General features: G+C 40.0%; 3 protein-coding genes across 4 annotated transcripts in view; 1 reads left to right on the top strand and 2 right to left on the bottom strand.

Moving 5' to 3' along the window:
* Nucleotides 1-23,554: 23,554 nt before the first annotated feature.
* LOC137910715 (RNA-binding motif, single-stranded-interacting protein 3-like) lies at nt 23,555-116,972 on the top strand. Of its 2 annotated transcripts, none has more exons than XM_068755108.1 (13): nt 23,555-23,573; nt 53,448-53,632; nt 61,077-61,135; nt 69,355-69,446; nt 89,699-89,856; nt 90,428-90,507; nt 99,102-99,208; nt 103,524-103,567; nt 108,607-108,703; nt 111,827-111,877; nt 115,534-115,650; nt 116,391-116,477; nt 116,844-116,972. In XM_068755108.1, exons 2-13 carry the CDS (start codon nt 53,475-53,477, stop codon nt 116,970-116,972), a joined length of 1,179 nt encoding a protein of 392 aa, XP_068611209.1. In that variant the 5' UTR covers nt 23,555-23,573; nt 53,448-53,474. The 2 variants fall into 2 exon arrangements, with proteins under 2 accessions (XP_068611209.1, XP_068611218.1); XM_068755117.1 differs by lacking the exon at nt 23,555-23,573 and adding an exon at nt 45,704-45,739.
* Nucleotides 116,973-121,376: 4,404 nt separating this feature from the next.
* On the bottom strand, nt 121,377-127,136 carry entpd3 (ectonucleoside triphosphate diphosphohydrolase 3). The gene is made up of 9 exons (XM_068755096.1): nt 127,002-127,136; nt 126,632-126,746; nt 126,288-126,447; nt 124,696-124,855; nt 124,351-124,578; nt 123,562-123,825; nt 122,815-122,925; nt 122,343-122,480; nt 121,377-121,565 (listed from the first exon to the last, which is right to left on the bottom strand). The coding sequence occupies exons 1-9, from the start codon at nt 127,134-127,136 to the stop codon at nt 121,377-121,379; spliced, it is 1,500 nt and encodes a 499-aa protein (XP_068611197.1).
* Nucleotides 127,137-138,444: 11,308 nt separating this feature from the next.
* The window catches only part of ddc (dopa decarboxylase), an 11,312-nt gene continuing 5,577 nt past the window's right edge, over nt 138,445-144,179 (bottom strand). The window contains exons 6-13 of the mRNA XM_068755528.1: nt 144,153-144,179; nt 143,798-143,892; nt 142,339-142,406; nt 141,558-141,634; nt 140,905-140,924; nt 140,701-140,799; nt 139,054-139,155; nt 138,445-138,645 (exon numbers count right to left, since the gene is read on the bottom strand). The exon at nt 144,153-144,179 is cut by the window's right edge and continues 40 nt beyond it. Of these exons, the coding sequence (XP_068611629.1) occupies nt 138,445-138,645; nt 139,054-139,155; nt 140,701-140,799; nt 140,905-140,924; nt 141,558-141,634; nt 142,339-142,406; nt 143,798-143,892; nt 144,153-144,179 (689 nt within the window). The remainder of the gene's footprint in view (nt 138,646-139,053; nt 139,156-140,700; nt 140,800-140,904; nt 140,925-141,557; nt 141,635-142,338; nt 142,407-143,797; nt 143,893-144,152) is intronic.

Below are 144,179 nucleotides of genomic sequence, written 5' to 3'. Positions count from 1 at the left end.
GCTGTTATGACCTCAAATTTGAGATGTGATAGTGGCATGTCAATATTTGTTCATTACTTGCTGAACTTTATTTCTTGCTTTGTTTTTCCTGTCTAGATTTATATTATTGTATGCAAACACACACACACACACGCACCTACAGACAATTTAGAGCGATCAATTCACCCAAGCTGCACGTTTTTGGATGTGGGAGGAAGCTGTAGAACTCGAAGAGAACCCACGCAGACATGAGGAGAACATACAAACTCTGCAAAGAAATGAAGAAATCGAACCCGGAACCATCTTGCAGTGAGGCAGCAGCGCTACACACTGCGCCACTGTGTTACGCTGGTTTACAATGAAAAACAGGAAAAAGATCTGCAGCATGTCACATTGGCTGAAAATAAAAAGACCAATGTCTGCATTCCTGTGCTTCTTGTATCAAGAGTGTTTTTTAATTTTTAATTAAATTTAACCTTTATCTAACCAGGTAAGTAAATAATTGGGAGCACCATGGACATTACAATGGTAATTTGGTCCCAGACTGTTTGCCGCACCAGCAAAGTCCTACAAATCCTTTTAACCTATAACAATATAACAGATAACCTTTGAGAGAGAAAATGTTACATAAGACACAAAGAAAGTTCTAACAATTAAGCAGAAGCATGAATAGGTAGAAGTTTCCAAGCAGGGCCCCCGCGGGAGGCTGGTTCAGGGGTCGGTATTGGCGTATCAGTCCAGGCATGCAGACAAAACCAGAGGAACAGGCGAGAGGGCAGGATCCTGGGCAAGGCCATAAACAAAGATAATAGATAGGAGACTGATGCTGGAAGGAGAGAACAGTCACTAACCATCTGACAAGAGTGAGATGTCACAGTCAGATATTTGAAGGGATGGTTAATGAAAGAGATGGAAAACAGGTGGTCACGGCAGCACAGGTGATGGAAATGATCTGCTGGCAGGGGAGGAGATAGATCTGTGGAGACAGGAAATGCTGTGGTTGAAAATAGGTAAATAAAAGCAGGGCGAGTCAGCCGCTGTGACAGAACTAAATAAGAACATTTTTCTTTTAAAATTGGGATCAATCAGTATTCTGCGTTTTCTCTGTATCTCACAATCATGAGCCTTCACCTTGACAGAAACTGAGATTCTGAAAAAACACGCCAATTAACTGTCGGTAATAAAACCGTGATCTGTGATTGAATGATAAAGATTTAGTTTTATAAGAGATGCGATTTGTTCAACTTGTTGAAGTAGGAGCACTGCAGTACAAAGCTTAAATTATTAAATATCATTTGTAAATACAACAAAGAACAGATTTACTCACGGTGCCGTCAGAAATGACACACTTGTACAAGTGTGATGCATAATTCATGCTTGGATGTTAAACCAGTTCAGCTAATAGACACGGGCAGAGGAGCAGAAAAGTGCTGACTCACTCTTGAGCTCCTGGTTATTGTGTACCTTCCAAACTTTCGCAGTGTTGCAGTGACCTTGGACGGCACAGAGGAGCGAGCAAGTGAGTGACGATAGCAAATGAGGAGTAGAAGAGAGCGAGCGAGGAACCCTTCCAAGCGGCTTCACGACAGATAATCTGTCAATCCCCCACCGCTGCCCAGACTCATGAGACACACACACACACACACACGCACACACACACACACACACACACTCCTCACCAGCCACCTACTCGTGCAGCACAGATGAGCATCTGACAGAGAGGTAGTTGGTGATGAACATGCATACAGGTCTTCTCTCCTCCTTTTCAAGTCCATCCACCACATCCAACATGGCACATTATCTCTCTATCTTTCACCATTTCCCTTCTTCCTCAAGTAATATCTTTATTTTCATTTAACCCACACTCTGTTTTGTTTCGGGTCAACGTTGTGCTCGATCACTCACTCTCCATTCGCCACAATTTTTCATGCCGTTTATCCATCTTTGCCGAAACTTCAAGCGAAGTTTGTTGAGGGAAAGACGAAACACAGTCAGCAATAAAAGGATGCTGCAGAGAACACACGCTGGTTTGCAATCTAAGTGCAAACTGGAACAGCCTTGAAGATATTGGAGCCTGGTGAAGTGACTCACCCTGAATAGTTGTGAACAAATCAAAAACAACACAGATGTCAAGCTACTGATTAGCTCTCTCTCTGTGGGATCACACACACTAAACCACTCTCACACACACACCATTGTTAGCCTTTAGGGTAGTGGAAAGTGGCTGCATCTGATCTAGTCACATTCCCGTCAAGTGGTTGCATTTTAGGTGTCCTGCATCCTACCCTGGATGCAGCAGTTAATTTGTATGAAATTTATTTCTTTTCTTGAGTGGGCAGAGTCAGATTGCATCGTTGGGCTGAAATGAACCGCCGAAGCTGCAATACACTGCAACGAGTCAGGATGAGTCACTCCTCACATCGAAGATGATAATTGCACTTACAGACTCAATTACCATATTTGAAGTCAAATTACTTCTGTGGTAGCTGTTGCTCAACAAGATGAAGTCAACAGACATGCTGTCATCTGAAGACTGGGAGGTTGTGAGGGAATGGCAGCAAAGGAAAGGAATGAGAGACAGCTGTGGTAAATGTACGGGAGAGGTGGATGTAGAGAAACACAGCTGCAAGACCTCCTCCGACATCTTCGAGACTTTCTGGTTGTGTTTTCTGTTCTCAACATTCTGCTCTCTCATCCATCTTTCAGCCAGCTTAATTTTCCTGCTACGGTACAGTAAGATTTATAGATGTGTTTCCCAACTGAGCCGACGCAGGAGGAGGAACGGCACAGATGTGATGAAGCACTGTCTACAATCCAAGAACTACATTTGAGTTCCTAATCTGAGCCAAGAGCCATGTGAACGTGGGTGGGGGGTGTTACTGAAAGCAGCTGTAACTTCGACGGATGCTGTGGAATGTGGTCAAATTATTGATTACTATCGTTTAGATCAGTGGGCAAAATTATTTTCTGACTTCTGGCACCAAAGGGCTTTGAACCCCTGTGATGGGCTGGAAAGGTTTGCTATGGAGCGGGAGGTCTGGAACGCCTTGCTGAGCCTGCTGCCCCCCCGTGTAACAAAGCTGGACAGGGGGGAACTGGATGGATGGATGGGCAGGTGGATGTACTCGTCTTAAAGTACTGTCATGTTTTACTTTGTGTTTCGGATCCTGTGTTTCTTCATTACCAGCCTCCTACTTAGGTCCTGCCCTGCTGACACCCCGGTACCAGATTATGCTTTCACTCCAGTGTTTGCTGCTTCACCAGTGCATGTGCAATTATGACTGATTAATGTCCTACTATTTTGTGACTGTTTTTTAAAAAAAAGAAAATCCTTTTCGTTTAAATGAAGGTGGTGAGAGACACCTTCATTACTCAATACAAACTGTACTCACATCTTTCATGATAAGCTTGAAAAGAGCGTGTCTGCTTAAGAGGCCTTGAAAACCTAAGGTAATTTTCATCTTTTCTGTACACGATGATGACTGCAGCTCTCAGTTGGAGAGTTTAGAAACTTGATTTAGCTTTATATCAAGCCAGGTAATCAGCAACGTGGAGCTAATGAAACAGAACAAGGATTTTTTTCCCGCTTGCCCAGAGTAGTTAAATTAAATTGATTTATACCAATAATAAAAATGGAAATGTATGACATTGCACAAAAAACCCATCTCACACTGTGTGTGTACTTTTAAAGCAATTCACATATTCTTCAGATGTGTTCCAAATCCAAAGCTATAACTATTGCTTAATGTAGCATTTCTTTCCCATCATCTTTCCGACACCCTGACTGGATTTCAATGTATTGTTTTACTTGATGTACAGTAGGCTTGTGCATCAGAACACTGCATCCACACAATTTTAGATACAGGTCTCTGAAGCGTAGCCTCAGTGTTCAGAATGTGCTGGTAATGAGTCACAATTTTCTTCTGCACAGAGGTTGACGTGTGTGTGTGTGTGGAGCAACGATAATTGAATGTAAGTGGTGCATATCAACTGCGGTTGGATTTGTCTGTGGTATTGAAACCCATGGAGATTTGAAAACTCATTTTGCCCTGTCTCTTCAAAGAAAAGAAAATATTACATAAAAACTATGGTGGAAGTATAGACACGTCATTCCTCTTCCTCTGCTGTTGAGGTATAAAGCACACAAAAGCCCCGGTGTATTGGAAATAAATGAATTAGGGTTTCTGGTTGACTGTATTTTCATGCTTCAGTGTGTGCGTGTGTGTGTGTGTATGTGTGGGCACCCCTTGTATACCAGTCTGCAGCTGTTCACATGTTCGTCTGGGCTAAGTGCATCTTTGAATTCATACTAATTAGTGTGTCTATTGAAAATCAGGAGGCTGTTTCCCAGTCTGTGAAGATGAAAGGCGTTCAAACTGTGTCCAGTATTTCCTCCTGCGTTACACTGTAGCTCCACAGGCTTTCACAACTAGATCCCCAATAAAGGCCGAAAGGAGGTGAGAAAAAGAATAGCTGTCACAGAGTTTCATAAGCTCCATTTCACAACAGTATTGGAGGAAAAGCCTTCCTGGGATAATCGCAGCCTGGTCAGAAGGGCTCGGATACTGGGAACTGCAGAAGTCACTGAGTCAGGTTATTTGCAATTAATTAGAGCAGATGAAGTAAAACATTTTAACAGGAGTGAGCTCATCCTACAGTGCTGCAACAAAAAGTATCAAATACAACTCAATCCATATTGACTAAGGATGAAAGTAATGCTTATATGCGCAGTATAGCTAGCTATCTATAGTAGGGATGGGAATCTCTGGTTTCTCTTTTATAGAAATTAATAAAGCAATTCAGTAAGTTTCGCATCTGAGGTTTAAACGGATGTATCGAGATACGAATCGAATAGAGACCAGATATTTCTATCCCTAGTATATGTGCATACTGTATATTCAGAGATTTCATTTGTAGCATGTGTAGCTTATGTAAATGTTTGATAGATGAATCACAACATAGCATATTGGCCTCAAGAACTTTTATAATTAAAGAGAAAATATCGTATTTCTTCATGCTAACGTGACAGCAGTGGCTGAAGGGGACAGCTCCCCAACTCTAATTAAACAAAGCATCTATTCATAAGATGCCATCAAATATTTATAGTGTGTCCCAGGTACACATTTTCCAAATTTCACCTTAGATAATTACTGGAGAGAAGCACTGCAGACACTCTGTTATCCCTGCCAGCCCTAGCAGCACAGATTGCAGCTGAGCTCTTTTTGGATGGGTTTTTTGTTTTGTTTCCTGAGCCTCTTTATGCAAAATGGAACTTTATTTTTCAATGTTCTGATTGGATAATTCACCTCTTTCTGAAAAGAGGTTGAAGTTTTTCCTGCTGCAAACTCTCAGAGGATGTACTCCTTGTCAGTTCAGGATCTGGCCTTTGAATAATGTGACCATTTTCTAGTTTTACTAAAATACATTCATATGATCAATAATTGCTGACTCAGCATGGAGTATTCAACATGCGGTGTTGTCACCTTATTTCATATTAAAACTGAGTAATTAACAACCCAGCAGGACAAGGACAATATAACTTAATGGCTCTTTTTTTTTTTTTTTTTTACTGATGTTAGATTCCTTTTCTTGGCCCCCAGAGAGCAATAACTTTATATTCAGCAACAGGGACAGCAGAGAAGCTAAAATATTGTTATCACGGATTTTTCCTTCAAAGTTAACAAGGGCAGTGGATGACACATTTTGTGTTAACAAGGGCAATTCTGTCCCCCCACTCAAATGGCCCTTCTGTTAAAAGCCACCAGGGTATGAAGCTGAAGCCGTTGCTTTGAGGAATGAAGGCCATTGAGTTAAGCTTGTTGAGTTTAATGGAGCAGGAAGGCTACAGTAGAAGTAATGGCTGTGGGTGAGCTTAGCCACAGGCCTGCCAGGTATCACAGAGAGTGTAGAGGAAGGTTATATCCACACAAGATACTGCTGTCCTTTTGACTAATGGCATCTGTTCCTTTTCTACAATGCAAACTGTATCTCCAGTGTTTTGGTTTTGTTCCTCTGTATATAACAAGGAAGGAGCACATGTCCTTTTTGCAGCGATGTCTTAATATATATGTCTGTATAATTTATAGTTTACAAGAAACAATAGTGATGCCTTGACAGCACGGCAAGGCGTCATTTATGGTATTGTAACTGTCACTGCTGGTTTGCATCGTCTGTAGAAAATGCCTATCAAGCTCTGTTGCATAATTAAGAGCAGAGTGATGTTTCAAATGATAACACTTGGCTCTGATAATATGGTAATGTGAACTAGATTTAAACACTAAAGGATTTTGTCCCTGTGATGGTGATGAGGGACAGTTGTTGTGGTTTTTATAGTCAATGGTTTTATATCTGATGGAGTTAATCCTGTCCTATCTGTAGCTGCAAGTGTCATGATGAAGGGTTTTAGTTTGTTCATTAAAGAAGAATTCATTTCTCATCCTCTCCGTTTCTCTCAAACTCCCATACCTTAAGAGATAAAGACATTACAGTAACTTGTTTTTTTGTATTTTGACATATTCATTAAGAACACACACGCTCTCTCTCTCACACACACACAGTTGGGTGCAGAAATGATCACTAAGCATATACATGGAGAAGCAGACATTTTCTATCATTCTCGGACACGAAGCAATCCCATGGCCTAGTGTATCTATGGAAACAATTACTGCTGCAGGCCCCTCGTATGGCCTCGATAGACTGCTCTGCTGTGTTGTATACTGTAGTTATCCCCGCCAAGTACTGAGGCAAGCACACTGCTGTCATTCATTGCCAGAAGAACCAAGGCTGCTGCCGTCCAGTCCAGGAGATCTATAAGCTCCTGGGCTCACTGTCACATTGTAATGTATATCTAGCTATGAAAACATGGACTCTGAGGCAAGCCATGTAACGCTGCTTGGCAGCAGGAATAAAGCAGCGTGGCAGCAATCTGGCGACCTGGTAATATTAGTGGAAAAGAGAATGAGTTTTGCAGGACTCGGTGTACTGAGTATGGTGTGGCTACACAATACTGGGGTTCTAGGAATTTTGGGAGCAGAAAGTGGGAATGCTAAAAAAATGTTTATTTCAGTGTGCAAGCTTCAGCTGTTTTATATTCATTATTTTAATATTGTATTGTTTATTGTTAAGGGGGGTCTGGAGATGGAGATGAAGTGGTTTTGATATGTTTATGAATGATGCCGTTTTAAAAAGCATCATGTTCACCAATTTCAATCACACTACACACAGTATACTTTGAGCTTTTCATGCCACACACCACAAAATATGAAAATTTGGGTCTGTTTCTCCATGTAGATTTCCAGTAAGACTGCAGAGTCAGCTGTTTGCGATCCAATATAAACACTGCTAGCCTTCCAAGTTAGTCAGTGGAGTTCAGTTTTCCAGGTGGACTATGTGTTCAGGGTAGATTCTTGAAGGGAACTGTTATTCTTGAACCTCAAGTAGTAATGGACATTGTTCTGATGTTCTTGGAAGTATATGCCACATATTGTCAAATGCAGACAATGTCATGAAGAACAAGTATATAAGGTATTTACTTAGGCATATCTGTTAAGAAGGTAATTGACAGTAGCTTTGTGGTCATTGAAGATCTAGTATAAACTCATTAGACGAGAGCAAAACACTAGTCCATGATTCTACACGTAATTAGCAATGATGATACTGGCCTTTGATGAGGCTTGATGAGATCTAGTGAAATCCGTCAAGCGTTATAATTTTTTTGTGGCTTGCAACAGCGTAGGCGTTGAGACAATTAACTCTATGAATATGGATGCTGGGTGAGCATCATGAGAGTAAATGTGCTTACTCTATTGATTAAATCTCCCATCAGTCACCTAGCAGCATGGTCCCCATCCTCCCCCAGTCCCTCATCTCTCTACTCATCTCTGTCAGGGCGGGCTCAGTGGAGTGGTTAAATTGTCCATAGCGCGTAAACGCTCGTTTATAAAAGCCGACAGACGTGGCGGTCGTTTGTTAAAATTAATTACCCCTCGGAGCCACAGCGAGCGTGGGCCCTAGTCAGTCAGTCATGGTCCACCACCTCACAGGCTCTGTACCTGCAAGACAGGGTGACAGACACAGGGACAAAGACATGATTTCAAAGTAAGGAGGGGATGAAAAAAGTATCACAGTTTATGAAAGTAATGTGTTATAAACAAAAGAAAAAGCAAACCAACAGATTCTTAGTAATAATGTTGCGCACTTGGACACAATAACTGACTGTCCAGGCGTGCATGGGTGAATTTTATATAACTCTAATCCAGCTCTCTCTAAATACAGAAACACAGTATGGAGCTCAACGTGGCTGCATCACGCAGCGCCTCTACTCAGTCTACTCAATATACACATGTGCACCCGTGTACTCTAAGGACCCCTAAGCTGCCCCTGTGTGAGCCTTACTCATTTTAACGACCGACAACACACCAGCCAATTACATTTGCCTCTGTACCTGAATATTTCACATTAAACAACTGAACAAGATTACATGCTGCGAAATAACCAAATAATGAAATATGAGAATTGGGTGTCCATGTCCAGATACATGTCTAAACATTATGGGTCCCACAATAAGACATAAAATATGTTGAAACTCTGATATCTGGGTTATGAACCAATCATTATATTTTTCTGGAGCAAAAGATCCATGTAAAGTTTTGCGCTGACACAGCCCGAGACAATAATACCATACACACCATACTGACATCAAACTAATCATTGAATTAATCTTGAAATAGAGTAACTTAATGAACATCAGCGCTATCTGATGCAACACTTCTCCAACATTAATAAAAGCTTCATCTCCTGTCTGATTTGCATAATTGTTCAAATGAATCCACTGGTTTTTTAATAACGTGATAGTTTGTGTTTAAGCGAGCCGTGGCTTGCTGTTGGGAATAGAAAGGAGAGAAGGCGAGAAGGGGAATGGAGTATGAAGGGGGCAAAGGAAGAAAGGGATTTGAAGAGGACCTAAAGAGATTTGTCACATTTGGATTGTATTATATAATTATGTGTTCAGTACTAAACAAGATGTTATTGGTATTGAGGCTTTGTTAGCTGTCTTTATATGCCTGCAGGAACCGAATGTGTCTTACTTCTTGCTTTCCCTTCCTCGTTGCTTTCCCTCCTCCTCTCTTAATGTACTTTAATTCACACGCTGCACTTTTTAAATGCACACTGAGTTTTGAAATGGTCTTTGACCCTGTGAAATTAACTCTAAATGTCTCCATAGAGAAGGCATCTTGTAAAAAGATGGCAATGCTCATTTCATTCCTTCTGAGTCAGCGAGCTACTGCCATGACTTCCTGGTTTTGATAAAATATTTGAGGCAATCTAATAGCTCTAATTTGTAAGCGAGGGGCATATATCTGACTACGGGGGGGGGCTAAATTAGCTAACTAATCTCATAACATTTTTGCAGCCAGTTGATTAGCATTTTGATACTGCTGCCACAATGATATCTAAGGGTTGATGTTGGTGTTTTATGAGTTTGCATAATCAAGAAGTATTACATTGTTATTATTTTCAGATAAACATTCTTGTTTATCACGCCTCCGGGCAGTTTCCACTCGACCCACGTATTGCTTCATAATTTTCTGTCCACTCCACATTCTAACAAATAAATAATAATGCTTTTTAATGGCTGGATGGAGAATTGATAAGTATCAGTTGGAGTTGATCATTGATTATCGACACATCTCCGTGCACACACTCTCAGAAATGCACACAAGCTGCCAGTCACACTCAACTCATAAATCAGTAGTACCGTATTTTCACACCCATAGGACGCGCCTAAAAGTCTTAGATTTTTTTCAAAATGTGCCGCGCGTCCACTGGTCCACGCGGCCTATTTGTTGTTGTAAGGCGGACTCAGTCAGGCGCCTGGCGGAGTGATACGCTCCGATGCGCTTCACCATAGTAAACTATTGTGGCGCTGGTGAAGCGGGTGCCGGTCCCGCAGCAGAACACGGGAATAGAGCAGCGGAGAGAGAATTCAGCATTAATGAATAAATGGAGGAAGCAAGAAGAGGACCTGCAGCAACTCGGCTCGATCTCACCGATACGGTCTAAACTGGAGTGAAGCTAGCTAACGCGCTAACGGGCTAACTAGCAAGCTAGCTTGTCAGCATCATCCCCGGTGGATTAACCAAAGAACTCCAACCGCGCAACGTTAAACTGCGGGCTGCGTGGGAGCGCTGGACGACAGAAGGAGAACACAGTTCCACTCAGAGTGGAAGGCAGCGCAGCACCACCGTTTGACTGGATTGTAGCTGCTTCGGCTAACTGTCTGCTAGCATTGTTGTTCGCTTCATTTCCGAGGCGCCGCCGCCGCACGTAAAGTGACTGGCAATGAAGAAAGGGAACCCGGCATGTTTGACGGAGATCTAGCGCAGCTGTTCAATGCAGAAACAGAGGATGAGGACTTTGATGGGTTTGATTAATGAGTCTGTTTTGCTCCGGCTCTATTTTTTAAAACGCGCACTAGTATGCTTGTTTGATTGATGACAATTAAAGATGTGAGAACCAAACTCAGTTTTGCTCCTGCTTTATTTTGGGCACCTATCATGCCGGCGCCTTTTGATCCGCGCGCCCTTTGTATTTTTAAAATACCAAAAAATCAGCTGTTAATGAGACTGCGCCGAATCACCAGGTGCGTCATAAGGTCGTGAAAATACGGTAATCCTTTCAATTTATCAAGTTAAGAAAACCACATTACTCCATCAATTAACAATCAAACTTATTCAAGTAAATAATATAAAAACATAAAAATATTATCCAACAAATTATGACATTAACTTTGTTCAGAACTCTTTTGTCACAGTTGAGAGGTCAGATCTGAAACCGATTTGGTTGAAGTGCAGGCCTGTCCAACTTCCCATGTCATGTTCGAGTGGATCTCTGGGTTGTGTATTCCAGGGGGGGGGGGGGGTGCCTTTCCCTTCATAAATGGAGTGACTATTGCTCTAAAAATCACAACAGTCATATTGATTTCTGAATGCCCGGGGTTCGACTGTATCTTTTTGCCCTTTTATATATTTTCTTCTACTGTGTGGCAATTTGGTCTTGTTGAAAATGCATCTAGTTTTATTAGTTCATCGTTTGGACTTTGTTCGTTTGGATGTTTAAAGACAATTAAAATGAATCTGGATGAAAAAAAGAAGGAAATCAAACTATCAAATTAATGGTTGCATCATACAAATCTCGACAACATTGAGGTACTGCATGTTGAAACATTCTTTGTTATTTTCATGAAGGTAATAATCCTTGAAGAATATTGAATATAACTGTTGAAGCTTTTTATAATTACAGCAGTATGGATCTTTCTGAAAAAAATCTGAAGGCGGGTCCTGTTCTAACTTAGATCCTATTAAATTTCAAGAGCGATCCTTTACAACCATCTGGACTGAAATAAGAATCTGGATCTTGCATTTATAATGGAGGCTGCATCATATATTGTAAAACAAGCATTCATTCACTCACCAAAAGTCAAAGGGATCCCATTATCATGCAATGTGTTCTCTGGATCTGATCCAGAATGAGGTCAGTAAAAAATATTACATCTTAACATTGAAAACCCTGTTTATGAATCAGTTATCAAGTTTGACCGATTCACTTTTACTTCTCCTTTTTGGTGTATAAAGATACCAAGAACCATCTAGAACCTTTTGATGATGATCCTGATCACCATGTGGACGGTGTGAATCCAGTTAGGAGGGGAATCAGCTGCTTGGAGGAGGTCTGCATTCTCTGAGTAGTTCTTGTTTTGTTTTTGTGTTTATTGATTGAAGCATTTGTGGGCTTATTTCACAAATTATTGTTCGGGACACAGGAAGTTTAGCAAAGAAAAGACAAATGTCTTTTCTTTGCTAAATGTTTTATGGGGGCACAAGTACCCAGAATGACAGACTGCTCACCCAGTCCCAGTGAGCTTCATATATATATATATATATATAAGTATACAATAATACCTTGACATACAAGCACTACCATACGAGCGTTCCGAGAAGCGAGCCGGCCTGCGAGTAATATGAGTAATATAAAAGTTTTGCCAAAAATGTACAAAAAGATTGTAATTGGGAAATATTGTTTACAAGGTTCAAAGAAAATACATATACGTGTGTATATGTACATGTATGTCTATAATGTAGAAGTATGTATGGATATTTAAAGAAATATTGGGTAATTTCCTAAAGAATTGGATTGCTATAAAAATCGATGTCTTCTGACTATAGAGTCCTGAGGAGGAGAAGGGGAAAATGTGTTTTTTTGGATGTTATTTAAAGAAAATCAATCAATCAATCATCAATCAATTATTTATTACAGACACAATGGTCCAATAAGAAACAACAGTAAAGTATATTCCTATAATAAGAAAAGTGGAAGGTTCTATTCATTTGCTTCAATCTACCCCCTTTCGGTTCATTAGGGATACAAAGCCTTTGAAATATTGTCCTCTGTCTCCGTCTCATTGAAAAGTGAACTGGAATAAAATAGTCTCTCCAGCGTGTCCTGGGTCTTCCCCGTGGTCTTCTCCAGGGGGGGCGTGCCCTGAACACCTCACCAGGGAGGCATCCTATATAAATAGGTGCCCGAGCCACCTCATCTGGCCCCTCCCAACGCGGAGGAGCAGCGGCTCTACTCCGAGCTCCTCCCGGATGGCTGAGCTCCTCACCCTATCTCTAAGGGAGAGCCCAGCCACCCTACGGAGGAAGCTCATTTCAGCCGCTTGTACCCGCGATCTCGTTCTTTCGGTCACTACCCAAAGCTCGTGACCATAGGTGAGGGTAGGAGAACGAAGATCGACCGGTGAAGAGAGAGCTTCGCCTTTCGGCTCCAGCTCTCTCTTCACCATGACGGATCTGTGCAGATCCGCATTACTACAGAAGCTGCACCGATCCGTCTGTCGATCTCCCGCTCAATCCTTCCCTCACTCGTGAACAAGACCCCGGGTACTTGAACTCCTCCACTTGGGCTCGGAGAGCCAGGACGCTGGTTGGAGTGAAAAAAGTAATATATTACTTAATATGTGGGGACGTCTGACGGGACAAGCTGAAAGAGGAAGAAGTAGTTTCTGGACCTGTGGCTGTCAAATCTGATTGGAAGTGATTTGTGCCTCGTCCAATTTGGCCACAATCCGTCACTCATTTGCTGGTTTCTTGAATAGTCGAGCCCAGCAGCGCTTTATGAAGCTCTTTTTCTTCGGCTGCTGCGACTTCTGTTTCAGCAACTCCTCATTTATCTGTCCCTCCTCTCTCTTTTGGGCTAACTCCTGCTGAAAACAGGTCCTTGCCTCAAGAAGCGCTCTTCTAAAAGCTTCTTCCTGCTTGCAGCACATAGCTTTGAACTCCTCGTCCTTCTTTGCAAGTAGCTCCCTGCTGGCCTGCTCCGCCTGCGCAGAAACCTCCCGTTGTTGCTCAATGGCCTCCATCAGCTGCACGTGTTTAGCATGCAGCTCATCCATGGCCAACATGATCTCGTTTTGAAGGGCTGTGACCTCCTTCACAGCACTTTCTGATGCCTCCTTGGCTTCTTTGATGTGGAGGTCTTTTTTCTTCAAAATAGATTTTAAAATGGCTGGTTTGGCAGGACCTGGCTCAGCTTTCTCGTGGAGCTGGTCAAAGTTAAAGGTGACCTTTGGCTTTCTTTCTACCGGCTCTGCATTCAAGGTAGATTTTGCAGGAAGAGTTGGGCGTCTCAGTATTGTAATAGTTGCTTTAGCAGGACCTGGGTCAGCGTTCTTGTGGAGCTGGTTTACTTTACGAGGCCTCCTATGCTCCACGTGCTCACCAGGCTTCGTCCTCTTGTTGGGAGCAGATGGCGTGGATTTTGAGTCTCGTGGCTCAAGCGATTCACTCCAGAGCTTTCGCGATGTCGAACAAGTACCATTCTTCTTCAGCCGAGATGGTTCCGCAGGTCCGCGTGGACTCCATAGAACGAATCGGCTTACTGCTCGATTTTGGCTTTCCAACTCCAACATTGAACAACCCATCATTGCACCACAGATGTTTAAAAACATGAAATATTAACAAAAATATATTCCTTATATAACATGGCCTTTTGATGTTCATCTCCTTTGATGTTTGAATTTTGAATGCCAGGCGTGCTCTGCCCCTTGATGCGGATCTGCTTTGATGTTAATGCGGCTTGGTGGTGGTGCCCTTCCTCCCATACATTGTGGCTGGCCTCACCACTGTCTTGTAGACCACGGCATTTACTACTGACAAAAAATCTTTATTTATCCCTCTAAAACAAGCTTCCACTAAAAACACACTTTAAAATGAATTAACCAAGGTTTAGACAAATGTGGTGGGAGCTACTGTTAAAGCAACCAAGAAAACCCAACAAAGGAATATGAACGCACTCAAACTAAAGTCTAAACAAAACTCACACAGGAAAACATGCAGAATAACTAAATAGTTCCCCACCACCCGCCAGAATAACCCTGATCAATACGGACACACACATGCAAGGCAGGAAGCTAACAACCTAGTAAAAAAAGATCTATAACAAAATAAACACAAACAAAGAGGCAAGGCAGTGACCCTCCACGCCAACCTGAATTAAAAGAAACCCCTGTCATTCTGAGAATTACCCAGAGATGTCATGGAACCGTGTTAACCGAGTCAGTTCTACCTGCCTTCAAGACGACCACACCCGGCTGGCTCACTCCCGCTGGCGCTCCCTTCAGCCAGACGGTGGAGAGTGAGACCGGGAAGGAGGCAGGGGAAGCGCCTATATACGCCCCGCCCCATCAGTGGCAATGGATTACAGGTGCTTCCACACCTGCCTGCTAATTGCCACCAATCACCCGGTTACACATATGCAATTGCATTGTGTAAAAATATATGGATAGTTTATTGCTGTAATTACCTCCGCCAAGGCGACGGGGAGGTTGTGTACCGGTAATTGCCGTCGTCTGTCTGTCCGTCTGTTAGCAAGATAACTCAAAAGGTTCTGGACCGATCTTGATGAAATCTTCTGGAAATGTTTGGAATGTTACCAGGAACAGATGATTACATTGTGGTGATGATCCAGAAGGGATCCTGGATTCTGGATTCCTACTTTTTTTGTTGACATTGCAGTCAATGGAGCTTCAAAATTTGTTCCTCAATATCTCCTTTGATTATTGACCAATATTTATGGAATTTGACACAGTCATGTAGTGGGAGTGGGGTCCTGGATCTCACCACCAAATGTCATCTGGATAGAATCCAGAATGGGGTGAGTAAAATCTATTTAATTTTAACATTCAACCCCGATTTGTGAATTCAAAAATCAGTTGAAAATATGCATCAACGTTTAACTTTTATCAGCACCGGGCCAACACTGGAAAACAAACAACCTTTCATAACAATTGCAATCACACCTATAGGTAACTTAAAGCCATCAATTCACCTTCATGTCTGGACTGGACTTTTGGTGGTTGGTGCATAAAGATACCAAGAACCTCCATTTACGTACTCAAAGATCTGTTAAAAATCAACTCTGATTCACTATGAAGATACCAAGAACAATTTAGAACCTTTTGATGATGATCCAGATCACCATGTGGATGGTGTAAATCCAGCTAGGAGGGGAATGAGCTGCTTGGAGGAGGTCTGCGCTCTCAGAGTGCTTTTTTCGTTAACATTACCGTATTTTCACACCCATAGGTGTGAAAATGTGCCTAAAAGTCTTAGATTTTTTTCAAAATGTGCCGCGCGTCCACTGGTCCGCGCGGCCTATTTGTTGTTGTAAGGCGGACTCAGTCAGGCGCCTGGCGGAGTGATACGCTCCGATGCGCTTCACCATAGTAAACTATTGTGGCGCTGGTGAAGCGGGTGCCGGTCCCGCAGCAGAACACGGGAATAGAGCAGCGGAGAGAGAATCCAGCATTAATGAATAAATGGAGGAAGCAAGAAGAAGACCTGCAGCAACTCGGCTCGATCTCACCGATACGGTCTAAACTGGAGTGAAGCTAGCTAACGCGCTAACGGGCTAACTAGCAAGCTAGCTTGTCAGCATCATCCCCGGTGGATTAACCAAAGAACTCCAACCGCGCAACGTTAAACTGCGGGCTGCGTGGGAGCGCTGGACGACAGAAGGAGAACACAGTTCCACTCAGCGTGGAAGGCAGCGCAGCACCACCGTTTGACTGGATTGTAGCTGCTTCGGCTAACTGTCTGCTAGCATTGTTGTTCGCTTCCTTTCCGAGGCGCCGCCGCCGCCGCACGTAAAGTGACTGGCAATGAAGAAAGGGAACCCGGCATGTTTGACGGAGATCTAGCGCAGCTGTTCAATGCAGAAACGGAGGATGAGTACTTTGATGGGTTTGATTCATGAGTCTGTTTTGCTCCGGCTCTATTTTTTAAAACGCGCACTAGTATGCTTGTTTGATTGATGACAATTAAAGATGTGAGAACCAAACTCAGTTTTGCTCCTGCTTTATTTTGCGCACCTATCATGCCGGCGCCTTTTGATCCGCGCGCCCTTTGTATGTTTAAAATACCAAAAAATCAGCTGTTAATGAGACTGCGCCGAATCACCAGGTGCGTCATAAGGTCGTGAAAATACGGTATTCCATTCCACACACCTCTTGTTTTATGATCAACAGCTGCATACGGGTAAGAACTACTCACCTATCACATTCACGTTATAGTGGATATAATTGCATTTAAATAATAGTTTTATATAGTTTGTATAGATTTAACAAACAATGTGAACACATGCGTTTACATGTTCATAGCAGAACTATGTGTTGCTGACATGATTGACAATTATTGCCTGGCTACTTTTTTAAATGACACGGATTGGTACAAACTGGAACAATGAAGTAGTGAAACCCAGAATGCAGGGATGGAGACAAGTTCAAAAGTTCAAACAAAACACTTACTTGTACATACTGCACTGGCTGAGGTCCTAATAACCAAAAACACAAAATTCAGCCGAGCAAAATCCTAAATATAACACGAGAGCGGGCAGGCGCTGGAAGAACAGAAAAACAAAAACTCTGCCAAAACATGAACAATATAGAAAAAATACAAACAACGGATGTGGAAGAGAAGTCTAAACGTGTTGGAGAAAGATAGAGGAGCAAAAGTAAAGTAAAGGGACGAACGACAATAATCTGGCGCCGAAGCTTCTTCTTCTTCTTGGGATTTATCGGTGGCTGGCCACCTTTACGAAGGACATTACTGCCACCTTCCGAACCGGGTATGGATCAGGCTCCTATTTTAGCTGTCCTTATTGAGTTACATCTTACTCCAAATATATTTTTTATAAACTACATCACCATTTGCTGCACCTCCCTCTGCTAGTATATCATTCATCTCAAATCCTTGGACCCCCCAATCGCCTCAGTTTGTCCCTCATCACTTTCCTTTGGTCTTCGTTTTCCCTGCATTTCTGCAACACATGTTCTCCCTCCTCCTCCTCCTCCTCCCCACATCCCTCACACAGCCCTGAGTGATGTCTTCCTACCAGCCGCAATGATCCATTCAGTGCACAATGTCACAACCTCATTCTCATCATTACTATCTGCTGCCTCTGCCGATCCTCTGTCCTGTAACACTTTGCTGTATTTGATGATGCTGCCGACCCATCTTCTCCCCATCCCACCTGGCCTGCCACTGCCGAATAGCATTTTCCCAAATTATTCCATTTGCCTCTGCTTTGCTAATCTGGATGTGCATTTCAACTCTCTCCTTCTTTAAAGCTCTTTTTGCCAATGTATCTGTCAGATAGGTAGATACACCCAGATAGTCTGAAGTCCTCCTGTTAACAGACTTGGCGCCGAAGCATCAGCAGCGCAGGGTCTAATTAGAAATGTTTTCTAATTGACAAATGACTGGCAGGTGTTCAGCCAACTCTCCCGTGGCCACGCCTTGCATGACAAGGAAAACTGCATGGGTAAGAGAAGCAAATAGCACTGGAGACCATGACACAGATACTACAAACTGACTGTTGTCACTTCTAGTATGAGAGATTTTGTGTAATACTTTATACAAGAATATCACTGTGTAACAGTACAGGTAGTCGTCGACTTACGACTACAATTGTTTCCGACTCCTTACGGTCGTAAATTACCTTAAGTATATTATGTTGTGTCATGATACTGTAAATGAGGAGTAGAAAGATACAATTTCGTCTTGGTAGACAACGTGGGTGAGACCGCAGAGACTGTCGTACAATCGATTCACTCGCATGCTTTCCGGTATGTCGTAAAAACAAGTAGTCAACAGAAGAAAAACAACAACAGACCAGTGCGGGCTTCCACCATCACCAAAAACATGTAATTTAAGCTAACTGTCCACCCCAAATTGTCCACAGGTGTTAGTTTGAGCATGAGTATTTTTCTCTCTGTGTGGCCCTGTGATGAAAATGATGAATGATGAATATATTTATTAGATAGAATGTTAGAGTACGTTGCACATATTAAGTGTCTTAATATGTAATGTATTGTTATTTTGCATCTGTGGTGTAATTATTTTTTATTTTATTGTTATTTTGCATCAATTGAGTAATTTAATATTGGTTTTATTTTTATTTTTTATTTGTATTGTTAAATGTCGATGATTTATGTACTAAGGACTTTCAACGGAAACAAGACCGCAAGGGCTTTTTTGAAATGATCCTCTTAGACAGGATGTTTGACTGTACTTGTACTGTAATACATGCTACTGTTTGACTGTACTTGCACTCTAACATTCTATCTAATAAATATATTCATCATCATCAAACAGTAGTATGTATTACAGTCATCAGCCATCCAGACCAACCCACCAACACGAGGCCTCTGCCTTGACCCTGAAGAGAAAGCAGTTTAACCTAAAAAAGAGCCACTGAAATAGAAATACCAGACACATCAGAAAATAGCAAACTCAAGATACGACTGAAGTCTAATTACTCTGTTTTCTCCATCATTGTAAATCAACACATGAAATGAGGAGAGAACACAGGACGGTGGCACAGGATGCATTCTAACCAATGGGGAAGCAGCATATAACATACCTACCGGTATATAAAAGTCTTTCCCTTACAGCAACAGTACCCAGGTCACCTTCTGCATATTTTCCTTCCATCAGCTTTTCTCTGTCATGTTCAGAGAAGCTCAGCAATGTGTCTTCAACTTGACTGGCAGGTCTGTTAACACTTTGTAATGAGCCTATTTGATCCACAATTTTCTCCTCTTCATGCTTTTGATTTGACAGCACATGTGGGTGTTAATGGAGCTCGCCTATTTTACTAGGAATTCTTGTGCTCTGGCTGATAGGATATGGAAGGAAGGTGAAAGGTTACCTGATGCACCAATTTGCTAAATCAGATTATCCGCTCTGGCTGAAAGTATTCTGTTTGGTGTAGCTGAATTATTCAATTTCAATACAAATTAGTAAGAATGATTGATGCTGTCCTTGGGGCAGCTACATCACCCCCAAGCCTCTCCCTGATGTCATTATGATGGAATTGCTGCTTTTAAAGCCAAATTTGTTTGAACCTTCTAATTCGATTTCGCGTATCAAACAACCCCAAAACAGTTTATTCTGCATACGCTGTGTTCGTATCACAGGAGACTTGTGCAGAGATAGATTTGCTCATGCTGTGTGTGGCAATTGGATGTAATAGTCCATCTACCACTGCAAATCAGCTGTGTGCAAATACCACAGAGAGAGTGTGCACTTGTGTGTATGTCTCAGTGTGAGATGACATCCTGGCCAGTGTTTTCCTTGAAACAGCTCCTGTAAAACAGGAACGTCACTGTGACCTCATCTGTTTCCCCAGCTGTATCTGATTTAAGATGTGAGGCTTTTGCTGCTGTTCTTTTCAGCCAGTGTTTTGTTATACATGTGGTGGTCAGCAAAGAGAGGAATGCATCCCTGAGTCACAGCGTGACTTTTCCTGCTCCATTTGAAAACTGCTTTCATTGCTAGGGGATTTAAGAACAATGAAAGAATAATGATTGGAAATACTTTGATATTTTGAACCGGCTGTCAGTTATTTTCTTTGCAGTCAACGGCTGGATGTGGAAAAGAGCACCTTGCCAAAGACGAATGTTCTTTCTTGTAATTACGAAGCTTTGTTAAGGTGGCGGAACATGCAGTGAGATATAAAGGTTCTTGTAATTAGACTGTGTTGTGCATGTGGAAGAATCAATTCTCTCTCCCTTTGTTTTTCCAATATGCAGGGTCAGCAGAATTAAAATTTTTCATTAAAACATTGACTTGTGTTGTTCATATAGTGCCCGCCCACACGCACAGTAATATGCTTTTTGTGCATATTACTGCTCAGACTGCAATTCACGCTCCTTAACTGCAATGCAATCAATGTAGCTTTGCCTTTGCTTGCAGGCGCTCCAACATGCTAACATATTTCTCTGTGAGTTTCTTGGTTGAAGTAACGGATGAGCTCATCCAGTCAGTTGAATTGTAGGTAGCTTTGACGCTGCTTTCAGCGCGGACAATCGTGTGATTAGACTGAGGAATGATTGGAAGATGTATCAATCCTTTCAACAGCAGCGGTTGTCTATATTATATCTGATACCTGCCTATCATTATATATAGTTTTGTAAATTGTTTTTGTAATAAGTCTATAAAAAAACACCTCCTGAGTAAATTAGGAGTAAAACAGGCGTTTGTGGCATTTATTTTATCATTTATAATAATAAGTGTTTAGCTGAATATTTTTATATTTAACACTTTTTAAACATTTAAAATATTTTGCTCCACTTCTATGATATCAGATGTTTTTTCCTGATGACAAACATCCTGCAAAATAGTAACTGTTTTGATGCATTGTTGTTAGTAATAGTTACTAACACTGCATCACTGTAGATCCAATGTTGAACCATAGCAACTAAATGAAACATTAGCTTCGGGAAACATCGGATCTCATTTGATCAATGCCAATATCAGAACACAACTATAATCCTCCTGAGGCTAACAAGGTGATGCAGGTGAAAAGTGCTACGAAGTTTGTTATCATTGCTGGTGTACAAAAGGTTTTCTCATATTTTGAGCAGCTTTTATCTTCATGTCTGCAGAGTTCATGCATACTTCTCACTGTATTTTTTGTTGTTAGCTAGTTCCTGCTTCTGTACTTACTTTACATGTCTGACACGTCTTAATTTGCATCACTCATGCGAGCAGTCAAATAAACCCAATCCTCAGACATCAGACTCAAAAAAAAAGTATTCTGATAAAACAGCATGTTGTGGATGTTCCGTCTTTGACCCTCTGCTGCTTGTAATTTTCATTTTACACAACAGTTTCTTTTTCTGTGCTGCACAGGAAGATGTTTTCTCATCTATCTCTCAGCCAGATATATTGTGTTATTGCCTTTTCATAAAGTCAAACAATAGTGTAGAGAAGGTGATGCGCTGTCAAGTAAGCTGAACAGATGAACAGAAATGAAGCTCGTGTCTTGGACGAGTTCTCTGTCGGTTCTTTTTCCACTGCTGTGAACCTGCCTCGTCTGACAACCCTGGTCTCTTTCACAAACATACTGTACACACAGCTGCAGTCAGAGGGCAGAGCAGTCTTTTCATGCACGGTTCACTGTGCTTATGTAAGAGCACTACTTAAACCTGGTTACATCACATAACAGGGAGCACTGTGTCAGTGGGTTACCGTGCCACGCAACCGCTAAACTGCCTACACACTCGATGTAGGGGCCATCACATGTGTGAATGGAGCAGCTCCATCTACAATCAGGCAGGGTTCAGTGAAACCTGTGTACACACTTGTATTTACATGTGTATAAACTGGCTGCGTAGTGTAAAATAGGATATTTAACAATAACTGAGTCTGAATGGAACATATGATTATTATCATATTTAATTTGAGGAATTTATAGACATCTATATATATTTATATTTATAGACATTGCTTTGCCATTGGAGCGCCAGTAGGGGGGGGTCTCTCTGTTTCCAAAATCTACCCCTGATGTGTCCTCTTCTCACCCTTTACCCCAGCTCCTACTCCTCAGGCTTCTTCTCTAGCTCTGCCTTTCTGCCAGCAGAACAGCCCATCGCCGTCGCTCCGTTTCTATTCCGTGCATGCACAAACACCCCTGGGTTTAGACTGGGGCACAGCCGGCCACTCCCACTATTCTATACATCCACGCACACACAAAAAAAACCCCACACACACACAGAGAGAGATGGAGAGAGACAGAGGGAGGAGCATAGCTGCGTTGAAGCCGAGCCCCTCTCTGCCTCAGCATGCAGAGTGGAACAGACGGCAACAGCCACACAAACACACTCCCCTTTCAGTCATATGCACAGTCACACACACACACACACACACACACAACTACACACACTACTACTACTACTGCTGCCTCTACCGCCACCGCCACTATAAGCGCACACACTCTTGTATACACACACAACCACACACACACACTCCCATGGTGACGGCTGCCAGGCGGAGTGGGAAGCAAGCCGTCAGAGAGAAAGCTTGAGAAGAAAAAGAGGGATTGCAGAGGGGAAGAGAAGAAAAGAAGAGAGTTGGAGGAGGCACCTTGTGGATCAGGAGGGATTTTCCTCTGTGTGAGAGCACGTCTGGATAGGACTATCTGCATGAGGACTTTCTACCAAGGCGTTCTCTTTTTTTGCTCATCTTCCTCGCCGGGCTCCAGCGATACCTACCCATTTATGCCCAGAACTTAACAAAAGAGGGAGGGAGTGAGAAAAAAAGGCAGTCGCAGCTTCAGCTCCAGACCACCCTCTCTCCTCCTCCTCCTCCTCCTCCTCCTCTTACAGCTCCACATCCATTTGCGAGTTCATCGCTGATTTAACTGTCTTGCGAGGCTAGAGCAGAGGACAGTGTGTGTTCTCCAGGATACAACCCCCGGTGGGATCGGGGTCTCGTCTGGTGTGTGTGAGAGAGGAAGAACGAGACAGGGAAACAGAGAAACAGGAAGAGAAACAGAGACGGAGAGAGACAAGAGTGAGTGACGCCGGAATCGAGGGGCATGTTCAGGGCAGCAGAGAAGAAAAAGAGTGAGTCTGATTTTTAGAGCAGAGAGTGAGTCTGATTTTTAGAGCAGAGAGTGCAAGGAACCGGGAACCAGATTCCAACCATTCCTCCCTCCTCCTCATTCTCTTCTTGTTCCCTCTCCGGTTAACCTCGCTCTGTCCTGCTCCTCAGTCCTGTCTATTGTTTCTCATATTGACTCCTGCTATCCATTCACATCTTTCTTTCCTTACCTTCCTCCTCAATCTCCTCCGTCCCCTTGTTTGCAGCCACTCTGGATTTGCTGTCTGTCTTTCCAGACCCATGTGAGGAATGGTTTGGTGAGGTTCCCTTTTTAGCTCCCAGACAAGTAGACAGACTATAATCCCAAGAACTATCTGCTCTTCAATTCATCCCTTCTGCTGTGCGTTTATCACACACACACACACAGCTCCAGTGAAAGCAGAGCGTTGTCTTTCTGCATCCTCTACTCTTGCAAATAGTCGTCCGAAGGATCCAGGCCAGCTCCTCGGAGTGAACGTACCCCATCAGTGAGCTTCTATCTCCAGCCTGCAGGACCTTCAATTGGATTCTAGCTACATGGGAAAACGTTTGGAGCAGCCAATGTACCCCCACTATACCTACTACTACCCCCATTATCTCCAGACCAAGGTAGGATGGTCAGTGAGGGTGACCTATTTTACCCCTCCAGTTTACAGGGAATAACTTCTGTTTATGTGTTGCTCATCAGTTTAGAAGCTTTTCTAAATATCTCTATCTCTGCCTTGCAACCCTCCTGAATTTTATAAGTTCCGTGTCTGCTGCTGCTTTTGTTATGTCTCTTATATTATGGCTGATGACATAATTGATGGCAAACATTTCTAGAGAGTCAAAATTTGTTTGAAAAAGGTCAAACAAATACCTAATTTTATTGATTTAATTGCGAAACTGCTTGGATGAACCACATGGGTACAACCGCTAAAATTGCCTCGCAAGTAAGCAACCAAAGTGGTGTCATTTCTCCTCTCCCCCATCTGTCTATGAAAATATTGAGGTATTGGTGTCACCCGGCTTGACCCCGTCCTCCCCTCTCCAACCTCATCAGCTCCAAGTTCAAGTTCAGGGCACAAGGCCCACCCGTTCCTCAGCCTTTGTTTTCTCTTACTTTTACCCCAACACACACACACACACACACACATACTCCAACACCAACTCAGATACACCCACGATAGCTTGTCGTCGATGTGACAGATGGAACCTGATTGACTTCTCAAATTACCCAAAGTGTAGAAAACACAGCTGTCTTTTGTCTTTGTTCTTTTACCTTTATTCCCATGCAGATGAAAATAGATTGGTAAAGCCTGATCATTCGTTCTTGCATCGTCAGGACACAATTCCGTTTGTCTGATTCATGTATGCTTGCGTGTTTCTTTCATGCAATAGTTAGTGTTAGGATTTGGAAGGTTTGCTGCAAAAATTTTGCAACTATCTCCTTATCAGCAGACAAGAGAGATAGAAAGATCAGCAAAAATGACAGTGCAGAAGTGAGATGCTAAAAGAATAGAGAGATTATGCTATGGGGTGGACACAGTGTGGGAGGAACAGATAAGAAAATGATTGCTCTACAGTTAAAAATATGTTGAACCGTGAACCAAAGACAGACTGCATGATGCATTCATAGTCATAGTAAGATTTCACCGTCTCGATTCCAATCCAATCATTTATTGCTGAATATTCAACCAATTTAAAGTCTATGTATATATATTTTTCATAATGTTCATAATGCATACCTGAAAGGACACGAATAACTCTCCATAATTTAAGATTTTCTTCAACAAAATAACACTTCAAAAGAACAAATATTCACATGACAAACCAAAATTACAGAACACTTAAAAATACTGTAATCACCTCAAATTACAATTACATTAGTACATTACTGTACAGATGAAAGATGCTGTAGATGGAGCATGTTGAAGTCCAATAAACTATGAATATAATTTTTGTTTCTGTAAAAGAGTTAATACAGCTGATAAAATAACTATTGATCAAAAATAACTGGCTGATTATTATCTCAACGTTAGACAGATGAATATTCTAAATATAATGAAAGACAGGTTGTAGTTTTCATATAATTGTAACGTTAAATCTATTAAAATGTTAATTTTAGATGAAACGATTGATAAAAAGATGTAGTTCAATTAATTTTTCAATTGTAACTTGACAAACCTTTTTATTGCATTAAACGCGTCTAATTCAGCAGCAATATACGAGATATCCTGCCATTTTCAATGCAGAGTAAATAAATGTATATTCCCATTAAACTGGGATGCACTCGCAAATGAGGCATAGATGGTATTTTACAGCATGCCAACAGGACAGATTTATCTGCTGATCTCAGAGCTGCACATAATCACATCTGGGAGCTGTCTGCTAATTTTAATAATGTGTTCAGGATGAATAAACATGAGCTGAAACTGTTTGTTAATGCACATTTAGTTCTAATAAACGATATCCCCATTGATGAGCACGCCCTTTTTGCCTCCAATAGAATTTATTAAAATATCGCACATGGAATTAGTATTCAATATGAATTAAAAACCTCCGGAAACACTGTCTTTGTGCATTATTATGTTTGTGGCTTACATTACACTAAACAGATTGGTCATATTGTCAACCATGTACTAATCTAAAAAGCATCCTTTTTTAATTTTTATTATCTTTATACTTTAAGGTAGTAAATAGCATACACTCCTTATAATAGCTCAATGTGAACATGTGGTGTGTGTCCGTCCCCTTGTTTTACATGTTTAGATGTCACCATGTCACAGTCATAAATTCTAGGTCATGTAATTTCACTCAAGTATCTGCAACAGGCCACGACCATCGCTTTACTCTCAAGGTTAGCTAAATCAAATTAGATCCCACCATCACTATAGTTTTCCCTGCATGTTGGTGCGTGTGTGTGTGTGAGTGTTGATTCACATACACATCCACTGTACATTTGAAAGAACCCTGCATCCTGTATGTCAGCTTTGTATCCGTGATTGAGCCAAGAACTTTGTCAATGTTTGTGCGTGAACTGAACATATTTGCTCACTTTTGGGGCGTGGAAATTTGAAAGTGTGTGTGTGTGTGTGTGAGAGAGAGAGAGAGAGAGAGAGAGAGCATGAATCCGTGTGTGGCCTCTGAACAGTGACTCTCCTAAACCCTTCTCAGTGCAGCTTGCTGTCATTAGCAGAACAGTTCTGTGTGTGTGTGTGTGCGTGCGTGTGTGTTTGTGCATGCATGCATGTCAGAGGCCCCATACAATAGCTCAGTTATACAGCTATATGGACCTTGACAACAGCCCACTGTTTGATTTGCCTCTGCTGATCTCTGGCTCCAAATATAAGGAGTGTGTGTTTGCACATGGGTGGGTGTGAGTGTGTATGGTTTATAGGCTCTTCTGTTTTTGCACAATGGATGAGAACAGACACAACAAAACCTAGCAGTTGTATTTATAGTGTGGCTTCTTTTTAGTTGTTTCTCACACTTTTTTTTATTTCCCTTTCTCCCTCTCTCTTTTTCTCATTCTCCCACTCTTTCCTTCTTTTGCTCACTCATCTGATTGGAGATGTAAATGGCCCCTTATCAATCTTGATTCCAGCGAGTAGCGAGTAGAGGCTCTCCTGTGGAAATCAATCATATATGCATGTGTGTGTGTGTGCGTGTGTGTGTGTGTGTGTGTGTGTGTGTGCACCCACTTACTTACTTCCTGATACACTGTCTAACAAGCACACACAGCCACCATCGCACAACAGCAGCTATGAAATCACTAGCTTAAGCTAACAGTGCTCATCCGAATGACAGAGTGTGTTTAAATGTGTGGCTATTAAAGTGGCAATAACTATTGCTCTGCCTCCATAATGGGCTGTAGGTATAGTTAGTGTACATTAGGGGGTGGGTGGGGGGGGGGGGGGGTTGGGAAGGAGTGCATGTCCTTTTATGTCAGCCTTGTGCCTCTTAATCATGATTGGTAAGTGGATCGGCGGAAGGCCGGGCTTAAGGCTGTGTTGTTCCATTCTGGATGTGATTTGGAGGCATGTAATCAGAGGAGCTACAGTAAAGCTACAGCTCAAATCTATCAGCGGTTGAGATTTCCCTGATATCATTAGTTAGCTAGTTTCAGATTTCTTCTGCTCAGAGCCGTGAGCTGCTGAGCCTTTAGTACACCTTTTCTTACAGTAGGAATTCCAGTCTGTGAATTCTCCAATTTGAGTCAGTTAATATGCAAAATGAATGAGCGTAACTTGTGGTCGTTAGTGTGACTGTTTAAGCATCTTCCTGCAGTTAGGCTGGAATGTGTCATCAGAGCAGTTTTCACAGAAACAGCAGGGAAATCTGTCATTTTACTTTGGTATTAGAAGCATGGCGGTTTAGATTATGACGCACACGGCTGCTTAGTCTTGACAGGATAATGCCTCTTGCTACGAGAGAAACGTGAGTTTGTGATAATGTACCCACTTTGCCACTGAAGACATCTGGATTAAAAGTTTGTTTTTCACATTTCTCGTCTATTCACTTTGTCTCCTTGTCCTCTAGTAAATGTGACACTGCCACAAATGGTTTCTGGGGGGTACTGCTCTGTTTTGTATCGGCATAATCGGTGGCTTTTAAGAACACAAGCACAAATACAGATGGAAAGAACAAAGAGTCCAGAGTGAAGGTTCTGTCTGTTTCCAATTGTCACCATGAACTACCATCTACGGTCGCCTTGCTCATCTTGGGCTTATGCCTTTTCTCCTATCTCAAACAAGATTTGCTTGACTTTGACTCGACACATCATTTTACACATGTGCCTATAAATGTACTTTCATCTGTATAGGCATGCAGAATGGTGCCACTGTAGAGTAGAGCAGGTTTAGTCTTCTAGACTCTGAAGGTGATTGATTGAGGATGTGAATTTTTGATAACTGTCATGGAAGATGAGAGAGAGCCCTAAAAAAAGAAAAGAAAATGTCGCACCATCAACCAGATGATCATTACTTTTCTGCAGATCAGTGTGCTAATATGTGCGTGCAGTGGCACACAAGGAGTTTTAATTAGGGTAATGAGAAACAGCATTCAGCTGATAGCAAAGTAATGGCACATGTGGAAATGCCTGGATGTCTAAATAGAATAAAAATAAGCTTTCACATTCAGTTACTCTCTGTTTGGTGTTGTATAAATGTGGTCAGAGACGGTTGTGATGAGGAAACATCACAACAGGAAGAGGCAGAGATGGACGCACAACATGAAGATAATGTGAGGTCACGAAGAAAAACTGGCTCGTCTTTCTCCTAATTTCCTTCCTCTCTGTTACCTTCCGAGCTTCTGTGTCTCCTCTTGTTTAGTATGAACTACTCCGCCTTGGCAGAAATATCAACCATAAATTATGTAGCAGACATCACACACACATACAGTATGCAGGAACTTTATATACGCTTAAAGTAAAGCGAGACATCCATTTTGCCGAGGCCTTGTTTCTTCTCATCAACATCTACCTGCTTGCATCAATCGAAGTTTTACACCTGTCTGTATTATCGTGTGACTAGTGTTTAAGACCAGCTACTTTGTTTGGATCTCAGCTCTGCTTGTAATGGCACCATATGCTAATTCAGAAAACAGCCTAAAGTTGTCTTCTTCTAATGCCCTCTCTAAACACCCTCGCTCCCTCAACTCCCTTCTCTCCCTCTCTCCCTCACATGCCATCTGTTCAGTTTACCAGGCAGGCCTGGGTAGGTTTTACTGCTTTAAAGGGACTCTCCTAACCATCCATATATGTCCATTTATTATTCTGTTCTGTTCTATTCTTGTCCCAGTAGAGTAGACACTGACCAGTACCTCACACTATTGCATTGGAGAGAAAAAGCTTCAGTGGGTCAGTCCATACATGTACATGTAGGGGTGAGAGACACTCCTGCCAGTTTTCTAATAGAAACTATGTGTAGGAGTGGAAAAATAGGGATGGATGAGAAAAAAGGACACGAATGAGAGCAGAGTGAGATTTATCAAAAAGAGGACAGATGGTGGTGGCAGAAAGAATTCAAAAGAAGAAGAGATAAAGATCCAAAGGGAAATAAAGATCAGTAGAGGAGACAGGAGTTCTGCGCTGGGTCAGGGAATGATGGTCCTACTGCATTTTTAATAGTTGGCCACTTTGTAGCGACCCTTGTCTAATGGATTCTCTGCCTCTCAAAAGATCCTGTCAGAGCCCTCTACTTCAAACAGTTACACCAAGGAAATTGCTGGAGGCTCCAATAATCCCCAACAGATCCTGGTCAAATGTCCAATGATCTGATATTGTCAGGTAGCAAATGCTATTCCAATTAATATGCAGATGTTTTTGGCAGCTAATGTTTCGAGCTAATTTTACCTACAGAAATCTGCAAGTGAAATAATCCAAGCCTTTAGAATGCCGGGTAAAAAAGCTGATATTTAACTAATTTACAGTTTTTGCTTTGCACTTAACTTGTAGCCCAGTAGTAAACAGTAAATGCATTTAATTGAAGCGATGGGGAATTATTGCATCTTAAATAGTCCTTTAATTGGGAAGGTTTTCTGGATGATGTGAATGAGGACTGTTGTGTGATTACTGTGTGTATGCAGCGCAGCTCAATCTGTCTGCCTGAACAAGCTCACTGGCTTTGCTTCATTAGATGTTAAGATGTCACGGTCACTAGTTTCCACTGGCATTGATGTGCAGGACAGAAACAATCTGCATGGGTGGAAAAAAAAAGAGAGGAAGAGCGTGTTGGGACTCTTGTACACACATGGCTTATTCTATGTCATTAGCTGACCTTTTTACACCTGTTCACCTGTGATGACCCTGTGTCAAGCTGTTTACACAGGCATGGGTCACGATTCAGGAAAGGCACACAGGCAGACTTACAACACTACATCTATGTGTTGTGATAATTAGGAATTTCATGCTCTTATCATTAAACATAAATTGAACCAAGACATTGAAAATACTTGCTTTGTTCCTTGATGAATAAAATGACATTTTCATCAAAGAAAAGTCATTATACATTATTATTTTATCATTCTATGTATCTATACATACAACAAATGAAAATCTTGTTTGCAAGTTGCCATGCAATATGATTTGTGGCTACATACCAAATATATTATGTTTACTATACAATGAAAGCATTTCTAACATCATCTTTTGCTACCATATGCTCTCGATTAAGCCATGCTGTTATTCAATGTGAGGATCTGATCGGCACATTTTCCTTCTTGCTTTGTGTGATGTGGTGAGGTTTGTACTGGTACTGGTGGGTGAGTGATCCCTGCACAAGGGACAAGAGGGATAATTGAAAGAAGTGCCTAAGGGATTTCCCCCATATGTTGTTCCGGATCCTTCTTAGCTGTTGCTTTCTTCTATTTCTCTCTTTTCCTTTCTTACTCTTGCTCATCTCCTCATGTCCATTATCATCAGTTGTTGTTGTTGTTGTTTTATTATTATTCTCTCTGTCCAGAGCAAATCAGAAATGTTCCGAAATGAAATCCCCATATCAATTTGAATTCCAAACAAGGTTTGACCCTAAATTTTGACAGTGGTTGTTTGATCATTTGATCAGCTATTTTGGGAAGTTTAAATTTCACAGAAAGCTTTTTTACAGCCTCCAAACAACTGACTCCAGACTAACACGGGCACTGATAGAGCCATCATGAAGAGGCTCCAATGTTGTGTTGAATAAATCTGGACAAGACTGATTATAAACACTATTTTGTGCAACAAAGCCTGGAATAAATCAGTTTCTTTCAAATTGCCACCATAACTCCACTGCTGGAATTTATGACCAGAGTCCGGGACATTCTGTCTTTCTCTGGCTGCTGATAGACAAACAGTCTCAGTAAACACAACTTAGGTGTAACAACAGCAATGACTATAAATCTATAAATCTGTGTCCCTTGGTAGTGTTAAGCCTATTCTCGAGAATACCATGACTCCCCTATTCCCCAACTCCAAAGAATGATCACTGCCTCACATTCCAAACAGAATACATTTGAGGTCGTTCTTTTAGGGTTAGGGTGGGCATAGTCCAAAAAAACTAAACATAAAGAGCTTCAAGAAATTAACATATTAAAGTCCTCAATTATGTACAATATATCAAACTGAGAGATCCGATGGGAAACATTTGACGGGTCATAGTAGGATGGTAAGAAAAGCAAGCCTTGATCCCTTGAGGTTCCAAAGAGGATCACATGTAAAACGCCTAATATTAACAATCTCATCCTTCTTCAATCACCAAAAGAAATATATGTAAAGCTCTCCAAAATGACTCCGTGTGTGAAACTCTGTCAGTGCCAGTGTCTGCAGTATTTGAGCTCAGCACCAGAATCAACACCATATTTTCAGTGAAACCACCCAGACATGTGCAGACTGGGCAGATGTTGTGCCATCATGAGTTTTGCATCATGATTGCTTATGTAAAGAAAATGTCGTTTTATGTCATCTAGAATAAAATACTGCACTATTTAAAACGTCACCGCCCACCTTTAGTGACATTAAACAACAACATTGACACCAGTATGTTCTTGAGAGGTATAATAGCGCATTAGGGGTACTTTTTCAGCCCAGCACGCTTTGCTCTCTCCTTGACACTCTACTGTCTCTGCTTCTGCCTGCTTAAATTTGTGCCACTTCAGAGTACTCACAAGCACATTGGATGCATCTTTTGTATCCAGCAGAACCAATGGGGCCACGGCAAGTGTGAAAAATATCTGCTGCTCAACCTCTGTACTCTTTCTTTCTCAGTTTGATAGGAATATATAAAGAAATTGCAGTTTGACTCTATAAAACCGCCACAGTGTTTGCCCTAACAGACGGTTTTAGCTGGGATACAGACACGCTCTTGTCCCTGAGCCAGAGGTGGCTGGCCAGGCCAAACATCTCCTATTCCCTGCTAATGAAATCCTGGATAAAACCCTCCCTGCTCAGCTTGATCACACACATACACACACACACACAGAGTACCCCTGCAGTCACGGCCAGGGATTATGCTAGGAAAATACTCCTTTTGTTGGGCTCCAGTCAAATTACTTTTTCAGAGCTCTCATGCTTTTATCAAAGCTGTGAGTGTGTGTGTGTGTGTGTGTGTGTGTGTGTGTGTGTGTGCATCTGTATGTGTGGACATGCAGTCCAAACATAGCCTGTTGCTGATTGCAGGGAGCACATCCAAAGCTAATGGTCACTAATGGCACTTGAAAGTAAGCTGTTTATATTGCCCTCAGCAATATAAACGTTGTGTGTCTGCCAGAAAGTAATAGTGTGTACATGTGTTCATGCGTGAACAATGTCATTTTCTAGAGATGGTACAGCACTAAATCACCATATTTTGCTGTATGTTGACAGTCTTGCCTTGTTTCTGACATTTCAACTTGACATTTACACTGACTCATGAATAAGAGCATGTTTGAAGTTGCATGTCCTGTGGGGATGCTTCTCCTGGGACTCGACCCCTTCTATGAAGAAATATTTGGGAAGTGCTGTGCAACCACATCAAGGCTTTCTTCGCTACAAGAACAACAAAATGGGTCACTCACACTTAACAAATACATGTTATCATTATTCCATTAGAGGATGGAAAGCATGTGATTACAAGAAAATATGGTTCATATCATCCTGTTATTTTGGATAATGCTAATTCAACCGTGAAACTGGTCTTTCCTTTGTCCTTATTCTTTATTTAACTTCGTTAGGTCAAGCTGTTTAAACGTAACAAAAATTCATTTATTAAAAATCAATGATGTGCAGTTGCTTTTTAACAGTAGTTCGTTCCTCTTTTTTGCTCTTTTGATGGAAGGAACTGACTGAATCATGTATTTTGAGTTGAGGGAGACGTCTGGAATGACTGCCAATTTAAAGTCACACTTCCATTCAGTCGCTGTTCATTTTCTGGGGTACCATGTCTCAGCCTGGGCGATGGCCAGCTCAGTTGACTGGGAACAGATTCTTCAGCAACATTCGGCTTAGATTCATTCACATCGCCGGCTCTCTTCAGAGACGACAGTCTTTTTTAAAGTGAAAGTGTGTTGTGGAGAACTATGTCTCAGTGAGTGACTGCTCATATTTGTGTGTGTGTGTGTGTGTGGGGGGGGGATTATTTGTGTGCACGCGTGTGATGTGCGATTGTGTCTGCTCCTGAGACACTTCGAGATGAGGAAAGAGTGCCAAAACAAGACATACACAGAGAGTGACAACGAAGTGATATAAAACGTGACCTGGTGTGTTTGTGTGCATGCGCACGTGTCTTTTTGTCATGGGTGCAAACTAACTAACTTTGTAGTTCTCAGTGAAGTGTTGCTTTAAGTGGAAGTAGAGGGAGGAGATGGGATAAAAAGCCTGGCTAGATGAGGTTGGCACACACTACTAAGGCATGCTGTACTCCCTGGCCTTTCAACACACTCTGCATTGAGAGTGTGCTTGGGTGTGAGAGACTTGTACTTGTGTGACAGCATTGAAGATGCTCGAATGGCGTTTGTGTGTGTGCAACTCTTGGATGCAATTACTCTTTTGCTTTTGATATTGGTGAAGCTGTGCAATAAAGCACTGCATTAGCAGAGCCACCGCAGCCACAATAATAGTACTGAGGACACTAGTCTCTGTTCTGACATAATAACATCCTGTACAGGAAGCAGCATTGTGGACTGAACTGGGAAGGGAGGTTTGACATTGTCATCTACCATTCTGTATGCCTACTACTTTACATTTAGCTTGTCCAGTCCGGGGTCGCCACACCAAATCAACCTTCTGTTGACCCTACGTTCTTGAAGTCCTCTACCTTCTTTGTCTATTCCTTGTAACCTCACTGTTCCCCCTGGGATCTTCTCATTCACACACATGTACTCTGTTTCTCTGCCTCATTCCTCTCTTTTCTAGAGCAGACCTCCACTTCTCTAAATTCTCCTCTGCCTGCTCACTGCAGATCACAATGTCATCTGCAAACATCATATTCCAAGGGGCTCCCTGTCTCTCCTCATTAGTCTATCCATCACCATGGCAAATGGAGATAAAGCAGCTGTGGACAAGACGATAGAGGTCGTCTCATCTGCAAGAAAATGGATGGACGGATGGATAGATTCTGCCAGTTTGGGGCTAAATTTCTGGTTTAAATTTCGAGCTCTTTCACACAGACTCCCAACTGTTTTAAGTCAAGCTGGACTCCAACAATAATAGCTTGTTGGAAAACTCACTTCCAGAGCTGTCTTTCCATGTTAGCCTCTCTGTATGAAGCCGACCGACGGCTGAGGGTAAAAATAACATTTAAAGTGATATTAAATGCTTGAGGTGTACTTGACTTAACTTGAACAGACACTATAACACCTTCAAAAGCTTTTTCTGATATCGAATACCTATTCCACAGTTGGTTTGGAAAGTAGCAAACTGTTTGTTTATTAAGCTTCAACAGTTTTAGGATCTTTATCCTCATCAAACTGGGCATTAAAGCACAGCTGAATGACTAGGAGTCCACAAGCTGTCTCATTTTGGCAACACGAAGGTGAGAGATAACTGCTGAATAGTTTATACTGCAATAATTATATTGTCGCCTCTTTCTGCTCCAGCTGCACAACCGCCGAGTTATTTCTACTAAACCATTGGCTATGGAAGAAGACATTGGACTGTTGCTGTAATGCAACATTAATCTGCATTCTTCATTGATTTAACTATCTGTAGGAAAAATCAATACCCTTGGAGGCATTATGTACATGTGCATATGCTGTCATCCGTGGTCAGTCATGTAGCCATGTGTAGTATACAGTGCATAATCACTAATGAGTGCATTTATATTGTGCATGTCTGTCTGCATTTGCTATGCTGAAGTTCATTAAAGCACTCTTCGTACATTAAGAACATGTTCTTTATGTACCAAATGGCATCAGTGTAGAAGTACTGCACTGCATTAACTGGGCTTTTAATATATATATATATTTTTAATCACAACTAGATGTTCTTAGATTCTGCATATTTGTGTCTGTGGGTGTTTATGACGGTTCATGCTGTCATTTGTGCTGTTTTGGTCGACCTATGACTCAGGGTGATTGTCTTCAATATTATTAAAGTAGCAGAGTCCCAAATCTTCCTAACTTTAAAATTACAGTATTCTCTACCGCTCACATTCTTCTTAGTTCTACTACTTCATCTGAATATTTTGTTTCCTTATTTTAAGGTGCAATGATGTCAGCTTGCCTCTGCAGAATAGAATCCTCATTCTATTTGTTAATAATGAGGAAATTCCAATCCTGTTGAATATTAAGTACTGAACGCTGAATAACCCTGCAGATAAGTTAAAATAAAACATGTAGAGGACCCAACAATTACACATTTATGACTTAGCTAATGTTCTTAAACCTTATGCAACACACACACACACACACACACGTACGTGTCAACTGTCAGCTGCTCGATTAGATGCAGTACTGGGTCTGAGTACAACAGGAGGAGCATTCAGTGCACCACTGTGACAAAAATTGCTAACTGTCACACTCTTACCAATCCCAACCCTAGAATTATCCTCTCAGCGGAGGTGTCGCTCAGTCCTTTCTGTTGCTCTCGAGAGGAAATCAATGACATGGTGGACACTCAGTACAGAGGGAGACCGACTTGCATACAAGGTCTACAATAAATAAAGATTATGCTCTGCTGACAATGCAATGGGAAAGCCAATGTCACCCTATGATATCATTATCAGCCCTTCAGACTCAACATGTTCGGCTGTTGTTGTTTTTTTTTACACCATTTGTAGTTTAGTGTGTTCCACGCTGACATTTTCATGCTGATGAGTTGATTTCTTATTCTAGTTTTGTGTGATCTGAAATGCTCTCCTGTGGATTTGACACTAAGAAGACAGAAGAGAAACTGCAGTCTCTTATTATTACACTGCTGCAAGTTGATCCAAATGATTACTTTCAAAAGTCAATTTATGAATGATATCTCACCATACATTGTAGCGTGCTGTGACAGTAAGGGCGTGGGGAGCTATGATGATGTGCAGCAGTAGCCTGAAGAAAAAAAAGAAAACAAAAAAGTACTGCATTACCGGTACATCCACCTATGCAAATGAGTGGAAGTACATATCATGTGCAGAAGACAATACTTTATGACAATGTGATGTGTCCTGCATGAGCGTTGAACTTGTCTTCACGTGGAGCAGGCACAGATGGCGAGGGCCACGTTCTGCTGAAGCTGTCGGGCGGATTATGCATTCACAGACGATGCCAGGTCAAGCAGAGGAGAGACAGAGAAAACGAGAGAGGGGATCAGAGTGAAGAGATGCAAAGGCACAGAGCATCTTAGATCATTATGAGAGGAGAGATATTTGGCGTATGTATCCCCTTCTCATTCAGGGTTACAGCAGAGTTAGTTATGTACAAATTGAATTTATTCACATCAATATGGCTTTCATGTACCGGTACTTGCAAGCAATGTTGAAGAGCTGTAGGGCACACTAGCTCTTCACATAGCATTGTGTTTTATAATTATTGTGAGGTTGGGTTTTTTTTTGTGCCAAATGAAATGTAATTACATTCTTAATTGCAAAATTATAAAAATGAATTAGTCAATTATACACCAGATACTGTGTGTTCGACTCCACTATTGCTAGTTAAATATAATAATCTGTGCCCACAGTGAGATGCAAGCCACAAAGGAGTTGTATTTAGCCTCTTCATTAATCATAGGTGTGTTCTGTGAAGAACATAATTTAAACCAGCACTATGTCCCATTCCCTTTCCAAAGCCAGGTGTCCCTGCACCTGGTGCATCACTATTTAAATGATGGATTCAGCAACTTTGTAAAAGTGGTTCTTGCTGAGAAAATTAATGTGCTCCTCTGTGAAGGGAACACGAAACACACAAAAGCTCCTTGAGGTGGGTCAGGCATAGAGATGGGTGTGTCCTCGTTATTTGGAGAATGAGATCCTCACAATGCCAGAAGACATCAAAATGATCTTGAGAGCAGATTTTTGCAGCTTTTTCCTTTTGCAACATGGCGATGCACCAATAATGTGACCTCACCTAAGTTTAGAACCAAAATGCACACGGACACACTAATGAACAGTACATATTCAAATACATATTAAAGCTGTGCATGAAAATGTTAATCGCATTAATCGGATGTTTTTGAAGTTCTTTGCTTTTAGAGCCTTGCATGCCATAAAGCTGAAAACAGTCACACAGATTCCATAGCATGCAATCAGAGACAGGAAGTCCAGGCGAATTTCAGATTGAGTACCAAACCCAGACAGAAGGGAAATGGTGCTTACAGAAGTAGAGAGGCAAAACAGAGACAAAGCAACACAGGGGAACTCATGCTTTCTTCCAAAGTACAGCCACAAGCTGTTGGTTTCAGTCTGCCAACCAAACTCAGCTTTCTAGATAAGATGTGTTTCCATATGTGTGTGTGTGTGTAATTCATAAGCGTAGCCAATTTAAAATCTACAGATTATCATGACCAGCGGCACAGAAAATGAGAGGCAAGTGTAAAAACGAGGATAATCAACAGACAAAGTGAAAACGTGGCTATAGGGAAAATGGTTGCAACAAGCATTGATTACACATGATATTACAGGTTGCAGAGCATGAAGTGTTTTTTATTCTCCTCACATCTGCACATAGCAGTATGCACTCACATGCTCAATCCAACGCTCCTGGTGTAGAACCCCGTCCTTCTGTTTTGCTGCCTCCTTTCAGTGGTTCTCCCCCCCCCCCCCCCCCCTCCTCTACTATCAAGGATGGGTAATCCCACATGTAGCTAATGTGCTGTGACATTTCATGGCACAATAGGATGTGGAAGTGACAATGTATTCTCATAGTGCTAAGGTCTCACTGATAACATCACCGTTTTGGTGATTTTTGGACTGCAGCAACTCTTGGACAAGTTTTATCTCCCTTCTGAAATCCAACTCGAGAGCTGGAAATTCACTTGACAATAATGTGGACTCAGGTGACATTTTGGGAGTTGGTAAACCACACTAATTGCACACAGGCACACACCGTCTTGAATTCACAAGTATGCCTGCAATTAGATTGCATTGGTACATTTAACAAGGTGTCAGCTGCCATGACAGTTTTAGATTTTGAGTGGAGACTGGTGTCATCAAATAAAATTATTATCCTAAGCAATTTCTTTCTTTTTTTTTTTTTTACACATGCTATTGGATTCCCCCAGCATTGTGTATGCATACTATGAAGTATTTAACTTTTGACAGAGTGTAAAAGAAGGTGCAGAATTGTCTCTGAGAATTGAGCCAGAATTTTCAAGTGTTACTCAAAAATAATGAAAGAAACGAAGGATTTGCTGAGCCCAAATTTCTGATGCCATCCTCTTCCACGAGTTGAAAAAGTTCCATTTGCACAGGAAAGAGGAAAAACGCCAAAGCACACACCACAACTTTCTGACCACTTTACTGGGTTTTTAGTTGAAAGTTTACATGTTTAATTCAACAAACTACATTTTGTGGTCTTCTTCTTTTCCGCGTGTTTTCATTCCCTTTGGCCACAGTTGTGGAACAAATATTCCACCGTGCAAATATGTTCTCACTCTTCTTTTGAGAAGTAATAGAGCACCATGCTCGTAGCTGATGAGCTACTCCTATTGGATTTTGTTGATCAGAGAAGCTTTGAATATAAAATGAAGCGTTATAGCTGGATTGATTGTCTCTGTGTTATGTTAATGTGGAAAGCAGGGGTGTGAAAGGTGATGCAGATAGCAGGGTTTCCCTTTGGATCTGCTGAAGGCTCATCTCACCAACACAGCTGATGTGGGAGGAAAGGATGTGGGGGTGGTAAATGTGCTCATCAACCTTCAGGCGCAGATGCAGTGTTATGTTCCCAGAGTGCCTTCAGCTGGACAGCACTTAGCGATGGCAGGGCTGCACAGGATAAATGTTCAATTCTTCGCTCATGATTCATTCGGGATTGTTCTTTTCCCCCCAACAAAGCAGGGCTGTTCAATGGCAACGGATTTAAGCATCAGAAGCCTGTTCTTTATGTTTTCATTTTTACACATCTTTTTTCAGCCCTCCATTAAAGGGATGGATGAATGCAAGGTTGCTGTGTCTTTTTTTTTAAACCTTAGCTGAAGAAGCAAATAACAAGGTTATGAAGCAGACAACACTGAAAGGTTTGCTGACACAGAGGAAAGTGCTGGATACATCATTATCTCTGCTTTATGCGTACAAAAATAGAATAAAATCTACCTAAATGTAACCTTTTTTTATAGATTATAAATAACATTTTATTTGTAGATGTTGATCTACATAACGCCTATCAATAAATCTTGTTGGCATATAGTTGGACAAAGACGGGCCGGCTCGTTGATTAAAAACTGAACTGAACTGTGGTAATGAGCCAATGAGAACAATAATGACTTGTCCTGCCCACTGTCTCCTGAAACCACATTGCCTTGAGTCCTCTACGAGCAAATTTGATTCATGAATTCTTTTCATCTGCATTAACCTGAAATGATCAAATGAGTGACTTTCATCTTGCAAAGAAAAACGAAAAAAACCGTCACTGCTGCCTGAAACGTCTCCCTCAGCTAAATGCAGATTACCACTGAAGTGAACCGTGTGTTTATGGAGCTAACAACCATGCAGAGGGACTATCGTCTTGTCATTTTGATTTGCCGTAAGATTTGTTTTGAGAGCGTGACGGCGAGTGTGAGACAGATAGAAGCCAAGACGTGTCACGCCCAGATTCATGAGACGGGGTGGTGGCAGGCCTGTTACTGCTGTTTTGGCTGACTATGCTATACCTGGAGGGAACTCGATTCTGCCACCACTACACTGTAGCCAATTTAGCTGGAGCACAGCTGCTACAAGCCTCCCCAAGGGTGGGTGTGTGTATGGGGTGTGTATGTGTGTGTGTGTTCCAGGATTAAGCCACACCATCAATTAAATCCTCTGACTGGTTTTTAGAGGATAAATTATTAACAGCAGAAGCGACCTCTCTGGTGGCCTTTCCTCCCTCCTCTGCTGTCCTCCTCTTTTCTTCTTCAGGCGTCTACATTTCATCAAACTCATCTTCCTCTCCTCACACCATCCTCCCTCTTTTCTTTGTTCTTTGTTTATTTGTCTTTGGGTTCATTATTAAAAGCTCTGTATTAGTCCCCTCTAGAAAAATGTTATTAATAATATTAAAATAAACTTGTAGATTTAAAATGTCACTCTTCTAGGATCAAAAATCGGTTGCATGATTTTGGCGTTGAAATTCAGTTACAGTACTGAAGTACAGTTACAGTACAGTACAGTTACAATCAGTTACGATAGACGGAGTGTCACAGACTCTCCGATCAAGACATCTATTTCTGCTGCCTCTCTAACTGTTGGATGTGTTGTGTCTTTGGTCAGAATTGTTGTATTGTAGAAATACACAGCATTTTTATATTTCACAACTATAAATTAAAAAAACACGTATTTTTTCAAGCTCTAAATCCTAATGAAGTAAAATAAAAAACAAAGATATCCAGTGCCTGAGATAGTGTGACTAGCCCAGGCTAAAATGACATTGAAGCTGAAATTCTTTTCTGAAAGTGTTAGCTGAAATTTTCAACACATTCCTGTTAAATATGACCCTGAAAATTTTGTTATTTTACACCACATTGAGAGACCTAAGAGTGGTTTAATGTAGTGTGAGATGATACAGACTCAGACTCAGAAACATTTTCAAGAAACAAAAATCAAATGATTGTATGAATTTTTGAGTCGTTTGCTGAAATTTGAACTGACTTTCTCTTTCAGATATATTATTTGAGTAGTTTATTTTCCATTTAGAAAACCATCAGTGAATCATGAATTTAATAATGCAACTTAATAAAGAAAAAAACATCACACAATATCTGACTTGACTGGGTTTTCATAAATGACAGCTCACTTCATTGAAAGTCTTGTTTTTCTATATTTGAAAACAAATAATATAATATTCCAAAGCTGTTTTAGTTTGGATTAAAATCAAATAAATGTAAATAACACATTTTAACACACTTTATTTGCTGTCATAAATAACCACCTCCTGTCTTACAATGTGAAAAAGGAGGTGATTTTGCTTTTTAGCAGGATGACAAAAAAATATGACATTTTGATGGCGTATTTTCAGAGGGGTTAGGATGTGGCCCAATGAAAAATCTTTTATCTTTTAGTCATGATCCAGCTTGTCATCTGGATCCATGTTTTCTTTTCTTCAGGATTCTTTACTATTATGAGATAGGGAATCTATCACGTATCACCAACTGCATGATCTTTATCCTATATTCTATATATTTGCAACAACTGCAACAACCAGTATTTGAAATAATGTTGATTTAAGTTGGTGTCAAATCTTTAACAGTTACTGACCTAGAAAACACTTTAAGTCAAATAATGTTTGCTTGAATAACTGAACACATTACACGTTATGTATTACTTTGTTACCGTGAAAAATAAAAAACAAAACAAAGTCTAATCATTTATCGTAGCCTGTCTTTTATGATATCTTGTCTGTGAATCACTCGGGCGGCTGATGCGCTGCTCTCTGTGATATTTCTGTGTGTTTCCTTTCACTGAATTCATTTATAAACCGATGGATCGAGGATATATTTCAGCCTCTTAGCTGCAGTACGGCGCTGCATTTGCCCTTTTCTCCCCGTGCTCAAAACTAAAGCATGTCAGCCAGTAATGGATACTTTTAACATTTTCCAGGTAATTTGATCGTGGCTTCAAATCAATCCGACACACACACACACACACACACACACACACGAGCCGATCTCTGAATAGATCAGGAGCCGTTCCTCCTGTTTCAGCCATTGTTTTATAAATGGACGAACCATGCCTCTTTCCCAATTTGATGAATGGTTCAATACGAGATTGTAAATTATAAATGTGTACTGCGCTGTACCATCTCTCATAGGGACAAAAGAGGAAGAAGAGTTGAAGTGGTTTCGAGACCAAAAGGTATTTAACATAGGGGTTGCCTCAGGCTAACATCCAGTATCCTAACAATGAATTTACCTGTAAAAAAATTAAAAAAAAACTGGTGGTACACCCAGTCCCACTATTATACTGGTAGAGTTGCCCATCATCATCCAAATGTAGTTTATTTTGGCAGCTGAATATTCACATAGTCAGCACTCATTCAAATTGAATATAAATTGTGAGCTTCATTTAAATAGTTGACGTGCATTTCTGAAAGTACTTGTTAAATGAAAAGGCACACCTTAGTTCTTGTGTATTTCTCTCAACCACATTTGTCTTACATGCATCCTATAATCTTTCACCCGAGAAATGAAGATCTGCCTGAGCACTATACCTTTGTTACCATTCCCTGTTATGGATTCTCCCAGATATACCCAGGTCATCATCTGAACTCAGTCAGGGGGCTTGAATTCCACTCAATATGTTCTTACCCCATGACTCCCCCTCCCCTCCCTCTCTCCTTCTCCCTTTCCTAGAATATTTGCTCCTCTCAAATTTGATGAAGGAATTTAATTAGAGCAGAGAGGGACACATGAGGAGTAGCAAACAGCCAGTGACACGGAGAGCTTGAAAGGAAGAAGCTCAGTGTGTTGAAATCACAGTTGGTCGATTTGAGGGAGGGACGCTTATGGACCCTCGTCCCAGGAGGACACTAGACTGCATGTACATTAAGGGGTGCATTGATGCTGCAACGTAAAAGTGGAATTACTGATACTTGAAGTAGCCATGCAGGCTCACATGAGTTGAATAATCTGCAGCTGTCTTATAATGTCGCATTCTGTCTGCTACCGCAGCTCAATGCAATGACCTGAAACACGAGTTACTGCTTACATTGATTTCTTTTGACTTCTATTAGCATAGGTAATTGATTGAATATAAATTGAATGAATGAATGTACAGTTTTATCCCTCAGTAGTTGGGGGGGGGGGGTTCTCGATTTGAAAATGTTTAGCTGAGAAATAAAATACAAAAATGGATTGCCACAAGTTCAAAAGGATTTTGAGTTGCTCATGCTCATATTTACTGTACTGTACGTAGTTAACATTAATTGAAGTCAGATGCTGGGCCTTACTGGCAAAGACAGATATGATGTCATATCTGTTGATCAATATTAATCTAAGGAGTCTGACAGGGTGAAGGGTGAAATTGCTCAAGGGAAAAAAAATACATTGATGCACTTGGCTTTGTTTTCATCCACAATGTATTATAAAAGTGAATAGAAGTGCACCATTAGTAGGGAAAAATTAAAAACAGTTGGTCTGTTGTTAATAATGAACATCAGGGAAGTGTAGCATCCCTCATCCGTTTAGCATCTTATCCATTTCATGAAAACTGAGTATTGACCTTCGGCAATTGATATGCCAAACGGCTCCCCCCGTCTCCTCAGCAGCGCAGCAAATGCCATGTATCCCGGCAATAAGGCTGCTGCAGTGCACATTACTCTGTATGTGTTTTCCTGTAGCCCGCTGTTCAGACGCGCTATCTGCCTATTCAGAGTAACATCCCACATTAGCCGTAGATCTCATGCCCTTAGCTAAGGTTTTTGCTAGAAGTCACCACAGTATCAGTTACGAACACCATTGATTTCTATTTTGCAGTCTGTATTTTCTATCAGAGCAATGCAGTCTTCTACAGGGAGTGTAAGGTAGTCCCAGATTTTTTTTTTTGACAGGAGTTACTAAAGATATCATCCTTTGAGCAGCCACAACCCAGCCCACTTGAAGTCATGGATTCAACTTTAAGAGAAGCCGTAGGAAGACTTGTCATTCTTCGTTGAGTCTCTGGTTTGTGGATGACAGACGTCTCGTGGGCCCGACAGCTTTGCTGAGTCACATCCTTCCTGCGCTGACCCCGGGCTGCTTTCACTGTCAGTCGATACCAGTGAAGGCCAGGAGTCTGTTTTGGAGCTTGACCACATTAATTCTGTGCCCCGGTTCACTGTCACAGAAGCGCTAGCGATTGCATCAGGGTGCAAGCTACAGTGCAGCTACATTTTACTCTCCTCTAAAATAATGGTAGAAAAATGATCCACACTCGTTTAAATGTTTTACAACATTTTGAATTAAAATCAAAAAGACATTTCAGTGATGAAATATTTTATCACAATTTGCAACGAGAAAAGCACTGAGAGAGCGCAGACCTCCGCCGAGCAGCTCATTCCCCTCAAAATTAGATCACCAAAATGTTCTAAATTGTTCTTTATACAACCAACCATAAAAAGTAAAAGTGAATCAGAGTTTATGTGGACTTTTAACTGATTTTTGAATCCGTAAATGGGGTTTTCAATGTTAAAATATGATATTTTTTCCTGACTTCGTTCTGAATCAGATCCAGATGACATTCGGTGGTGAGATAGAGATCCCCATCCTGCATGACTGTGTCAAATTCCATAAACATTGATAAAGAAATTAACCGAGATAGTGAGGAACAAATTTTGAAGCTCCATTGACCGCAATGTTACCAAAGATTTCAAACGGATCCAGAATCCAGGATCTCTTCTGGATCATCACCAAACTGTAATCATCTGTTCCTGGCAACATTCCCAACATTTCCTGAAAATGTTATCAAGATCCATCCAGAACCTTTTGATCTTGCTAACAGACAGCCGGATTGACAGACAGACAAACGCCGGCAATCACATATAATCCACGCCTCGGGGGAAGTAATTAAATGAAATAATAATTAAGTAAAAAATATTCTGTGTGTGTGTATTTCAATAATTTGTATTATTTATTAAATAGAAATAGAAATTATGGATTAAAAAAAATGCATAATGCCTTCACGATGCTCATAAATCATTGATTAGTTAATCAGTAAATGACAACTTATTATTGTTGAGTGACCGGATCCAGTAAGATTCTTACATCCTTTCTGTTGACTCCTACCTCCCAATAACATCCTGCCTGTCACAACGTGTGCTATTGTTACACTGAGCAAAGAGACATTTAAAGACGAGATCCCTCACAAAAAAACAAACGCCTGCCAAATGCTATCTGCTCAGTTCCCCATTGTTGCCCTGGAAAAAGCACAAGTGCATGCACACACACACACACGTTTCTATGTTTTCAGCTTTCCACTGCTGTGGTGGAGAAACATTATTCTCTGCACACTTATTCTATAGTCTCCATTCATTGACTTGACGCGATGTAAGCGTTTTGCATTATTCTTAGGGCCTCTTATTCTGATGCTAATTTGACAGCCTGAAAGGACTAGAAAATGATTGTTCTGTCTTATTTAAGAAAATATGGTGAAAAAAAGTCATTCCTGGGATTAAAAAAATAAAGGGAAGCTGTGCACTGGATTTTCAGGGCTCTGTTGTTGTCTCTGCAGTTATCCGTCAACTCCCTGTTCATATGCTAATGAGCTAGAGCTTGATTGTTTCCTCATATTTTAATCTCCAGCACAGTCTTGGGGGAGGGGTGGGGGTGGGGGGCAGCAGCAGACAGAAGGAGTGTGAGCACGAGGAAGAGATGAGGTGGGAGAAGGAAGTATGGGCCAGGAAAAGAAGAGGGTGCTGCTGAGGAATGGAGAAGAGCAAGACATGGAGACAATGTCACATAGAAGGAGGAGGGAAGCTGCTTCATTGGAACAGTGAGGAGATGAGGGCCATGAGAGGGCATGATTATATTATTAATATGCAAGCAGGAATGATAAGATAAAGATGGATAGAAACCCTGCTGAATAATAAGCCGAAGGTAGGAATACTGCTGACCTTATAAGGAGACATCCAGAGTTCTTTAGCAGTGACAAAGAACTGGAGCTGGCGCTGTTATAATGCAGCAGTATCCAACATTGAGGGGAGTCTCTGAAGAACAATGGACCCTCCATACTTTCCCCTCTTATATAGAGGGGAAAGTATAAAACCAATCATGAGCCCAGTCTGCTTCTGCTCATCATGCACAATGTAGGGTGGAAGCGTTAACCAAAGGGCACCGAGAGGAGGAGCGACAGAGACTTTCTTGAATAAACTAATGTTTCATTTGCATAAATATGCATAATAAAATAGCTTGGTGCAAAGCCCCTTTTCAATGTGCATATTTTCCCCCTTTGGTAACTTGGATGCTATAAGTTCACAATTAAGAATGAAGAATGCAGAATGATATTTCTTTTGGAATGCTGTCAGAACAGAGGAAAAGTCTCCGGGGTGAGTTTTGAAGTATAATTCAATGGAATGCTTTTCTTGGATGTCACTCAGGATTGGCTTTTCTTTAGAAAAGAGGACAAGGTCAGCTGCTTTAGTGTATTTAGATTTATTGGTTAGATTGCTGCAGACAACAAAAGCAACACATATGCAAGGAAATATGTATAGTAAAGTTTGAGCTAAAATGGCCTCAGTATATGTGTGTGCATTGGTAGTCTTGTGACAATCAAACATGCTCATGTCCATTCACCAGCATGACCTCCATCTGTTTGCATTGTACTTCTGTACATATTTGTAGCACTACTTCCTGCTTTGATACTTTAAATTGGCATGCAATAAAAATTAACAGCCAATAGTTTATGAGGACACTGGCCTGGGTCCACCCATAGAAAAATACACAGCCCAATCTGTTAAGACAAGGCTAGAGTTGTACAAGATGATGGCACAAACCTCAGAGCCGCAACTGTCCCATTGCTTTCCTTATTATCCTGTGTAAAATAGTTTGAACAGCAATGTCAGATTAATATCATGATGACAGTTTAATTCGATAGAATTTGTATCAGTTTAGTTTGTATTCAAAAAGGTTGATAGTCACAGATACTGAGTTCATGAATTCATCTTTAACTGCACTCTCTGGCTTTTGAATTGGCTTACTCTAATAGAAACAGAGCATGATTTGAACTACACTTTTTGCTTTGTGCAAAATAAAATCAGTCCAAATGAAGAAACAGAAGTTACACAAACTCATGTTGCCGCGTTTTGCCTATTTCCCATAACCCTAATTGTAAACAAAGACACATACTTGACCTGAAGAACAATAGCTGTGCAGAGAGTTGAACAAATTTCCTGTAAACTGACACATAATCTGTTCTCCCTCTGAACTGGTTCAAAAATGCAGCCCCAGGAATTTTCAGAGTTCAGCAACTCACCGCAGTCTCTCATCAACTTCTTATCTCCCACCAGGTCTGGCAGCACCAAAACTAAACAAGATGTACTCATGGGATGTTTGTGCATTTTGTTTATTACAGCTGAAGTGTTGTAAATGCTGTTTTTGGTAATAATAACAAGAGGGATAGAGAGACTGATGGCTGGAACACAGCGTTCCACCAGGAAGCAACCTGGATGACCTGATCTTGGAGAGAAACAGGGTTGTTCAGGAAGGGAACTCGGGGAGTGACATTAGGAAAAAGTGAGCAATATACATTCAGTCAAGAGAGAATATAAATGGAAGTGCATGAAATACAATGGTAGGTACTGCAGCATGTACAGTAATACCTTATATTAGTATAATTTGTTCCAGGACAACGCTCGTAAATCAAATCACTCGTATGCCAAATAATCTTTCCAAGATAAAATAACTGCCATCTCAAATCAACGATAATAACAATGGAATATTAACAAAATAAATTGCTATATAGATACACACTCACACAAAGTGATATGATTAATGATATAAAGTATTACTGTAAAATAATATGTGGTTTTATTATGAGTTTTACCTTCGAGACAGACGATGGCGCTAACAGCAGTGTGCAATGTGGAGGAGGGGGAGGGGAGAGTTGGACGGTACGCAGACACTTTATTCAGTAATTGTACTTTACACATACAAATACATAAACTTAGACATAATAGTTATTCCTTTGGAAATTGGAAGGCTTCGTGTTCTTGATAGCTTGTTTGCGGATTGTACATATCGTCGATGTAGCTCTTCATACAAGCCAACCTTCCCCTGTTGCACAAACTACAAATAATAATTAAAATGCCAATGATAAAAATAAATAAATGGGAAAATATTATAAAATACTTTGGCTAAGATGGAGGTGTAGACAAAATGTTTGAAAATGTGTCTTCCAAGGACTGAGATGCCTCCCTGCTGGATTAATTCATGCCCTGTGCTGTGCTTCTATCAGGATAACAGAAAATCAGCTTAATTACAACAAGGAAGACTTTTGTTACTCTGAGGAGTTGTGGACAAAATGAGAATGTTCTCACAGGTTTCTTCCACCTTCCCATGATGCTCTGCACTTGCATTTGCACATGCATTAAGTTTACAGTACATTCCTGTCAATAGTGGCATTATCTTAAAGTGCAGCATTCATGTATTTTTTACTCCTGCTTGAAATGCAGTTTCATTAATATGGTAGAATACTGTTGAGATTTCACTGTAAATTCACATCAACATTTTACAGTTTTGAATTTACTCTCCAGTCTAATCACAGGCTGTAACTTTAACATACACATTCCTCTGCCTAATACTTAGAATTATGTCACCATCCTATATGAAATATAATTAGGGTTGTTTCAAGAAAGCTATTCATACCTGAAGTCAGTATTACGTGAACTTCCACTTCCCTGACATAAATGAATATTTTTATACATATATATATTTTCCATGTTAATTTAAATACCTGATAATAATCTTCCAATCAAAGCAGGACTGGACATGACAGTTTTTCCTTTAAAGCCTCGTGTGTTTAGAGGCATGGCGAGTAAGACAGAATTCAGTCTAGGACCCCAAAATAGCCCACATTCTTCCCTCAGTGGTTCAGGAAGCATCGGAAGAGGCCAGAACAACCTACTCTCCCAAGCCCTCCCCCCCTCCTCCTCTTGTATATGCACTCTATAATGGACTGAGCTGCAAACAACTCATTATGCCTTTGCATACATACCTACACAAGTCAGCATCATTGTGCTGCATCTTATTAAATTCACGCTGATGTGCACATTGCCAGGGATTAGCCCTGTTACATGTAAATAATTTATAGCAGCAGATGATGGGTGCCATTGTTGGCCACATCTGTAATCTCATGGGCCACATTTCTGTTTTAAATTTAGCATAGCATCGCATTTTTTTGCAACTTTTTTTTTCTGAACTAAGAGATGATGTCTATAGATTCAACAGCATCGCCATGGAAAACACTGTGAGCTTCAATATTCAATATGGAAAATTACAAATGGAACTGAATTTTAATGTGCGAGTGTCCATAGGGGCACAGTTGTAACCCTTTATCAGGGCTTCCCAGTTGCTATACTTACTGTTTGGGAAGTGGAATCATCTTCAGATAAAACAGAGCTATGTATAGACTATAAAAAAAAAGATGTGTGCCTGCCTGTGAGTGCAGCACTATCCTTGTGTTTAGTCTATGTTATATGCACTAGCCAAGCCCTCAAGAAAGTTGTGGATGGCTTGGAACAGGGGTAGTGTTCACACCACCCACCATGCATGAGACCGATAGATGTATGAGAAAAAAGTTCAGAAGCATCGGCATATTTTATTGCCATACAGCCAACAACAGCGCACAGATCAGATTTTAGGCTAAAAGCAAAGCAATCAGGTTATATCACTGCCTCTGAGTCTGCTCTAGTTTGTGTCACTGATTTATAAAAAGCTGCACATGCATGTTTCTGTGTTTCTGCGCTTTTTCTGAATTAGCACAAATGTGGTTCCTTCCTGCTGGGCTGTAAGATATATACCTTATTTTCACTGAAAGGAAATTTGCACGGGGCAACAGTGCAACCTTATAATAAAAAAATGCAGCAAATACTATGCCATATCATGTATTCGTACATACCAAGAGTATGTAAATGGTGTAGTATTGTACATTATATGAATAATAACATATAAGCAAGGAAAGCAAATATGTATGTCATAGAATTGAAGCGCAGACAGCAAAGTTATGCAAATAATGCTATGACAGGCAGCTGAATAGTGGCTTATAGTGGCAAATGTATTAAACACATTATATATTTTCAAATTGTCACGACAATTTAGTCAAGTCTTTGGCTCATTAGGTTGTCAGTAGTAGTCAGTGGCACGTTGCTGCTCACAGGCTCAGGCGTGGGCATCATCCCCAAACTCCCAATGACTGTGTTTGCATTGTGTGACAGTTTGAGGCGCTGCCTCTGAGTCTTTTTCCCACTTTCCCACTGTGAGACCTTCTCCACTGTACTAAGTGTGTCAACAGTACCAGCTGAGAGGCAGCCTTCAGTCCACACACTGCAGCTGCAGAGTAATCCGAAAAAAGAGAGAAACTGATAGAAACAGAGGACAGAACGAGGGAGAGCGAGAGAGAGAGAGAGGAGCAAAGAGAAATGTAGAGCGAGTGTGTGGGAAGTGGGAGGATGAAGGTGAAAAGACCAAGCAATTGAGAGGTGGTGCGGTGAAATTTGACAGTGGGTGAAAGGGGGCGAAGAGAGGAAGACAGCTTTGTTGCCAAAAAAGACAGAGAGACTTTCAAAGGATTTCCTTATCAGAGTCTCTGACACATTCCATACACAGCTCACTATCAGCTGGACCCTGACAGCTACACAAATTGACTGTAAGGTTTCCTGGGCAGGGACTTTGATCAGCTGTGCATGTCGTGTCAGAGAGGAAAGAGAGATGTTGTACATTCTGTCATACTTTCACATTATAATGTGTGACTGTGTTAAAGTAGAACAAGTGTATATTTTTAGTAGTTGTGATCAGTTTGCCACTTTCTTGCCAAATCCCTTCCATAACCAGTTTTTTTCGGAGTATAGTATCATGGTAGTATAGTAGATTATTTTCTAACTATATACTTTAGTTCCACCATCATTGAGTCTCTTCTGATCCCGTCACATCAACAGGCTCTATATTGGCACACCGTTTACTCAGTAACACAACTAACCTGTTGGCCGGAGAGGTGCTAGATTTGAATTGATTTAGAAGAACAGAGGGAGCTGACATTTTCCTTGGTACTCTTTTCCTGGCAAATCGCAAGTAATGTTCAACGGTGCCCCGTCTTATTGTGGAGACTCGGGTTGTGTACAGTAATTACATCAATGATTTAGCTTTTTTTTTTAGATTTGTGTTAAATAATGTGTATAATTATCACCCAGCTCTACTTCCGTGCCCAGATTTAAGCCTCCTATGGTGAAAACCATGGGAAATGATTGTAGTCTGACCAACAGTGTTTAAGCTGTAAAGCTGCTGGTCGAAGCTAAAAGAAAGCTCTTATGTACAAACAGTGTCAGTGTAATCATTGTGGAATGGGATGAATGCACATAGATTACAGTGACACTGTGTGTGTGTGTGTGGGGGGGGGGGAATATACTTCTGTATGTGCATATACTATATTTCATCTACTGCTATTTTGTTTGTAAGGATGCTGTTTTCGCAATGTCTCTTATCTGAAGCGTTTTCTCCAGTGATATTTTGCGTACAAATGAACCCCAGAGTCTTTTATCTTTACCTGACACATATCATCAAACACACACACACATTATTTTTCCAAAGATGGCTGGTAAAGAAATCCATAACTGAAAGCTCATATCAAATCGGCTATGTACCCAAATTAACATTAAGACACGCATATGTATTTCTTAGCACATTTATGTGCACACACCACTGGGCATTGAGCAGCATCTCTGGAGGATGATGGAACGTGATGCTTTACATTGGTTTATATCTACTGAGAACTAGTCTTTGATAGGAATATCATTTTCAATAAGTGGAAGTTGCCCTCTTCTTGTCAGACCTTACACTCGCTATGTGGACACTTTGCAATTGTCAGGAAAAGCTGGTAGTTCTAAGGAAAGCAAAAGCAAGTTGCTTTCCTCTGACGATGCTCCTCTGGGAACCTGGAATGTGCACAGTGTCGGATATTTATTACACCTGTCCCGAAGCACCAGCAGCAGTTTGATACACAGTGCTTTGGTTTTCCCTCAGAGCAGTTACTTGTATTTGAAAGATGTGCTGGATGGCGACAGGGTGCCTTGGAGCAACGATTTAACCAGGTTATACTTACAACCAACTACTGCTTTGTTGCAGTGGTCAAATTTGGCTTTTAATCTTGGTCACATAGTTGAAGACAGACAGACAATTTGTGTTGTTTTTTCTACCGCTATTTGTATTTTATATTGTACCTAAGCACCATACGGAGCAGCACTCCTAATATCATTGTATATCCACTATGCAATGACAATAAAGGCGTTCTATTTCTATTCTATTTCTAGATAGATAGATAGATAGACAGACATAGATATTCACAGATTGCCAGTTTCATGACAAACTGTAACGTTGCTAAGATCTAAAGGTATAGTTAGCAATGCTTTTAATATTTTTGTTATTAGTAAGCTAGTTGGTAAAGCGTTGAAGAACTTGTTAAATACTTTCTCAATATTTACCTGTGAAAAATGCATTAGACCATTAGCAAAATTGCATCGTCAACAATAATAGCGACACAATTAAATAATACACAAGGAAAAGCAGTAAACAAAATGGGAGCAGAGCAGTCAATAACACATGTGTGAGTCACCATTGGACATTTAGAAAACGTACACCAAACTGCAACTTGCAATAAAAAGTCGGATTTGTCACAGCCATAAAACTGAAGTATTGTCCAGTATATTTCCTCTCCATACTTCATGTTTTTGTACAAGTAGAATATCAGCGGATGTGGGGCTTTTAATGTAAGGCACTAGCCCGTAAACGACACTGCTCCCCAGGCGGCATGTCTGCTAGTAGTGTGTTGAACTGTGTTTGTGTGGTCTGCAGCTGAGGGACGTCCAGGTAATGGATTAATATCGGAACTGGCTGAGGCTCCACATCGCTGTGTTGTGACAACCTCTCATTGTCGTAAACAACTGCTCTCTCTCACACACACACACACATGCATGCTTACCAACACCCAGGACTATTTATGCACATGGATCCATGGAATTCAGAATACGTTTAATCGACCCCCCCCCATCACCTGTCTCCCTTACCTCCCCTTGTCTGTCTCGCTTGTCATTGGGGCAGCCAGTGGAGCTGCCCTGTGATCATTTCAAGCTGCAGCAGTTTTTGAATCAGATCCCTACAGTACAGTGCTGAAAGCACATTTCTTTGTTTAGCCAGATTGACTGTAGCTCCAAGAATCGAGGAGACAGTGCTTTGAATGCCATATGACCCATCTGGCTTGTTAACTTCCTCCACACTTAACCTAATAGTTTGCCAACAGCAACATGGAAACTGGTCGGTATGCATGCAGTCTGAAACCGACACTGCCCTTCCTCTTGGTTAGAAATGTTGATCTCATTTAGTCAGCATTTATTTGTGTAATTGGAAATTGCAATGCTGATGGGAAACATTTGACTAAGTTCTCTGTTTATCTTTTTTTTTCTGTTTGAAACATATTTATATTGTTTTTTTTATTGTATTGTGTTGATGCAAACACCTGTAGGAAACCTTAATGCCATAATTGTCTCCACTATTGATTACACTCATACTGCGTCCTTAATTTAATCTGCTTCCTGCTGAATAAAGCTATTGGTGTGGGATGCAGAGCACACGTCTACTCATCAGTGGCAAACATTGAAAATATTTTTTATGGTAAAATAAACAGAATTATCGCACCAAAAAAAAAGAACTTTTTTTGAATTTTTTTTTTTACCTTTCAATTTGTCTCTTTGTCTCTGCAGCAGTCCTATGCTCCTCCTCCTCAACCCATGGCTCCACCCAGTCCTGGCACCACAGGAGGAGGTGGAGGAGGCGGAGGTGGAGGTCATGGAGGTGGGCTAATGGAGCAGCTTAGTAAAACCAACCTGTACATCAGAGGGCTGCCGCCGGCCACAACCGACCAGGACCTCATCAAACTCTGCCAGCCGTGAGTCCTGTTGTACTCTATTCTGTTTAACTTAATCTGCAGCTGTCGGAGGTCTGCTGATGCATCCTTCACTGCAGCTGAGCTCAGTTCACTGCAGCTACTTTCAGCATGTGGTAATTAGTTTTTGTGTGTTACAAACAGCAGCTTCTAATGAGTATCAACACTTTGCTTCTGACCTCTCCTGGCCCTCCACTGTGCTTCCTCAGAGGGAAATAAGCACCGCCCAGTTGGGCCGAACCCGACCGCTCCCATCTGATGCACAAACACCAACTCAGACGTTATTTTATTCATCAGCAGAATTTTATTCATCCTCAACCTTTAACAATTCTGCCAAAAGCTTGAGCCATTTGTCGGTACAGGAGTCGTGAATTTGGGCTAAATAGAAAAGTAACTGCATTGACTTTTCTATCATGAAAACATAAAAAAATTAAAAATAAATGTATTAATCCAGATGTGTATGGAGCCATGTAATTAACGGCTTTTCAACACATTTTGATCCTCTGTTGGTGTTCAATCCACTGTGCTATGATTGACTCATGCGGTGTCTGTAAATTACTGCTCCTCTTTTAATAAGAACTGAACATGCAGTGTCACTGTCAGTAGAAATCCTGCTTCATGTCACTATAAATCTTGCACACTGAAGTTATTATAAATACATAATGCATTTGCATCATATAATTTGATCCTTCATCCAGTCTTGAGTGAACACTACAGTTTTTTCTTCTTTGCACTACTTAAGCGATGGCAGTATTTGAATATACACTGTATATGCTTGTACATATGCTAATATAAAGTATTGTCATGGCTTTTCAACAATATTTAAGCTTTACCGTTACTTTCTTTCTGTCCCACAACAATATGTTGAAATAACGTATAACCATTGAAATTGAAAGTTTTCAATGACATTTGTTAACAATGGAAAAAGCCTTTGACCAAAATCACAGTTATTCCGGTGTTCCCAGTTGATCTTCCTCAACAAATTGAAATGAAAAGAGAATAATAAGAAAAAAGTAGGAAATAAGCAGAGGTGGTGCTTCATTGATTTCCCCCCTAACTTACTGCATACAAATGGGATCTAAACGACGGTTAAATTTTTTTTTTTTTTTTGGGGGGGGAGGGGTATGCTTACAAAATTGGACATTATTCAAAAGCTGTGAGGAGGCTAATGTAGTTTCTTTACATGCGGATTGTTTTTATTCACCTAAGATGCATTTGAATATCGTTACTTAGTATGATGTGACGTGGATGTGATTTTCAGGCAGATAAATATGCCACTGACAATTGTTATAACTTTCCTGGAAGAAGCTTTGAACTAGTTTTAGACCAAATGTTGCAACCAAGCTGAAAGATGCATTTCCTGTTGCACGCTGATGTGACAACAGAAAAGGAGCTAGCCCTCACAGCAATACACCGAAGTCATCTGTTCTTCCTGAAAATGGGGAACAATGTAGCCGTCCTGACTTTTCTTTCAGCAGAATCAGTTGTTTGGAACCCTTCATCCTGTTCCCCTCCCTTGTGCCAATCGCTGAACCAGCATATTTGATTTCCAACCGTTCCCATTTGAGTAAATGGAGTCAACACAAAGCAAATGAGAAAGGTCCTGTTTGCCTACAGCTATTACATGATATTATCAAATGTAATTGGAGAAAGATATATGGGTCTGATTATTCAGCAGACAAGGGCTTTAAATTTAAATATATTTAAATAGAAACATTTGTAATGAGGCCTATAACTCACATATACTTACCATTCCCTGTCCTTCTGTGTGTCAGCTGCACTTCTAGCCTGTTGTATTTCAGCATTGGCCTGGAGGCGTTCTGGAGGAACAGGGTGAAAAATGGTGGCCAATAAAAGTTTCATTAGAGGCCCAGTCAGTGTGCCAAGTGGCCAGTAACATTTAGGAAAGGTCAGTGGGGGGATGGAGAGCTGTGCGTGCTGTTGGGCAGCAGTCTTTGACTTGAATTTCCAAATCTCTGCAGCTTTCTGTGTATCCCATACACAAGCGTACAAATCACCCTCACACTTACAATGAATAGAAGAAGAACAGGCCAGAGACGCTGACACACACGCTTTCAAATCATTGACAACCGCGTCTTTATTGTTACCAAGCGCATATTTTTTTTAAAGTATGTGCCAGCCCGCCTACAAGCACTGTCCCCTTCCTTCCCATTCTGTCAACCTCCTCGTTTTCCCCCCACCGTCATTCTCCCCCCCCCACACACGCACACACACTGTCTCTGTGCCAGCTCTCAGGGTGTCAGTGAAAAGTGCTGTTGTCAGCTGACATTTCCAATCACTCCCCTGGTCGCCCAAACTATGGACACACTTTTAACGTCTGGGGACAGAGCAGAACGTGAGCAGAATGGAGAGGAGGGTACAAGGGCAATCCTCTCTCACTCTATCTATCTATCTCTCTATCTGCCTAATGATGACCACAAACCCATGATCAAACAGTCGTGTATGCACGACGAGTTTATCCCAGTGTTACAATACCAGCTTCTTGCACCACAGCACCTCACAACTACTGATTATAAATTCGCAGAAAACCCTTTTAGCAGATACATTTAATGTTTCAGGAACTCAAGCCATTTTATGAATTCACAGCACATTGTCTTTTCATCATGGAAATTCTTCCTCTCTTTCTTTTTAGTGCCTGAACATTTTTAACTGCTTTAGGGGAATGAATAAAAAAAAAAAAACATCTGAAGCACTGCGCTCTCACAAACACAGAGAGGGAAAAGTGAGGGAAATCCAAGACACATGACGGCTGTATTTTATCCCCACTTGGGAAACACGACACACAGAGACCGACCTGCATGTATGCTTGTTGGCCTGAGATGAAACACAAACTAAAGACACAAAACATGTTCACCTAGACATATTTGTATGTGTAGACTCAGACATCCTGCAGAGATATGAGGTATGCGTGTGTGGGTGTGTGTATGTGGGTGGCTAGTACGATTCAACAGACATCAAACGACAAGCTTCCATAGGCTGACAGAACTCCACAAGGAAGTGAAAATACAGATCTGATGCTGCAAGGGTCCTCTGAGGACTGTCATTAACGCTTCTCAAACACACGTACACACACCTACACACACACACACACACACACAACCAGGGTACACACAGATTTTGGCAAGGCTGCTGAAATCAACTGTGCTGAGTTTCATATTGCATTCCCTCTGAAATCGTTACAATATGGAAAACATTTTTTCAATTTCAGTTGAGTTCAATTTCTCACCATTCCTTTGTATTAAAAAAAAATCCAGACCAGAGTCCAGTGATGTAAAAGATTCTAAGAACTTCACATGTGTCAAAGAACAGACGTAGTTGGTCCAAAAAGGATTTTCAAACCCATCGCCACCAGCTGAACTCTGACTGATCCTGGGGAAAGGTATTTTTATTTGGCTTACAGTCGTGTTCTTAGGCTCAGGAGCTTTTCCATCAAGTCAAATAAAACAGAGATTTTAAGGTTTGCCAACAACTCCTGTTGAGTACTTTATGATGTTTTGACCTAATATACCGCAGACGTGTGTGGGAGTTAGCATCGAGACAAAATCTATACATTTTAATTTCTCCTTTTTCAGTGGTGAAAAATTCACCAGGCAGTGTATGTGTATGTCTATCTATCTATCTATCTATCTATCTATCTATCATCTGAACATATATGTAATATAGATCGTAATGGGGAAGATATATAATCTGGATCGTAAATTATAGAGCTGTGGAAATAGGAATTGATCGATCCAATAGATAATTATCTTTGAGTCCCGTGTCATCCTTTATAGAATAAAAGCCGGGATTCCAACCTACATGTTGCTTTGATTTATATTCCGTTGTCACACTTGTTGGAAAATTGCTTCAGTGTTGCTTCACACTTGTCATGATGAACATCCAGTGGAAGCAAATCACATGCCCAGATCCCCTTCAAACCGAATAAGGACGCTCAAACTGTAACCGTCCGTTTCCTGCAGTCTTTTGTTGATGTGTTGAACTATTAAAGGGCTTGGCAGGTGGAGAATCATAAATTCTGGTGCAACAGCAAGAGCAAGAGCAAGACTCGGTCCAGAGAAAATACGCCATTTAATGCATTAATACTTAATTACAGACTGATATAATGGATAGCCCTTTTTCATCAGTTCTTGTACTATGGTGTTATAATGATTGACAGATCTCATAGCTGAGTCATTCATTGACAGCAGGTGATGCATCTACATGGTCCTAAAATGACTGAGAATTAAGTTTTCTACCGATTAACACAATACATACAAAATCAAGTGTTGGCCACAAAAGCAGCAGTTCTGTCTGACGTCCATCCTGAGCACATGAACAAAAGCCAGCCTTGTGCCTTGTGACATCCTGGCATGTCATATTGTCTTGTTGTATCTGAAAGGGAGGACCAGCGTGCACAACTCAGCACACAATGGCAAGCAACCTCTTCTATCCAACACTCACAGGTTGCACACACCTAATGTATTTTGCACAGAGCTTGATGTAGCAATGACATTAAATGAAATTGCTAACATCAGCTAGGCACAGTCAAACCTCCAGCTAACAAACAGCAAACAGAAACAGACAAGTTAATTTTTGAAAACTGAATACTAGTTGCTTCTTTTGCAGCTTGAAGTTCAGAGTTGAACCTGCTTCACAGAGATGAAACTAAACATATTAAGGGTGAAAGAATATGGCCCCCGTAGAGCTGGCCAGTAAGGGCTGGACTAACATTATTTTCTGATTTATTGAGTGTGCATCTTGATGGAAGAAATGGCTGGCTGCTGCAGCACATAAAGAAAAAACATGCTTGGCAATAATAAGCAATCAGATTGATTTATTCATTAAATGTGCAGGAGCTCCATGATGGTCAGGACATGATGCATTTTCCTCATAGTTCTCAGCAGTCCCCTCACACTCCTTCATCATGTGATTTATTATCAATACTTTCTTCCATGTCTTCATCACAGTAGACACCACAGTCCTCTACTCTCCTCTCCACTTTGTCACAAACAGCATTCTGACATGGCATACACGCACACACACATGCGCGCACACACACACACACACATACATGCAAATGAATCAGACAGTCACTGTTTCTCTTTTCTACCAGGAAAAACAACATGCCAAAATGCCAATGCACTGCATGAGATCACTGTCATGTATTCACGCACACACACCATCCATTTTTTTCTGGTTGACGAGACGATTGCAATCGTGGGTCATGGGTATTGATGGTGTCTATCCCAGCTGGTTACAGGTGAGAGGTGGGGTACAACCCGAATGAGATGCCAGCTCATTATAGAGCCACACAAAATATAGACAAATATTCACGCACACACTCACACCTACAGACAATTTGTAGCAATCAATTCACCTAAGCTGCATGTTTTTGGAGGTGAGAGGAAGCTAGAGAACCCGGAGAAAACCCACGGGGACACGGGGAGAACATGCAAACTCTGCACAGAGAGGAATGAAAACCAGAACCTTCTTGCTGTGAGGCGACAGTGCTAACCATTGCACCAATGTGCTGCCCTATACACACACACACACACATCTGTATGCTCAGATTTGTCCAGGCACATTCAAGTCACACACACTGAATTTGTTTACACTCATAGACTGACACGCACAAACACACCAAGCCTGAATCATAGCGAAGCAGAAGTCAACAAAGAACAGGCTATTGCCAGATGGTGTGTGTAATGCGTGTGATTACTGCTTTGGTGTTTTTGAACTATGATGTGTGTGGGCGATTTTCTTTTCCAGCCTTTTTTCGGAGTGTTTTTGCTTTCCTTTTTTTGCCGTGGCCATTGGTTGGCTCTTTAAACCTCCGGCCAAAGACCTTGCATACCTCCAGTTGTGACTTTAAAAACAATACCTGCAAAAGCATCGTTTGCAAATAACCCCACTGTAGCATCATTTTCTGGAATAAGTGTGAAAATAAAAATAAACAAGGTCTTATTAAGTGACTTTCTCTCCCGATTCCAACATCATAAGCTGTTGAGCTGTCATGTGATGTGTGATAGCAGCCTTTTAAAGCCTTGTTTCTGTCTTTATAGCTAAATTGTCTTGTCCCAATAGAGTTTGACGTGCGGCTGTCAGGCGAGCTTGTCTCTTTTCACTGACAGAAGCAGTTGGTTGACAGAGACTCTCCTGATGGTGACAACTAAATGATCTCTTCTTTATTAAACACGGCTTACATCTCTCTATCGCTTCCTGGCTACCTCGCTTCCTTCTTGCCTTCAGTGTCTCTTTTCATCTTTTGAATGACTGCTCTCCCTCTCCCTTTCTACTTCTCATTCTTCCAAGTCTTTCTACCCTCCCTTCATTTGTTTCGCCCTCTCTCTGCTGGCAGCCTCCCACATTGCATCTCCCCCTGGTTTCTCTAATGTTTCATTTCTCCCATATAGTTTTGTTTTTCTCTAAAAGGGAATCGGGAACATACTTTTCCATCCCTCACCTGTGGCAATCAGCCAGTCACCTAACCAGTCAGCCAACTTGCCAGTCTGTCAATCTGCTTGATAGTTCCTCGGCCAATTACTCATTCATTGTGCAGCAGTGTTAAAAAAAACAACATTAATTAAACAATCTGGTCCACAGAGCCAGGCAGCGATCCAAGCTTTCTTTCCCTCCCCTTATCTATGTCCCTGTTTTTCTTCGTTCTGCTTTTCACATCTCTCCTCATACCTTCTCAACCTCTTTCTCAGTTTTCTGTCTGTTTCTCGCTCATCTCTACCCAGAAGGACTGAACGAGCAGGCTGATAAGAAACATTATTAACTTGTTTCTGAGTACAGAGAACTGGTGAATGGATGTGTGGTGAAGGGGGGGGGGGGGGAAGGGAAGAAGAGACATGGGTGTTGAACATAAGAAAGAGTAAGGTAGTGGAAGGGACAGGAGACGTTAAAAGTTGTAAGAAAGGACAGATGAAAGAAGTGTGGAGGTTTTCTGTCGCTCTAAATGGCTCTCCAAGAAAAAATGTATGCCATTCAGATTTAGCATCATTTATGAGACAATGGTGACTTTGTTCTGAGGCGGACCGGTGGGATTTGAAATCGAGAAGAGCCGGATGGATAGACATAACATTTTACTGCGACAACGTGGAGTCACTCGCAGAGGCACTAAAATCTTATGGTCAAACTGCATTCCAATTTTCTGTGCTCTTCAGGTCGAAGATGAAAATATTTGCAGCTGCAGTTCCTGAATTTAAGCATCGCATTATTCTGTAGTTTTGCTTTGAGCTTACTATTAAAATGGCATCATGGTCACACAGATATGGAAAGTGATGAGCTCTGCACCAGCGACTGTAAGGATTGATTGATCTGTTGTGGGTTGTGAATTAGTTTGAGATGCTGCAAGTTTGAACCAAAATGACTAAACTTTAGCCACTTCTTAAAAATAGCAAAGTAATTCAATGACTAATTAGAATATTCATTTTTTTTTCAGATATGGGAAGATCGTGTCAACAAAGGCCATCCTGGACAAGAACACCAATCAATGCAAAGGTGAGTGTCATTAAAATGTTAGCTTGCTCTCCACAAACTTCTGGAATTTCCGTGTGACTTTTTCTTCTCCAATTATTCAACAGTCAGGCAGAAAATGTTTTGTCTGTTGGCTTCCTTGAGCCTCCTGTTGCGCTGCCGTGTGCCATGCATAATCTAATTGATCCACTGCTTGAGTACTTCTCATTTATATTTAGATGATTACATGATTGCATGTGGATGACGCTTAAAGTCAAGATGCTCTTAAGAGGGAGATCGATCCATATTTATCTTTGACCGGAAAAAAATGGATAACAAAAACAATGCGATATCCACAGTGTCTTTCAAATAGTCTCTATGGTGACTGAGGCTCGTTCAAGTATCTGAGAGAATCTGCTTGATTGTTGGAGTGGCCTGAGCACAATCATAGTGATTGTCGTCGTCTGCTTCTGAAGAGGCGTACGAGAGCATGTGTTCAGCATGATTGCTTTCTTATCTGCCAAGAATGTTCTCAAAAGGTGCACTGCCATGCAGGTCCAGGGCAGCAGCACAAATGTAATCAACATTAAGACCCACCAGAACGAGTGAACGAAGAGTCGATCCGATTGAAAACGGTGGCAGAAATGTTAATTCTGAGATGTCGTTTTGGGATTACTTAGCATGGAATATTTCCAGTGATTGCAGACTTGGCTGTCTTAAAGTTATGATGGGAACACTTCAATGAAACACAACCCACATTTTTACCTGAAGCAGTGTTCATCCGAAAACGAAAATTCAGTCATTACGCAACTCCATGCTGATGGAAGGTCAGTTGATGAAGGTTCTTAATCCATGAAAACATTTCCGCAACACTCACCAACTCTGCTTCAATGCACAATGGTATTGCAGTACTTCATAAAATTGCTTTAATAAAAAGAACTTTAAAGCTTGACAACAAAATGTAATGAGTTTATACAGCTCAAACCTCCTTCAGCTGCAAACCTGATCAGAACCTCCATCAGCAACTGTGATTGAATATTCATTTTAGGATGAATTAATTTTTTTTGAAAATCTTCATTGTTCTATTTTCTGTTTTCAGCTCACACAATCAAATATATATTTTAGCTTTATAAACATATTCGGATTCTTATCCTGACATTGTTACAGTTGAAAGGAAAGTGGAAAACCTTGTAAACCATGTTATCAATTATTTTAAAGGTTTCCCAATTCTTTGTTTCTTTTAAGTTGTGTCACTTAGAATGGACCTTTAAGCACATGATTCAGTGCAGTTGTGGCTCTCCAATTATATAATACAGATTAGCTGTTTATTTTTTGAATTTTGAGTTTAATTTAATCAGAAAAGGTTGACAGTCAGAGTTTGTTAATGAAAATCAAAGCAACCTTTAATAACGTGATATTCTAAGCAATCATTTAATTTGTTAAAACCAACAATCTTATTTAAGTCAGCCTAAGCTTAAAGCGTTTTGCTCTGAGCCACCGAGCTGCCGTTGCCCAGAAACACATTGGTGCGCGACACTATTTAACTAGATGCCATGTTCCTTTGTTACCATGGACAGGGGCACAGTGGTTTATTCTGAGTCATTCCCGCTGAGTCCTGCGTCCATAAATATTCATTAGAGGAACCTAAACAAACACACAATTTATTCCTGTTTGATTAGAGTTTCAATAAAAACTACAGCGCCCCACTGTTTGAGGCAATTACTGCGCTTTATTTAAAAAAAATAATGCTAGATACCTATTACTGCTTTCTTTTTCTTTTTTTCTTTTTTTTTTACCTCCAAGGCAGAATTCATTAAGCTATACTTTATTGTTCCAGGGGGAATAATCTTTGTCGGCGTTCTTCATGCGTACAGGACAGGCGTAGTGAACTGTGGTTCAGTATTTTGCTCAAAGACACTTCTAGACATCTAGACTGGAGGGGAAGGTGATCAAACTACAGACCTCGAACTACAGACCCACAGACCTCCAGGGGTAGGGCAGCTGAGCTACAGCTGAGCTACAGCTTCCCTACCCCAGATTCACATCTCTGATTGATGATTAATCTAATTTTAGAATGGATTTCATCTCTTCAGCAAGATTTAACTGGACTCAATGTAAGAGCCAATTAAGATCATTTAGAAAGTCTTCTTTTTTGGAGTAGTTGCCTTTTTTTTGTCTTTTGGATTTTCTTGATATTAAGGCATTTTCTATCTGATCTATAAACAGAACTGCTAAAACATCAGCTTAGAAAAGACCTTTATGAAGCTTAATATTGGAGAGACAAAGCAAAGATACATGTATGCTTCTTATTTTAAAGCATGAATGCTGCAGCTGTGTCTGCATTGACAGTTTTTACAGGATGTAGCCCTCATCAGCAATTTCACTGCTTATGATGTAGACTTTATGCATCTCTTAGCCAGTTGTTAACTCACAATGAAGGACTTTCATTATCAGTCGACCATTAGAAGGCCTTACAACCGGATAAGTGTTGGTTTGATTGCACAGGCATTCGGTGGGGACACGATAAGTGCTTAGCGTGACTAAGAGAGTACAAATTGGCACAGAGAGTTCTTGTGGCAAGGGAGGGAGGGGAGGAGGCATTGGGAGACAGAAGGAGGGGGTAAAAATAACCTGGGGCTGACAGAAAGGGAAGGGGAACCTTTGAAACTGATGATTTAGCAGATAGCCTCTTCTCTTCAGGAAGATTTTGCAATGACGAGAGGGAGAGAGAGAGATAAAGAAATCTACATTCAAAAAGTGTTCATTCTTCACATGGAAAATGTTCGTAAACAGCTGTTTTCATATTATGCATCCTATTTCTCCAAGGACTTCTTGGCTAAATGATTTCATGCTGCACTGAGTTATAAGTAATAACTTTACAATACTTACTATATTTATTTGCACTTGCACTACAACATTTTTAATAGATTATATGATCAATTAGAATTCCCTTAAAAGCCATAAATAATAATTTGTTTTTAGTGACTAAATAAATTAATCTTTAGCTTTCTCCTCTTAGATAATATGAATATTTTTTAGTCCTTGCTCCTTATTTTTCAGACTTAACATTAAATACACTGACAGTTTTCTCGTTAGCAGTGTGGGAGCTCTGGGGGATGTGGAGGCCACAGAGCACAGGATGGAGGAAGGAAGGGAGAGGAAACCACTTTAGTTTGTAAAGGATTTTCATTTCCCAAAGAGAGGCACCCTCCCTCTCTCTATCTAAATGTCTCCTGCCTCCCCCCACTCCTCCCCCCCTTTCTCTCCCTCTGCTAATCTCATTCTGTTATTTCTCTCTCTCTATACCCGCTCCTCCTTCGCTCCATCTCTCCTGTTCCCCCTCTACTCAGTTAGGCCATTCTAATGGCCCAAGGCCAGGAACTCTGGGAGCTCAGGGGATTAGATGGGAACTCAGGATGTGTGTGTGTTTGTGTGTGTATGAATATGTTTATCTGTGCCTCTATGTGTATTTCATGGGTATGTGTGCTGTGTAATAACTGTTTTTTTTTTTACATCAGTCGAATATTTGTCAGGCTTGACTGAGCAAGATGAAATTTCATCTCTGTGTCATCATAAGTCCATAGATGGGAGGGCCAAACTAGATGGATTATATAATTATTAGATATTATTTTCAGTCAAAGATCATAAAGATGCACAAGTGAAGTCTTTGCAGACATCGTGCAGGATTTAGTGTAGGCTGATCAGAAACGTTTTGACTTGGTAAAACCATCCGGCAGTTGTGAAGGCAGGCATCTGCTCATTCCCCTCGACAAGCCTCCACTCAGCTGAAGTGTCCTTGAGCAAGACGATGAATGACAAGCTGCTGGGGGTTGTTCCGTCACTGATACTTGACCTCTGACCTCACTGGAGCGATGACACATACTATTCAGAAAAGACGGATCTCTTCTTGGGTGATAAATGTAGTCGCAGCAAACGGTGAAGTTCAAGGCTTTCGCTGCCAGTGATGAGTTCTCGGAGGAGCGATATCTCCATCATTCATGGTTACTGGGGTAAATTGAGCTGCCCAAACTGACTCTCGGAGATCTTCAGAAGCACTGACTAATTCATACAGGGCAAAGATAAATTGCATTGCAACATCTGGGACAACCCAATATTTTACTAAGAGATTGTGTACAAGGCTCCTGAGAGTGGGCTTAATTTCCTAGTGCTTTAATAATAAGCAGACATTTGATACGAGCTACACGGCCGACTGGTAAATCACTGTGAACAGAGCAGCTCTGAGACGCAGCTCTTGCTTACATTATAGATTAAATTCTCAAGCCTCGAGTTTGATGGCGTCAAAGTTACACAGTCTGCTGCTACATGATGTAGTTACACAACCTCCTTTTAGCGCCAAGCACTACCACCATCGATTATAAGTGTTCCGTATTACTATCTTCAAAGTAAATCCCATTTGTGCTATTTTAAGTGTGATCTAAATGACTTGCTAAACAAAAATAGAAGTTAAAATGTATTGCTATAGAGTTCTTATTAAGAACAGTGTCATATGTTTGCCTTAAACAAACTAAATAGGCTACATTATATTTAATTAATACATTGTACTGTGACATTGACTGTATATTAGTATACAGTATATTATTACACTACAGAATGATTAAATATCTTTACCTTGTGATTGTAAAAAATATCATTGAATGAATCCAAGCAATTGAAAATTAGCTATTAAGGCCACATGTTACTGATTGTGTGTAAAATTATTTTTTATGCTAAACCTGCTGTGTAATGAAGCTTCCCCCTCCTTGCCTCATAATACAGAAATGTAGCAACCTAAAAATGAATTTCATTATTAATTATTACAAAGGAGGAAATTAAAATGCTTGAAAGAACAAATGAACGACCTCAAATGAGCCCATTAGTAAGTCTCCAAGTGTTATCTACGAGCGTCAGGCTCTCGTGAACATGATTTGTGTAATGGCTGATTTATCTCAAAAATGAAAGCCTCTGGTGAAGGATTGTGGCATTGTTAAACTTTTAAGGCTGGTGAACAAAAATGAAAAACAATCCACATAGACATAGCAGGACAAATGCCACAGGCCGGCATCACAAAAGCATCTATATAATGTTGACATGAATGCAAATAGAAGTGGTGCTCCTCTTGGAAGAACAAAACTCTCAAGACAACCGTTTTCACATATTCAGAAGAATCACATAGGATGGTGAATATATTAGCCCTAACCCTAACCCTAATGTTTAGAGCAGTAAAAGTACAGGCACCATTTGTTTCTGTACATTTCTTTTTTGAGAATGATGACCACCACTAATAAAAAAAAAGAAAGAAAATCATACTGAGACTTTGCTTGTGACGGCTGAACTAGAGAGTGGACCCCAAAATGCAGAGACATCGTAAAGATACATTTACTAGCAAATATAAAAAAAGACAAAATACAAAACTAAGACAAATGGGACGGGGCAGGCGTCACAAGCTACTGAATTGCCTAGAAAACTGAACAGCACTATAATAAACGAGGGGACCAGCTCAAGTCCAAGGTTCAAAAAACAACATAAATATACAGCCTTAAACCAACAACTATCAATAAATAAATAGTTACTGCGGCACATTCTGAGGACAGATCAGCAGGAAACACAGCGATGGCTGAAAAAATACAGGAAATCAAAGAAGGGAAAGAAACAGGTCTGCATGTGTGCTGGAGAAATCATTATCTGGCAAGGAAGGGAAGATGGAGTCGGATTTTAAAGAGTGGCTGCTGATGATTAGTAAAGGGCTTTCAGGTGTGTCTCGTTAGGAAGCCTCCCGGTCCATCCTCAGCTTCACCTGAGTGGCGTGAGAGGAGCGACGTGGTCAGCGGCACAGAACACACAGAAACAAAGTGCAGGTGCATGACAGTGCTATCCATGCATTGTGTTGGTTCTACTATTTTCTTATTACTTACATGGAAAACTAATGGTTAAAACATACACTTATTAGCAAACGTATGCCAGAAATACGAAATATTACTAAAATTAAATCAAAGAATATTGCCACACTTCTGAAGTGCAGTACTTTTTTGTACCTTTGGAATGAGTTCTAGTGTTGTGGTATAGACAAATATAAATAAAACCTGGATATGTGTCACAGTCATTAATGTAGAATGTGCACATTCTATCGTACATATTGAAGTGGCAAGTCTGTTTTTGTCATCATATTTTGGATAAATTAGGTGTTTCTCATTAGCGACAGTATAAATATTTGTGTGCGCGGTACACATATTGCTGTGAAGGCAGCTTGCTGCCTTTGAACAGTAAAAAAAAATAAAATCTGCATATCAGCAAAACAGAGCGTAGCTCCGAATTCTGGAAAAGGCTGACGGACAAGAACAGATGTTAGAAGTGTGCGTATGTCTGTGTGTGTGTATGTCTGTGTGTGTGTGGTGCAGAGGTTGTGTATTCCCTCAGCATGTTTACATTTAGGGTTATAATGATTGAGGCTTTTGAAATTTAATTGTGTTAACATGCAGCCCGATCAAAAGTACAGCTGGAATTTCAAAGCTGCTGGGTTTTCTGAGCATCACTGATCGCTTGATGCTTGTATGTCAATACCGCTCTTTTATATAACACATATCAACATATATCGCACACAAACTGTCATTAACGCTGCAGACACAGTCTCTGTTGCTTTCATGTGTCTGTTAGACATCGCTTTCCTTCGTCCACCTGTGTAACCCAGTAAAACAGGCTGTATTACGGAAAGCAGAGATTTATATTTGTGCTCGGACCATTTATCTTTCAGTGCTTTTTTCTAGAGCCCAACCCAAATCGCCAGAGCATCCACAGTTTGACAGATATCACTGTACACACTTATACACAGATACACAGAAAAGGTGCTATAAAACTGACTGATACTCATTACCTTTGTGTCTTTATTTCTTTAAAGAAGACACTTAATCATCTTAATGGCTGCATTAAATGGGGAAAATCTTTCTTTGTGTCGTTGGTGTAGAGCTACACACTCATGGCCGCACTCTAGAGGCACTACATGAAAAGACAGATTTAGTGGAGCTGAGGGACAAAATGAGCTACCGTGCAATGTAGTGTGATATTAAATGTCAGCCAATAAGAAGCCAGCAGATTTCACGTCTTTCAGCATTGAGTCACTCATATGTAGATTTGTATTGTTTACTAATGCCGCTCTACGGTGGCCCTGAAGTGCAAACCACTACAACAAAATAGAAGCACTACAACAAATTAAAAAACGCTACAACATTAAGGCAAGAAATACAACGTTAAGGTAAGCGCCACAACATTTTGGTAAGCAATAAAACATTTAACCTTAAGGAAGAGGTCGGTACCAGTGGGCAACGTGAAATTTTGCTAATTGGACGACGGCGCCGTTTGGCTTTTGACCAGGAAGTTATTCTGCCTGCAGCACGTTTTTTCCAAAATATGAACTTTACCGGTGACCCCGACGTAGCTGCCGTTATCCAAGAATATTTTGATTCAGGGCATAAATACGAGCTGACACTGGTTATACTGGATATGCTCAGGACTCAGGTTGAGCAGTTTGCTGACTGCTCAACCATCTCTTATCCGCAGATTGGATAATACATTGCTTTCCTCCTCTTCAAGCCACGAACACTGAAAAACGTGATTAATAAAAGTAATTCACAACTGAGTAATGTAGCTGTTCACATAATTTTATTTGATAGTAATAAAAAGTAATATTGAAATCAATAGTGTAGATTCAGACTTGTAGATCATTCCCAAGATGCAGAAGAAGCTCAGTGATTACAAGTTATGGTTACAAAGACACCGTTACCAACGGAGTACATTTTTAAGGCTTTGTGAGATATTTTCTCACTTTTTCCCATTTTGCTAATTTATCATTTGCAAATCTTTGAGGAAATGTTTTGTGATACTTGATGATAATTACCGGTAACTGTAATTTAAATAAGTACAAGTAGTGAACAGCCATTTCTATATTGACAGATCTTCAAAATGACAAATCTTAGACATATCAATAAAAGTACAGCAAACAGAACGTACAGACATTAGTGGGTCTTTTGAATGATAAACAAGATTAAAGAAGTTAACTGTTATGACACCAAATGTGTTGTTGTTCTGGACTATAACATGTTTAATGGAGGAACTAGCAGCTTTCATTAGGGACGTGACTTGATTTTGACACATTTGCCGGATTTATGCAGTGCTGAAAACAAAACGCTGGAGGTGATTTCTGAATCACATTAACACCCTTTCTCTTTGTCTGCCTTTTCTTGTGTCTTTCTGGCGTGTGTCCACATGCACAGGCTACGGCTTTGTGGACTTTGACAGCCCCGCAGCAGCGCAGAAGGCTGTGGCCTCGCTCAAAGCCAGCGGAGTCCAGGCGCAGATGGCAAAGGTAAACTTCATCCCGACGGTCAGTCTCCGGCCCACCCTGCTGCTTTCTGTCAGGGGGTTTCCCTGTGGTGTTGTCCTCCTGCTAAACTAGTGGTGTCTGTGGTGATGATAAAAAATGGAAGTGACTGTACATCCTATTCACAGTAATACGTGTGACAACAGCAGTGTGATGCTGATAATAATCATCATCTTAGAATTGACTGTATGCTAGTTATAATGTTACATTGATTCATGGGAGACTGATAGGTACAGCTTTGATTTCCTTTCATCCACTATTCTATCTTTCCTTTCTTGGCCTTTCTTTCACCTGTTTGTTTCATGTTCCTCTTGAAGTTTCTCTCTATATTTTTTTTTTTACTGTCAAACAAGAATAATAATTTGCATGGGTGTTTTTGATATGTGTGTGTGTGTATGTGTGTGTGTGTGTGTGTGTGTGTGTGTGTGTGGCTGGCAGTTTAAAACGTGGACTCAACCAGCACAATCACATTATCCCTCAATGTGAATGAAAGACAGTGAATAGCCTGGCTTCTCTTTCAGGTTCATTAGAGGTGTATCTTCACATACTTCCTTTTACAAATGAGAGAGGAGTGCAATTAAAATGGGCTCCTCTTCAGGCACCAGGAGCATCCCATTGAATTAAACAGTAGCAAGCCTCTGAGCCACCTTTGCCTTGCTCTTATATTAAACCTCTTTTCATTAGACTTCTATCTCTTAGTTTCTTCCTAACCGCTTGGAGGGCATTTGGAAGAGCGCTGTTGATGTGTTTGGCTGTTATTAAAGACAGAAGAACCCTCCGAACCCTCCACTCCCTCCTGAACAGTTTTCCAGAGGGAAAGAATGGAGGGCAAAGAGTCAATCCAGAGTAAAATTACACAGACTTACTGTTTCATGAAACGATTATGCAGGGAGCTGCTGACTTATCGGTTAACTTTCACGAATCACGGTGCAATGAGAAAGTCATCTAAAAAAAAACATCAAATTGTTTTTGAATTTCCAACTGGAACCTCAAACTTTTTGTAAGATGAGCAGCTTAATTGGTGTTTGACTAAATCCTATTTTTAACACCTTCACTACTGATCAAAGTGTGTCAGAGAGATTTAATTACATGTTGCTTCCCACGTCCTTCCACTGACAAATGGTATGTTAACTGGGTTATCTGGGACAGAACTGTTGTTCTTAGTACTAGTCCTGAAATATAGTTGAAAGATTTTACAACTAGAAAACAATAAGGTGATGGAACTCAATGAAGACAGAGGTATTAGCTCTTCCAATAAATAGATGGGATATAGAGTAAATTAATAAAATAAAATAATAAAAGACAGAACCCAAATTGTCTCACAAGAGCAGAACTTTGGTGATGGAGGCAAGGAAAAACTTCCCTTTAACAGGCAGAAACCTTGAACAGAACCTACGACGGTCATCTGTCTTGACCGGTTGGGTTGAGAGAGAGAGAGAGAGGTAGAAAGATGGAGAGACAATAACAGCAAGGGAGGGACAGAGACAAGAAAAGGTAGGAGGAGAGTCAAAAACAGAGAGGGAGAGAGAGAGAGAGAGAGCAGGAGCAGACAAAAACATCATGTATTTGCACTACAGCCAAAGATTCACAACATACAAGCTGCAGAGCAAACTACTGACAAAAGAACTGCTATATAAAACTATGATCTACAAATAGCAGGACTTTTATTACATTTACCATGCGACTAAATACTAATACTCAAATAGCTAATGAATAATTATAGTATTAGACATTGGCAAATTGTTTGTTTCATAGCAAATGAACGTTTTTATTCAATAGAAAGCAGGAAATCAGACAAAGACAGACCATTCCCACACATATCTGATAGAGTGTGAGCTTTTGATAGGAGATTTGATACTGGTGAAAATATTCAGCTATCACATCATTAATCTAATCTTTGTCACTGCATAAAATCTCTTTCTGATTGGAAAAGTTTGCTCAGTCATTTATCGCTATCACAAATTATGTAACGACTTAACTTCAGATATGTCCCATGTTACATTAAAAATGGGTCTGTTGAGTTATTTTTTCAGGTGATAGATAGGCTTGATAGATAGATAGGCTTGTCAAATAATACAGCAGGCAATACAGCAGGTTATCATTTGAGCTTTAAAGGAAAAAATCTTAATAATTCCCAGCGGACCTCACTCGGACCCAAAATGAACCCCAACTGAGCCACAGTTGACTGGTCACACCCGCCAACACTGTGTACTACTATGTAATAACTGTGTATGTGTGTGTGTGTGCGTGTGTGTGTGTGTGTGATAACAGGACAAAGAGCCAAGGTCATTATGCTAATTAAGGAGTTGATGCCACTGGCAGTGACACTTCACACCTCCCTCCCTTCCTCTGTCCCTTTTTCTCCTTCTCTCTTGCACTCTGTCCTTGGCTTTCTTCTCCTCTCTCTCTCTCTCTCTCTTTCATTCTTAGCCCAGTTTGTGCTCTTCATGTCACCCTGCCACAAGCTGCTCTTTTCTATAGTGTGTATGTGTGTTTGTGTGTTCAGCAGGTGCTGGAATGCCACCTCCAGAGTCATTAGTTACCAGGTTGAGTGAGGACAGAGAATGAGAGAATGAAGGACAGAGGGAGAAATAGCAGAGGGGGATCTGTGTGGGTAGAGAGAGGATGGCTTGGTGTGACAGGAAAGAGGGAGAGGGAGAGAACCCCCCCCCCCCCCCCACACACACACACAGAGTGAACTTGGTTGCATGACTGTCATTTATCAGCACTGATTAAAACCTTGGATCAGTCCAGTTGTGTGCCTTCATTCTTCTTTTCTTTCATCCATTTTGCATGTGTGCCTGATGAAATCCAGATGCCGAATGTCCTCTTAACTTGGTTTCTGATGTATCCGGTGTGCTTCTCTGTGCTAGCCTGCATTTGCCTTTGTATTCAGTGTGTGTTTGTGTGTGTGTCTGTGTCTGATGGCTGAGGTTAGTGATGGGAAGAGTCAGCAGAGCCAAGTGACACGTAAAAAAAAAAAGATGAGCAAACAACACAACACAGACACAGAGGCATTCGAGTCTCTCCTTCACCCTGCTTCCTGCTTGTCCATCACTCTCTCCTTTCTCTCATTTTAAAGTGTTCGCCTTCTTCACCTCACTCCTGTTTGTTCAAATATGTTTTTTCATCCATTTTTTTCTTATCTTGTATCCCCTTTGTGTGCTTTGCCTTGCTCTTTTCCCCCTCTCTGTCATATTATGCCAGCTTTTTACAGGCAAGTAAATATTTCGATATGCACTGTATATTTTCTCTGCTTATGGTTTATTGTGAATTTCGATGTGTTATCTTCATACGTCACTATTTAAAGGCAGCTATGTGTGTGTCAAAAAACGCACAATGACGGTGTTGCTACTTAAAAGATCTTTCTAATTATTGGATGATTGAGATTTTGGATGTATTTTTGTTAGCAGTTGGAGTAGAGTAGATAGGTTAACTTTTACTATATCCTGTCAATCTCTTATCTCAATATTTGATGTTCTCTTTCTCTCTTTCTGAATGACTTATAGTTCAAAACTCAGCTACCAAGTTATTAACTAGGACTAGCCGTCCTTATATCCGCTCTGTTCTTATATTCTTCCACTGACTTCCAATACTTTTTAACATTTAATTTAAAATCCTGCTAAAACTGCTTCAAAAGCACTGCACAAACTAACCTCCAGTAATATTTCTGTTCCCGTTCAACCTCTCGGTCACTCCAATTGTCAAATCTGGAACTCTTATCATTTTCTGGCTAGAACTGCTTTCTGGTCTGAATGCGCCCGAACCCTTTGGAACCATCTTTCCCCAACAACATGCTCCATCTAATTTCAACTAAAATAAATAAATGTTTGTTTGGCAAAGTAATGTCTAATATGTCTAATAAAGTGGATTTTTTAAATGTATTTTTAAGTTCCTGCTTTCTCAGGCCTGCTGTCATTAGCTTCTCCATGAGTCCATATATAGAGATAGCAAACATTAGCATACACTCATTTATAATAGTCATAGAGGCTGTGGTATAGGTTTTCATATTTACAGATGGATGCAGTCATAACTAACTGTGGATTTATTACTACATACCATTGTTTTCAATGCATTTTTCACCAGGAATTTCAACTGAACCTAATCTGAATTAAAAAGTAATGATTTTGGGCTACTGAAATAAGACCACTATATTATGTATTCAAAAGTGTTTTGCATAAAAATGTAGGACAGCAGACTCTCTTTAGAAAGAGCAAAAAGAAAAATCCCAACAAATACTGCACGGAAGTAGATTTTCAAAATAACAGGAATTCAGTCTCTTTCTGATTCTATATAATGGGATCAAGTGTGCGTGTATCCAACTGTTCATTTCCAACAGCAGGAGCCAAGAGCAATCCTTGTTTGAAGCGTTGTTTCGCAATAGTCAAGCATGCACAAAACAATTTCATCATGTAAATCTTAGGTTAGACCATTACTAATTCTGATGCCCTTTCCTACATGTATTCTTTCCAAGTGTCTAGTGCAAGTGCAGATAATGAATTATGTGAATGCGGAGGGGCTGGAGTGTGTGCATGTTCATTCACAACAGTTCCAAAATAGAATAGCATGTATTTGTGCACACACTACATGCTCTGAGACCTGTGTGTGAACCTGTGTCTTTTGTGAGGCTGGGCCACCTCTGGTCTCGGAACAACAACAGGAAGAAGACAATGGCGAGAAGGAGGACAGAAAAAATAGAGGAGTGGGAGGGAGCCTTTTGAGTGAAACCCAATCGAATTAAATGCAATCTGGCCTGAATGTGCACAGCCATCAGCTGCTCTCCAATCTTATTAACCCTGCATTACCAGGCCTGGGTTCTGTGTATGTGTGCATGTGTCTTTTTTATGTTAGTGTTTCTGGAGGAGGGAGAGCAATGGAGAAGTAAAGTCAATAAGCCAGAAAAGAGAAGGGTGGGATGGATGGGATGACAGGAAGAAAGACTATAAGAGTTAGCGGGGTGGAGAAAAAAGTGAAGATAAAAATGTGTTTTTGGCTGATTAACAGGTATAACAGTGAATGATCAGGAGAGCAACCCCATTTCAAGTGTTTGAGGTTGTGTGTGTGAAAGGTTGTGTGTGTGTGTGTGTGTGCAGTCAGGGGGGGTATGGCGGTTGAAGTAGGCTTCTTTACCTGTGGCCTCTAAAGCCTGGTCTCACCATTGGTGAGGATCACTGTGGTATTGCTCATGAGAATCGCAGTATTTCTTGTCACTATAAATTATGTTATTATCAGTGTTTATAGCAATAATCATTATTTCATCATAAAAAAATACAACTTAAAATGCAAAGGAGGATAGAAACTTGTTTTTGTACATAATCATTTAGGATTAATAACATCAAGTGATGAAGAGCCTGCATGATGGTGTTTCGCTGTGTACTGCAGGATGATTCACATCACAGTTTTAGAAAAAAATACAATGCATCAAATCCTGCTAGCTAAAGTGGGAGTCTTTGAAAAAGGACTATGCTAAAGCAAGTTTTACGTTTAGTTAGAAATGTGGGTTTATTGTTAAATCCTTATGCCAGATTAGCATAAAATACCTTTTTTTTAAAATATGAAATACTCCCTAGTTACTCATTTAAGTCATAGATTTTTAATTGTATGCCTCAACATGTGCAGATAACTCTCTGGCCAGCAGCAATTAACAAATTATTAATCCTGCAGTTCCCAGCATTGTACCTTACAGGGAGCCAGCACAAACAGAACACCAGGTGTTGTTCAGCTGCACTGTGGACAAAAACTTCCCACGAGCAACCATCACTGTGTTATGATTTAGAAAGTCAATCCTTTAAAACTTTTGTTTTTATGTTTTCGGAGAGTTTATGCAACATTCTTCTTGTAATTAAGTGTACATGAACATATTTTCTTACATTGCTGATTGCAACACAAAGTAGGTTTTAACAAACTTTGTCCTAAAACTTGCAGAAATTAACTACGGAAAGTAATTCTAAAACTCCAGCAAGAGAACTATTGCATCTTTGTTGCTTCAGATTTCAACACAAACAAATGCAATTATACTGCTGCATCTAAAAGCTATACTTTTGTGATAGATTCATCCCCACCTGAAATTCAACTCCATGACCATGAACACCTGCCCTTAGTGTTCTTAAATTGCATTGGCAACAATTATTAGTGTGATAGTTACTATATATTTTATTTTATAATTTTCTGTGGAATGTACAAAATTTAATATTCTGGATCTTGATCAGACTTTGACTTGTAATTTGTATCTAAGTATTCTAGGCATTATGTACAAAATAAAAATCAATAATCCTGTGATTGCCCTGATTAAAAAAAAGAAAAAAAACGTTATTCGGGTCACACTCCACCTCTAAAAAAAATAAAATCTAAATCTGTTCCTCACTGTTTGAATAATTCTGCTAACAGACAACAAACAATCACATGTCAATAAAAGCGCTATCTCTTTAGCATATTAAAACGCATTGCCTATAAGAAACTGCACTGGATTTCCCAACTTGCAAATACCCCAGTTAGAAAGACAGCCCTTCAGGTTCACTATCACCCCTCCATCACCCCTGAGAGAACAGGAAAACAAAGAGGAATGAGGGAAATATCGTCTGTAGGTGGAGAGTGGGGGTGGTGCCTGGAATGATGGAGCCGGGTTATAGAACAGCTCTATAAGGACTGAGATAACTGGAAAACACTATGAAACACCTCTCTACGCATTCTTTCCCTCTGTGGAATTGGCCTCTGAGTGGGATGCATGAGCAAGTGAGGGTGCGTAGAGATTGATGGAGGGATGGTGTGGGAAGCCTGAACTGTTGGAAGGTAGGCTGGAATGAGAGATGAATTGAATGTGGACTGGAAAGCTTTTTTATTTGAGAGTGAGGAATGCATATTAATCAAGGCAAAAGGAATAAATACAGGAAGGAAGTATGAGGTGAGAGGAAATGGAGGGATGAAGAAGAAAAAGGTGTATTTAAAATCTGGTTCCAGACACACTGTGCAAAGCTTATGAATAAAGTACATTAATGTGAGTATTCCAGTATTAGACTAATATACTAGTATTGAGTCTATTTTCTGATTGGGTGTCCAGTGATCACGTATCTCATTGTCATTGGAGGCGAGGTGTGTTGGTTGTTTGTCATTGGGCAGGCAGCAGAGGCAGCCGAGTTTGGCTGGATTCACAATTAGATGGCATAATTCAGCCATCGATCAAACATGGTCTCCAGACAGAGAGAGAGAGAGAGAGAGAGCTCTCAGAGAAGAATATCACAAATCAAATGCTGTAACCTTTTAGTACGTCTGAGTCTGTTCATACCCACTGAAAACCAATGAGGCTTTTCCTCTCCCTGTGCCCATCATCCTGCCTACGCTGCCTCTTCACTTGTCTCCGTCTTGTCTTCTTCATTCCATTTGCTTTCAATCACACAATCTCATTTTATACATCGCCGTCAGGAAAAGTTTCTTCACTGAATTCCTCGGCATCAGTCTTCTTCAATGATCTAAACAGGAGCGCAGAAGGAATCATGATGCCGGTCAGGCCAGACACCTGCAATGCCTGCATGATCTGTTAACATGTACTTGAGATTCAAGATAGAACCAGTCCTTACGCTGTAATGCAGCAGCACAACATCCGAGGTTGCAGGGACAGTGCCGCACAGCGTTGTGTTTAACGCGGCCTTGGACTTCTGTTCAGATAGATAGATAGATAGATAGATAGATGCAAAAAATGGACAGTTAGTATTATCTAACTAACTACCACTGAGATTTATATTCTGGAGAGGACAAATTTGATGCTAACAATAGGATAAAAATTGTTCCTATGAACATGAATAGAAAGATACTTGGATCTGTGCTCCTATATTGCTTACTATTAACTCATGTGCAATTGCTGCTATTTTCCATTTTTTTTGATAGTGATATGGTAATTATTAATTGGTTGACCTTTTAATGGAGTATTTTTGGGTTACAAAATATTAAATGAGTCAAATTTGAGGTTACTGCACTGCTGGAGGTCTAAATAGGGCACACACATAGGTTCTAGGTGGCGGTTGTACAAAGATGGGGATCATTCTCTGGAGGACACTATAGCTGCTCAGCTTGCTGGGAGGGTTTGAGAACATTTGTTTGACTGTAATGGTTTTATAAGAGGGGAAATATGTGGTTTGAACTGTTGGAATTAATAGATGGGTGTGACTGTGCTGTCCGTGGTGGAGGATCTGATGGTGATTAGGCTGTTTGCTCAATGGCAGTAAATCAGTTTGTGTGTGTGTGTGTGTGCCAGAGATTAAACAGATGCCCAGTTTTATGCATGTATGTGAGGCTGTACTTTAGTATTTGCTGACTGAGGCTGGTTTCCCCTTCTAAAAGTAAATGACCTTGGTCCACCAAGCTGTCGCCTGGCCCCACTGTGGCCTTGTCCCAACATCTGAAGATGACAAGAAAATCTCTGCTCTCTTATCCGACTGCCACAGTGCCACACACACACACACACACAACAAACACATTTTCAGAGTGCTCGCTCCCTGCAAAGAACTTCAAAAAGCCACCTTCTGATGCAAAACTGCTCTTGTGTACGTGCTTTAGGGCCAGGGTTCAAACGGAAACTCTTAGGTTTTAGAAACAGGATCATTTGTTGAACTGTTTGTTTGGAGTGTGATTTGCAGTGGCTGCAATGCATCGGTTTTCATCACAAAGCATAACAATAGCAAATGAAAACCCCAAACCCTAACCTTAACCCATCTCCCTGAGACGAGCACAATATTTAGCTTTGAAATCCATGCCAGTGTTTTGTGTCCAGCCAAAGCAAAGCAACCTGAGATTTAAGAGGGGAATAAAGTTGGCAAAGTATTTAAGGATCAATAATGAGTCACTTAAATGTCTTTTTTATGTGCCTATATCTCCATTGCAGATATAGTGTAGTATGAAGCTATAGTGTGCTGCCAGGCATGGAAACCTGGGAGACTTTCCAGTCCTAATTTTCATAAGTCCTATTATTGTCTTTCTTTCTCATTCCTTCTTATTTATTTTTGATCTCTCTCTCTCTCTCTACCTACATCTATCTTTCTATGCATCATTTTATATATTGGTACTGTATAAAATCATTGTCAGTTTAGCTCTATAGTTCTATTATATGCTTCTTGCGTCAAGGTGTTTTGGAGTCCCTTACCCCTCTTGTTTTGCTTTCCTCTCTCCCTTGCACTCTTTCGCTGTCTGTCTCTCGCTCTCTCTCTCTCTCCCAAGCCGTCCCCTGGAGGTTAATCCCTCCGGTTTCAAATAGAGATAACCATGGCAACAGGCCACAGCTTTCGAGCTTTGAATCTGCAGGACAAAGGCATTGATCAGGATGAAATAATGTCAGGTTGAAGCACAAAACAGACGGTGTATACACATTTCTGTGCATTTGTATGAAAAACAGAGAATATACCACCCTAGATATCACAGATCAGTCACCTATATTACTCTGTGAAAATTAAAATGTTGCAACCCTGAAATAGATATTTTATTAGATCTAGAAAAATCCTTAAGAAGGATGTGTTTAAAATTATAAAAACACAAACAGAGAGAATATGACCAATGGTTTTTAAAAGTAAATTGTTGTTTTGAATGATTTAATACGATCTAAGATACTTGTTTTTTTTCAGCAGCGCTGCTCAGGTGCTTATCATATAATCTGTCCAGGAGAGTCGGTGTGAATATGCTTGAACAGAGCATCCACTCATTCACAGTCACTCACATAAATAGGCATACCGGTACTTGACCTCGATGGCTAGACTGCCCCGTGACAGATGAAGAGAGCGAGCCGTCGTGGAAAAGGTATTTTGTTGAAGTGTAAAACAATATCCCTTTCCCCCCCGGAACTTTATACCCAAGGCCAGCAGAACGCGTGGGTGGACACGGACTGCTTAACTCTCCATAATACAGCTCTCAGTCGGGGTAACTTTTATAAGTGCTGGAAGTGTTATATACCCTTGGAGGATTTTTAGACTTTTGCTGCACTGCAATTAAGGTGAGGTATCATGGCCGTTTCCTTAAAACTCTTCATTTACACTTTGAGTTCAACTTTTCCTTGCTTGCTCTCTGGAGGAATTGTGCTGAAAATTCACTCGTGTTCAAATGTAGAGTATAATCTAGTATTACTGCATACGCTGGCATAGCACTGTAGTTTTGCATTCTATCATTTGTTGTTGTTGCTATTTTATGTTACATGTTGCACGATTGCACCAAGAAAAAAATCCTAGTTTGTGAATCCTGACAATGGCGAATAAATAGATTTTTGTCCTCAACACTGATGCGGTGCTGAATTATGAAACCGAGCTAAAGCTATTTTATTTGCCCTGTAATAATTTTAAACAGCATTTCCCCACTTGTATGCCGCCATGCATTCATGTATGAGATGACCACATACAACATGTCAGGAATAAAATGCATTTGTCATCACTGTGAGGCAGCATGAGTCTGGAGTCTGAGCCAGTGTTTTATGTTTTAATCACTGCAGTGCCGGGAGCACAAACTTTCTCCTCCCTGCACTTCGGAGAACTTTTTTTAATTTTGTAGTTCCCCTTTAATTTGTTTTCTCTCCATTTCCGAATAAGATGTTTGAGGACAAGCCACATGCCATTAGCAGGAAAAAAAGAAGACTGAAATAGAAAAATAAAATGCACTCACTAAGTTTGTCGAAAAATATTATTATTAATTTTCTCTTCCTTTATCCGAGAGAGGGCTTCCTAAATAGGACATATTACTTTAGCTTTGTTCTTCACGTAAGCCGTAAGGGAATCAAATAAACAGCATGTTGTGTTTGATGTTTATTCTAAAAGTAAAGAAGAACCAAATATCAAATGACTGAGAAATGATAGAAGTATGGTAACCTCTGCCATCACCATGTGAATGTGTTGGAATGGATGTAGATGTATGGTAATTTAACTTAAGCGCTTAGATCCTGAACGGTCATATTAATGTTTCTCTCTGTAAATCTTTCGCAGACTCACAAGTTTTCCTTTTAGCTTTGGGATTAATTCCATTGAGCTTTGGTGTTGATGTCATCTTGCCCTAAAGGATGTCAGAAATAATTGTTATCAACCTTGTTCCTTCTTTCAGCTGTAACCCTTTACATGTGCTCCCCATAGTGTGTGTGTGTGTGTGTTGTTTGCATGTTTTGGGGCTGAAAACAAACTGCAGATTGTTTTGTAATTGCTCCTCTTAGCCTTAGATATACCGGTGCAGCTGATTAGCTGAATAGGCGGAGTGACTCCACCTATGCACCAACACAAAGGTGTCAGCGATCACTACGCAAGATGCCATATGCTCATCAAGTACCGGTACCCTTATTATTGTTATAATGTCTTTGACAGTGTTTGCGTGTTTTTCTGTTTTGGCTGATAAACAGGGAAACACACCCCACACACATTAAAAAAAGAAGAACATTAATCAAACACTGCTCTCAATCTGTTTTGATTTTATTTAATGTCTTGTTACCATGTTGGACAGAGCCAAAACAAAAGTGAGCTTTCACAACACAACATTGTGCTTCACTCTTGCTATTTGTGTTATTGTGGCTTCTTTTCAATGATTGTTGTAAACACATGGAGACATCTTTCTCAACATGGAAGTGAACTCTGCTTCACTACCCGGCTCCCAGTGTTGGGACCAACAACATTCTTTTTTTCTGGGTTCTCTTTGGACATGGGCCCCCTGAGCACACTCTGCAGCTTTCCCAACATCGGAAGCACATCAACTGAAACAGAATTATGCTTGTAATGTGCTTAATGTTGTGGCTATTGCATCAGTCCGACCGCTGGTTTCTCCAAAACACAGTAATCACAAGAGAGTTACACTGAAGGTGCATTAACTGATTGGAGCTACACACTTTCAGTGTGCACTCGACAACTAACAACACATCTAGGTATATATCCAGTCCATCTAGCTCTCTTCTGGTTGCTTTTATATTTTAACCAACAATAATTAAAAATGCAGCATGTTGGAGAGATAGTCTTGAACTCTATTTTGCCCTAAAAGCTGGTCAGTCAGTTCATAGTCACAATTTTCTGTGAGATATTTTGCTTTTCTAGTGGATGGAAAAAACAAACATATACAATCATATACGCACATTGGCGTCTCGTAAAAGTAGTCCGGGCTTGTTTTTTTCTGAACTTGTTTGTAGCTTTCTACTTGGTTATTTCTATTTTCTAATTAATAATTTTCTCAGACATGCAATTAAACAAGAATTGCAGTGAAATAACTTTTTTTGCTTCATCTTAGATGAAAACATATGGACTTTATCTCAAATGTAACTTTTATTTTAACTAATGATTATATAAATATAACTACATATAAAGTACGACTGAAGATGGTTTGGATCACCATTCCTCCTTTTTCTTCTTGTCTATTAAATATCTGTTCATTCTATTATCCTCTTGATTATCTCTAGGAAGTACAACACTGTGTATGACTGTGTGTATTATTATTTATTTTGGTTTATGAGTGCATGTGTGCATGTGTGTGTGTGTGTGTGTGTGTGTGTGTGTGTAGCTGCCATCATTAAATGAGTCCTGGACTCAAATCGGCCTCGCTCTGATGATGCAACATCAAATGCAGACACACTCACACAAACACACACAAACACCTTTGGATTTCCTGCTTTTTCCCTCTCCGCGTCTCTTCTCTATCTCCTCCTCCCTCCTCCCTCCCTCTGTCTGTCTCAGCAGTGTGTGAACTTGCAGGGGCGTTGTCTGTGCTCACAGACTCCTTGATTCCAGACTCTAATCATTTTGAGCGAGTACATCCCTGAAGACTGCTCTCTCCTCAGGCAGACACTACGACATCGGGCTGACGAGGCCTTGACTGACATACAGACATATTTATTGAACACGTAAGAGATTTGTTTCAAGATCTCTCTGCTCGTGGACTTTCATGTCTACTCAGTGATTTTGTGGTCTTTAATATTCAAAGTTTATGTATCTGTCGGATGCACTATTATCATCGCCAGACATGACATTGTTGTTGAAGTATTCGGACCAAACCAAACATCCTTTCATATAAAATGTTGTAAGGAAAAAAACATGACACGCCTCTTTATAATAAAAACCCTTTAAAAGAATCCCTTGAATGATTCTTGAAATTACACCGAAGTTTATTTCACGTATGTCCTAAAACCTAATCCATCCAACTCATCTTCTGAAGATGGTTTGGCATTTGAGGAAGAATTTATCAATATGATTGAAAGTGATCGGAACAATATGGAACAGCTGAAAATTCATTGCAGTTATTTGTTGAATAAAAAATCAGACATATAAAGACTGGAGAGGTTTGACAGTGCTTTGCTGAATTCAGGTTTTTCCTGGACTAAAACTGGGGATTCCAGTCTTGGGAGGGAATATTTGCCAGATGCCATTAATGCGCATAGACATATAAATTAATGTTTATAATATATGAATTGTATTCTTATTATTAGTAGTAGTATTAGGAGGAGGAGGAGAAGTAGTATATTATCTTTGTTGTTATTTGTTCGTTGTTTCTGACACTAAACATAAACACACACTAGATGTAAGTACATGCAGCTCCACACAAGGTTCATGGAAGACAAACACTAGTGTGTGTGTGTGTGCGTGTGTGTGTGTGTGTGTGTGTGTGAGCCTGTCTTCCAGATCATCTGTCTGCAGTCCAGGTCATTAGACTGGCCAACAGCTGAGTCCCATTAGTCTTGATTACATAATTCAGTACTACAGAAGAGAGAGAGAAAAGAAAGAGCTTCAGACGGAGGAATGTGTATGTTTTGAGTATGTCGTATATGTTTTTAACGAGTTAAGGCTCTTGATGTAAGTTTGTAGGATGCTGTTTGTGTGCATAATCCTTGTACATGGCTATCATGTGTTACAGCAGTGCCTTGGTATGATGAGTCACCTCGAGTCAACAATATAATGTCAGGAAATAGTTAAATGTCTGCATCCACAAGCATGTGTTTTATATTTTGCAGAATAACTCTTCAAGCGTGCAGTTCTCTTAGTTCACTTCACTGCATGGACATTTAATCAGCCAAAATTATAATGATAACGTGAGAACAAATATCCTGATGGATCCCTACAAGTTCGTTCATTTATTCATCTTCTGAACCGCTCTGTCCGTTACCGGGTCGCGGGTCGTGCTGGAGCCAATCCCAGCAGTTAAAGGGCGAGAGCCGGGGTACACCCTGGACAAGCTGCCAGTTCATCGCAGGGCCACACACAGACAGACAATCATTCACACGCACACTAACACCTATTGACAATATAGACATGTTTGTTTTACAATGAGACTCAATGCCACTTTTGTGAGAGCTGCTGAAAAACTTCCAAGGTCAACCAATAAAGAATTAACACCAACCACAGAACCAAAGGCAATAACCTCACTTTAACTCAACTCAAATTGTGTTTTATTGGCCATTATTTTATATTAAATTAACAACCGCTTCAACAACAGAAAGTAGCATTACAAACGTTAGAATAGAAGGTTTTAATTCAGTCCGTTTTTGCATATTTCCAAATGTCTATATCGTATAAACGCTCCTGCCCAAGGGAAGCGTTTCAACTCATGGGGCATTTATGTTTATTTGATCCGCCCAGGGCTTTCTCTGCTTCCGTCCTTTCTCCCTTGCTGTAGCTTCTTCTGTGTCACTCTGTCTTCTCTTGCTGTCTGACCCTCCCTGATGGTTTGAGTCTCTCAGGATTGGGTGATTGATTTCAGCTCTGGATGGCTGGCAGACAAGCAGCCTGCACACTGGTGTTCAACAGGGGACTGCACTTGGCTCTGACTCGGTGATGAAGTACCGACCTGTTAATACACACAGTTGAGAAAATGTGAGAGAGAGCAGAAAAGAAAAGAAGGGATATAACATATTTTGAACTGGAAAGAAGTAGATGCTATCACCAAAATACATGGGTGACGAGGGATAACTATTTGTCTGACTGAAATATTTGAGAAAGTGTGTGTGTGGGTGTAACAATTCCGTAGAAGGGACTGTCTCATTGCTTTAAATTAGTCATGTGGAGTGTAAAGATGTAGGCCATAGAGATTCAAAATATTCTACCATTGCAATATTGAATTAAATGTGGAAACATTCAGTGTGATACTATTTCTTTGAATAGTAAGGGTTTTTTCCCACTTCACAGCCACTGGAGATCCACTCAATGGAAAACATCTTGTTCTACTTTTGAATATTTTTTAAGTATGTCATCTTTTGAAATGCTTCTAACCTCAGTTTAAGTGATGCTTGCGCGTTAGATGAATTAAATAATAGTTGGCTAAGCCACAGGCCAATTTGCTGTTTTCTGTCTGCTTAAACAAGTTTTTTCTTGGAAATTGGGATGTGACAACAGCGATGACGTTAATTATTCCATTTCTTTTTCTTTTTTTTGTAGCACTGCAGATTAAACCCACTTGTCAGCAGAAACACTGAATAAATACACCCGCCCCTGGCTTCTCTTTTACAGAACAATAGTTACATTCACAAGCTAATGGAATCTTTAACTTGCTGAAAAAAACATACATTACAGTGGGCTTTAAGTGGATGATGTTGATGTTTAAATATTTTGTTAAATTGCACACACAAATAAAATATATAGAAAATAAATTGTGTAATAAGATGTGTTATGACCTAAGTAACTAAAAGGATGTACATCATCAGTAAATTGAACAACATGTTACATTTGTTCTGCCCCACCTTCTACACGAGAGAGAAAATGTGTGTTTGAGCCATGGATGCTGCTTAGTACTTTGAAATGACCAGAGAATAACTGATGAGGCAATCAGTATCCAGTGTTGATTTCACTGAGTCCAGAGTCATTGTGAAGATGGATAAAAGTATCTCCATTGCTAATGAAAACATAATGATTCCAGGGTTCATAAACTATGTATGGTATGAGTAGTTAGTATAGATTATACTGGTAGAGAGCACTTAGACACAGTTATGATCTTTATGAATTATTAGACTTGACTTGAGAAAGATGGCAGGATGTTAGCGAAAGAAAGAAAAAGGTTGCAATGATGGGTGGATATGAGTTTGATGCATTGTAATTATTCAAGACTGTATCCCTGGCTCAGTCTCGCCTCAGAACTCTAAGTACCTCATGTAGAACAAACTGCACAATATCAAGAAGCACATGTGGTAAATTGTTTGCGTCTCAGTGACAGCCGCTCTGACTGACGGTCATGAAGCTTATACAGCCATGCCGCTGATTCCCAGTTATTGGTGGATGGACGAAGGAAGACACCAATCAGCAGGCCGAATAACGCAGGACTGTGATGCCGAGAATTCCACACCCCATTTTTCTGGAGCCAGTCGCAAGCTGGAGATGCATTGACATTGCATTAACATTGACAAACTACAGAAACAGGTTTGCACAATGCGGAGGGCATGGCGGCCGTAACAAGGGATACATAGAGAAAACAAGGGGGCAACAGGGAAGGGAAATAAAGGAGAGAATGGAAATATAAGCTCTCGAAGTATTTCAATCAGGAGAGAAAAATGAAGTAAACGTAATTGTTTTGTGAAGCAGATTATATTTGATGATTAGTCTGCCAGAACTCTTTGCTGCTCAGACTCTTCAAGGTGAATTTGACTGAAGGTCTTGTGCCCTAAGAAGCAGCACGATTTATCCCCCAAACTGTCCAAAACACTGGTGGTGGTGGTGGCTGATAACTCTGATCAGGCCAGTGGAATGATGAAGTTGAAGACAATGAATGCAGAAATTAAGACCTGAGTGTGCTGAACCTTCACTAGAAATTAATTAATTCATCATTCAGATAGTGTTTCAATGAGCAGAGGAAGAAGAATGGATGAGAGGAGAATTGAACACGAGAAAGGATGGCATTAGGGATAGATGGTAAGGAGGTGGGCTGAGTGAGAGCAAAGGAGAGGCTCAAATAGATGGATCAAAAGAGAAAATGAGCAGGATCATGTATGGACGATGTTAAAAAGCAAGACAACGGAGTCGACCCATAATGAATATAAAAGTCCCTGTATGAAAGCAGTCTGTTAATTATTTTTAAAGCATGCCTCTTTTTTTAGTTGTTCCATCTATTTTTAATACCTGCTCATTCCTGAAGGTTTTTGGAAGCTGTGTTGTGTCATTTCTGATGTGAAGTGTAACTATTTATGCATTTATTGATGCAAGCAGGCCTAGAAAGAAATGTGGCACTCAGCTGTTCTCAAATCACATCCATCTGTGGGGCACACAGAACCAGACAGTGTTTTTTCATAGGTATTTAATCATTGGTCCGGCCTCTCTTTACCCTCCAGCTCACCAGCAGGTGTTGCTATATTGCAAGGTAACCTGGACGTAGCATGATGGCAGAACTACAACAGTGATGGAGCAGAGAGGCTGTTAAATGGGGCTGAAAACCGTGGCTGACTGGCTGGCAGACAGACTCCGCTGTCAGGGACAGACACAGTTGGTGTGAAGCTGTTGCCAGCTGAAGCCAGATGCTACAGGGAGGAGGGCCAACGAGAGATAGACGGATAGATAGCGAGAAAGAGAGCAATTCGCCTCATGCAGAGTGAGAAATCACCGAGAAGTAGCTGCTTCAAAACAGCAACTTCATGCAAAGTCAAGCAGAGTTCATCACATGTGGGTTCTCCAAAGTACTTTTCTTCACTTCCCAGAATAATTTGTGTAAATAAATAACTTTACAGCCACGAGACGTCACGAGACGGTGAAGTTTCATGTGATTTCTCTAACCCACCACAGGGGCCCTGTCAATTTTGTACCCATCCCGCTCTTCTTTTCCCTGGATTGAGACATTATAAATGATACATAGAAAAGTAAGCTTTTTAGTTTGGCATGGAATCAATTATAGTGATCACCTGAAGACGCGGAGACAATATAAGGCACATCCCTCTTGATCACATTCTTGTTATAGTAACTTCATTAAAAAAGAAAAAGAAACCAGCTGACCAGTATTTTGCTGAAATTGCCAGACCTATTTGTGTAAAAATCACTGTCAGTGAGGCATTGGGTGAAATTAGTTTATAACCATCAATACCACATTGATATGAATTCTTCGGTTTCACCATTACAAAAAATGTTGGCTTGCCAAAAGGGAAAAGAAGCTAGTATTGGTGGTGCCTCCGATAGTACAAAATTGAGATCCTTTGTGTCTGGATGATCAAGTTATTGTTGAGGATGGCCACAGCCAGGTTTGGAGTTGAACTTGTGCTGCTTGCACAATTCCACCTCATTCCACCTCCACCTCAACGATTGTGCTGTATTTTGTCAGTAGGCAAAAACATTCTATCTTGAGGGAATTGTTTTCACCATAGCAAAACTAGAATATTTTAATTTTATTAACATAAAACTCACAATATATTCAGCTATCACTGTGTAGTCCAATATTAATAAGGTCACACTCCATAATTCAACAAATTGCAATTGCAAGATGTAACAGAGGTCAGGCCTTTTTTTCTGAAAATTGGTAGATTTTTGTGCTTTCATTGTTACCTCCGCCAGGGCGGGGTTATGTTTACTGGCATTGATGATCACGAATATATTTATTCGATAGAATGTTAGAGTACAAGTACAGTGTCACAGTAGCATGTATTACAGTACAAATAAAGTCAAACATCCTGTCTAAGAGGAGCATTTCAAAAAAGCCCTTGCGGTCTTGTTTCCGTTGAAAGTCCTTGGTACATAAATCATCGACATTTAACAATACAAATAAAAATAAGACCAATATTAAATTGCTCAATTGATGCAAAATAACAATAGAAAAATAAAAATAATTTTACACCACAGATGCAAACTAACAATAAATTTAAAATAAATTACCCCACAGATGCAAAATGGCAATGAATGACAATAAATTATAATAAATTATAATAATAATTAATTACAAAGACACTTAATATGTGCAACGTAGGTGGACAAAGAAGGGGGTGGGGGGGAGGGGTTGATCCGGAGAGAGTCGTGATGACTATCTCCATTTCTGTTTGTCTCTTAACAAGATAACTTAAAAACTTAATGACAGATCATGATGAAATTTACTGGAAATGTTAGGAATGTTAATAGGAACAGATTAATACATTTTGGTAATGATCCAGAAGAGATCCTGGATTCTGGATCACTTGGAAATTGAAGTCAATGGAACTTCAAAATTTGTTCCTCAATATCTCGGCTGATTATTGAACAATCTTTATGGAATTTGACACAGTCATGTAGGATGGGGACCTCTTTCTCACCACCGAATTTCCACTGGATCTGATCCAAAATAAGGTCAGGAAAACATGACGTTTCATGGTTGGTGTCTAAAGATACCAAGAACAATTTAGAACCTTTTGATGATGATCCAGATCACCATGTGGACGGTGTAAATCTAATTATGAGTGGAAGAAGCTGCTTGATATCATATGGCATAATGGCAGCATGCTTATTAGAGGACACCTAAGCACTGCTAAACTTTTATTTTGTTTTTATTGCCATTCATAACCTCTTTAATTGCTAGCACACATGCACACACATGATTCAGTCTCCTGCAGCAGATCAGTTCAATGGAGTGCTGCTAAACAGAACTAAATAATTAAAATATACTAGTGCGTCTAAATGAGGGGCTCATCGGAATGAAGTTCCTCTCATTCCCTCGCAAGAATTTAGTGCAACTCTTTTAACATCTGTGCACCCTAAGGGGTTTTCCTTATTGCTTCAGGAAATCTGAGTGTGAGATCCACTGCTTTTTCAATGAAGTGTTTATTCCTCTTATGAGGAGAGCATGCCACTTGAGTTGAAATATTATTTTGCTGTAGGGTATTCTTCCATAAATAGGGAATAGCAGTGGAATGGCACTACCTTAACCTTTAATGTGTTTGCTGCTGCAAAACTGGCTTTTATTTGAGTGTTAAATCTTTGTATTCATCTCTCTTCATTTTGAGTAGTTTTCAAACCTAACCTAAAATGATTTTTTTCTTCTTCTTACGACAAGGGCATTCTCCTTTCCGTTCTTTCTGCATTTATTCTGCTGAAGTTCAGATAAATACATACATTCTGTTCATTGTTATTTCTGAGGTTTTTTGTGGTTTAATTAATTATACATCATTTTGTTGGATGGTTGTTTCTTTGGTTTTGACCATAGAGGAGAGATGCATTGTACCAGTTTATAGCAAGATGCTAATTACCATCTGTTGGTGTGACGTGTTTATTGTAAGATCCAATGCCACTGCTATTTTTTTTTCAACCAGACTAAACTTAAATAAAATTAAGTGATGATAAAGTTCTGTATCCTGTCTCTTCCACCTTCCTTCCCAACAGCAACAGGAGCAAGACCCCACCAATCTTTACATCTCCAACCTGCCGCTGTCCATGGATGAGCAGGAGCTGGAGAACATGCTGAAGCCCTTTGGTCATGTCATTTCTACACGGATACTGAGGGATGCCAATGGCCTGAGCAGAGGAGTCGGATTTGCTAGGTATAGCGTGTGTGTGTGTGTGTGTGTGTGTGTGTGTGTTTGTTCTTGGAGTGTGTCAGTGATTTGACTGCAGTCAGGTATCCATTCAGGGTCACTGGCTATGTGAATAAAATTCAAGACTCCCATACGCAAACACACACGCACACACATGCCTGCTCATGTACCACACACACAGTGGCTTTCGCTTGCCAAGCAGGCAATTAGTCATTGAGCTGTGATTGGGTGAGCAGAGCTGAATAAGGGCTGACAAAGAGGACATGACACACAGCAGATCAGGCTGAATGGAGCTTTTAAACTGGGACAAAGAAGAGGAAACCCCATAGAAACCACTCTCTCTCACACACTCTCTCACACACACACAGTCCTCAGGCATTTTATTCTGGCATACATAGACAAATAAGCACAGCTGCTTAAACAGACAGGTGCTTTGTAGAACACATATTAACATACTGTACATTCACTGTGGCACACTATTTAAGAACTACAGTATGTTCTGTGCATACTGAATGCTAACATATGGAATGTCCTCGAGTAACAGCTCTCTCTCTCTCTCTCTCTCTCTCTCTGTCAGGATGGAGTCAACGGAGAAGTGTGATGTAGTGATTCAAAATTTCAATGGGAAATTCTTGAAAACCCCTCCAGGCATGACAGGTAGGTGGAAATCACCAACACAAATGCTTTTTATAGTGAGAGCAGGGCTTCTCTATGGGTCAGGTTGTGTGAAGATTCCCTATGGCAAAGAAAAATCAGCAACTTCCATAAGTGATTTGTATTTGATGTAAAGTGTTTAGTAATGTGTACATTGTGATGAAATGAACAGCTTGCAATAATGCAGGTGAGTTTTGTTAAGTTTTTAAAGGTATTAGTTTGGATTTTGATTTTAATTTTTGATTTTAAACATCTCAGATAACAAGTGTTAGGGTTAGGTTTAATCTAAATAAACAATTTAATTCAACAATGATTTGTGATTTGCTAGGTTAAGGCAAATCATATTAAAGGCGGCCCAGAGAGAACAGTCAAAAATGAAGCTTCACTTCAGAAAGCCACGTTTCACATCAAATCTGAGTAACGGCTTAAGGTTAGCACAATGTCAGTCTTAAAGTCTTACAGCGTTGGATGTCTTTTGATCTCTGAGCTTGAGTGTGACATTAGCCAGCGCTCGTAGCACCTCGCTACCTCCTGTAGAGCCAGGGGCCGCCCAGGAACACACTGGTCTCCCTAATCCCTGCAGGAAATACAAGGAAAGTATTAGTGTTTATAACTAAATACGATTACTAATTATGCAGCTATAGATGTTGTCTGATGACGTGTTCAGGGGAGTTGTGCGGTTTTCCTGCTCTGCCTGTGTAACATAAAGCTCAGATCACCAGGTTAGTTCAATAAATGCAGTTGTCTTATCTTTGGATTTGATGAAACAATGGGTTGGGGGGCGTGTGACTGTGAGAGTGAATGACATAAAAAGAGACAGAACCAAGTGGGGTGACTAAACATGAGCTCAATAACAGAGCAGGAGGAAAAACAAGAGAGAAAAGACAAAAAACAAAAGTACCACAGAATGACAGAAGAAAGATCTGGTATCGATAGAGAGAAATGAAAATGGAAATCAAGGACAGAGAGCGAGCTGTGTGTCCTGTGTCCTGCCAGGAAGATTAGTGTGGGACAGCCGGGGGCGTTTCGCTTGATAACACACACACGGCTGTACTCCCATACTGTAAAAATATAGCTCTGTAGAAAATGACTGTTACATATTGCATGTGCGTGTGCATGCGTGTGTGTGCGTGTGTGTGTGTGTATGAGTGTGATTAATTATCAAAAAGCTTTACGAGAGCTGCAGAAGCTGAGGTATTTATGTTTTCAGGAGTGTCCTGCTCTCACATATAATTCATCCTGTAATTGTGTGACAACCAGCCTTGAGAAAACTAGCCTCACACTCTTTTTGATGAACACCTTTACTGTCATCATGTGCGGGAACCCAGCCAAACCACTTGCTGTTAAATTGCTGTTCAAATTCGGACGCAAAAATATTGATATATTTTGCTCCTCCTTCTCTCACGGACACTTTGTTCTGAAGCATTTTGTTTTTATGAGGAGATGCATTGAGAAATGTAAAGTAAATGTAATGAACGTCCTGCTTCCTTCAGGCATTCAGGGTAAAGTTAGGCAGCTGTCCTTGTCAGCTTGCACTTTAGAACGGTAGACTAATGAGACGAAGACTCAGAGGTGGAGCTCATAATAGTTTTCTTCTACAATCGATCGGCCCCCTGTAAAAGGTCTGAAGCAAATGACGTAAAGTCGGTGGCACAAGCTCATTTGGGGCCTGTCGAGCTGCCTGTTGCTTGTGAAAAACAGTCTAGGTGCAAACTAAGGCTCAAGACAAGGTTTGTAATTAGCCACTTAATTATCAGTGTCAAGTTATTCTAATTGTCATTACATATTCCCCTATGACCATGGACCCTTTGCCTGCACCCTCTGCCAATTCTCTTTCCTATATATGAGAGCAAACACCGCAATGTATAACCAATAATGAGGGGGTCTGTTGAGCATCACTGTGTGTAATAGGTATAGCAATGCACATGGACTGCAGTCTGCAGATTAGACCAGTCTGACTATATGAATGATTAAACTGATTAATAACAAAGATGATGCAGTGATTGTTATCAATACGAAGCATTAATTACAATATCTGCAGCAGAACTGATGAATATGTCTCTTTTGTGAGTGTCATTTGTGCAGAAGGGACAGCAGCTTAACTTCATTCATTAAATTCACTGTATTTCTTATTATTATTTTATTATTATTCCTCACATCCAAAGGTCTCTCTCTCACACACACACACACACGCACACAGTCCAGGTTCGCATGGGAATGATTTGCAGTAAATCAGCCATTCTCCTGAGAAATCCTGAGGCCCCAACAAAGAGTCTTCATCTGAAAAAATTAATTGTTCTGGTATTTTGAGTATTGCTAAAAATGTGTATGCATATTAGGTGATATCAGAGCTGATTCACGCATCGCTCATCTGCATTGTGAATTAGTGGTTTTGTTTTTGTTTTTACATACAGCATTAAGCGGGACCCTAAGTAGCTTCCTTCTGCCTCAGAATAGAACAGGCTGAACACTGCTCATTTTATGGGTACAACAATGACACCTAGAAATATCACATTTGAGGTGATCAGTAAAAGTACCGGTACTGTTTTGTTATATTTAGGAAATGAACTACAGTATTCAATCGGCTCTTTTTGATTTGATTACTGCAAAAAGATCAAATTATTTAATATTGCCAGTAACCCTTATATGCAATAAGGGTGAACATTTTAACTTTCCATCATATTTAATTTAAAAAAAATATTCTATGAATATACTATTTGCAAATTCATTGCGTATCTTTTAATTTTGCTGCTGAATAGTTAGTCCATTCATTGATGCTGAGCACCTTAAATATAAGCAGGCCGGCTTTCCGTTCAGTCCACTTGAGGGATTCTTCATTTTGCCATGTTTGGGGATTTAATTCCATTTCTGAGTGGATTAGATTTTCCTTTAAATGAAATTATCCTATTTAATAATCTCACTCATGATATCTCCCTCTTCTCACAAAGGCAACTAATAATATTGCACCATTATATTAGTGTTTCTGGTTAATCAGCTGCATCTATAAAGCATCCTCCTAATGTTTGATTTTGCCCTCTAACTTCTCTTCCTGTCAGCAGAGTGAAGATGGATATGTTTGTTTGCTCTGCTGGAGCGTCTGTGTTGACTCACTTTGGTTAGCAATATCCCACAGCTCCAGTCAGCAGTAACAGTATTCACTCTTCACAGTGTGTTCACTTTCTGTCACTTAGCCACAAAATGCCACAGATTAAAAACTCATTTCATCTCTCCGTATCAGGGAAGTACTCGCTGTTCGTTTTTTTATCTTATCATTCACCGCATGCAGGAAGACAAACAATCCCACCCTATCCTTTCGGTGGCGTCGTGACTGTTCATGTCATTTATTTCGTATTTCATCGTCTCTCTATAGCATCAGGATGTAACAGTGCTTTCTCGAAAGAGGCCAAGAAAAAAAATAAGTGAAGCAGTTCACCATGTGAGCCAGAAGACACCGAAGAATCAATTAAACTGGCCAATTAACTACTGCAAGCCTTGCTTAATGACTACAAATAAATCTGTTGCCTGTTGGTGATCTTTTATGTCCTATGTTCACTTCAATGGGTTGCACTTGTCAAGTTTGCAGCTCTTAGCAAAGATTTATCTTGTTTAATAACACTGACTACAGGAAAACACACAGTGCAGTCACGCATAGCCACACAGTCCACATTCAGCAGAGTGTGTGTGTGTGTGTGTTTGTTTTTGTTGGGTTTTTTTCCAAGAGGCCAGGAGTGTTCTTTTTTCACTCCTTGTAGTTCCCACATTCTTAATAGGAATGAAAATCGCAGGCGTGTTGTACAGCACGGCAAAGCAAGGGATTCAGATTCTGCCTGAAACACAAGATAAATGATTAACCGCAGAAAATGCAAATCTATATTCACCAAAAGACTTACAATAAGATATTTTTTAAAAATGAATACACACACCGCCTTGGGCCTTTTTTTTTTTTTTTTTTAGACCTCGAGTATATTTTATTTATTTACTCAGAAATACATGGAACCAAATATGGTCTACGAGCTCACTGGTTCCCGTCGCACTCTCTATAATACAAAATCATCATTCACTGAGTCAATAGAGAGTTCTCTATTCCTGCCCACCTGAATACTAAAAAGGTTAGAATAATAGCATTAGACCAAATGTGATAAGACTTTTTAAAACCTTTTTAGTAAACAGTTCGACTCTTTCTGACCTGTCTCTGGAACTTTCTGAGGACAGAAAAGACGTCAGCGCTGTGCAGAAGTTTGCTAATATGGTATTGAGCTTGGTATTGCAATGTCAGGCTACAATAATGGTCGTAGGTCAACTCATGTACAACTGTCAATAGCGGTCCTTGTGCTATTTACATTTCTGAAGTCTATGCTCTTTAAATATTTTGTTGAAACGGTGGTAATTAACATTCCTGGAACTGACAGCTTTGAGGGGAAGGCACAGCTGTACGTTGTTTTATCAGGAATTCATTACTTCATGTTCCAGGCCCGTTGGATGACAGCAGCGGGGGTCAGGCTGACAATTAAAAATGTCCTTCTTCCCTTTATGGCTCTCTTGTGAATTGCAACAGATTGTAGTAATGCAACTGTGAAAGCGAGCTGAATAACTAATCTGATGCAAAAGGTAAAGCAGCTTTTTCTGCAGGTAGTCTCGTCTCAGAATGCCGTGCGGTTCTTGTTGCCTCGCTTCTACCACCTCGGAATAAATAACATCAATTGTTCTCGTTGTCATCATCGGTTTTTATGACCTGTCACTCTGATTGTGAAAGAATATAAAGTGAATGAAAAATATGTTTGGTTTTTTTGGCACAGACAAATAAATCATATCACAAGTTCTGCCACTGTTGACGTTACCTGGGCATGTCTTTATATTGTGGATCGAAAATTATGAGAATAGAAGGGCTTTAGATGTTTGGTTGTCATGACATTGCTGTTGTATGGCAGCGCTAAACACTTTACGTGATGTTATATGGCTCACCAAACGTGTTCGCTAGAGTTAAAGATGAATTTATAGATTAATATTTTTTTATTTATTCTAACTAAAGTGTTTAATGAACCTTTAAATTTGTCATCTATTCACCTTCTTGAAGATGGGACAATATTATTTGGGTTATGTTGGAGCCTATCTGGCTATGGGCGAGGCAGGGTACACCTTGGACAAGTCACCTTAATTTGTATCATTTTTTAAATTGCAACTTTTTGTGCATGCAAATGTATATGTCTGATTGTACAACATCAAGTTTTTTAGGAAAATTGCTGAAAAGTGTTGAGCCTTTGCTTTTAAGTTATTCTAATTATTCCAGTCAATTTGTGGTCTTATCCACCTCAAACAATTAATCTTTTCAATATTGCATGTCTTATTTTTTCAGCATTATGATCCAAAACCAAAACAGGTTAATCTGACATGTCAGATTTAAAAATAATAAATGGATTAAACTGCAAGAAGAAAGCAGAAATGTGAATCAACCACTGAAATAAGAAACACAACGTTCTCCATCTATGTGCCTTTTAGCTCTAAGCAAATATTCAGCAGAAGACAAAACATTATATGTGTGTGTGTGTGTGTGTGTGCATGGAAACACTGGCCTGTAGCACTGGACCAGTGTTTCAAGTCTGGAACCAGCTCTGATATAAAAACCTCTTGCAGCAACAATGTTGGATGTGTAAATATTTGCCATATTTGTATGTAAATGATTCTTAGGAGAGGATTTAATGGGACATAAACCAGCGCCCTTCCCTTTGTTGATGTATGTCACTGATTTTTGTTAGAATGGCATACAACTCGTCATAAATACATGCTTTACTTACTGTATTTTAAAAGAGTAAATTACAGTACACTCATTTATTTTTCTTAAGTATCAGTCACATCATTACTTCACTTTTATTTTTGCTCTCTCAGGCTGTAGTAGTATTAGTAGTATTACACAAGTCTTTTTGAACTGTAAACCCTGTTTTTCCGCCTCACTTAACTTTAAAAACTACAAACTGTCTATGTGATGAGCCTGATTCTTAAAATAACACAGATTGAAAACAGATTCATCTTTTTCATCAAAATAGAAGAAAAGACAGATGACTATTTAGATCAGCAGGCATTTCTTAGTTTTTTGCGGCACTGAGGGAAGGTACAGAGAAATATTCCTCACCACGAACTTGACAACTCGACAGCCGTCAACAGAGCCACTGACATTTGCACCGGTAAAACAAAACAGTAGCAGAACACAGGCGCTGCCTCTCGGGCTTGAGCAGTTTGAGTGTGTGTGTGTGTGTGTGTGTGTTTTCCCATACTCATGGACAATCATAAAACAGATTAAATTGAATCACCGAAAGAAATGTACTTTAGTTGACCGAAGGACCTCGGGGAGTAATATTAAATAAGAAAATATTATTATTAATATTACGCCTCTATGAGGAATGTCAGCTTTGATTTTTAAAAAAAATATATATACAATGTCCATGTGTCAGACAACTTCCAGGTGGTAGTATTGCATCGACCACCTTTCCTCAATTAGCCTGGTAACTTTTAAAATGGGGATGCAGTTAAATTGGTGTGACTACTGCATAAGCGTATAAGCGTTTTCACTTGTACAGTGTCTGTGCAGAACAAAGAAACAAGGTTTGGGGTGATGACAGGCAAGACGGGTTACAATACAAAGGCAATTCTTAAATCTATCTTTTAGAAAAATCTTTCATCGCAAAAGAACAAGTTTTTCAAAATCGTCTTCACCTCTCTGTCACTCATTATTATCAAACCAATATAAATCCACCTCATGAAATAATTTACACCAAAATGTACTTCTTGACTTTAGTTTAGTAAAAGCAACTCTTTATCAACAGTTACAAAGACAAAGAAGTCGGCTGATAACAGCGAGATGAAGCTTCAACACATGTCAACATATTTTTTTATAGCTTTACTGCCATCCTGTGTAATAAACTCCCTCAGCCACAGTAAATCATGTTCTTTAGAGTGATCTCGTCAGTAAACCTTTTTTTTTCCTATTACCTGTGTTGTAAATATCACCCTGTTTTTTGTTCTCTGAGCAGTGCACTTATATTCAATAAGGAAACTACACCGAGTTTTGTGGTGAAACAAACACACCTGCACATACGAGTAGTAAATATATTTAAGGCGGGGAGCAGAGTGGGTAGATGAGAGAGGAGAGAGGAGGACAAGAGGAGAGTGGTTGAAAAAGATCAGTAGCACAGGAGGTATGATAACAGAGGCCCGGCTGTGTGGCCTGTTATTCCGATTCCTTCGGAAATAAAGTTCAAATATTTTAATGACAAAGTACTTCAAGGGGATCGGGTAATTACACAGCTCTGTGTTTCTTCATTTACTTACCTTATGGAGTAGCCATCAAAGCCCCGTTTATTCCCAAATAACTTCGTCTTCACCTTGAGCTCTGAAAGCTTTATGCTGAGCGCGCTTCTCGTTTTTACCGAGGTGAATTTTGCTTTTTTTTTTTTTTAATAAAGTCAAAGTAATTGTGTAATTTGGGATTCCTAATTAAACATTGTTACTGCTTTTCAGGCAATCACATAGCAATTATGAGATAAGTATCTCTCAAGTGTCAATAAAGATGGTAAAACTCACTCTTGAGTATAATATTGTGATTATACAGCAATTAGTAACAACATAAAAAATCTAATTGAAATGTATGAGTATTTTCTGGAGATTCATTCTCAAACATTAAGCATAATTTTGCTTGTGTGATCTACATCTCCCTTGAAATGTATGGCTCACGGCTCATCCAGTTGTTTTCTGTTAATTAATTTCAATATATTTTTATATAATCTCCTCATCCACTGAATTTACACATTATTGTAGTGTCGTTTAAAAATCTTCCAAGAAATGTACCCTTGTATCAGAGATCACATGAAATAGAAATCAAACAGAATAAAATGCGTTAGGCATCAGATTTCTTTGCTGCGTGTCCTTGTTCATGTCAGGATAGTAATTTTACTGCATTTGTTGAGTCACACTGTTGCCAAAGCATTTCCAAGAAACAGAAGTAATTCTCCATATTGCTGTTTAACAAACTCAAAAGTCACAATGAAATACATAGACATGAAACAAAGCCTTATGATTCTCTCCCAGGAGAACTTCTTCCTAACCGGCTGAAATTAGTTTGAACTTTTGTTCTGGGGTCACACTCAGCTAATCCTGTTTGTAATCAAGTTTTTCTCTGCCTCTCTAGTCTCTTGTCTTTAGAGCGATGAATTACAATCTGCTGGCCGGGGTCAAACTGTGTTGCATCATTTAGCGTATTAAGTATTCCTGTTTGACTTGTTGTTTGAACTGTGCTCACCATGCTTTGACGATTAGCCCATGGCTTTGTTTCTACATCAAGGCTCCTTTAGATGAAGTAGGGTGGTGTGGTTTGCAGAGATTGTGCGATAACTGCTGTTGTGAAGTTTTGTTTTCAGGCACACTTCAATTATTTTATGTTTTTAATTCAAACCGAACCATAACGTGTTCTCTTAAAATCTTATCTTTGTAATGAAACTTTTAACTTTATGCATAAAATGTACCTTTTCTGGCGACCATGAAGATTTACCCAAATGTTTGTGTTGTTGTTTGTCCTTGTCTTCCCCACCATCTGTCTCACTCTCCAGCCCCTGCGGAGCCTTTGCTGTGCAAGTTTGCTGATGGAGGCCAGAAGAAGAGGCAGACCCAGGTCAAGTATCCCCAGAATGGCCGACCATGGGCACGGGAAGGAGAGGTGAGGCTTCTAAACTCTGCTCATCAGTACTCAGCATAGAAGCTCATCACCTACAGCAGAGACTTTGTGTGTGGAAAATCAAATACAAAATAATTTCTGATGTTGGCTTGTATTTATTGTTTTGCATTGTTTGGTGATTTTTAAACTATATTAATTATCTAATTACACAAAGAGACCATGTTAACTCTTCAAACAAAATAGGTCCCATATTGCAAATTGCACCCCGAGCCTTCTTGCTGTTACCCCAACCGGAAACCCACCATCCTGCAAAGCTTCTTACCAAAAAGGGTCAATGAAATTCCCCCCTGAGACCAGAAGTGCTTATATCTTCTATCCACCAGCAGGACCGTCTGGGAATTGTGTCGTCGTTACCAAGTTTGCCTAACACATGAAAGGTCATCGGTTCGAAACTGGCCGCAAACTTTAACTTTGGGCAGCACGGTGGCGGAGTGATTAGCGCTGTCACCCCACAGCAAGAAGGTATCGGGATTGAATCCTATCTTTCCGGAGTTTGTATGTTCTCCCCGTATCTGCATGGGTTTCTTCCCACCTCCAAAAAACATGCAATTCAGGTGAAGTGGTTGCCCTAAATTGTCCGGTGTGTGTGAACAGTTGTCTTTCTCTGTGTGGCCCGCGATGCACTGGCGACGCATTCGGGGTGTCCCCTGCCTCAGTCGTCCTAGCAGTCCTAGCAAGCTGGGATAGGCTCCAGCATCTCGCGTGACCCGTAGAGCAGAAAAACGAAAGAAAATGGCTGAATGAATAATGTTCTAACTAAATTAAATTGTTCAAAACAAAGTTAAATTATTTAAAAAGATATGTAATATAGCAAATATTATTTAAAAAGATATGTAATATAGCACTTTAAAATTCATTAAAATAAACTAATAATGCATTGATTCTATATAGCGCTTTTCTAGATACTCAAAGACGCTTTACATTGTGTATTATTCATTTACTCTGTACTTGGTAAGATGACAGGGGCGAGGCTGCCAGTTTGTGCCATCGGTCCTCCTGACCACCACCAACATTCACTCGCTCACTACATTCACACGGGCAATGTGGGTGAAGTGTCTTGGGCACAACGGCAGTGTACACATGTGCCCGAGCCGGCAATCGAACCGCCAACCTTTCGATCATAGGACGACCCTCTCAACCACCTGCGCCACCGTCATCCCTGCTACGTTGTAATGCAACATTTGCAGGGCTGTGAATCCCATCTTCACATTTTAGTCTGTCATTAAAAGGAAAGCTACATAGAAGATTACCAACAGAGGAAATGTCATAAATCTGCAGTCGCCTCTCTCCTCACTGCCAGAATAAAAACCCTGTGTCTTCTTATTCCAACTTAGTTATGGTTATGATTGTAGTATATCCACAGACCTCTATTAAACCGCTTCAGCTTTTTAGAAAACTCATATTCAGAGATGTGAGAGCATTCTGATCAGGCTGTAAAATGTGACAGAATTCTAAACTTTCATAAAGAACAAATCTGGTTGATGATTCTTTTGACATCAACTACTTTTTGAGTTTTCTTTGCCAGTTTCAGTGGCTTGACAGCCCCCCCTATGGAGTCATTATCATCTTACATTTACAATAATGCACTGTGGGTTGATTTATTGAATTTTAAATACTAGGTCTTCAGGAATCCAAGTTTTTCCTTTGTTTTAACGTCCTCCTCCAGTCTGTCATCTCCATAAATGAAAGCCTGTGCAGGAGACAGAAAGCAGATCGACTGCTCCACAATGCAGAGAGCTCAAAAGTAGTTAGTGTCGATGCAGAAGCTTCAATTTACAGAACAAGGGAAAGTGAGTAATGATGTTCCCAACTCCTTACCCCACACGTTTTAACACTTATCTGACATTCATATTACATAGCAGCAGGGAAAGAGCAGAGTGGTGAATTGACAGCAAATGGCACCCGATTGAAATTATAGTCAGCTGGAAAAACAGCTGTCCCTTCCACAGCAGCAAGGCGCCCCAACTTCATGTGTGTTTTCACAAGAAGGATAAAAGTTTGGATTCGAGGCCGGAGTTTTGGGATACCTCTCACATTTGTCCTGACAACCCCCACTTTACCCGTGTCCATGCTGTCTCATCAGGACATCTGGTTATGGAGCTGCTCTGAGAGGTATCGGTGCAGTCATGTGATCCTAATCTCCTTGAACTCCCTACACCTAAATGAGTGTGGCCTTGGAAACGTGTCAGGAACACATGCCGTACTCAGAATCACTTACAGAGGAGCGTATAAGATATACTCAGCCACATAATAACGCCACTGGTCTCGTGAAATTCCCAAAAGTGACAGAATGACTATGAAATCCTGACTAATCCTCTAAAGAAATGTTAACATGGTTGTTGGCTTAGAATAAAATTGGTGAAATTGAGTTTACTCAGTTTATCCTGAGGTTTTGTTCGTTGACCCTTTGGATGAATCCTGCCTGTTTTTAGTAACTGTATGTTTGTTCACGTATAATTTGTTTTGCCTGTTCTTGCTCATTTTGCAGACCTATATTTACCCCTTTGCTCTCATTTTACTCTGTAACAATAATCTTTTTGTCTGTTTTTGGTGGATTTATGTTTTCTTAAACTATTTGCAGTTGATATGTGTCTTTTGCCTTTTGGCCTCTCTGTATTCTCATATTTGTGGTTGTTGTGTGTCTTTTTTGTGGCTTTAAGATCAGCTTTGACAGTGAAGTGTCGCACTTTTGTCCCTTTTTAGTCATTCTGATTCTCATTGTGGTTGTTTTGCACCTCTATCTCATCCATTTATTTTCAAACAAAGCATGCTAACAGTTCCTTCAACCCACTGCACTGGTCCCAGGAGTCCCCTGACCTTTTGTGTGCATGGACTTCAGAGACATCCACGTAATAATTCATTCAATCATCCATCTTGGAAACCTCCAAAACAAACACTTGAACTAACTATGAAAAAAACCTACTATTATGCAACAACGAGGAATTTGATGAAGGAAACTCACAGGGTAAGAGGAGGACCAATATTGCAGCAGAGTTCATCATCTTGGCACTTTCAACTCATGTGCCAATTTGGAAAGAAGAAACTTGTGTTGAATATGAAAAAGAAAAAAATGGGCTGAGCAGTGAAGCCAAAAGGAGCAGCGGCTGAAAGGAAAATAAAATAGGAGAAAAATAAATATTAGAGTACTAAAGACACTGTCGTATCCAAGAGGCAGTCAAATGGATGAAAATCCTTTTCAAAATACTGTACCATTCATCTGAACATGCTAGAGGAATTGGGAGGGGATTCAAAAAGAAAGAATCACTCGATAAGACACCCTTGATTAAATAGGAACAGAATGGGGCGGGTAGAAAATTCTGCATAAACTCTTGCAGTCTTGAGTGTGAGCTAACACTGTTATATAAATGTCATAAGCAAACCGGTGTTTTCCAAACAAAATGCGTGTAACATATAATACACCAGTGTGTAGTGTGACATGTAACAACTCAGGCAGTGCTTTCTAAGCATTGGAACAACATGTCAAAATAATAATTTACCTCCCTGTTACATGACAGTGTATCCTGTCATCAGCTTGAAGGGTACAAAGCAGAACACCAGGGGACAATGAAGGGGCAGCGGTTCTGCCTCAGACTGCTGTGTTAAAGGGACCGGATGGACATAAGTTCCACTTTTACCTTCATGTTGTTAAATATGAGAGGTGTTTATGAAAGTTGGAGAAAATCAGTCCAACTACTTCAACAGTTTGATCTTTATTGAGACCATTAATAGAATTATTGTGGTGCTGACGCAGGATTTTAAGTGACCTTGTTCAATGGAATTTCTTTGAAAGCAACTAAACACTAAAAACGTGTGAGCAAAAGGTGTTAAGGAGCAATAGATGAGAAATCATCTCAATCTTTACATTACTGCTGAGTGTGTGGAACGCTGCGTTTCTACGTCTCTGTTTTCAGACCAGCAATGGCCTATTATGCTTATTTTACTCTGTCTCTGAGTATTTTTGAACATAAGTAGTTCTTCACAGACTCCAATACAGTCATGCAGAATAATCTCATTTTACACAATTGCTTTTAATTGTAGATTTTTCTACTACTGAGCATCTCACCATTTATTCTTTGTTAATCATGTCCTTTTATCACATTCACTTTTGTTCATACTTTGAACATTTAAGTAAAAGCGTTTTTGTCATTGTTCATTATATATAAAGAATATTGTGGTTTCTCCCCAACTGTCTCTCCCACCTCAGCTCATCACAATTTGTCAGAAGCAAATTGGAATGCAATCTTATCGAGAAACTAAAAGTGATTTAAAAATATATATATGTTTCTTCTTTCTCCAGAGTGGTATGGCATTGACGTATGATCCCACCGCCATGCAGAATGGGTAGGTTGAAGTCTTTTCCTTCTCAAATTTACAGACTGCCTCTACAACTCAAGGGAAGCTGCAAAATTTACCTGCGATTGAAATTCCCCACAAAATATTAAAAAAGTAAAAAGAAAATTCTGATGACATGAACTTGCGCTTCACAAGCCATCTACAGTGATATGCATAAGAGCACTTGTGTGAAAATAATCAGATCACATACATTCAAAGAGACACAGGATAGAGATACCATTGTTACCCTCGCCGAAGGGGAGGCGAGGGTATTGCAATTGAGTTCGTTTGTCTGTTTGTTTGTTTGTCTGTCCACGCGCATAACTCAAAAACCAGTTACCCAATCGACTTGAAATTTTTACACAAGCAAACACAAGTCCGTGGCTCGGTCCTCCCTGAGAATGGCGTTGATCCGGATCTAAATCCAGATTCTAGAATTATTTTTACATCTGGAATTGTGCCTGTGCTGTAAACTGCCACTTTAAGAGGGAGGGACACGAATGGCATGATGGGAAAAAGAGTCCAGAAGGAGTCTTGTAGTACGTCCGGAGCAGCAAGCTAGAGCAGGTTTGGCCCCTCTGATCCGGAAGCCCTGTTTACTGTCTCACAAGATCGAATAGTCTTTTGGAGGCGAGGGTCTGCAATCTCTGATTTTCCTTGTCTTGCCCTCAGTCTCACATCCGACTGACGTAGACAACATATTTATTTCCGCACCTTAATTATGCAAAGTGTCAGACGTGGGTTCTGACTGCACACGGGGATTTTGGCTGTTGTTGCAGTGTCGCTGTAAGACTTTCGTCAGACGGGGCTATCTGCAGTGCTCTTAGGCTGGATGTAAAGAACTGAGTGTCTGCCTGTTTCAGCGGGAAATTGGAGATCGGCCCTATCTGGTGGGAATGCTGCTGGTGATGCCATCCCGGGAGACGCTTCTCTCCAACGCTCCGTTTCTCATTCTTGCCGACTCAGTCCTCTTCACTCTTTATCCTGACTTCACCTTTTCCTCCTCTTTGTTAATGCTGTCATGTTGTGCTCTACACGTTTTAACATCTCATTGCTTTCATTATGCTGTCTTCTTCTGCTTCTCTTTTGTCACTCTTAATTTGTTTTGTACTCATTCAATCTTCCCGATTTACTCTTTTTTTGTCTTGTCTAGTTCCTTAACTCTTTAAATTCCTGCTCTCCATTAGACAAAATTAGTGGCTGCCCGTTCAGTCATCACTGGCGTCTTCCTCTGTGTGTGTGTGTGTGTGCGCGCGTGTAAATGCATGCTCTCACACACAAACATGTGCTTGGTGTTCTCAAGCCCTCTCCAGCCTCTCCTCTGAGGTCAACTGAGCTCCTTCCGGCAAAACACTAGATGACTATAAAATGCTAATGCCACTAATTAGAGAGACGAACAGTGGGAAGGAATGGGGTTGGTTAAAAGGGGAGGGTCAAGGGCAGGGGATAAGAAAGAAAAAAATAAAGCCAGCCAGAGGAGAAGAGAAGGGTAAGAATCAATTACAGGTTTGTGAGTCCAGCTTGGTTTTAGGGTCTGATGCCAATCGGATGTTATTGGAAACATGTGTCCAAACTGGCACACGTCCTATCCGCCTGTGTTATCTCAGACAAAGAATTCACTTTCTCTGGGTCTCTTGTTTTCTAATCTCTTACATCCTATCTGCTCCGTTTGCTGCCGTTTTGTTTCTCCGTCCTTTCATTTCTTTCGGTATTTCCTCCAGTCTCTCTTGCACACATACGCACCCACACACACACACACACACACACATTTCTCTTCGGATAGGTCACTGAGGTCGACACTAAATCATTCGCTAATTTTTCAGGACAAACGCCTGACAGTGCTGCCATGTGACACCAGAGAGGTTTTGAATTCAATCCTCTGGTAATGTTCTGTTCACAATTACGTGTTTACTGTATTGTTTAAACAGCCGTGCTGGAGTCCATATTGACAGTGTGCTGCTCAGGACTAATAGCCTCCATCAATAACCTTGGACCCGTCCTCCACCTACTATTTTGCTCTTTCAGTACACATCAGTCTAATGAAAAATACAATAAACACAATCACAGAACCATATTGAATAAGTAGGTTTCATTCTTTCATTTGTATTCATCAGTGACAGTAATACAGTATCTAGTATAATGCAAGTCATAAATTAATTTTAAAGTCCAAATAAAGATGGGTCTATGCTGCAAATACATTCCATGTCTTTTTTCATTTCAATTTCCAATTAAATTTTTTAAAGGGGACATATTACAGTATACATTGTTATCATAGGTTAAGACCATTCTTTGTTGTCTTGATTATACCATGCAGGGATCAACTATCAAAACAGGCTTCTATTCCTACTTTATTAGCCTAAAGTCTGATGCTTTAAATAGTTACACAAATAGTTAGACACTTTTCATTCTGCCCCCCCTCAAAGTGTTGGTGCATTAGCAGCTTGTTTCCATGACAACATTTGAGCGTGAACGCTGGGTGAACCATGCCACAAACTAGTTGAACTATACTCAAACCCTGAGCGAAGAGAAGACTCAGAAACTAAAAAGTCCTTCTGTAAATGGTCATGTTTTTGTGTTGGCTGCATCGTGGCCTACTAGTTATTCCATTATGCATGTAGTGTCTATTAGAGTCATTGTACGAGACGAGTGCCATTTGAGTCCACAAAGTTTGATGAAGTGTATAAGGCACGTGTGTCGCCATCAGAAATCAGGTTTTTAAATAAATGAATAAATGAAGTTTCGGCCTCATCCCCTCGTGGGGCTTTCCTCTGTTACTTATATTGTCGGATTTATATAAAGGGGTATCCGTTTGATCTTTGCCAAACACTTCTGTTTTGTTTTACTGGTGGGAGATGACATCGATCAATCTCAAAATCTTTTCGACTGGGTCTGCAATGCACAAATGACTGCTACAGGGTTAGCCTCCGGTAAAACGGTTGCATGTATGCATGTCCCATGCATACTACATGTTATAATGATTGGATCATCTACTTAAAGGTCACAAAATGATGGGACTTTAACGTCTTTAAACTTTAACTGGAGTGCTGCTCCTCTATCTGGTTTGTGTCCTGAAAAGAGTAAAAATAACAGCGCGCTCACTCAGGAGCCGATGGGGATGCACTGGAAAACAATAAATGTAAACCATAAGGAGACTGGTTTGATGAAAGCAGCCCTTTTATGTAGTATATTCTGACATTGTGGAGGCAGTGGGAGTGGGTCTTTCAGCCATGGAAGATCTCACTGCTCAATGACACTCCTATTCAGAACGCGCAGCACTCTGGTCATCCGCCACTATAAAAATAAAAAACAGTGTAAGAGTTAATTGAAATGATGGACCTGTCGCAAATTATTGCATATAAAAAAAAGAATGCGTGAAAATACATAAATAATGTTGCATTCTATACAAGACGAGCAAGGAAACTGCTTTGACACGGGGAACAATTTGCTTAGATGTTACACTGGATTAAATTCTGAGATGGTATTCATCTCAATCACTAATTTTTCAAAGTTCATTAGCAAAATATGTTTCAGATACAGCTTCTTCTCTTTTTTTCAGATTTGGGACTGCAGTTTCATGTTCATAAACGTTCAGTAGTTCCGAGGTATCAGCTTGGGCTCAGGTTGATTTATCATTCCAAAAATGAACACACCAAATAGATGATGATTTCAGTCACTTTTAGTACAATTAACAAAAGGCAATTCATGAAATTTGGTAGAAGGGAGAAGCAATGGCCATAGAAACATCTCCAAATATTTGGAGCACATCCACATCAAAGGAAAGAGGATTCCTCGACTCTGTCATAAATTGCAAATGGTGGCTCTTTTTATCTCACAAATTGGCCAAGTGACAAAAACAATCTGCATTACATAACAATAATTCATATAATAATATATAATCTACATTCATAATGTCAGATATGTAGCTGGAGAAATGTCTAATTGTCTATGCTCTTCTGTCTATACTTCACAGACTCTGCACAAAAGACACTTAAAATGGAGTGGAATTAGGAAAGAAAAATGGGGGGGGGGCTAATACACACTCCAAGGAATAAACAATCGATAAACCACTATGAATAATTAAACAATATGATATTGGACAAGAGCTCATCATAGGCAAAGACCTGGACTGTAATAGTTCAAACATATGAGGGTTAACGTTTCTCATTGCTATCAAAGGCATGTAAAACTTACTGTAGTAGTATTCTGTTAAATATAATTCTTAAAGTGTTAAATAACAGCATATTTTTTCCGCAGGATTTTGGTATAAGTTTTGAAAGTACTTTTCTCTTTTTTTACTTACTTACCTTTCTCCCCAAATTGCACAGCATGGTGTTTAAATTGTTCATTACTGTGTTGGAGAAGGAGGTGGAGGAGGGCTTCTATCTGTCTCTGTCGCTCTCCTCTCTTTCTCTCATCCCTTGCTGCATTATTCAGTCAGCAGACACTTTGGGATCGATCGGGCACAGCAACACGACCTGGCAGATGAAACATGTCCTCTTTAGGTACACAAAGATAAATAAAGCACTGCCAGCCACACCGTTATACCCTTGCAGGGTTGAGGGAGTAAAAAAAAGAGATGAAGCAAGATCAGAAGGACAGACAAAGGTGTAGAAAGTGAAGTAAGCACAGTGAAATGCAGATGCAGCATGCCCTCCCAGGTTGAATAGTGTAGGTGGTAATATATAGTGTACTATTCGACTGTTTCATCAACTCACATTAAGGGGAATAATTCTTTATTAGGAATATTTGCAGGAGACTCATATGTAACGTGAGGCCAGGAAATACAGATTTAAGCATTGCAAAGTGATGCAGTTTCCATGACAGCCTTGATGATTGATCTGTAGTCCATATGTCAGCTGTGTCCAGTACTGAGTACTGAGTGGTTGGAAACCAGGTGATTTGCATGTGGCTACATCTGGAGAGGCAGATGTGTGCAGAGAAGCTTCCTGCAGTTGCATTTTTGTCGATACTGTTACCGGTAATGTGATTTTTGGTTCAGTGTTACCCCATTTCTAGGTGTTCATCCTAATTCTCATTTGCTTTCATAGGTTCTACTCTTCACCATATAGCATTTCCACAAATCGGATGATTGCACAGACATCAATCACACCCTTCATCGCTGCCTCGCCTGTCTCCACGTATCAGGTGGGTGAAATGTTTTGGATGAGACAAACCTTTGAGGGCCTGTGGGGGCAATAAAATTGATCTTGGGCAGCCATTGGGAAATTGACTGTCTCATAAATGACAAGGTGTGTTCATATTAATGACTTTAGGGTTGAATGAGGGTTTCATCGTTTGCTGTCTTTCTAAATTACAGGTTATTACAGTAAATGCAAAGCATCCAAGTTCAAGCTTCAGTCAGATGTTGTAGGGTTTTTTTTTCTGGACAGCCAACTCGTTAGTAAAAGCAGCTATTGTTCAAAGTGTGTGTCAAAGTGTGACATCCCAAGAGCATATAATGCAACCAAATGGCAACAGCATCCTTAGAGACATTATCAGTGTTGTAGAAATCCAAGGAAGCAGAACTTTACTTTAGCAGATCAGTGGTTTGGAAGTCTGTGGTTTTCTAATTGGCAACAAAGAACAAAAGAAAAGAAAATTAATAACTTCTCAATAACTTCTCAACAAGTACTGTCTGTGTAGACAAAGCATGTGTATGTCCTGGTAGTTTGTCTGTTGTGTTCCTATTAAAGACACATCAGTGAGACATTCCTTACTGACCTTCATTACCACAAAGAGAGGTTTTGGCCTGTATTTTGAGTCAGTTTCATGTACAGCTTCCTGCTGCTTTAAATGCTCATTAATACACCAAATGTGCAAATCACTGACGGCTGAAATAGTCAAAAGAAATTGACTATTTCCTCCTGCTTTAGCAACATTTGCTAGCAATCAGTGTCCAGCCGTCCAAGACAATTATAGCCTTAAAATAAGTAAGAGTATATTTATGGAATTGTGTTTTTTACATCTCTGTTTTCATTAGCAGTGGATGGAGATTTGAGCCCAGCACACAGGGCTAGTCTGATAAAAAAAAAAAACATGGAAACAGCTTGTTGGGTTTTATCCTCTAATGGATTTAGAAGAAAAATAAAGAATATTGTCTTCCACCTGTGATTTGATAGGAAAGTCCTGCGGATTCACAACATTACTTCATCAATGTTTAAATTAAGAGTACTTTGTGTCAAACTATAGTTATATTATTATTTATTTATTTTTTGAACTTTTTATTTTTTATCAGAACAAAACGTCATGTGAGACAGGTATGTAGGTGAGCATGAATGAACTAAAATAATAAACAAAAACAATATAATTATATATTATAATAATGAAAATAAAGTGTATTACTAATAAAAAATAAATTAAATAATAGACATATAAAATAAACATTAAATAAAAATAGATATATATATTATAGTTATATTATTAGAACTATATTATATTATAAAGTCAACACCATCCATCCACATCTGTGGATGGAAGCAGGAAGCAGGAAGCTGGAGAACCTGGAGGGAACCCACCTAGAAAGGACTCAGGTCGTGATGTCAGCCCAGAACCTTCTTACTGTGAAGTGATAACTATGATGTCAATCAATAAAAATAAAAATAAAACATCTCCAGGACAAAACGGCAGCATGTGTCTGCACATGGGCACACAGGCTGTATTTATTAAATACTGTACACCATGGTGGGATGGATGGCACTGTTGCCTAACAGGAAGAAGGTTGCAGGTTCGAATCCATCTTTTTTAGGGTTCTCCGGCTTCCTCCCACCACCAAAAACATGCAAATTAGGTGAATTGGTTACACTAAATTGCCCATAGGTGTGTGTGTGTGTGAATGATTGTCTGTCTGTGTGTGGCCCTGCGATAAACTGGCAGCTTGTGCAGGGTGTACCCCGCCTCACGCCCGTTGACTGCTGGGACAGGCTCCAGCACGACCCGCGACCCGGTAACGGACAAATACATTTTTAAAAGATAATTAGGATGAAATAATAATTTACAATCTATCAAAATAATAGGATATTTACACAGGGTCACAATCAGTTATTTATCACTGCATTCACAGTTTAGATAAAATAAAACGTTGTTAATGCATCCTTATTTAAGGTTGTCTAGTCTCTTGATATTCAACACAGAAATTGAGTCTGCTCTGTGTATCGAGGCACTTCTTCGTCTGGCTTTGATAGAACACAAGCTCACATTGCTGCAGCATTTCTTCGATCAATCTTTCATTCTTTGGCACCGGTCCTCCTTTCGTCTCCCTCTGTCTGTTCCCTTGTCACATCCTCTTTATTCCAGACGCGCACACACCTAACCGATGTCTGTGTCACGGCTTTGCAATGTAGCTGTGGTTCTTTGAGCGACTGGCTTAGTTGATCCACAGTTTGTCAAACACTTAGACCTTAGAATAAATAGCAGCCCCCCCCCCCCCCCCCCCTGCACAGGTTTCCTCTTGTGTGAAATGCTAAATGACAAAGATAAATGCAAAGACACACCTTCAGTATGCCCAATTACAAACAGAGACACAACCACATCCTCTTTTTTCTGGAAGAAACAGAAAAAAAACACTTAAAAAAACCTGCCTTCAACAGATCTGGAGACATACACAGGTGAGCTTCTATAATCGCCGTGCAATTTAGCTATATGTGAGCAGAGCTTCCTACGCGTGGAAAAGGGGTCTTCGGGGATTTGTTGCTACATATGTTGAGGTTGGACAGTGGGAAGCTGTAAAAGATGAAAGTAGTGATTTGTAGCCAAGACAGGCTTTGATGATGAAACCTCCACTGTGAAGCAGTAATTAATACACTGTATTGCTCTCTGTGGTCTTCATATCCTCTTATAATTACTACATAACATACACGGACCCTCAGTTACCACCGTCATATTCTTTAAGACACACTACTGCAGGGAATGAGGCTCTGTAATGGGCTTACAAAGACTTGATGTAATGATTAATTTTCACTGCCTTTCTTTCATTCTGTCTTCCAATTGTCTTTCTTTATTCCCTCTCTTCCTCAATCCTTTATCCACTTATAACAATCTTCTTTTTGAACATCCCTTTGCTCCCATTTTCCCCTGACCTCCCTTCTAAATCCTCCCACTCATGTCCATGCCCTCCTTCTTTAATTAATTCATATTTCACTGCCTTCCTTTCCTCCTGCACTCTTTGCTTCTTCTGTCTGCTTCCTTTATCATCTTTGATTGCATCACCTTCAACTGTGCTCCATCTCCTCCCCTGTCGTCACCTTTTGTCTCCTCCTTTCTTGCCCACAGGTCCAGAGTACATCATGGATGCCACACCAACAGTATGTTATGCAACCTACGGTATGTGTTTCACCCACCCTCTCCTTGTTTTTTCTTTATTTCTTTATTTATTCATCATCTCTTCCCAGTGGAGTCTTTTTCTCCATTTGCCAACATTGTTTTTCACCTCATCTCTGTATAAACATGTCTCACTATTTATTTTTCATGCTGTTCTCAGTCTGCTAATCTCAAAGCAATCAAAGATCTTATAATTTCAAATATTAGTGCAAATAATGCCATAATTCTTCCAAACGGTAAGACAAACAATAAAGAAAGGTTGGCCCTCGGTTTCTGAACAATGCAAAAAGTTTGCTTTAGGAAGTCAAAATCAGGTTTGACCAGGGGACAACATAGTCCTTGCATTTTGGTCCGATCCTGCTGAATCAGCCCTTAGAGCTCAGCGGAGCAGCGAAATCCACGAGAAAAGGTCTCCCACTGCTGGTTGGAAATAAAACTGCGGGTAGGAATTTCATTCCCACGACCGTAATAGTAATCAATTCAGCTGTTATTCGATGGTGATTATTTAACAATTGAGCACAATTGAATGGCTCATACATTTTATACATATGCAGGCAGTTATAAATACATTATATGTGTATGCCTTTTACAGTTAAAGTTACATTAAAATAAATTAGATATACTGTATGCACAAATTTTAATTACAAAAATGTTCTAAAACAATATTTACATAAAGACAGAGTAAAATAAATTACTATAAGACAAGAGACAGAAAAATCACCAGACATCCCAATGAAAATATCAGGAGAAAGATAAACTTTTATTGAAGTTATGTTGTCTTTTGCACCGAGATTTGTGCAAATGTTTATAAATTGGTGCCTTGTCAAAATCTACAGTTTACATGTGCAACCTTGAAATGTCCTGCTGTACAGCATATACACTGTAATTCAATTTATTTCAATTTTAGGGAGCGTAATAGAGAGACAGAGAGCAGGAGCAGTCGAAAACATAATGTATTTACACTACATCCATTGATGTACAACATATAAGATGCTGAGCAAACTACTGACTAAAGACGTATGCTAAGGATAGCAAAAAGGATATCTGATTTGACAGGCACGGGTCCAGGTTCTGCAGCGCCACAGACAGAAGGACCTGCAGGCTGAGACACAAAGAGGGACAAAGAGGGAAAGAGAGCACATAACTATGGGGACGAGAGATGGATTACTGACAAACATTTAAAAAATGTGACTCACCAGATGGAGAGGGAGGAGCTCAGTGTGTCATAGGAGGTTAAGACAGCATATACTATGGACATAGAAAACACTAGGGATGTGCATCAAATAGACCATGCATGCAGCAGAACTTCAAACATTCTCGTGTCATATCTGAGAAAAATGTGAGAAATTATAATTTCCTTCATTGAATGTAGTTTCAAACAAATATCCCATCTATTTACTCAGTAGGAAACTTGATTTAACTTTATAAGACTTGGGAGAGGATGGCAGGATAAAAAATAGACTGAAAAAGGGGTTTGAGACAAAGAATCAAAAGGTAACTGTCTATATTTGAAACAGAGAGGACAGCAGAAGGAGGCAGGTGCAGAAGAGGAGAGGAATGAAGGTATTGCAACTAATAAATCTAGAACAAAGAGAAGAAAACAACTGCTGCAAAAGCATGTGCGTAGCTTTTCCCAAGCCTGTCTCTATATAGTCAAACTCCCTGTTAGACAACAAAGGTGAAGGCTAGTCTTTGTATTTCCAGGATACTGTAGAGCTTGGCAAATTAAGATGCAGAGGGGATTGAGACGGGGAGAGACAGAGCGGCTTAATTCTGTTCCTATGGTAGGGAAGCCTGTCTCTCTGCTGAACCAGTGCTAATGATTGGCAACTTTGATTAATGGTGTGCATTTGCTGACACAATTAGGTTGGTGCACACGAGCAAGCCTCTGCAAATCTCTGGGTAAATAGTCCTTCTTGCCAGAAATACGGTGGGTGGTGGGTGGTTTTGGTGCATCCAAATAATTGAGACTTCAGATCTTCCTGAGATGAATTGTCATGTTAAACGTATTTGAGAAGACAATGGGGGTAGAACATCTGCCAGAGGGAAACACGGAAACACTGCATGCCTGAGCCTCCGGATACGACACAATACTTCATTAGTTTGTCTGACATGTGTTCTTGTCAGAATGTTCAGGCGTAAAACACGCATGGTGCTCGATGTTATGGCTTAAAATTCAATGCGGCAGAAACATTGGATGACAAAGAACAAACAATACTGCCTCACATCCCCCTTGTGTGCAGGTCACACCAGTAGCGGTTAGGGGCTTTCTCCATTAACGCATGTCATTATCACTTTTTGTGTGCCTTTTAATGCCACAAGGAGCCTGCAGCATTCTGCTAGTCACCTGCACTTCTCTACAGGAAAAATGACAGCGGGAGAATGGGTGGAGAGGAAATGAGGAGGGAGTGAGGGAAAGAAAGACTGGGTTCAAAGTGGAAGTGTATTTTCACTCTCCTGAGCTCAGGGAAAGGATAGCTGTCATTTCTCATTCATTGTTTACACGAGGACAAGCAAAGCAGTCACATACCATAATCAGCACACACTGGCTCATGTGTGGCGTCTTTATGCAGACGCACACACAGACAGCAGCTTTGACATTTGTACTGCTGTGAACTGGTTTTGCTTTATTTAGCGTTCCCTTTGAATGGAAACGTGCTGTGAGGCTGGGTGAAGTGGGAGTGTGAAATGTGCATGTCTGTGTGTGTCACAAGTGAACCATGTTCACCACCATGTTTATGTTGCCAAGGATCTCAGCACACAGTGTGAGGAGCCGCCACAGAAGTAGAGTTCAGCATATCAAGGTGTTAGGAAGCATAAAAGTCATCACATTGAGGAGCTTTACAAGAAAATCCTTTCAACTGCATAAAGAAGGGCGTTCTGGCTGACTGGCTGTGTAGTCAGTGCACAGTCTATCTAGTTGAACTCGTACAACTCGTAGTGCTGCTTTGTTCTGTTAGCATATTCTTATTACCGGTAACTGTAATCTTATGTAACTTTGTAGCACAAAATGAATATTGATCCATAAACCATAAGAAAGTCTTTCATTTACCGGTACCTATATTACAATGGAAATTCTGCAGTTTACTTTCTTGCTGAACCTTTAGATCAAAAGTCTTTCTGTTATTATCAGTCTGAAAAAAATTGTGATTCAATAGGACAGGAACTCTGCCTCAGTGCCACTAAAGCGCTCACGTTTATTATTATATTACATTGTAATAATTTAGACTAGTGACCATCTTGCTTCTAAAATTTAGGTTGAGCTAAATAAATTAAAAATGCCTCATATTTAGCATTCAGAGAGACAAGATAAATACTCAAACTCTTGGTAAGGAAGTAAATATTCAAGGCTACCCTTGTGACAGTGCCACCCCCTTCATCCCTCACGCCCCACTCACAGACCAAGTAGCCCCAATAACTTATTTTGAGGTAAGTTATGGTTTAATGTCAAAGCCTGTCACCACCCTCTGTTCCGACCTAGTCCAGATTTCATGTCACTCCATCTTTCATCTGAACATTTATCTAACTTCATTCTCCACCATCCCTTCATACTCCTGCTACCAAACTGCATAGTGTTTCCTGTTATGTGATGCTCTATGCCGGGATGTACCATCCTGTCTATAACCCAGCCTGCCGTGTGTGCTTCCTTTCCTCCTCAGGGGGCTGTGATCACCCCGGCCTCGGCCATAGAGCCCGGTTTGTCTCTTCACCCCTCTGGTGTAATGACTCCTCTCACCCAGCAGATGAATCACATGTCTCTGGGCACCACAGGCACAGTGAGTCTCAGCTTCTACCTACATCCATGTGTGTGTGTGTGCATCACAATTCTTTAGTGTATACAACCTAATTTAATGAACACGCCCCATCTGCATCACACACCCATTCATCTATCAATTATCTGAAAATGCTCATATATATATGTATATAATAAGTAATACTAATATATTATATGTATTAGAATTATTTATTTATTATATATACATTAAATAATAATAATATATATAATAAATAATAATAATATCCCAATTCTATGCTTTCTAATTACATTTAGGTATTTTGGTAAAAAATGTAGGTCAAAACAAACAAAGTCACAAAACGCTGACCGGGGTCACGGAAAGTGTCTCATTTGACGTCGCTTGATCTCTAGTTGCATCTGAAACCATAACAAGAAGTTACGTTAGCTTGTTCGTAAGTGGGTGATTATGGAGGCACTAACCACTACACCACCTGCCGACCCTGCAGCACACATTGATCTTTGAATCAACTCTAACCGCTAAAAAAATCCCATAACATGATTCGATGACTTTTTGTATTACTGTACTTATAATATTTCTTCTTCCTCCGGCTTGTCCCGTCGGGGGTCGCCAGAGCAACACACATAAAATACAGTGACTAGGGGACCAAACTATTATGCAATATACTTTAACATGAAATGTCAGACACTACCTTCAACCAGACATTGAGGAAAGTGTATTTGTGTTCACTTATGATGACACTGCCTGTGTTGTCTCTGCAGTACATGCCTGCTGGAGCTGCTGCTCCTATGCAAGGAACCTACATTCCCCAGTACACTGCAGTGCCTGCCTCTGCCATTACAGTGGAAGTAAGAGAACAAGTAGCTGTTCATAGATCCTATTTTGTGGTTACTCCTGTTGTGTACTTTATTTAGAAGCCTGCAGTAGATTTATGGTGCTGACTTGGCTTGGATATTGATTTGCATTGTGAAAACAAGGCTGTAATTTAAAAAGGTACCCTGAACTGAAATATACCTTCATAATGATGTTGTAAATACTACCAATGGTTGTGTTTAGTGCTACTAAACCTACATGGATGTAATTAGTAACGTTTTTTTCAGTACTTTGTATAACACAATCCTTAGTAATGCTCTCTTTTCTGGGGTTCAGAGGTTAAACTGAGACTGTCCTGCTTTTTATTGTATTTTATTTTTATACTGTGTCTCTGTTTTCAGGGTGTGGTGACAGACCCATCTCCACAGTCAGCTGCCCCTTCCTCACAGGATGCCAGCGGGCAGCAGCCTTTACCCCTGGAGAATACAGGAGATCATTCCACAGTCTACTCTTACCAGCAGTCTAAGTGAGTGTTTTAAATAGATGTCTGTCCATGAAAATAATTATTTTATTCAAAACATAAATTCAGTTGAGGATTTGTATGTTTAGTTGAAATAATTTTCTTTCACATATGCACAAGAAATCTGGAAACACAGATACGCCTGTGTCAGTTCTCAGTCTCAGGGCAATAGAGGGAACGGGATAGTGATTGTCTGGCTAGGCGTCACGCAACGGAATATATGAGTACATAAATCAAGCTTTGGCTTTAGGGAATTACTGCTGACGTCCTCTTCCACTAGTCATGCTAAGCTAACCAGCTAAATGTGAAGTGCCAATAAAAACACAAACATGATTTGCAAATTATTTTAATCTGAATACATTTGAATACAATACAAAGAAATCGTATTTAATTACCTCGGCGGCAGTAATAAATTATGTTTATTCATAGTTTTGTCGACTTCTAAAACAGCATCATTGTCAGCAGTTTGCTCAGACATCATTTTCTCACTGCCTTATTTTTTGCCTCCTTTATAGATAACGAGATTGGTGGGAGTCGTCGCTGTATTGCCTTTAGAAAGACTGCACTAAGGCACCGGAGACACCGAGAGAATCAAAATGAGACTGGGACAAAAAGAAATTGACATGGGCAACATCAGGTGGCGAATTCTTCCAATGTGCACAGGCACCAAATAAATGAGAAAATGATGATTAAAAAACAAGATTTATTTCCTCCCTGTTTGAGAACAACAGAGGAAAAAAGAGCTGGTAGTTTTCTGAACTTGTGGACAATGAGTTGGCAAAGTTGAGTTTATCATTTCTCACTGTGAGAATGGACCTTTGCCTCCAAAGGAAAAAGAGCAAACAGACTGAAATCTAAATTCAACCAACAAGCTGTACAGAAAAAAGAACATTTGAATGTGCAGGTAGAATTTCAGACTTTTTTTTATAAAAAAAAAAAACAAAATGAAGGAAGCAAAGTCTAGAGGAAAAAAAAGAGATTGTCTTCCTTTGATATTAAGCTATGTTATTTTCATTATTTTTATTATTTGAGTAGTTTTCTAGAATGTTGATGTTTTCAGAAATCTTTATTGCCTTAATTTTCTCAACCTTTGGAAATAGATTGATCCATTATTTTGGATTATCAACAAAAAAAGATTTCTTTAGAGGAATTCTACAAAGCTATGTGTACAGGATGATTAAATGATTAGTTTGCATTTGTGGGATGATGATGATGAAATGATGACACATTGTGTGGTGCAGTGCAGCAGGTAGGTAGGAAAAAATGTAAAGTGACTTCTGAAAAGGGTCAATCCACTGCTTTCTGTATAATGCAGTTAAGGTTAGTCATGGGTAAATGTTTTTTGTTTCTGCATCACATTTGTTGTTTTTTTCTTGATCTTTTTACCATCCCAAAACGTTTTTACTTTGCCTGCTTTGCTTGTCTTACTGCTAAATGGAAAAAAAAGAGGAACATTTCTGATTTAAACAAAATGCCTAAAAAAAACCTGCTAGGATTTTTAAATGTGCAAAAAGCAATAGTTTTAGTCATACTGTTGACAGGTTTTGAGTTTTTCTTAAACGTTGAATGAAAGCAGCCCACATAGGTGGCATATTTTATACCAAAGATGAAGAAACTAGGTATAGGAAAAAGATGTTCCTTATGTTACGATTTGTTGATTTTCTTCACATCTGATGCTGTTTACTTTATTTGCCACGATGTTGTTCAATGACAGCGACTGAGAACATTTAGTAATTCTTAACACGGCTGCCTCAATCAGAAGAGTGTGCTCTGAGATTGGTCATACGTGGTGATGATCTGCTGTGCCACTGTAACATCTGTGGGAGCGACCAGTGGGAAGAAACAAGAGGAGGTGGGAACATTACTGGGGGAACGTTGTTACAGTACGACGTGGTAAAGAGCTGAGAAGCAGAATGTCCTGTGGAATATTGGTCTGTGCGCGTTCAACATGTGTTTCCACTCAGCAGCACCCATAAGCCACATTCACCAAGTCCAAATTATAAACGCAGACACTGAAATGCTGGAGCTCATTATGACAACCGGACAGTGTTCCAAATGTTATTTATTTAGAAGTGCATAGTTTGAACAAACTGCTTCGCGCTGCTGTCTTGCCAAACACAAGCCATTTAAAATGTAAGCAGGTCGGTGATCTCCGTAGGAACAAAGGGCATTTTCTGTATGGAATGATTTCAGCTAATGTATTTTCTAAAAGGGTTGCATTTTTTTTATTTTGCCTTGTTTTTTGAAACGTCATTATGTGTGAGCTGCTAAGGACTTTTCATTATTGAGGATATAAGTTGTTTTTGTTTTGGGTGGATGTGGAAGAAGTGCACATACAGAAAGACAGTTAAAGACGGTCACCATTTCAACCTGAAATAAAAAGTTACATTTTATCATGAATCCATGACTAAGTTGAGAATGTCCTGCAAGTCTTGTGTGTCTTTTCAAGTGGAAGCACGGACACATTTCAGGCTACAGCCCAATAAGACACAACTGCGTTTACAACTAAAATGGTGGAAATCAAGAGAAAATAAAAGGCTCTGTGGGCTTTAGTTTAACTGTCTTGCACTTCAACTGAGGTCACAGCCTTGAAGCCCTTTCAGTAGGACCTCACAGTCCACCAAGGAAAGGAAACAAATAGAGCAAGAGGACCTGAAGGACATATGGAAATCGAGCATGGCTCAACCAAAACCAAGCAGATACAACCTCTATGAGACAGTAAATTATTGAAAGAAAAGAGAAAGTGAAAACAAATGAATATTTATGAGATCTTTTTTTTGTACAGGTGTGTAAAAGAAGATGCAACAGAAATAACTTTGATGATCCTATTTTTTTATTTGCTTTGTCACATGCCTCCCATGTCTTTCAAATTGTGATTCTGAGAGTGTGTGTAGATCCAGTGGATATTGCTGTAGTTGAAAATGTCTCTATCTTTTTCTTTTCTTTTTAGATACATCTTTCAATAAAAAGTCTGATTCAATCGCCCATGTGTCTCATCTGCACGTATGATCCAGTGCCACTAGAGGGCACTGTAATGCAAAATATGAAACAGGACGTGACCTCAGAGGAAAGGCTGTGGACAGTTTTTCACGACAGAGAGAGGGAGACGTTTAGATTTGATCAGGTGCAGATGTGCTTTATTATTTTCTTTGTTAATTAGTGTGATTTGTAGAAGAAGCTACAATGATGTAAGTGTTAAATGCTTGAGCATTTCAACACCTTAAAGTCACAAAACACACAGTTACAACACAGGTAAACTCAGAAAGACACATCAAAAAGGAAGCAGTAATCAAGTGCATTACATGAGAATCATGCATCGTTCCTTCCATTTAATAAAACATATCAAACAGTCACTCACATTTTTATTTCATGCTGTTTTCTGTCAGGATGGATGTTGTCTATCTCCGTGAAGAGCATTGGATATTATGGAATGCCCTCATCTTGAGAAAAGAAATTTAACGGCACCATAACCAGGACAGTAAAATAATACCCGTAATAATGACTGAAAGTTTTGCTTGTTCTCTTTGGGTGTGTGCGATACGGATTAATTCTCTCATCAAAAGAAAACATCTAATGGACGCGCTGCCTTGGTTTAAATCTATTCATGTGTTTCTAAGACGATTTAAGTGAATCTATCCTCTGAAACTACTTACTGACACATGCAGATATTTGTCATAATATATTAGCAATACTAGGTTTAAATAGCAATGACAACTGGCAATCCATTCCCTGTCAGTGGTGACAGGCTTTATCATCAGCACCATATTTTTGTACTCCGCTATTCATGGATAATGAAAACCTTCCCAGGAATGGAATGGAACCTGGAACTAAATATTTCTCCGCGGCCAGTCGGCTGCTGAATGAAAGTCAGAAAAAAAAAGATTATTGTATTCAAATCAAAATTTCTTTTGACACAAAGGCACATTGCACATTCAATACTTTATTTAGTAAATGTGAAATATGGTTGTGTACTGGTATAAAACGCTTCATCCAGTGCAACCGTATTATCAATAATATTAATAATATCATTATCAACAACAACAGCATGTTGCGTGAATATTTCTTGTTGGAAAATTGGTGTGTGGGGTTCACAGGGAGAATGCACACACAGAATCACCTTTTAATATTACATGATCCACACTTACATTTACCAGTATATTCCCACCGATCTGCAAATGCGAAAAGATTCCAATAATTGAGTCTATGTGAGTTTCCCCTAGAAGTGTCTCAATATGGCCAGTGAGAGGCTCGGACAATTAAGCAGAATACAAGAAGGAAGAATCTCTAAAAAGCTCTTAAAGACATTTTCAATTCAAGTGTCTTGCAACATGCTACTGTAGAGCTTCTGTCATGATTTAGGCGCCTCCCAAGCCGTGCAGCGGGAGATCATTCCCTTGGTGTCAGGTCTGCTCTCTCAGTAGCAGGTCCGAATGAGGATGATGAAAACAAAGACGACGGTTACAATAGTTAGCGCTGAAAATAGGAATATAAGGCCAGCAAAGACTGAGTCTGTCATGGGGGAGATTCTTTTCACTTCAGATGGGATCATGTTGGACATAGTCAGCATGTAGCCCAAACTCCAACCTATGCTTGATGTCTTAACCTGAGGGGTTGAAGAAAAGAGAAAAGAAGCGATTCCCGTTAGCATTTTGTCATAATTTAGTAGCAAGATATGTTCTCACAGCAAATGTCTGGAGGATTTGAGCACAGGAAATGTGCTATGTTATGATGTCACCTCATTACAGCTCTGGAGCAAAAAACAGGAGTCATTACGAAGATGACTAGCTCTATAGCTCTATAAATGGGTTTTATCTCAAAGCACCACCAAAGCGCACCAAACGGCACACGGAGCACACTGCCTCCCTTGTTGGTGAGGTTGGCTTCTTCATCAGCTGCTGTGAAGCATTCCTGTGATGAAGACTTGGGGGAACCACTGTGGCATTTTGAAGCTGCAGCTGTAATGTGGGACTTTCTATCTGACTTTATGACTCATGATTGATAGGCCGAGCCGCAGACAAGGACTTCCCTTCTGTTGAGGGAGTCCCATTGTGAGAGACGCCCCGTGTCCTCAGGGCACCCCGGAGTCATACATTGCCTGCCTTTCTCGCCGGCTTCAGGTTTTTGAGTACAGATGATTGTATGTCACTCTCCCATCTGTAATGGGTTGTGTCTGGTAAATGCTGCTGTATATCTGCAAATGTTGACGATCACAGAGACTCATCAAACTCCCAATGATGCATATCAATGATTGCCTTCATTATGTTTTCCTGTATATGCGATGAGCATCATTTGAAAGAGCATATGAACACAAACATTAAATAAATAGTATTGTTCACAGAGCTTTATACAGGACAGCTAAAGGGAAAATATTCTAACCAACCTCTTTTGAGAAGTTAATGTTTTTCCAGGTCTCCTTGTCAAACTTGTATCCCTTTGTCATCAAAGTGAAGATATAGTGAGCTGCAAAACAGTAAGCCTTGAGGTGTCTGTCAGCGACCCAACTCTTTTCCACCTTCAGCTGAAATACAGTGGAAGGATTATCAGATTACAGCCTGAGATTCTTAGGAATGACACAAATGAATAAAACGTAATGTTAACAAAAACACAATGTTTAAGTTAAAATTCAGGAGACATGAAAACAAGATAGAAAAATAATGTGAGAGTCTGAAACTTCGGGTCCCTGAAAGAAGAAGATACACCTTTTTAAAATCATAATGCGAGTTGAATGCATGTATCCCTACATTGTGTTTTATTAATGATATGTATTGCTACATTTCTTCCTTGTCAGCCCCTCCTCACTGTTATTGTCCTCCTCTTAATCCTATAGCTCTGTGCCAACCGTAAGAACTTACCACTGTCCAATGAGTGGTGCAGAATTTTGTGACTGAAGCGTTGAACTGATCGAGATCAGATGTGCCGTTCAGCAGCAGTGCCGTAGCAATGTAGAAGAACCCTGCATATGCCTGGCAAGAACAGTAGAAACAAAGAGTAAGATGGGGGGGGGGGGGGGGGTTACCACCGATGCCGAGGCGAGGCGGAGGTTATGTAATCGCCGGCGTTTGTGTCTGTCCGTACGTCTTTTAACAGGATGACTCAAAACGTTCTGGACGGATCTGGATCAAATTTCCAGGAAATGTTGGAAATGTTACCAGAAACGGATGATTATATTTTGGTGATGATCCGCAACAGATCCTGGATTCTGCATCACTTCAAAATTTGCATTGCAGTCAATGGAGTTTCAAAATGTGTTCCTTAATATCTCAGTTAATTATTGACCCATGTTTGGAATTCGACACAGGATGGGGATTTCTATCTCACCACCGAATTTCATCCGGGTCAGATCCAGAATTGAGTCAGTAAAAAATATTTCATTTTATCATTGAATACCCCATTTATGGTTTCGAAAATCTTTTACAAACGTACATCAAGTGTGGATAACAAGAACAATTTAGACCTTTTGGTGATGATCCAGATCACCATGTGGATTGTGTAAAGCCAAGTAGGAGGGGAATGAGCTGCTCGGCGTAGGTCTGTGCTCCCCGAGTGCATTTCTAGTTTTTATCCGAATTCATGCATGTTTCAGTTGAAAAGTATGTTACCATATAATCTCCGTTTACGGGTGGCTGTTCGACCCCATTGAAGGAACACTGAGATGAGGAGCAAGTCTTGAAATCGAATACGGACATCACAATGTTCCGACACTTGTCTGAGCCGCCGTCTCCCACAATGAAGAATTCTTCATCTGGATTGTAGCCTTTGGGTTTCTTTGTGCACTCTGTGTCATAAATGGATGATGCTCTCATGGTGGTATTAAATCCTTCTGGGAAGCAGGAATTAATTATGTAGGAAGGGTCATTTGCTTCCTGAAATGGTAGGTGGAAGAACAAAATGTCAGGAGATGGAACAAAGGATGAAGAGGAAAGGACAAGGAGAGATATTTTAGGATGAAGAAAAATCTGGGCAGTACTGCTAAGTACATATACTATATACGTAAACCACAACTTACTTCAACCATTTCAATCATATATTCAAATGCAGACTTTAAATTAACACTCACAGTGTAGCATTATTCAATGCATGTGCAGTTTAGTTACCAGCAATAATACAAACTCACGTGACACAATTCCTGACTGGATCAATATTCTTAATAACTTAATGCATTCTGACTTGTCTCCTTTGCCTATTAGAAACTCAGGCTATGTGCATTAATGTATTTTGAGCCTGCAAATGTATGCAGACAAAGCACACATTACCATTTGCACCACACATTTAAAAATCAAACATGAGGACTCATAAAGGGCACAGCGCCAGGATCTTTAAGACCCAGCAGGCCTTCAGAACAGAGGCTTCTCACAGGCAAGCTTAAAAGACACACAAAAGCCACATACCTGAACTACTTTGTCAAGAATCATCTTCTCAACCTCATTTCTGCCATAGCAGAGGAAACTGTGCGTGTAGACATTGTAGGGATAGCCATACAGTTTGATATGCAAGTAGTCAGGACCAATGAGATTATCCTGGACTGCAAAGGCGATCTGGGTTGATGCACCACCGAGGTCCATGGACCCAACGGTCTCTGCCCCCTCTGGACGGACATACGTATTCCACAGGTTCTTCTGCAAACATAATGGAACATGTTAGTGTAGTGTATTTGAGAATTTGCATTCCTTTTTTTATTGTGTAAATGGATCGGCACACTTTGACCTACATAGACGAGATAAACAGCGTCTTACCTCGAAGAAGTTTCCCATGAGGTAGTTGACAGTGACCCACCCATAAAGCCCCTCTTCCTGGCCGCTAATGATGGAGGCGTTTTGGAAGTCAAAAGGCACAGAGCGCAGATATTCAGAGAGACTTGCCATGATTCCAGTGGACCTCTGTTCATCCAGCTCCCTTCGGGGAAAAGAGAAACAGACAGAATTACAGATCTCTCTGAAAGCAAAACGCACTGCACAGCAGTGAAGAATGGCGCCTATGTCATTTAAATAAAAAGTTTTATTATTATTATAAAAAATTTGTTCACTATGGATGAAGTAATTTGAGACAAGACAGTTAGTTAACCTTAACATTAAGACTGAGAGGAAGAGAGAGCAGCAACAATTAGCCTGGCTCTATTCGAAGTTAATAAAATCCTAAACAATCAGCTTTCCAGCTCGAGCAATTTAAAGCTTGCTGGCCGAAATGTTTGGATCTTATTTGTAAATGATAATAAGAAAATGAATTGACCTGTTATGTATTGTAATTGTGCCTTTGGACCAGGAGACTTGCTTCTTAATGCTAAGATAAATTAAACTATGCTAATCACCTCCTTGTTCACATTTCTTTGCTGTACAGATGTGAGAAAATGTCCATTTTAAAAATCTCTTGCCGTGTTAGCATTAAAATAAGGATGAATTCACAAGTCAAAAATATGGCAACAAAACCACGCAAAACAAAATAAAAGTAATAAAATTTGCAGTGTTGGACCTTTTGTCTTTTCCCTACATTGAAATGTCTTGATTAAGAGGTATAAGTAGCATCCACAGTGCTGCAGAGTGACAGATTCATTTAGACTTAGAACCAGCAGCATGAACGGCATTATGGCTTAAATGTCAGCAGTGTTGGGGAAGGATAGTTTTTGCAATGTAAAAATTATTTAGCATGATTAAAAAGCTGGATAACAATAAAGCTACCAGAGGTACAAACTAAATGTAAAAATGATGAGATTGGAAAAAAAATAATGAGAAAATGGATCAAGAAACCAAAAACGTTACCCTTTGTCTGAAATGTTGCCTTCTCGGACTGCTCATTAATTAGTAATGATCAATACTTTTCTAAATGATACATAATGTTTTTAATATATCAACGCAATATCCATGTATTTATGGAGCGGCAGTCACCAATGGTCTGGTCTAAAAGTTCAAATTACAATAGAGAAATAAAAACTACAGAATTAAAATTTTGATTGAAAGTATTGATTCCCTTTAGTGGTCTAAAATGGTTTGGAAAATCAGCAGGATTGTCAGTGTCAATAATTTAACTACTCATAGTAAACGTGATTGCAGCTGAACTATCAGCAGGCCCCTGCAAAATGTGGTTTGAGTAATTATGTCACTGCTCCTAAACATTGAAGCTCCAGTTACAATCTCATATAACAGTCATAAAGAACCCGTATTTGTACTTCTTAGCACAACTATAACCATCTGAGCTCTGAGTTTTGCTGCAGCTAACAGCCCAAACATATTTCATTGGTCGTGTTTCCGGGTGACTTTGGTGAAAACTATGTTGTGTGTGATATTCTGGTCCTCCCTTTCACAAAATGACTGGTATGTGAGCCCTCTCTTACTGCAGCAGTCTCATTCCAGCAGTCGCTCCCAGAAACAGTGGTGTGGTTTTGTGTTTTACAGCAGGAATCATTTTGATGACTTTATCCATGCAGACTTGGAATCCTTTCCACAAATCTGCATCTTTCTGTGGGTCAACTCTCATGTCGGAGATGCCTCCACCTGTGGGGGAAATTCAAAGCTAAAATCCCAAAGATCCCGCACTTCATTTTACAGAACTCCGTGGATTTTTCTTTCATTTTTATGATTTTTCAAATTACTTACGGTAATTAAGTTCCATTAAAAGACGCACTACCAGATGCAACAGCTACAATGTGTTCTTCTTGTTTTAGATGCAATGACTCACCAGCTTTGCAGTTCATTAGCTCAGTCACCACTCCTGTTTCATTCTCCTTCTCCCCTGGCCACTCGTATACATGCAGAGTGGAGCGAGATGAACCTGCATCTATTACTATACCGTACTGAAATGAGAGAAAAGACAAATGTCAAGCTGACCTGACCCCAGCATCTCCTTACAAAGCCTGCTTCATGAGGCTGTAACACCCCCGGCTCCAACATCTGGGTAGCATCTAACATCACGGTTCCTCGTCAGGCTGAGACAGAGTTTGTGTGTTTCTCTGTTTGAGTTTTGTGGGCTGTTTGGAACTATGAGAGGATGCAGATGTGCAACCACATAGCATTTCCCACAAGTGGCATTTGTATCTGTATTTGCTCACCTCTAAGCTGTACTCTTTTGAACTCCATTTGTCCTGGATGACTGCAACAGCAACAAGGGCTGCAATGCAGCCCAAAAGGAGAAACACCACTGATGCTATGCGACAGCTGTAGCCCATTTTGTGCTTTGGGGCCATTTCCTGTTGGAAGGTAGGCGAAAGAAAAAGGTTTTCACTAAAAGCATTTTTCCTCTGAAAGTGATGACTTTGGTTGAAAACATGATACTTAGCAATAAAAGTGCACTTTATTCACTTTAAGCTGGAAAAAAGATAGTGGCACCATTACAAGTATTGACAGATTAAACAAGACCACCTATTTTAATTATCGGAACAAAATCTACAGCAAAGTGCCGCATAATTAGCAAATGTGTTGGTCATTTGTTCTTATTAACTCAAAGTGCTGGTGCAGTTTGACTTAAATATGCTGACAGTACATATATTGATTCGCCATGCATCCACCTATTTTAAAGTACTGATGGGCAGAATGTGTTCAGGCCCGAGAGGAAAAGCTGTAGAGGTGAAGAGTCAAATTACAGCAACAGAAAATTGGTGCCATTTGTCAATATTGCATGAAGACAATGAGCAGGGAAACGGTTAAACTTTTTAGATATGTTCATAAAGCTTCAGAGAAAAGTCTGTTTGACTCTAAGTCTGACTCACCTACCGTCTGAACGTTTGTGTTTTGCTGGAAGAAGATCTAAGCAAAGAAATACTTCTAATCAAGACTGTTTGGATTATAGCAGAACCAGATCTCCCATGAAGTCACAGAGAAACACAATATGGTTACCATATGATGTTTTTGTTTATTCTGTTCTTTGTTTGGCATGCTATTCATGCATGTTATAATCAATCAATTAAATGTATGTATAAAGCACCCTTTTAACTATTTACATGCCATTCAAAGCGCTTTACGAGCGATGGTGAAGCAGCAGACATTAAAATTACATTCAAATGATTAAATGTGGACCCTTTAAGCGTCGTTGAGTTCCCAGAAAAGCGCTATATAAATACAATGCATTACTATTATTATTAAAAACAAGATTTGTACCGTAGTTAGGATTATAAGAACATGATGAATAAAATATAACAATACAAATCTTGGAGAATAAGAGTTGCAGCAGTTTGAAGTGTTATGGCTTACTGGTTCAGTAAGGACGGGTGTTTATCGTCTGGTGCAATAAAATGTCTTACAGCGCTTCATGATCTCATGCAATGAGAGGAAAGCTGATGGGTGACCAGTCGAGAGACTTTAGAATATGTGCAATATTTTCTCTCTTTGTGGCCTCAGCCAGCGCTCAGTAGAACGTGTTCTTCTTGCTGTGTTATTCAAATGATTAAATGTGGTTTCCGGGACCCTTTGCACATAAGTCGTAAAATCAGTCAAAAATCTCTTTTTGATTCTTGGGTTTGGAAGATTCTGATTGTTTCATTGGCCTGTACAGTAAATGATGATCACATTACTTTTAAAATACTATTTAAATGCAGCTAAAAATTTCACTTTCATTTTGTCTTAAAGCAGGAACTGAATGAGTTCATGAAGTTAATTTATTAATCTAATATGGCAATGGATTTAAATTGAACCGAATTTTCACTGGCAGCCACGCTGCTATCTTTTCAAGAATACACTATCATCAGTGGAGACGTGATAATTACAACCGTGCGTGCTGTCTCGTACATCTGAGAGTCTCATAATTACACTATTGCTAAAGCTGCACCACAAGTGTTTGCCCTCCTCTCTATTCGTCACCTTTTTTCTCTCTTCTACATTTATCTGCATTTCTGTTTAATCTGTATAATCCTAAAAGCACACATAGGACTGTTGTCAGAGGACTGTAAGAACAGCAAACAGTCTCTGTTACTATAGAATTACCAAAGCAATGTCTGTGAAAACAAGCCAGTGAAAGCCGTCAGGCAAGTTGAAATGACAACCTGGGGACATTACAGCCAGCATGCATCATGCCTCTGACAGATGTGGCTGTTAGTCTCTTTTTCACTGTCTCACGTGGGACAGGGTTGATATTCCATGTCATTACATTCGGGTGATTTCTCTTTGTAGCTATGGTCCAGATCTTTTAATTTTCCAAAGCTGTTCTCCAAGCAAATCACATGAACACTATTTACATAAGAAACACAAGTTAACAGAGTTGTTTACAACACTTGCATGTGCTTGCAGTTTTTGTAGTTTATTTTTACAGTTAAATAAATGGTACAACTTTATGAAATTATGTTTTTAAATGGCTGGTTGGAGGTTACCCTAATACTTAACATCAACATCTTATTTCCTCCATGTGTCAACAACTGTCCAGTTTAATAGATAAAATGTACACACTCATTTACACACAAATAACAAACTTCCTCCATTATAACTTAACTACAGGAATCACCAAGTCTAAAGTTTGTATTTAAATGTCAACTTTTAAAACTCACAGACAAGGTGTACGTAAAGACATTTGGAACGGGTAAATAAGTGGATGTAAAATTAAAAAAAATTAGGAGGTACTGTATATTTTTGTTTCTTACCTTGAAGAGTTGGAAAAGAGATCGTAGTTGGGAGTGTCTTTGAAGAAGGGGTGAAAAATGTAGCAGGAAACAGGGGAGCAGCAAAGGAAAAGGAAGAGAGAGAGCAAGAGAGTGCGTTGTGAGTGGGAGAGATCTAATGAGAGGAGCGGGAGTGGTGGTCCCGACTCAACAGGGAGTGAGTGAGACTGAGTATGGAAGAGTAACATAAACTCCTGTTTTCACCACTCCCATCGCATCAGTGAAATTGAGCAGCCGGTGCAGGAAGTGCAGCCAATGAAAGACAAAAGGCTAATCCTTGCTCAAAGCTAAAGCTTAAGCACGGCTCCCAAATGTATTTGATGTAATCAATAAGTTAAAGTGCACTGAACATTGGTTATCGCTCTCATTGGACAGGCTGGGACCGAATGGCAATAGGCAGACGCGCCAACGATAAGGGCTTGTAACAAAGACCAAGGATGTGTTGAGACCTGCAGGTTCCTCTCTTTAGTAGTTTACTTAAGTTCTCACATTGACAACGAAGGTATTCATCTGTGCAAGAAAGCAGAATGATTGCAACATGTCTGAAATGCTGTATTTTTTTTTTGCTTTCAGAGGCAGACAGCAAAGAGCTGACAGCAAACTAGTGTACCTGTGTATGTGTGCAAAGGTAGGATGCCTGTCAAATATCCCATTAGGGGAGTGGAGTATATGCCACCCTTCAACAACTTCATGCAGTTCCATCAACATATGTAAAATACTGTACTTTCGGCTTGTACCCTGAGGGGTCCCCACAGCAAATCCACGTTATCCACTTCTCCCTGTCCTTTGCATCGTCCTCCCCACCACCAGCCACTCTGTCCTCCCTCACTACGTCCATGTATCTTCTCCTGGGTCGACCTCTAGCCCTGTTCCCTGGTAGTTCCATCCTCAACATCCTTCTACTGATAGACCTTGCCCTTCATGACACTCTCCTATCACATAGCACACCTGCTGCTGCTCTTCTGTTTGTCCCTCTTTCTGTCTGTCTGCAGGTCCTCTGTTCATTGAGTTGCAGAACCTGGACCTTGTGATTGCCCAACGATTACCATCAATGCAAGCATTAGCATTTACAGTAATAACTTGACATACAAGTAAAATTTGTTTCCTGGACCAATCTCGTAACTCAAATCGTTCGTATGTCAAATACATTTTTCACATGTAAAATAATAGCATTTTTTTAATACGTTCTGGCCGTCTAAAAGCACTCAAAACAACGCTAATAACAATGGGAAAAACTTTTAATTGATATATATATACACACACACTATAAGTTTTAGGTTCTTTTCAAGGTTTCCGCCTGTTAAAGAGAAGTTTTCACTTGCATCAGTCACCAAAGTTGCTCTTGTGGGACAAGTTGGATTCTATATTTCTTTATTTACTAATCTAACCAGGGAAATGTGAACAACACGGTGGAGTGAGTGTTTTGCAGCTGGTTATACTACCTGGCTCTCTTCTTCCATTCTATATTTTCCTTCATATCATATTTCCAGTGTTGTTTTCTTATGCTTTTATTTTTTATTATTATAAATTGTAGTTGTCTGAATAAGACCTTCTGGTACTGTTGTTAATGTAAACATGGTTCAATACTGCTACCTGGACTGCATCATGGTTTGTGTTTGCAATAATGTCAGGCATGCTCTTCAGCTTCAGCCAACTACCTGACAACATTCCTTTTCTCTTCTTTCTTACTCTGACAGTGAAAGTGCTGCAGTGCCTGTGTCTGTTTTATAAACCCAGTGGATTCCTTAACATGCATTGCATGTACATGGGTGGTCTTCTAGTAGCTACTGTATACCTTGAAGACAGTGCAGAGACTGTCTGCAATTTAGAAAGTGCTGTGGCAAGTCAAAGTGAATTAATGTCTGATTCAGTGCTCATCCAATGAGAAATAAAGTATTTTTAGCTACCTCCAGTCGTGAGACCTGATATACCCACTGTCGGAATGAAAGGCAGGTGCTACCAATTAGATTGTCGGCACGGAAGGAAATAGATTAAAGGCAGCAAGTTCCTATTTAACCTCAATTACCCAACATGGATATTGCTATAATAGTCCATTAAGATGTCAGAAACTGATATCTACTCACACCGGTTTTGCTGTTTTGAACTTGATATAGATGCTCAGCATTGATGTAAAGAATTTGATGAAGAAAAAAAAACCTGTAACATATACAGTATAAGAAAATATGCTTTTCCTTCTATACAATTTTTTTTCTTTATGTCCGAAATGCTTTAATTTTGTTAATATTCTGCCTTGTTTCACAGGCAGTATCACAGGCTTTGAGGAGTGGCACATTGTCATTGCAGTGGGAAATGTCAAGACAGGCAAAATGTTACTGGCTCTTCTATGGTTTCTGCTTGTCAAATTTAAACTCAAACAACAAACTTTAAACAAATTTAAACCATGTTTTTTTATACTGCATGTGCTTGACTAGTACACACTCAAAGGTAAAAATAAGAAACATATTCAGTTGTCACCAAAATAACAAAGTATATCTTCCAATTTACAGCAAGGCTGTCATTTTCCTGATTTCACATTAGTCTAGTGAGACGGAACCTGGTCTTGGTAGTTGCCTACTCGGAAGGACATAACAACCCAGAGGCGTCTTGCTAATAGTGTGTGTGTGTGTGTGTGTGTGTGTGTGCATATCTCTACCACGGCCCACACAGGAAATGATGTGGCTAGTCTTGAGGCTAGATCAATTAGATGACAAAAGCACTTCAAATCCACAGAAAAACCATGTTCTTTTTTATATCTCAATTAGAACATTGTAATGTTTATAATGGGATTTGCTCTCCCATCTTGCTCCCAATTGATTTCCTGCTCTTTTCTTTTGTTTCCTTTCTTTCTGACCATTTATTATTCTCCTCCATTGTACATATTTCTTAGCTACTCTCCCTCTCTCATCCACAGCATAATGTAATGCAATTTGTTTCAGCTATATAGTAATTTGCGTATAGCATATGACAATCGATCTTATTCCATGCTACTTGAATGCATTTACAGTAATTTGGTCACATACGTTGTTAAATATTTGTTTAGAGAAGGCAGTACACCGGTGCACTGACTAAAACGGACTTAATCTTCCTTTTGTGTTAGCTTTCTGTTATCATCTCTAATGTGAACGGGTCGGTTTTGAGCCATGTATTATAAGCTTGACAATAAGCTATCATCCAATTTGTTTCTCATCTCTTTGTTACCTTGTTAGGCTTCCTTATCCATGAAAGTGACGGTTTTAATATCTTTGGTGTGGGCCTCTGGGTCTTTTTTTTTGTCAGTATACCCCTCGATTTCAATTAGATATTTTTTTTTAAACGGTAAAACGAACTGCAAGAGAATCATTTTAACATTATATAGCTTAAGGTGTCTGAATTTTTAAAATTCTGTATTATCAGAAAATCAGCCAAATACAAACATACAAAGAGAAAAAATAAATAAGCAACACTTCACATTTTATTAACAAACATTTTTCCAATACTTGTTTGAGTCATTCAACTCTATTGCACATAACTATATAATTGGTAACAATCTATGGTGGTGTAATATTGAATCTATTGACTACCTTGTTTGTAGCAGATTAAGCACAATTAAATAAAGAAGGCTTTTAGTCAGAGTCACATGACACAAATAACAAGAAAAAAAAGTGGCATTGTTAAACTGTGAAGTTATATCTTATCACTAAAATTAAATTATATTATACCAGACAGGCTTCTCTTGTAGATCAGCCATGGAAAATGGAAAAATGAAAACCATGGGAGGCCAGGGGGAGCAAGCGGCAGGGATTTTAAACTCCACTCAAAAAGTGAATACATTTTATTTTTTTATTTACATTTTGTAAGACTGTACACAAGCCTGGTGCTGTATCTAACCATCCTGTCACCAATACAGCTAGTTTGCCAATGACAAATGATTTGCTCTCTCTGAGTTAGAATAATCCCACCTCCTCACGAGTTCAGCATTTTGGACATTGAATAGAAAGTGAAGTGATGTTAGATTAATATCAGATATATTTGTGACTGAAGTATGATGTTGAGTGCAATGCCAGTGAGCTCGGACAAGAAGAATGAAGCCTTTATGTCAGCACCACTCCATTAGGGTTGGTGGTCGGGCGTGAAGATCATCGGGTCTGAAAGGAGAGACAGGCAGTCAGCAGGGAGCCTGGAGAGAGTCGGCATGCTGAACTGCTTCTTCAACAGGGTTAGCTGGCAGACCTCATCAGCTTGCAACCCATCTAACAAAACTGCTGCCCCCCCCCCACTCACATCCACTGCATCCAGCTCTCCCTCCTCAGTCGCCCATGGTTAGATCACTGTACCTCATCCCCCACCTACCACAAGGCCGACTCTACTTCCTGTGGAAGCTCAGATCCTGCAATGTGTGCCGCAAGTGTGTTGTTGATAGCTCACTTTCAGAAACACTCTCCTATGCAACGACATCTTCAGAAGAGATGTAACACAACCCCATATGTATTGCACAGTAAAGATGTGAAATAACACTCATCAGAATAATATCAAATTATCAAAGAGGAAACACTTATCCTAATAGAATTGTGAGGCTTATTGTTAACACCAATCAGAGCACAGGATAAGTGTAATTATGACATCAAATTCAGTTATGTGCTAATAGCTGCTTGATTGTAATGTTTTCACATCATTTTCCAATTGAAAATGTATCTGTAGCAAGAATCCAACAATTACCTCAAATGATGGGAGACTGCTGTGCCACAAGTGTGGCACAAAATAGAGCTGACAACATTTGTTCATCAGGAGGCTAGCAAAGGGGGCTCTTAAATACTTTATGCATCAGCTCACATCCTTCTATCTATCTATCGAGTTTTAGAGCATAATGCCACTACTCGACAATCAGTCACTGTTTTTCTGCCATACATTTAGCTCATGTTTAATAAAAAAATTAGAGCTGTCAAATTATCACGTTAATTGTGATTTATTAATTACAGTCATATTTATTGCATTATGTTTTTTAAATTGCATTAATCTAATATAAAATAAAATAAAATAAAATAAATCATCATCTCACCCACCCGGGTGGTATGGTGTCTCCTTCCAGCTCAGGGTCCTCTACCAGAGGATATATTTTTAAATTATATCTACATCTCAAATTATATATTTTTTTCTTTGCAGTAATTTGTCTTTACACTAAACACCTCTCTTCATCTGTAAATTTATTTTTATGTAACTGGGATTATGGAATCATCCTGTAAATGTCCATTTCCTCAGAATTGAGTGATTACACTATTATTTTCCCCTCTGCTTGATCTAAAAAAAGTGATTGTTTTCTTGATTTATTTTAGTGTTTCCTTAAAGTTATCCTTTTAAATGACTTTAGTTTCATGACTTGTCTGTGATCTGCTTTTTTCTCTCCAAAATTCAACAACTAAATGGACATCCTAAAACTGGTGACTCCCTCCTTAGTTATCTGATGATCTGCAAGGGGCTTCCATTATAGAAGGGATGAAGTTAATACTGTGGTGCACTTACACTGGCTGGCCAATGGATGGCAGCATCTTGACAGGATGTCTGTCCAGCAAGCTGTTACTGTGAGGTAATCATGGTCATCCCTGCCATGAACATTATAAGTAAGTTCTTCACAATTATATCAATTTCTGAACTTCGGACAGAGTTGAAGACGTGGAGCGACTTCAATTAAACGCACTTCATAAAGAAAACGGCTTCAATTACAAAAACGATGCAAATTCACAAACTCAAACACAAGTCTAAACGAGGTACAAAAAAGAAGAACGTGGTGCAAATGAAAAAACGTGCTGCAAAAAAAAAAATGCATGATCATCAAACTCGCTGCAAATAGAGAAACACACAGTGGAGATCATAACTGATTACAAGTTACGTTTTGTCACTGGCACTTAAGAATAACTCTGAATTTAAAAGACTACAACTGAGCTGGACTTCCTCATTTATAGAATTAAAAATATCAATTTGTACTAACTGGGTAAGAATAGTTTACACCTTATCAATGGCCACTGTCATCACAAATGAGATAACCTGAAGAGTAACCATGGGCTAAGAATTAAAGTCTTACTCTGAATTCTTATCCGTATTTATAGAACCCCGGGCTTTGTCCTTGGGGATTAAAATGCTCAGAGGAGGACAAGTGACCCAGCATGTCAGTGATGTGTGTGTGTGTCTGTCTGTCATTTTTTAAATTTACACTGCAGTGCAGGTACTGCATGACTACATCAGGTTGCATTTGAATCAAGCCATGTGAAATGCACCATCAGATTTTATAAAACAGTTTGTCCAGGTCACCAAATTTCCCTCACCAAGCAAAAGTTGTTGAATTCTGAGATCTTGAAAGACCTTCCCAGCCAGTTTCTCATCTCATCTCTCTGAGCCACAGAGAACTTCAGCATCTTCATCTCTGCCACTTCTAGCTCCGCCTCCTGTCTTTTCCTCAGATCTACTGTCTGTAAGCCGTCCACCATGGCTCGACTAATCACTGTCTTGTACCTTTCCCTTCATCCTATCACAGAGCACACCTGATACTTTCCTCCACCCATTCCAGCCTGTCTGCACACGATTCTTCACTTCCTTTCCACATTCTCCATCACTCTGCACTATTGACCCGAGGTACTTTAACCTTCTTTACGTCTATTCCTTGCATCCTCACTGTTCCCCCGGTACCTTCTAATTTATATATTATGTCTTACTCCTGCTCACCTTGGTTCCTCTCTTTTCTGGTGTTACGCGCACCTCAGAGCCGCAACAAAGGATGGGAAACAACAGCCGGATAAAGTGCAAAAAGAAAAGGTTTATTTACAGAAACTTTAAGATAAACATATAGATTAACGATAACAAAGGATAAAGTAGTAACTTAAATGTGCATGATACGAGACTGCGTCGAGGACCAGCAGGAACCAGTGGCGGCGCAAGATGGAACACGCCTGGACTGAGCGCACAGGAGGAGGAGCCCCAGAGCAGCACGCTGTATGCCTGGCCTACCGCATGGTGGGAGCGGGCAGGCAGAACCGCAGATTGGCAGCAGGTGAGGCAGCAGTACCTGAACAGAGGGAAATGAAGGAGCGACCGCAGAACAAAAGACCCCCCCCCCATTCGTCACACTAGACTAGAGCATACCTCCACTTATCTAAATTCTCCTCTACCTGCTCCCTGCTGTCACTGCAGATCACAATGTCATCTGTTAACATATTTCAAGGGGATTCCTGTCTCACCTAATCTGTTAGTCTATCCATCACCATGGCAAACAAAAGCTTCTAGCCTTGTTTCTTTTCCACCTGGTCTCCTGGACACACAACACATCCACCTTTCTTCTCCTCATCATGTCCACCAGCTCTCTAGCTTTTCTTGTCATCATCCCGGCATTCAAAGTCCCTACTCTCAGTCCTAAACTCTTCCATTCCCTCTTCCTTCATTGTTGATGCGCCGTTCTTCATCTTCTTTGTATCCGTCTTCGACCCACAGTAATCCAATTTCCAGCAGCTTCCTGTGGTTTTACACGCTGATGGTGGTCATTGTTAACCCGGGCCTCGACCGGTCCGGTATGACTTTCATATTTAAGGTTGAATACATGTATAAATATGGCCAAGTGTTATGCCATTTCTGCTGCAACCCTCTGTATTTATCCGGGCTTGAGACCGGCTCAAGGGAGATATTGGCCTTGCTAAGCTGGCTCCTGCTAACCGCACTGCCCATGCTCCCTATGAGGCTGCATTGAAGTACTACATTAATTAACGAGTTTAAAACACAAATATGATCCCAAAATTAATGCAAAGAGCATGCAGAATAAAGAAGACTTTATTGATGTAAAGCCATTATTTTTTTTATGCAGCACAGCCAAAGAGAAAGCACAAAGATCAGTGACAGCAGCTACACGTGACACATTCACAAACATAACACTAACAAGGGTTGTGATTCCACACGACAGATTTACAGACCAAATTCACCTGGCTGGCAACTGTAGAGGTGGAATGTGGGAATAAACAACAGGCGGGCAAGAAGTCAGGTTGGCACGAGGTGGACGGGGACAGTTACCAGAAGAATGTGGAACCACTGCAAAGTTTGTGAAGGAGACATTTAGGAATGTTCTTGGTGTTTCTTCAGGGAAAAGAAAGGACAAGAGACTTGGTGATAGAATGAGGAAGTGCAAGAGGGCACTGCACAGAAGAGATGGGTGAAGAAAGAGGGATAGGCAGAGTGATGAGGAAAGTGAACAAGGGTACAACCAGACGTATGTGTGGGATTGTACTGACGAGTGGCAAGTGTGTGTTGAAAACGTAAAACAAGCAGGACAAAGATTATTAACAAGGAAAATGAGAGAAAGAAAATCAGAGGATGTGGACATCGTAGATTGTGGAGAATATTAATAAGGATGAAGTGAGGACAGCGTTGAAGAAGAATAGTATATGAATGGGAAAAGAATGTAAAAATGAAAAGAATGGGAAGGTTGTTGGTCCTTATCGCATACCAGTCGAAGTCTCAGAATGTTTAGGTGAGATGGAATTTTTTTTACTCAATTCTGAAAAGTGAGACTTTATCAGAGGAGCAGCAAAGAAGTGCGATGAGTCCCATCTTCAACAACAAGGGACATATATGGGCTACACTCCAGTAACTACAGAGAATCAGTCATAGTATGAAGTTGTAGGAAAGAGTAGTGGAAGCTAGGGTAGGAGGAGAGATGATCAGTGAGCAGCAATATTGTTTCAGGCCAGGAAAGAGCACTACAGACGTGATTGTTTTACTTTGCCTAAATGATCATCCTTTTTAATCAAGATTCACGCTTTACCTCCAGAACCTTTGTGGGAGGAAGGTTCTTTAGGTCAGAATAGACCAAATTACAATTTGGTGTCTCCAAATGGAGGAGCTTTGGTCTTAATTTCATCTCGACAGTTGACACCCCCGTTCCCAGTATACCCAGTTATTGACTGGGTTCCTGAAAAAGCTCGAAGGTCAGCTGCGTGATGTGGCGCCATGCCGATTGGATGTGATGTGACTCGGTGGCACGTGAACAAATGGCAAAGCGCAGCACAAATTTTTCGGAGAGCTGGCAAGGCACCAGGTGGATCACTCTGCTTTCTGTGATCTTTTTCAGCAACTTCTGGTTCAGCTCATTGGAATCCTGGAAGTGAGAGGTAAGGAAGAAGTAAGGTTCAGATTACTGGTTGGGCTTTTTATTGTTCTTACTTAAATCTTTTGCAGCTTTATTTCTAGGTCAAACTATTAGTCATGTTTTTCTACTGGAATGCTTTGATAATTATGTTGTGATCTTACCTTTAGTTAAAATAGCTACATTGAGATAAAAGAAATGTAGTTGAATTCAACAATATTCTATTATTATGTCAACTTCACCCAACATTTGTCATCTCACCCATTAATTTATTTTACAGTATGACTGTTTAGCCTTTTGAAAGGCAGCGTTTTACGCAAGAGAAAGACTGGACCAGTACTGGATCTGTCAATAGTAATGAGAACGGTGCCACGCTGAATGTATCAGGTTATTGAATTTAATCATGTTTGATGATGTTACCTTGAGCCTGAAGCAGACCAGCCCCATGATGACCTCAGCACAGATCTCAAACCTCTTGTCAGCTCGCACCAAACTCTCAAACTCCTTGGCCAGCATCACTTGCTGCAAGAAAATGTTTTGTGAGTTGTATACAAATGTATGGAATCAGACCGAATGATACACAGCAAATGGCAATGCCCTTGCAGTGTTCATAGTGCCCATATGTTTATAGTAGTGTCCTGAAAGCTTAAGTAAAAGGCATAATAAATATAAAAGTTAAAGGTCACAATTAAGCATAGTTTAGTAGTTTGATACTTTGTAAAATAGCATTAAATAGCATTTTCTGGAACATTTTTGCTCAGATATTTTCCTGTTCCTTGTTTCATACAAGCAAAAATGCAAGAGACTGTAATTTCATAGCTGTCACTGGATGTATAATTACACCAGTCAGTGCTTTGGGCCACACAGATGATTTTCCCACCTGCATAACCCACCATGACACTGTGCATCACTGCATCTTCTCACACCGTACCTCTTCTTGCCTCTCTAATGCCTGGCGCGCCTTGTTTCATCATTCCCTGCCAACATTTTCCATTACCTACACATTTTTAAGAGGCAGTTTCAGCTTTCAGCTACTATATGCTAGGCTAGATTTGTTTTCTAATTGTGTTGTTAAAATGAAGAATATGTTGCTCATGAGGAACAGTGTTTATAACAAAAAATGTTTTTTAATTTATTGCCCTTCATCTGGAAATTGGAAAGCAAGAAATGCAGCATATACATTATATATGCTGCATTTCTTGCTGAACAAATTACCATTTGCCTGATGAATTAACTACAGCGAACCATAAACCCAGCTAAACTCTCATCTAATCTCGAAGCCTGAACGGCAAAGATGTTATGGAATATTGCTGCAGGGTTGCTTCTGCTTCATGTACAATGGAGAATCAACATAAAACAGGCTGATTTGATTGACGGACCAGACTGGAGGGAGGAAGTGGAATATGAGAGAGATGGGCATGCAGGCATTAAGCATAGAGGGGAAGTAAAAGGGCAGACATTGATGAGCAAGGGGGAGGAAAAATATGAATATGTTGCTATAAGATACTCACAAGAAATGTATGACTGACAGGACATGTTGATTTGGGCAAAGATGAGGGCATGAAGGGACTTTAGTGGGAAGCAGATTAGTGTTGTGAAGCAGTGGATGGAGGGAGAAGGAGAGGAGGACAGGGTTAGAATTTACCATATATATACCAAGAAGACATGCGATTATCAGAAGGGTTTCTGGTTTTGGAGTGATTGAAAATGGATGACACAGAGAGTTCGACTGATCACCCCTTCAATATTCAGGTAGTCTTTAAGTCCTTCATAACAAAACAAAATAAACACTAATACTGTAACTAACAAAGTAGATTTTCTAACGAATGTCTTATCAGACATTTAGCACAGAATGGAATGTCACACAGTCAGGTGAACTTTTGAAAGCCATTATTAAAATATTACATATAAATAATATAAAAACACAATTTAATGAAATATTAGTTAAATAAATAAACAGTCATGAATCAAAAGAGTATATGCTGTTATTTATACTGGAATATAAGGGTACAGATGCACGCGGAATGGGAAAATTGAGTGGGTTGGATCATTTAGTTTGTCTCCTACCTTGCGTATATGAGCCTGCAGGCCTTGGACCCCATACATACGAAAGACAAACCACAACTTCAGCGAGCGAAATCGTCTACCTAAAGGAATCTGCCAGTGCTGCATAACAGTGGATGGAGAGAGGGTTGGTTAAACAGTAGTTGAGTATATTTATCTTGTCACAGGATTAGTAGATTGATTGCTTCAAAATTGAATAAGTCTCACCCTGTAATCTGTGATCAGGCCTGAAAGAAATCATAGACAGTGAATTCATTCACAATGCCTACCAATGCAAGAACAGGTTTTCCTGGATTGTAAAGCAACAGGCTAACAGGGGCTTCCTCTTGCAGCAGCAATAAAGTTGAGCCAACACAACTCAGGCACTGAATTATTGTGTGATACTTTGTGATGCTGCTGTATTTGGGATTGCTTTGCTGTCCAGGTGCTTCTGTCATTGCATCCACCTGCTTAATCTCACTGATTACAGTGTTGTCAGAACAAACAGGCCACCACTAGCTCATCTATCTATGTAATTAGATTGAAGAGTCCAGATTGTATAAGGAATAGCTCTTGTAAGATGTGTCAGTTTGATTAGAAGTTGCTGCTTGGCTTTCTCTGCCTGAGTGTCTTTGAGACAAATTATAGTGCTAATCTGCTGCCTACGACCTTGTATATACTGGATGCAGTTATTTGGCTCTTTTTAATAACTGAAATGAGCCTTCCATCCATTTTAAGACAGTGGGGCAATGTTTCTGTCGTTATTGTTGGATTGAAAAGCATGCAGCCGACTAATCATCTTCCTGGCTATATGAGCAGTAAACACCGTCACCCTGTTCATTTTTGTCATCGGTGTTTGCAGTCGTTATAAACCTGGTTACCTGAGTCCTGGTTTTCATGTTTCAGGTAGAGTGGGTCTACATTGAAGGCTCCTGTGAGGTCAGTTCGCTTCTTCACCCTGTTGATACATGTTGAAGAAGAAAATATGACAAATGTTATCAATGCAACTTTTTCTGAAATGGTAACATAATAATGATAGTATTCCTTTAACATATAAATATCAAACAGCATCATGTGACAAAATTAATACCACTATATCCTTTGCATTAGACATGAATATATTAATATTCTATACTATAAATTACTAAAATATATTGTTAGCAAGTTGTAATAGATTTAACAATACATTATGTTGCACACAATCCCAGCACAGTACAACATACACTCACCACTCTAAAATAAAATAAAAACATTAAGCAAAGATACCTCAATTGCAACATATAACATGTTAGCAAAGACAGATTTAGCCAGAGGTGATGGAAAAAGAGATCGAGCCTCTTTTCTTAACTAAACATTGAGGCTTGTGACAAGCAGGTCTCATTTTGTTTGCTGCTGACAGAAGTGGCAGATGGAAGGCGTGCTTCTATTTCAACTATGGAAATGATTGAAGTATAGACGCATGGCACTGTTGTGATGACACTAACTACCGGTACTTGTTACATTATTGGAACAGCAAATTGCTGAAATTAAATCGTATATGTTCTGAAAAAAATGTAGATGGTTCTCTTGATATGCACTATTACATCCTAATAAAGTAAATTCATTGTCATGGTGTTGCTGGATTTATATATGTTAATGTAGCAGAACCCTGCAGAAACTTACCACAGTGTAGAACAATCAAAGTTGACTAAAAGCCATTTGTGCGGGTTGAAGTTGAAAGAGTCTGCAAACTTAAATTGAAGCACGAAAACAAATTAATACAGATTTAGTTTATGTCATGGAGTAACAGCTAGTAAAAGCACAAAAGAGATTGGCTTTATAAAGCACCTTTCTAAGCACCCAAAACGCTTCACATTGAAACTCATTATTCATTCACGCCACAACCACTATCTAATAAATATATTCATCATCATCATCATCACACCAGTAGTGGCAAACAAATGATTTTGGTAACTGAGGGTTGTTGTATGTGCACACACTGTAACATCTTTATTTACCATTGTTACAACCTTTTCACCTGCAGCATTATCTTGACTAGAGCAACCATAATTTGAAAGCAATAACGAATTATCCATGCCGACAAGGACAAGGACAAAATATTATTTCCTCAGGTTTTTTTTTTTAAAGAAACAAACATGTCCTAATCTGTTCTTATCATTTTGTTGAATCTCTTTTGTAATATCCTTTCCTCTTCGTCCCTGAATGCAATAACGCAGCATAGAAAAAACAATATGAGACAGACTCCAGAGCTGACAGTTGCCATTCTGAATGATTCAAAGGGGGCTGGTTGCCTGCTCCTCCGTCACCCATATCCTAGCAACCAACCTCAACCCTCCTCCTGACTCTGATCCTAAAAGACCAGAGTCCTTCTTCATGCATCCTCCCCTAATAAATTCTGTTGATGAATCTCAAATATATCTCGCGCGTGTGTGTTTATTAGTAAGTCCCATAGAAATATGTTATAATATATATGTATTGAAAGTCTTTTTAGAAAATGTACAAGTAAAAAGTACAAGTAGGAGAATAAATGAAACAACAGTTTTCCTTCAGTACCTTCAGCATTCTCTCCAATCTGTTTTCTCTGTCTATCTTCTGTCCACCCACCAACATTGTTTGAACTAGTGTGTCTAATAAACTGACACATAAAGGTCTAACATCGCCTCAGGAAATTACATTGTTCTTATCTCTGCGTCTCTGCACAGCCTCAGAGTACCGACTGCCTCTGCAGCCTCGAAAGGGAGATTGATCCTCTTGCACTAATGCCAATTGTTTGCCCTATTACTCACTCTTCCATGCTTCCTCCTTGACATTAACATTATGCCATTTGCACACAGGAATAGAGCAGCAGGATATATTCAGCATGCAGTTAGTTTCTCTTCAAAGATGTTGTGACAGATATTTCACAAACAATTGAACAGAGAAAGCTTGTCTTGTCATTCAGCAGCAACATGTAGCTACAGAACTGAATGCACACTTAAAGCATATCCACATTTAAAGCATATTATATACGCCTTAGACAAGACGAGCAAACGTACAATTCTTCAAAGTCATTTTTTATAAAAACATGTCTTTGGTTATATTCTGAGGTTATAGTGTCCTGCATGAGCTTATTTATACTCACCTCAACACCATTCAACAAGGGCCTAAATTCAGGACAGATAAAAGCACTGCCTGCATATGCTGCATCAATGTGCATCCATATATTTTCTTCATTACCTGGAATGAACAAGAAAAAGAGAAGATTATCTTAATCTGGCATATACAACTGTAATAAAATAATAATTTACGACAAATGCAATCAATTTAAAGTTGTTCTTTGGAGGAAAAAATATATTAATACATTATATTAAGAGACTTATGTCACAAACATTTGAGCAGCAAATGATATAACATGAGCTTCTTGGACATTTCCTGTAGAAATAGCTCATTCTGAATCAAAAAAATTAAATTGCGCTTTGCTGCAACTGTTGACTCACATATGGGCCCCAGTTCAGCGATCTGGT

Source organism: Brachionichthys hirsutus, chromosome 3 (genome assembly GCF_040956055.1).
Source record: "Brachionichthys hirsutus isolate HB-005 chromosome 3, CSIRO-AGI_Bhir_v1, whole genome shotgun sequence".
NCBI classification, from domain to species: domain Eukaryota; kingdom Metazoa; phylum Chordata; class Actinopteri; order Lophiiformes; family Brachionichthyidae; genus Brachionichthys; species Brachionichthys hirsutus.
Note: the sequence above shows the minus strand (reverse complement) of the source record. Positions and strands in the feature narration are given on the sequence as shown.

What these genes read in the sequence shown, in the direction of transcription:
- LOC137910715 (XM_068755108.1), top strand. Translation starts at nt 53,475, where the DNA reads ATGGCTCCACCCAGTCCTGGCACCACAGGAGGAGGTGGAGGAGGCGGA. An exon ending in CTCATCAAACTCTGCCAGCC is followed by an intron (nt 53,633 to 61,076) that starts GTGAGTCCTGTT and finishes TTTTTTTTTCAG; the next exon opens with ATATGGGAAGATCGTGTCAA. An exon ending in AGAGGAGTCGGATTTGCTAG is followed by an intron (nt 89,857 to 90,427) that starts GTATAGCGTGTG and finishes TCTCTCTGTCAG; the next exon opens with GATGGAGTCAACGGAGAAGT.
- entpd3 (XM_068755096.1), bottom strand. Translation starts at nt 127,136, where the DNA reads ATGGCCCCAAAGCACAAAATGGGCTACAGCTGTCGCATAGCATCAGTG. An exon ending in GCTGGAATGAGACTGCTGCA is followed by an intron (nt 124,856 to 126,287) that starts GTAAGAGAGGGC and finishes TTTTCCCCGAAG; the next exon opens with GGAGCTGGATGAACAGAGGT. An exon ending in TCATGGGAAACTTCTTCGAG is followed by an intron (nt 124,579 to 124,695) that starts GTAAGACGCTGT and finishes TTATGTTTGCAG; the next exon opens with AAGAACCTGTGGAATACGTA.